Consider the following 144,179-nt stretch of genomic DNA (forward strand, 5'->3'; position numbering starts at 1 on the left):
CACGAAGCAAGCGACCGTAAAGCAATTGATCACTTCCTGATTGTCCCAGTCGCTGAACACCTGTAGGTATTAGTGACTCTGATGGATGGAGGCGGGGGAGTACGGTGGTTCCCCTGGGCCCAAGGTTGGTCTCCAAACAGTATCTATGAGAACATGTTAGAAATGTAGACTCTCGGGCTCCGTGTTTATGTTATGGATGGAAGGCATCGTAGTCCATCTGCTCTGTGTGTCTGAGTACGGGTATGGAACCTCAGGGTAAGACAGTGCTTGAAGTCATGGTTTGAGGCTGTTTGGAAATAGGAAGCACTGGTACAGAGCTCATCTCCCACTCCCAAGGCTCTAGGTTTTAAGCCCTCTCCGGGTTTTAAGAGATGATGAAGACCGGAGACCGACCATCAAGGCAGTGAAGGCGAAGAGGGAGCCTAAAAGACTGATCATGCTTTGAGTGGTTTAGTTGGAAAATGTGTTCCCATTCTCTGCTCTAATTCCTTGGAGAGGAGTATAAATCCTTTTCTAGACAGTTCCAAACTGACTGTGCATTTTTTTTTGCCCAAAGTTCTGGTCGAACCATTCCCTGCCAAGCCACAGTGTCTGGGGTGGTGTACCGCGTGGGGAGGGCGCTGTTCTGGAAAGATGCTGAGCTCATGGGCCCAATGAGTTCCCCACTTTCATGGTGTTTTTTTGTTGTTTTCTGGGTTTTATTTTATTTGTTTTATTTAATTTTTTGGTCAGAGGCTCATGGAATGTTCTCTGTATATCTCTTAACCCACGAAATCCCTGGAGCAAACAGGATGGCTCTCATCCAGTAGTTCTGAACCCGTGATTTTCTATGCAGGAGACACTCGGCAATGTCCAGAGACCATTCTGATGGTCACTACGGGGAGTAGGTCCTGTGGGGACATTGTGGGTAGAGGCCAGGGATGTTGATAAATGTCCCACAGTGCACAGAACAGCCATGGGGCTGTAGTTAACCTTCAGTGTGATAGTCATGGGGCAGGTACATGAGGCAAACTGCCCTAAACTAATGGGGCATTCCTGATTGTCCCTGTCCCTGAATATCTATGGGTATCAGTGACCTTTGATAGATGGGGGTGGGGGAGCCCAGAGTGTCAGTGGGGCCAGAACTGAGAAGCCCAGAGGTGACCACATAGCACCTAGGGCAGTGGAAAGAACAGAGCAGTGCCCAGGAGCCTGTGCTGTGAATTTGGACAGCTTCCCTGGAGTCCTGGACCTACCACTTCCTAGCTGTGTGACCTTGGGTTAGTCACTTAACCCCTCGGAGCCTCAAGTTGCCCCTGTGCAAAGCTGAGGTGATAAGGACAGCAACCAGTCCAGGATTCCTGGGGAATCAAGTGAATGTGTGTCCTCAGGGGTCCAGTACTTGACATGAAGCAGGAATTCCATAGTACACGCTACCATTTCCTCGGCAAATACTCCGGGACCTTGCATTTGGACTGGAGCCTGACCCCCAGCAGTTGTCCCCAGTTGGGACATCGGCCCACATTGCTGTCACCTAAACCCATGTGGGACTCCTCTCCCTGCAATTCATCCTCCCTCTGTCCGCATGCCACCTCCCTTTCTCCCTGCCCAAGGCCGTCTGCCCCAGTCGGGTCCCAGATTCACTGCCTGCCCATCCCTGCTTCATCTTCGCCCTCCAGGAGCGGTCCTCTCTGCTCGGCTCCTTCCTTCTCCGCTCCTTCGTCGTGCTGCCTGGATTCTAATGGGGGCAGCCTCCTTGGCATTTCGTGCTGCGTCTGAAAAGAACTGGAAGGAAACCTTTAGAACTCATCAAGGGCCACTGTTTGCAAGCATTTGGCTTTTGAGCAGAGGGACTCGGTTGACAAAGGAAATGTCAGAACGTCTCGTGTGTATGTGCATGTGTGTATGGACATACACATAAATGTGTCTATGGAAACAGCTATTTGATCAACATGGGGCTCTGATTGGAGGAGGAGTATTTTCCCCGCCCCCTCTTTTGCCCAAGAACCACCCACTCGATGGTGCCCTCATCTGTCCCACTGCCGTGGATCCCTGCCGCACTCAAGTAGTGCTAGGAGTCCGTTTTACAGAGGAACAGAGATCAGAAAGAAGATAGCGCCTATTTCTTATTCCCCTGCCTGTCACCTTTGGCGCTGTCCACCGGGCACAGGCTGACCCGAGGCAGGGCTTGGAAAGAGTAGACAAGGCCCAGGCTAGAGCCTGGAGAGCAGGTGCTCTGAGGTTCCGATTCCAAGTCAGGGGGGCCCGTCCTACGCTCCATAAGCCGGTCCTGACTTCTCTTAGAGCCTGTTTGCACATCTGTACAACCGGGCTAATCATCACTGCCTGTCTCACTGGGCTGGCGAGAGGACCAGACGAGGGTGAGCTTGGCCTGGCGAAGGGCAGTCCTGAGACCGTAGGCAGGACGGAGGTGACCTCAATGCCTCTGATCGCCAAAATCCATGCCTCATGGGGGCCAGAAGGGGGACTTGCTTTACCCTGGAGCAGGCCTCTGAGATAAGTTGTATCTCCCCCACTGGAAAGATGAAGAAACTGAGTTCAAAGAGTTAAGTCATTCCTCCAAGTTGTCACAGAGCCGGAAAGCGATAGAACTGGGCATTGCATCCCACATCTGGCGGGAGACCTTTCTTTCATTCCGCACTCATGCAAAAGGGTCTATTTGTTTAACATAGGACCTGGCATGGAGTAAGTGCGAGATAAATGGCGTCACCGCTCGTGATATTTCAGACTTTCATTAGGGTGCAACTTCTTTATATTTTTCTCCAGGGACCAAAGCGGATGTCGGACGCCCAAGTGCAAACAGATCCCGTATCCATCGGACCGGTTGGCAAATCCAAGTAAACAAATCACTACAGTTCCCACCAAGTTGTCCTGCCAGCGAGAAGTCTGCTCCCTGCTCCATTTCCTCCCCGAGCCCACTCCGTGTACATAGTTTTCTTTTAATGGCCATCCAATGAAATTCTGCCTACAAATTAAGCCTGAGCTGTTGTATATTGAGGTGTATTATTTACGTCTCTGGTCCAATCTTTTCCGGGAAAGAGTCGTCAAGATGGTTTAGCCCGTGAACCAGTCAGGTCGGGAGACTTGATGGTTGCCAGGCAGGGGTGGAGCGGGCGGAGGAAGGCGTTCTGAGTAAGTTATGTGAAATGGCAGGGGCAAGTAAGTTGCAGAAGAAGGATGCCGGCTGAAAGGAATTAAGCTTTGTAGGAAATACACGCTCATCCTCTACACTCAAAGAGGAGAGACAAAAATCCGTTTAAGTTCACATTTCGAGGAGGGACAGCATGGGCTCTGGGGGGCAGGGGGGGTTGCCAATTTCCTGGAATGGAATGTGTGGGAAATGAAAAAGGAATGAATAAGCGTTACTTGTCGAATAGGGTCCTTGAAAGTTATTGATGAGAAAGGAAAAGATTGACTGCAGAGGGTTTGAAATGATTTGGGGAAACAATTGCTTTTTGAAACTCAGTGAGGAGGGCAAGGATTACAACTTCAAAAAAAGAAAAAAAAGAAAAAAAAGCAGAACGAGTGAATGAAGTTGCAAGTCTACTTTGCAACACAAGGGGGCACTGAGGTCTCCATTTTAATCCTGCATCCCCGTAGCCCTAACAAAGATTTGGTCTCTGCGATCTCACATTATTAATGCTTCTCAGATGGCGGAGGGGCTTGCTTCATCTGTTCTGTCTGACACTTATCTCAAGTCTGTCTGTAATTTCCTAATGTTCTCAGGATGTTTTCTGATAAAACCCTCCCCATAACCCCAGTTAATAAAAATTTCTGGAAGATTATTCAAATACCCGAGGTTTTCTTAATACGTGTACAGACGGGTAAATAGGACCGTGAGCCTATTAAAATGTAATTCAAAGTAGCATTTGATTGACTGATACCATGTATACTGTATCTTTCTTTTTCTGATTTAATAAAAAAATACATTTACATCTAAAGCATCTTTTAATTTTCAACTTTTAAAGCAGGGCTCTTGTACTCTCTGAGACAGCTTTATTGTCCACAGAATAACATCGGTCTTCTTCCTCCATCTTGTCCTCCCTCCCAGATGCTCCTAGATTTCCGTGTATATGGGCACGTGCCCTAGAAATGGGTGCACATATATTTGCATAGCTACACGGGCACTTATATAAAAGTACTGCCTGAGCCCAGGCTGCCTAGGGCAGAGCCTGAGGCAGAGATTCCGGAGCCTGTGATAAACCGGAGGAGGACTTCGGGTGGAGAGAGGAAGCGACCCACAGGGCAGGGATGTTGCCTAATGAGGATTGGCCTCAGCTGGAGTTGAGTTTCATCGTGAGCCCCTAGGTGGCGCTGGAGCATGACTTGCACCTTCCACTCGGTTCGACCTTGAGCCAAGGGGAGCCGGCCCTTGTACCCTTGTTGCTGAGTTCCCGCACAAGGTGCTCCCACTGCGCTGGGAGGTGGGTAGCTAGAGAATGTGTGCCTATCCATTATAGATAGACACATGATATGCAGATAATCTGTTTACACCGACGTAGGGAACACGTCCATACATATAAACGTACTTTACATACAGAAGTGGAGAAATGTATGTACACATCCATACTCAACATATTACATACAAGAATAAATGCATGCACATTCAAATGCATACACATACAAATAGATCCGCACATACACGCTAGCTTGTAAAAATCCATCACACAATGATCTGACGTAAACATTGAATACGGTCTTCTGACGAGTTTTCACATTAAGTAAATAAAACCATGGTTTTGGCAAAAGAAACAAAAAGACATTTGGGAAAGGTGTTCAGGAAAACGATGGTATCCCTGAAAAACCAGATGTGGGGGGCCCGTTGCGGTGGGGGTCTACTAGCTCCCAGCTTGGATGGCCCAATGCTAGGTTTCAGATAAAGATCAGAGGCCCTTTCCTTAGCTGCTTCAGACCTGCTGCTCAAACCTGGAGATCAGTGTCTGTAGCTCACTCAGGGGAGAATGACTTCATGCCACTTCCGGTCTGAATGCTTAACTTGGCATGCATCAGGGAAAAAATCCTTTGGGGAAGCCCTTACAGGCAGGGTGACTTTCCTCCACCAACACCGTCAGGGAGCAAGGGCTGATTCAAGAAAACCAGGCAGCTGCTCATTCCTTTGTCCCCGAGCACCAGGGGGGGTCGCCTTGTGTGACCTTTGGTGAGCCCTGGGCCATACTAGTCCATTGAGAAAGGTGACAGTTTCATTTGCAAGTTTCACCTCACTGGGCACAGGGGCTTTTGGCCCTGATGAGAAACGCCTCCAGGCAGGACTGAGTCACTAAATGCAGAAGAAGCCCTCCCATCCCCCAACTCCCCAGAAAAAAAATATTTTAAAAAATATTTTCAATGATGTTCTTTGCTGAGAACCTCTTTGCACAGCCAACACTTTCTGTAACGGTTCCATAGTGGCCTGGCCAAAAAAGAGAACAAGCTTTTAATGAAATTGCTTGGGGTTGTCATTGTTGTTGCTGTTTTTAAAGGCAAGAAAACTTAAGCCTGAGCAGACTCAGACAATGACTTATCTGGGGGGATTGGAAAGCTAGCTGTAGCCTCAGAACCACGATAAACCCTCATCTTCAAATTTTGAGGGTTTGTTGTTTGATTTTTTTTTTTTTTTTAAGCTGGGAGCTCATTCCTGATGCATTTACAGTCAATACTAATTTCCATGCCTCCCGCTGAACTCCTGTTAAAAAAAAAAAAAAGAGCAGAAACTCCCCCGAGTGAGCTCTACAAAGCTCTTGAGTCTCAAAAGCGTCCAGGGACTGAAGGTTCCTCCAAATATGGGGCCCAGAAAGGCCACTTGGGTGGCAAGGCCCAGTACACGGAAACACGAAGCCGGCCTTGCAACTGAAAGGGAATTATGGCCTGTGGGAGGGGGCCAGGGGGCCTCGTTAAAAATTTACAAACTCATTTATTCATTTATTTTTTATTTTTAGGTGCACAGGGAAGGGTGTCTTCTCCGGTGTCAAGAAGAAGTGGCCCTTCCAAGAATTGAGCTTTGGAGCCAGCCACCCCTGGGGGCAGAAGCAAAAACGAAAGAAAAACAAAACTCTGCTTTCCAGTTCCAGCCGATGGTGACTTTTGGACTGATATCCATAAAAGCATCCATTCAAAAGTGCGCTTGTACTCAGCAGCCCGTGAGGTCCCTCGCGAATTCACCGTCTAGGGAAGGGGAGGCATACCTCCAGAAATGCCCAAAAGGAAGGGAAAAGGAGAAAGAAAAGTTAAGTTCTTCAGCTTTTGTTGCATCCCCCTGCCCTTTAAGCAAATTATCTGGGATTTCAACACACACACACACACTTGAGCTGGACTGCCCTTATTTGTTTGCAAACGGTCCAGATGCAAGGGGGCCCCATTAAATGAGACTCCAAGAGCCTGGAATTTATGGCCTGTTAGTTCCTTCGCACAGTGCTTGACCCCCCCCCCCGCCCCCCCCCCCCCGCCCCAGAAGGGAACTCATTTCCACAACCCGGGCCTGACAAATGTCATTTCTTATGTCAAACACTCCCATGTGGATCTTAAACCCTAAACAAGAAAATCAACTAGCCTTCCTGCTGTAAAGAACATTTTGGAAAGGAAAACGATTTCAGGGATCCACTCACCCAAGTTGCAGGCAGAGGGCACGCGCTTTGCAGAATGGTAAGGAAGGTAAGGGCTGGTTTTAACCAGCCTCCCAAGCTCCCTTTTGAAGCCGTCTTAAAAGGCCATTGCACCGTGAGTAGAAATCAGGCTCCTCCACAGTCTAGATCTTCCTCACTCCATCACTGAACACACGGTGCCCCTGGCCCACTGGAAATTACGGGCTCCATTAGGGAGAAAAGAAATTACTTACTGAGCGGCAAATTCTGTAAATTTGTAATTCAGATCTTAGCGCAGGCCTGCAAGCCGGTTGGGATCCAGCCCTTTGCATAAATCGGTGTTCTGGAGAGCTTAACCCTTGCGGCTCTGTTTCCTTCCCCACCTCTCCCCCGAAAGCTGCTCATTTTAGCATCCCCCTCCCCTGGCCCTTTAATTGGCCAAAGCAGACATCGGGTGCGGATTTCACAGATGTAAGGATAACTATAATATGCCTCACATTCTCGCCCTTAGCAATTTATAGAACACTTTCTGAATCCGTCGTCTAATTCAAAGCTGTGTACCTCTAACTGAACTTAATTACCGCCTTTGTTGTATTTTATTACGAGGGCACAGGCACTCACGCACCTGTATGCCTTTTTTTTCTCTCTCTCCCTCCAAAGGAGCACTTCTTGACAAAATGGCCCCCAGCTGCATTTCTGGCAATGGTTGCCATTGAAGGAGTTCAGGGCTTAAGGGATTGACTCTCCTTGGAGGATGTTTTGTTGAAATCTGGCCACATGGGGGAGTTCTAGGACCTAGGGTGCTACTCCCATCTCCAGCCAAGCCCTATTCCCTCACTCCCTAACTGGGAGGTTGGGCCAAAAAAGCTCTTAAGAATGTGTTTGTTGATTGACTTCTAGAAAGCAGTCAAGTTTAATGAGGAGAACCAGAACAAGAGGGGGCCAGCCTGGGCAAGTCAACTGCCTTCCACAATTCCCAGTCTGCCCGACCAAGACAAAGTCGGTTGGTTGGTTCTTCCATTCTTATCAGCTTAGGCTTGGAAGAAGCTTAAGGAAGGACAGTGTGATTGTAAACTATTTAGGTTGGTGTCACGGCCAAGCATTGATTTACGTTCCCCTCACCGGCTCTTCATGCTCCATAACATAGCCTTACCTCTCACGTCTCTGCACCCAACTAGCAGGCAAGCGACTTAACGTTGCTCTCAGTTTCCTCCTAAACAATGGGACAGTAATTGTGCGTACTTCGTGGAGCCAGTGGCTGGCACATCATAAGCGCTTCGTAAAGGAGAGCTATTATGTCATAGGGAAACTTCAGCACCATAGCAGAAAACTCCTACTCCAATTGGCTAGTAAAAATCGTAATAACTATAGGGAGATTTATCATGTCATTGAACAGCTGTTATATCACAGCCTGGCTCTGATTCTCCGGACTCTGCCCTGCCATGTTCCGTGGGCTGACTTCACCCTAAGACCAGTGCCAGTGGATGGCTACAGTTCCGGACAAGGGGATTATGGGATTACCATAATCAGTTTTGATTTATCCTTTTGGCAAAATCGATTATTTAGAGGCAACTACAATGAAGCAATAAATAGCAAGGCAAGTTTTGACATCAGTGTCTTTAAAGTTAGCAGTTCCTCAGACCAGCTGTGGAAGCCCCCCCTCTCCAAAACAGGGCCCTTAGACTGTGAGCTCATCAACGTCGGGGACTTCCTTGTCTGTGTCCCTCACTGCTCCGTCATGAGTATTTAGCACAATGTCTGGACACAGTAGATGCTCAACAAATCTTGGCTGAATGGTTGTATTAGTAGAAACTCTGTGGCCACATCCACTGGTGGGGGGTCGCCTTATGCTCTAGTATGAGTTTATCTCAGCACCAAGTGTGCAGTCACTTTAATCAGACATCCACCCTCCCCAGCTGCCTCGCCTAGTGGTTCTCAGGGTGTGGCCAATCAGCACTGGCATCACCTGAGAACTAATTAGACATGAGAATTCTCAAGCCCGGCTCCAGACCCACTGGATCAAAAACTCAAGGTGGAGCCCAGTAATGTGTGTTTTAGCAAACCCTCCAGGTGGTTCTAAGCAGACAGTTTGAAAAGCACTAGGTAGAGCTATCACTCCCCTGATGATCCGTTGAAGAAGACCAGCCCTGAAGATACATAGCCAGCACTGGACCTACTACAAGCCAGCCACTGTGCGCCACGTGAATTACCTTGCTTATTGCCCATTCTACAAATGAGGAAATTAAGGTTCAGAGAGGAGAAGCAATGTTGTTCAAGGGCAATGTTGTTCAAGAGCCAAGGCTGAAACCCAACCTAAGCTCTTACTGGCAAGTTTTCTTGCCTGTGGGAAAGACGGGCAGGCAAAAGGACAATAATAATATAACGTATGATAAGTGAATGTAGGGTGTTGTGGAACTCAGAGGAAGGCACTGCTACAAGACTACAGGGGATGGAGGCTGGCCTTTGGAGGTGGTGACAGTTGAGCTAACTCATAAGGAATGATGAAGAGTTGGCCAAAGTTGTTCCCAGCAGAATAGGAAGTGCCAAAGCCCAGGGTCTACCGAGAGAATGGCAAGTTGTTCAACGTGGTCAGAGGGAGGCTATGGGGAGGACAGATAAGATGGTGGAGGCTGGAAAGGAGGCGCAGACCAGATCATCAAGGACATGAAGTAAGAAGCCCACAGTAAGAAGTTCGAGCTTCTCCTGAGAAGTAGGAAAAAAAAGATCTGAGCCAAAGGGTGGCAGAGTCCCATCTGTATTTCGGCTGCAGGTAAGATCTAACATAAACTCAATTCAACTAATTCTCATTGTGAGCTGAACTATCTAGTAGGTAATACAAAGTATAATCATTTTCTTCTTAAGCCTCTTTTAAAAGTATAAGAAATACCCACTCAGATAAAACCTCTAACTGGCACTGGTCCCTACGAGAATGTTTAAATGCCCATTTCCAAGTGTCACAAATGTAGGTTTGGAATCTGGCCCCTGATCCACCCAGACAATCCACACCTATGACCCAAGGCTGGGAGATCGTGAGCAAGATATTTCACATAGAAAGCCTTAATCTGTTCCTCTGCAGAATGGGAATAATAACAGAACTTAATTCAGAGAGTTGCTGAGAAGAGTGAATGAGACAACGCATTTATAGCTTGTAAGGATAGTGCCTGGCAAGTAGAAAGGGCTGAGGACACAGACATCTGCCCGAGGTGGAAAACATGTCTTCACTTTCATGGGCTCAAGGGCCACCCAGTCTTTAGGATTAAACTGTGTGCCAGGCCCTCTCCATTCTGGCAACCAGTTAGCTGACTGGCTCATCCAAGAAAAAAGAAGGAAGAGAGAAGAAAAAGAAAATGTTGATTTTCCTTGATGTCCTCTCATTCTAAAGTAAAGTTTCTGGGGAATAGACTCGAGTATGCCTTTGGTTTTCCTCGGTTCTATCTTATAATATTAACCAGTTTGGGGACTCCTGGGTGGTTCAGTCTGTTGGGCGACTGCCTTCAGCTCAGGTCATGATCCTGGGGTCCTGGGATCGAGTCCCACATCGGGCTCCTTGCTCAGCGGGAGCCTGCTTCTCCCCCTGCCTGCCGCTCCCCCGGCTTGTGATATCCCCCTCTCTCTGACAAATAAATAAATAAAATCTTTTAAAAATATATATTAACCAATTGGCCACCGTAGCGGATGCTGTGGATGCCCCACCTCATTTCTCTTCGGCTCACTCCAGAGGTCACATACAGCACTGAGAGCTCCCACCTCAAAGATCCCTCCACTATTGGCTTTTCTTCTCAGTGGCTTTCTCCAGGGGCTATGGGAACTCATTCAGCCCACATGTAGGGCGTTCTGGAAATACCTAAAACTTTACGCCCCTAGGGACAACCTTCAACCAATGAGGAGATGGCAGATAAATATCTCAGCTCCCCCACCCCTCAGAGGGACGATTTTGAGGTGTCTTCTAAATGCTCCCACACGGTCCCCGGAGCGACTGAATCCTAGCTGCCTACAGTAGTGACATTCTTATGAACACACTCTCCCTCCTTTGTGCTTCCTGGGATCACGTCCCAAACAAACTACCTGCATCCAAGTTCTCGTCTCAGGGTCTGTGTCTACCGCACAAACATCTGTATCTCACTTAGGGTCCTTGTGCCAAGTAGTTTAATAGAGGGGAATTCATAGGTGCTGGGTGAGGTAAAAAAGCAGGCACATGACGAGGAGACCACCCAAGAGACTGGACACAGAAGGAAACTGCAATACCAACGGGGCCAGACAGACAAAAAGAGGTCATGTTACCAGTGCCAGGGGAGGTGGACACCGTGTGGAAAGTGGAGCACCACATGGGGCTGGGGGAGGCTGCTCAAGGGTAGCTGGGGTCCAGAGGGGACCTGGGGTCCAGAGGGGGGAAGCACTACCTCTCCGCTGATGGGAGAGTATAGGAAAAATAGCTTGGTGGCAGCGCCCCCTGCTCTCTGAACCTAACCCGAAGCCAGTTGGCAATGGAACCTGGGAAATGAAATTTGAAGGGGAACGCTAAAAACCAATGGGCAACTAAATGCCCAGCACAGCCTAAAGCCTGGCTTAGAGAGAAAACTAACATCAGAAAGTAACGTTGTAAGGGCCCCAAGCCAACACTGGAATTAGACAAATGAACATGTATGTGATGGTCCCAGGGACATGAAGTCACCTAACTTCTTCAACGTCACTGTGGTGTCCATACAATGGAGGATGACAAAGGAATCTACCACATGGCATTGCGAGGCGGGTCTAATGATATATTCCACGCAAAGCAGTTAGCACTGTGCCTGGCACATGAGTGCCTACAACATGCTCGTGCTCAACGGGACATTTTGAGATTCAACTGCTCCTTGAGTACCTGGCAGCCCATTAAAATTCCTGCTCAAACTTGTTTCTTCCCCTCTTTACCACTCAAAGGCTTGACTTCAATGCCTAGAATCTGCCTCTAGTCTCTATTTCATTGCCTTAAAAAAAAAAAAAAAACCCAAAACTTTCCACTTTCACTGAAGTTGTGCCAGAACTGAAGGAGGGATAGCTCTCTCCTCCCCTCCCAGCCCTCTCCCCGCAACCCCCACACCCCCCTCCCTATCTGTGCTGGCCAGTTGTTCACAAGGAGCTTAGCAGTTTTGAGGATATAAAAACAGGAAATTATGCACCAGTCCTGACTAAGGCTAAAAACTTATGTGCAAACCCTTCTTCACAGATTTCTTCAGCTCTCCAAAACGAGGGCCTTGAAAAATCAGGTCCCTGGCCAAGATCTTTGGATTTGCTTAATCATTTCCTTTGCAAATGTATAAACTCTTTAGCCATGAAGAAGAAATGGTGAGAAAGAGGGAGGTGGGAGTTGAAATATTTTAAATCAACCACAAGACAGGACAGGAAATTCTGGAGGGGAAGGGGGTGGGGAATGTTTCTTTAATCCCTTGGTGCCACAGCAGACTAAGACAGCAAGTTGGGGGAAGTGATCTTTCTAGGAGATTCTTTTACTGTTGACTCCGACCCAGAGTGAGATGTCATAGGCCTCTTCATTCAGGGATGAATAGGGAACATGAGAGCAGAGAAAACTCTGAGATGCATCCCCCGTGACCCTTTATTTGACTCAGGCAACAAACATTTGCTGAGCACCTGTTCTGCCCTGCGCTGTGTAGAAAGGACTAGGATGGGTTCCCAAACAGGCAAAATAACATCCCACTTGCTCAATGCCAGCTGAAAGTTAACATACCTATTGGAGGCTGCCCACCAGAGAATTTGAAATGGATGACCCCCAAAGTTGTTCTGCTGTTAAAGTCTCTGCAACGATAATGTACGTGGCTTCTTTGTGCTTCCTTCTCGCTCTTGGAACTTTCCCCAGCAAATCAGAGCTGTGTACTTTATTAATCCTTAAGGCAAAAGTCATGGTCTTTAGCAGTGATTTTTATCCGAAATGGAAGACCAACCCATTAACATTAATCCAGTAAACAGAACGGGATGGGATGAGATGGAATGGCACAGAGTAGAATGGAATGGGAAAGAGTAAGATAGGCGAGGAGAGGATAGAGCATTTCATGATGCATTACAGGTAATATGGATAATACTGATTAGTGAAAGGTTAGTTTTTATTATGAATATGTGCATATAGGTTCATGATGTGTTTCTTACTACAGTTTATAATCAGAAGAGTTTAGAAGTCTCTGGTCTTTAGTGTAGTTTGTTGGTTAAAAGCCCATGAGCTCTGGAGTCTGCTGGCATGGGTTCAGATCTTAGTAGTGTACTAGCTGCCTGAGATTAGACATGTTGATTAAACTCTCTAAATCTCAATTATTTCAGGGAAGTACAACATAATAAAGAAAAATATAAAATGTAATATTGGATATTATACTCTCTCAGGCTCTGGGGCCATTTATTCTCAGAAAGTACCATTCTGTCCCCCATAAACGTCCTTTGCTCCCAGACTCCTGCTAATCTCCTGGGGTCCACTCCTCTTAAGTAGAATTACTCCTTCTATATTAACTTCTCTCTCTCTCTGATCACCTCTCATTCCCTCAACCTCCAGCTGCTATCTTTAGCATTATCTGGGGAAGGCCATAGCCATTTAATATGTAAAATTTCTTTCTGGAAAAATGTCCAGATAGTTAGTTGCAGACCTATCTCACCTATTAGAACAACTACAAAAGCTAGACCAAAAAAAAAAAAAAAAAAATGGTACGAAGGCATCCAAAAATGGAGACACAGTGCTCCACTTCAATGGAAAACAACAAGGAGACTGGCAGTTGACTTTTCAGCAGAACTGATGGAAGCCAAAAGATAAAACCCTTTAAAAAAAAAATTAAGAGGGGCGCCTGCATGGCTCAGTGGTTTAAAGCCTCTGCCTTCGGCTCAGGTCATGATCCCAGGAGCTCAGGTCATGATCCCAGAGTCCTGGGATCCAGCCCCACATCAGGCTCTCCGCTTAGCAGGGAGCCTGCTTCCTCCCCTCTCTCTCTCTCTCTCTGCCTGCCTCTCTGCCTACTTGTGATCTCTGTCTGTCGAATAAATAAATAAAATCTTAAAAAAAAAATTAGGAGCTGAAAGAAAATAACTACCAACCTATAATCCTACACCTAGTAAAAATATCCATCAAAATTTAAGATGAAATAAACATATTTTCAGACAAAAACTGAGTGAATACATTACCAGCAGACTTTACCTAAAAGAAAGACAAAGGAAAGTCTTTTAGGAAAAAAGAAGAAAATCTCAGGAGGAAGACTAAAATTTTAAGAAAGGATGAAGAGCAGCAACAGAAGAAATTGTTGGCAAATCTAAATGAATACTGACTGCACTAAAAGATAATAATCATGTCTTTCCAGGTTTAAAATATAACTAGAAGTGATATTTGCAGGAGGAAAAGTGAATTAAACAGGTCCTAATTTTCTTGCATTGCAAGAGAAGTGTTAAAAGCAGGAATTTTATTAAACTACAATAAGACAAAGATCATCCCTGTAATCTGCAAGATAAAAACAAAAGAAAATATACAAGTAACAAGCTAATAGAGAGGAGAATGACCTTAAAAAGATGTCATTAATGTAAAAGTTCATAATAAAGAAAATGGAACTCACAACAGATGGAACTGAATGAAACAGCTAGTAATGCATTAGTATTATGTTAGTAATGTGTTAATAATTATATTAAATGTAAATGGACTAAATGTTCACATGAAAAGAGATTGTCATACTAAATGAACAAACAAAACAAAACAAAACCCAACTATTTTCTGCTTCCAAGAGATAATCTTTAAATATGAGCATACAGACAGGATAAAAATAAAAGATGGAAAAAGATACTGTATGCATACAGTAATCAAAAGAAAGTTGACTAGTTACTCTACTATCAGATGAAATTGATTTTAAGGTGAGAGAAGTACAATAAAGAAAATGAATTTTATAATGAAAAGGGCCAGTCCCACTGAAAGATAGAACAATTCTAAGTCTAGAAACACTTGCTAATACAGCTTCAATGTGTATAAGGCAGAAACCACCGGATCTAAAAGGAGAAATAGAGATATTCACAATCATAGTGGTGGGCTTTGACATTCTTCTATCAATAACTAACGGACAAGCCAACAACAACAAATCAGTAGGAATAGAAAGATTTTGACCAATACTATTTAACACACTTAACTGACACTTACAGAACAAAGCAACTGATGACTGCAGAATATATATTCTTTTTCAAGTGTACATGGAACATTTACCCAAGTGGGCATGTGCTGGCCTGTAGAGTAGGTCTCAAATTTAGAAGGTGGGTGGCAGGGGCAGGGTTTGCTGCTGGACTGGATTTGAGGATGACAAGAGAGGAGTCAAGGTTGATGATGAAGAACCCAGTGCTCTAAAGTCCAGAGTGACTGATTCATGCTGCATAGTTAGCATTTTGGAAAGACAAGGGTGTGTGTGTGTGTGTGTGTGTGTGTGCATGTGTGTGTGTGTGTGTGTTTAACAGTCATAACATAGTCAGGAGTATTTACATGAGTGAGTCAACCTGGGAGTCAACCTGTATTCAACTGAACATGAAGGAATTATTCAAACTTGGTTTCTGGAATATTCCCAGGGTGAACTTACTTCCTGTTTTTATCACTGTCTTCTCAGTTTAAGTGTTTGCTTCTCTTAGGAACTGGGCTGGCATCATCTGTTTCAGTTTGGAATGTCAGACGTACAGAAAAAACTCCATAAAAATCCCACAAGGTTGACAGACACTTCTGAGAAATGAAGTGGACAGCCCAATTCCTGGCCTCTCTTATCAGAGATGGATTGGTTTATGCATCTGCTGATTGAGTATCATCTGTGAGTCTGGGTCTGGGAAAGAGATAAACAAGAAAAGCAGAGAACACTCCGGTATAGGTGAGGAGGCACTCTCTCCAAAAGCCAAGTATCGAGGATATACTTTGGGAAATCCCACACGTAATTGCATTATGTACCCTCGTGTGATATATTTGAAGTAGTAATTAAGAACATTCTGGAACTCAGTTCTCCTTCCAATTAGCTTCAAGACATTGGACCGGATATGAAACATTGTGTCTCAATTTCTTTACTGTAAAGTGGGAGTGATGTTACTGATAATACCATCATTACAGAGGTAAAACAGATACTATTCACAGCCTGCTCAGAGCAGTTCTTGGGATTAAGCTCACAGAATTAGCATTTGCAACTTCATCATTCTGCTGTTTCAAATATTCCTTTCCTTTTTTTGCAATTATGAAATCACAGCATTTAAAAAAAAATGTTAGGAGAGAATAATAGTGAAAGAGTCTGTCATAATCCCATCTCCCCGACTCAATCACGGTAGCTTCAAATATTTTTTTATATTGATTATGTCATTTTTTTAAAGATTTTATTTATTTATTTGATAGACAGAGATCACAAGTAGGCAGAGAGGCAGGCAGAGAGAGAGAGATGGGGAAGCAGGCTCCCTGGCGAGCAGAGAGCCCAATGTGGGGCTCGATTCCAGGACCCTGAGATCACGACCTGAGCTGAAGGCAGAGGCTTTAAACCCACTGAGCCACCCAGGCGCCCCAATTATGTCATTGTTTTGAAAGTGTCTGGCTTACAGCAGATGATCAATATTGGATACAGATTGTCTGACTGTTCAAGTCAAAGCCAATTACTTTGTTTTATGCTTTGCATACCTAATTTAGTACATAAGATGATGATTGTAATTATATCATATACATTCTTTTAAGTTTTTTTCATAAGCTGGACAATTGCAATCTTTATGGCTCCTGGAACTTTCATCCCCTCCATAGGCAAGTGCTGGATAAGCCACTTCTCTTTCACTGTCTTGTTTGGAGAATTACTGCAGACCACACTCTTCAGACATCACCCCAGTGTACAGCTCTCTATATAGCATTTTGCCTTTTTTGGTAAAAATGTCTTCAGAGAATCACAGAATACCGAGTTGAACATTCCAAACTCACCCTTTGAATTAACTAAGAAAGGAGCCCCCAAAGATGAAACCAAAATGGGATTCCTTCCATAAGTTTCGGTGGTAATAAAATGAATTCCCTGAGATGATGAAATCTTGTGGTGACCCTGTTACCATTTGGAAGCACCACTTTTCACTCTTTCCAAAAAAAAAAAAGATACAAAACCCACAACTCTGCCAGCACATCAATAGAAGATATGAATATTTGGATGTTTTTGTCAAACAATAGTAACAAACTCACCCTTTGCGGATATGGATATACGTCAGAAGAAATCTCATCGGACCTCTGGTGCATCCAAAAATTGGCTTTAGAAAGCGGCAGAGGAAGATTTTCAGGTAGGCACATGCCCCCTGAAGCAGCAACTCCAACATCAGGTGGCGTGTTGGGTGACAGATGTCTCCCTCCTTGTGCTGGGGAAGCATGGGGGGGGGTTAGGTGAATCGCAACCCTCGATTTGACTTAGAGGCACTTACCTCATAAGGCAGAGTCAGCCATGGGGGCTCCCGTCTCAGAGCAAGCTTGGTGGTCCTCTGTGGGGTCCTTCATGGGGTCTCCAGGCAGCCATGGGTGTGAAAGCAGCTCTGCTACCTTGGCTGGTACGTAAGTTAGTAACTAACTGACCCGGGCAGGCCTCAGGCCCAAGGGTTCCAGCCTCCAAAAGCCCTGGCTCCACGAGTACCAGTCCTCTCTCCAGATTGGTTCTTCTCTTATTTTGGTTGATCCCAAAGTTCACTGGAAATGGTAAGAATAATGCAGAGAACCATGGAGCAGGCCATTGCCATGGCTTCTGGAAAGAAGATGTCAGCTTCAGTCAGCGTGGTTGCTGGAGAGGAGGTGAGAAATGGCTGTTTGCAGGACTTACTTGAAGGAAACATGACAGGATGATCTCATCTATGTGACCTCCAGGCACGCGCCTGAAAGGCGGCGTCGACACACTTACCTGAAGGCAATGGTGCTTCACCAATGTGCTCATTGCCTCCAAATGGATGCCAGTCTGGGATTGTCACAGAAACACCAGAGGGTTAAAAAGAGGGTCTTTCTCCCCAAACTGGCCTTTTTTGACTCCATCCCCTGAATTAGGGTCCTAAGGTAGCGTGAGAAGAACATAAAATCAGATAACCCTGAGAATAAAACCCCCGACTCAGTGATCGCTACACAGTTGCCCAGAGTTCCAGTGCGTCTTCAGAGGAACCCACTGAGGTGGGGAATCTTCATCCCCTTCCCACATGGGAGAAAACTGAAGTACAAAGAAATTATAGAATTTTCTGGAAGCCACAGAGCTCTTCAGAGAGAGCAGGGATTGCATAGGGGTGTGTGAGATGTGCGGCGTTTGCAGGATTCATCATGGGGCCCTGCTGCTTCCTGCCATGTTGGGGGACGTGAGGGGGTCCAGGGTGAGGGAGAGGACCCGCCTTCTTCTCTCTTCACAGAACTGGCTCAGGGTCAGCCCTCGGTTGCCAGCTCGCATCCCAGCCCACTGAGCTCTGTGTTTTCTTTCTGAGGGTTAAGAACACACAACAGGCCTTTGGTTGGGAGTGGGGAGGAGTTGACATTTGTCGTCCCGCGTTGGGGAAGTTGATCGTTTTAGGTCCTCTCACACTATGTGGAAGCCTGACATTTGACATTTGGGTAAAAGGGGAAAAAAAAATGTCTCCAATAGCCTGCTTAGGGCCTGCTTGCCTGATCCCTTGCCAAACAGGAATCCTTCCTTGGCTCTCTTCCCTTTAAATGATTTTCAAACCACAGTTTTAAAAGCAGTTCCTTTGGGGAATTAGGCAAGCAATCGTGTTTTGGGGGAGAAAATGGTCCCATCCACAGAAATGCACAAAAAGTAAAATCACCCACTTCCCCTTCACCTAGAGAAGAGCACTGTTGACAACTGAATGTTTTCCTTCTTTTTTCCTTATGCCTATATCCTTAGTTTTGTAAGGGCGACTGGATAGAAAGTTCTGTAGCATGCATTTTTTAAATCAAACATTGCATGACCAGCATTGCCCAATGTTTTAAGAATTAAAAACATAGAAAATATGATTTTTTAAAAGATATTATCTATTTTTTGAAAGAGTGAGAGCGAAAGAGATCACAGAGGGAGAAGCAGAAGCAGATTCCCCGCTGAGCAGGGAGCCCGATGGGGGGGCTCTATCCCAGGACAGCAAGATCATGACCTGAGCCAAAGGCAGACACTTACCAGACTGAGCCACCCAGGTGCCCAGAAAACACGATTTTTAATGACTACCTAATAGTCTACCCCCACTGATGACTGTAACATTTAATCAAATGGACATTCTTTTGTATCCTATTTCAAGCAACTTTATCCCCATATGAATATTTTGCCTTTATATGGGTATTGTGATCCTACACAATGAAACCATTTTGATTTCCCATCAAAATCCTTCGAGACTTTTCTAATCGGAAGAGTCGAGATGCAAATTCCAGGTGTGATCTTTGCTCAGAAGTAAACACCGTGCTCTCCTGTAGTGGCCAGGCCCCAGAAGGAGAAGCTAAAATGTCCTTTTATCAAGCTTTTTGGTCATCCCATTTAAACGCGAACCAACAAAACGTTCCCTTGCTTCTTTCCCCGATCCGAGCCCTCTGTGGTAGTTTCTGCCCCTGTACCCCCCATTTACTCCTCAAGATGTTGCCATTTTTTCCACTTCTACTGCTCTGCTAAGACAGTCCTTGCAAAATGCCCCAAGCGTTGTCTTGTGCTCTCAACTAATTTTTAATTGTGTGAGTGATACAGAAATGCATGTTTCTGGTGAAAATAATTAACAACTTCAAGATAAAGGGAGATTCCCTTTAAGTACTTATCTCCGATCTTGGAAGCTTTTTCCTTCAACAAGGACATCTGGGAACGTCAGTGTGGCCGGAGGCTTCAGATCTTACTTCTATCCACAGACCAAAGAGAGAGTACACCCTGTGGATTGTTCTTCTAACGCATCTTATCTTTTTAACTATTCCTCGGGTCACCACGGACTGTGGTTTATTTCCCTGGAAGTGTACTGATGGCCACTGACGTTCTTCCTGGTTCTTCACCAAAACATACAACGACGCAACCGAGAGCTTCACCATCTCTCTGTGCACTTGTGTGGGAATTTTGTGACTCTGGGACAGGGAATTAGACCCCCAGGCCATGGAGTGTGCCCCTTTCCCTTTCAACATTACTAGGTGTTGACAAATGACCTCCCCGAGTTGGCAGCACACCTTTTAGCAAGACCCTGTTTCAAGCCTTCTACTACAGGCTTTTTTTTTTTTTAAGATTTTATTTAATTATTTGAGAGAGAGAGAAAGAGAGAGAGCAAGGGGGAGTGGCAGGCAGAGGGAGAGGGGGAAGCAGGCTCCCCACTGAGCAGAGAGCCCAACATGGGGCTCGATCTCAGGACCCTGAGATCATGACCTGAGCTGAAGTCTGAGCCACCCAGGCGCTCCTCTACTATAGGCTCTTGGGTGACATTGTGTAGCCAAGATGCCTCTTCGGTTCCTTATCCCACTTCTCCTTCCCTGTGCATCCTCGTCCTCCCTGTCTATGTTTTCTAAATACCCTTCAGCTGTCCTGAAATGTGCTCATGGCCTGGAATGCATCACCTCTCGCTCTCCCTGAGTGACCTCGTGTGTTCGTACAAATTGCACAGCTCCCTCCCTCAGGGGTCACAGACTCAAACACTTCGAGGTGCCAGGCAGGTAAAATAAATATGGGGGAGTCCATGCAGCTCCCCCCACCAGCCCCAACCCCAGCCCAGTGCCAGTGGTGGTTGTGTCATTGGAATCTACGTTGAATAATCTCAGGGTTTTTTTTTTTTTCAAGAGGAATCAGAAATCTAGATTCATATGTAAATGCTCTTATTTTCTACGAGCTGGAAATTAATATAAAAGAAATTTTAAGCCCGTGTGGTCCACAAAACATACCTGTGGGACACATTCTGCCACCAAAACGCCAGACGCAACTTCTGCCTTTAACAAAATCACTCTGTTCCACAAATCCCCCCTTTCCTGTCTGGGGCCTGTCCCTTACCCACTCAGTCACTAAATGCTCTGAGGCTGCCTGAGAAATTGTTCCAGAATTTAGCCTACCCCTCTGTCCTCCCTGCCAGTCCCTTAATTCCAACACTCGCCAAGTCACATCTCGGCTGTGACTAGAGCATCTAGCTAGCTCTCCTGCCTTCAGTTGATATCTCCCTGCCCCTGCCTTTGCACAAACCCTCCTCTGCATTCTAGAACATTCTCAGCATGGCTAATGGAAAGAGAGGAGGAGGAAGAGGTCTCCTCTCTGCTCAGACAGCCCTACTGAGGCCAAATGCCCATAAAGCCAAGTTGCCCACTGAGGCCACATTTTGTCCACCCTTGCCCCAGCATCATGAAATGTGACCCAGCACTATCAAATTCGAGTTCATGTAAATATTCAGATATTAGGCTTTTCCTGAAAGATCTGACTGGCTGGCAGAGCTGGGTCTGCCGCCTCCCACGGAAGCAACTGGTTGGAGCCCAGTAGTGACCGTTGCGGTGGGACAGCTTTGCTCCCTTCCCATTTCCGCAGCCAGCCTCAGGCACCCATGTACTACCTGTCCCGGAAGGAGTTTGCAACCCCCGAGCCACAGGCTAAAATTCAACTGTTAATGGGCACATCGGACCTGGCATGTCTGGCCCCTCTGCCCACCCCCAGCCTCACCTCTCAGCCCTACCCTTCAGCCCCTTTCTTTTTCCCACCACTAATAACGGCTGACTCACCAAAAAATTGTTTCAGACTTGAACCTAACTGCCGCTCAATGGTGTGACGGCTTTGGCTACTTAAATCAAGATAGACACACTCTGTTCAGAGAGGGCTTCCCTTTAGCTCAATAAATCTCTCTTCAAATCACTAACGAAGTTGAACTTGCCCTAGACAGTGTGTTTCAGGTTTAAGAAACTCCTCCTGAAGCTCTTTATAGTTCTCAGGGGTATCCCCACTCAGCCTCGGATTCTAATGGAGGAAGACTGGGCTGCTGATGGACAGAGTCACACCTAATTCTTTTACCTCCCAGGAGAACAGTGCGGACGATCGTGCAGGAAGAAAGCCGCTTGCCCTCACGGAGGACAGGCACACACGCACACACACCCCTGAACTCACTCACTTCCTTTCTTGGTGTGCGTAGTTAATACGCACGGTCGTCATTTTGCTACCTGATAATTATAAATAAAAAAATCTTTCATAAAGACTGTGGAGTTAGGATTATTTTTGTAAAACTGGAAAAAAAATTTTTTAACTTTGTTCATTTTGTTTTAAGATTCTTTGAAGCGGTCAAGCCTACCCCACAGGCGTTCTCCCTTCTTTTTACCGACTTTAAGGCGAGGGGTGGGAGGAGGGCTTTAAGAACATCAGCTTTAAGAACTACATTTCCCAGACTCTTTTGTGCCTGGACTTAGCCATTTAACATGCCTTGGGCCCATGAGATGCCGTCAGCCATCACGCGGCCTTCCCAACAAGCTCCTTAAAGGTGAGGGGAGGTGGAGACTCAGGTGATCTCTTTTCTGCTCCCTGAAAGGCCATGTGACCATTAGAAAAAGACCAAAAAGTTTGGTCTTAAAATCCATACCACACCAACACCAGCAGCCACCTTCCTCTGGGTGTCATACTGAATGGGAAAAATAATCTTATTTAAACTGCTGGCATTAAGTTTATTCCTTCAGGTAGGTAAACGATATTCCATTCAAAACTATTTTGAACCAGCTGGGGGTGGGCAATTTCTCCCACTGGCTAGCCCACCAAAAATCGCAGGCAGGGTCCAATTCAGAGATAACTGTATATAATATTACTTTATTCATAGTACCTTGAAACTTTTATGTGCTTTTACCATTTTTTGTCTCCTGGCCCACATGCAATTCAACATGAAATTTATCAACTGTGCATATAATAAGCAGTGATCGTGGAGGACTGAGCCAACTGAAAAATTTAAACCCAAATTGTAGATTTCCACTTTGGCTGAAAGCAAGATGTTCCTTTCGGTGGTGGGAGGCCCTCAATTTCCCACTTCACTCTGGGTGACTCAACTTGAAAGCACTCCCATTGACATTCTGGAGTTTTCTGTAATCTCCTTTCCTTAATAAATTCAAGATAACTCCGCAATTCGCAAACGGCTCATAATAGCGTTACTGTTTCCGGGCGAAAGCAGGGATGCAGCCCCGGCCAGTAGCTATGTCTGTGGATATGGGCGTAATTGCTTCAATTCCCCACTTGTTTCTGAGTGAGTGTAGGCCTGACCTCCGGGCATGGCTGAGCATTACTCAGTCAAACCGAGAGTTTCAACGCTAAATGTGACAGTGTGTTCTATATCTGTTTTCGCTCTGGCAGATTATTCAAATACCATCCAGCTGAAGTCAAGTTGTCCCAGAGCCCGTTGAATCTTTGCCCCAACGGTCCGTGTAGGAGCCCTTCCTTAAAGAGCTTCCTTTGCTATACTGTAATCTGTTTCTCAGTGAATATGTGATGATTGGATGTTTTCAGCCTGATTCTGTTCTCCTACCTCATGTCCCCTGGAGATCCCACTGCCTCCTTATAAAAGCCATATGTATCTTATCTTTTCCAGTGCAGTTGCTAAAACCAGAAAGCAGGCTGGAAAACCTTTCCCCAAACTGTACTGTTTTTCATCATTTCTTCCTGACACCTCCAGATAACTTGTTAGCGTACTGTCTCTCTGTTTTCAGCAGAGCCCCACTGGGTGTTTGGGAACTGAATGACATCACCCAGGCATTTATAATTAGAAACAAAAATGTCTCTTTCCAAATCTATAGCACCAGGAGACAACTGGAGAAATTTCAAAAGTTGCCGGTGAAACCCCAAATGAAAGAGGTCTTTTTCTGACCAGGAAGACACTTGCTGGCTTTCAGGACACTACTGGGAAAACACTGGAAGCAAGTAGCAAATAATCTTCCCAACAGCTGATCCCAAGGCCACATGCCTTGGCTCTCCCCAGAGAAGCTGTGTTTCTTGAAGTTCCCGGAAGACTCCAAAAAGTGCTCTGAATTTTCACCACCGTGGAGACGGAGCTCAGGGACTTTTGATTATTGAGTTTTTATTTGTCCAACAAATTTTTATTGACTGAGTGTGAATACACTCCCATGGACATTCTGGATTTTTTCTGTAATCTTTGTTTCCTTCATACACTCAAGATAGCTCCACAAATCACAAATGACTTGAATCCTGAGTTTTCATTTATTCAAGAAATTTTTATTGAGGGTCTCTCTCAGCAAGTCTTGTGCCTTGAGGACCTTTTCTGCTGTCATCCAGTGTCTTGGCCTAGGAATAATACAATTGGAGCTCTACTATCCAACACACTAGCCACTAGACACGTGCAACTATTTAAAAAGAAGCTGCAAATTCATCTCCTCGTTCGCACTGGCCACATCTCTGATGCTAGTGGTTACCATATCGGACAGCAGACATCTACGACATTTTTGTCATTGTGGAAAGTTCTTTTGTGGACAGCACTGAACTGATCATCGGACTTGCCTTGAAATTCCTGGATGACACGTAGCATGAATAGCTCCCTCTTTCACACCCAGAGGGACCTGGCTTGGAAAGGGAAATTGAACAATGACAATGAACTTGGCCACTGTGCTTGCAAGGACTTCTCTGAGATCCAGAACCCTGTGTCTTGCTGAAAAAGCTGGCAGTGTCAGCAATCCCCCTGCCTTTTTTCATTATTTTTTCCTTCCCACCTGTCAAATCCACCAGTATTAGTAAAGGGGGAGGGGGAAGAGTGCAGGAGAAGAAATGGTCAGTTCTCCTCAAGCGAGTGATTTACTTGAAAGCAGTTTCAGTTTTGTTTCTGATTTCGCCTGCCTGAAGGAGTTCGGATTGGCCCCTGTGCCCCGAAGGATGCCCACGGGTCCAGAAAAGGATAAGGCTTTCCCTCCGAGCCTGCTCCCCTCGGTCCGGTGCGCCCCTGCCCGCCTCGCCCAGCAGAGGGCGCCGCAGCTTAATGCTCTGGGTGAGGAATATTTACACAATCATTAGGGATTTTTTTCTTCTTCTTCCAGTGAGACTTTATTTTTTTTATTTATTTATTTAAATTTTTATTTATTTATTATTATTATTATTATTATTTTTTTTGGTGAGCAGCAATCCGAGGTGCCAGCTCATACAGGTCACCTTAAGGATAAGTCGTCCACACTGGGAGATCAGAGCCGCTTGGGCATGCAGCCAGCTCGTTAGGGATTCGCACGCTCCCGGACAGGGGGTTGGGGACGCAGCCGCAGCCAGTGTCAACACGGCAGACACCATTTTGCAGAACTCTCCAGAAGGGAGGTCTGCACTGTGTCAGACACGATCTGTGCCGCCCAGCCGGTCAGGCCTGCCCTGCTAGAGGGCCGCCCCCGGAGGAGCACCCCGATCGGGGCCTTGCTCTTTGCGGGGCCCTGACACTGCCCTGCATCTCAAACACCTGCCAGGCCACAAAATGGTGGTGGCTGCGCAGGGGTGTCTGCAGGGAGCAGCAGGGGGCTCTCCCACCGCTGGCTCGGCCTCCCCTCTCCTCGCCCCATGCCTGTCTCACCCTTTCTTAGTCTGTTTCCTCCTCTCTCTCTCTCCCTCTGCCCCCTCCTCCTTCTCCCCCTCCCCCTCCTCCCATTCATCCCCTTCTTCCTCCTCCCCTTCCCCTCCTCCCCTCGCTGCCCCTCCTCCTCCTGCTGCAGTCCCTGCGCCTACGGAAGGGGTTGAAGTCCCAGCCGGTTCCGTTCCGGCTCCTGCTCTTCGGGGCCGCGAACTCCTCCCTGCGCAGAATCCGGGCTGCGTTTGCGTGTATCCGAGGGGTGAGGTGCTGAGCCACGGTACCGGTTTGGGTTACTTCCTTCGCCTGTCTTGGTGCACCGAGCATGGCTTATGAGATCCGAAAGCTCATTCCTAAATGGGTGTTCATGGCTCTTCAGATTTTCAAGAAACTTTACGGAGGCCTGCCCAAGTGGCAAACGCCTGCGTGGCTCCGAGGTACCTTTTGGGAAACAGACAAGCACGTGCGGGCTCTCAGCTCCGTGGCGGGGACACAGCGGCCGTTTGTCCCGGGCACCTGCATTTTCCTTTTCTGTAATCACCGCACGCTCCTTAAGGAGTGAGCAAGACGAGGCGTGAAGAAGGCACACGGCATGGGTTCCGCGAACACCAGCTACTACTATTCTATTGTTTCTTTGCCACAAGCTCCCTCCAGGAGGCCTGGAGCTCACCTTCTGCACACCAACGCTTGCTGGTGGAGCTTTGTGTCACCTGAACCCAGGAATCCTGTGGGAGAGGGTTGCCCCCCCCCACCTGTGACTTCCTCTCTGTGACTTTTGTACAGCCATTTTTCCGTAGGTCAGTTTCTCTTTGAATGAAACAGGCGAGCTTTCCTTATCACCCCTTCTGAGACCGTTGATAAAACACACTCAACACGCCTTTATGGGGCCCTTGGGATGAGCCAAGGACTGGGGAGAAACGCCCGACCACCACCCCGCGCCCCACCCCGCACATCCCAGGGTGCCCAGGCATCGCCAGGGTAAGCCTACATACGAACCGTGCCTCCTTTCCCTCCCCAAAGTGTCGTGATGGCTGATAAATAAGGTCACTCTACAGAAAACACAACAGACCTGAGTAAGTTCAAAGTCAGGGGTAAGAGACAAAGATACATAGATGATATAGACGATAGATAGATAAATGGATGGGTGGACAGAAGGACAGATGGATAGACGGATGAACGGATTGATGGATACAGTTCGAAAGAAGATTAAGAGAGTCTCCACTTCTTCATCTGGAAAACGGGTCGCGGAGTGGCCCCCACCTGCGGGGTTACTAAGCTGATGAGGTGGCAGGTGCGTTGGCCGTGCTGGGTGCACAAGCCAGCGTGGGGGTTCTCCATCCGTGATTGGCCGCCCCATTGAGGCACTAGCAGAGAAGGGTTTCACCTCCCCACGAAAGAAAGCATCTCCAAAGAAAATAATTTCATCGGAGCCTATAATGTTGGGTATCATTTCAAAAACTGTATTTCCATTTTATGGTTTCATACTTTTTTCTCTGGAACATCACTGCGACTAGGAAGAGGACCCCACTGGGACATTAGGGCTTCTTAGGGAGCTCTGCCAATTGTTAGGGCTCAAGCTGCCACCAGGTATTGGATTATGCATCACCCTATCATTCTAGGTCCACAGCAGGACAGGTGGGGAAGGGCTAGGACAGAGGGTATGCACCATGTGACAAGGATAGCAATGAAGGAGAATAGGCTTCTGCCTAAATTGGGGGATGGGAGAAGGGTGGGGGACACAGAGTCCAGAAAATGGCCTTGCCAGGAAGGGCTCAATCCTCCTGCCCACGTCCTGTTCACACATGACCCAAACAGAGAGGATTAGGCAATAGCCAAAAGAGGCAGTTTTCATTTGAGAAACCCATATCTCCTGCTCCAGCAACTTCCCAAATGTCTTCTCGAATTTTACACAGGCTTCTAAAAATGGCATCAACCGGCATCCACCGCACGGGACCATGGCAAGCTATGCCACTGAATCCTGAGGCAACATTGTGGAGCCAACCCCATTATCTCACCTCTGCCCCACTGAGGAGGAAGCTGGAGCCTGGGGAGTCTGTGATTGGGACATCCCACTGTCCCAGGCCGGAGAACCAGGATCTGAGCTCTCCTTCTATAAGGCTTTCTTGCCTCTGAAACCTTTCACTCTCAGGGCAAGTTACCATGTCTTTATAGCTGAGATTTTTCTCACCTGCTTCTTAAACCTCAAACTGACTTAAGCAAAATAGGAATTTGTTGACTCAGAGAACTTAAAGAATGAGGATTGATAGCTTCAGGCATGGCTTGATCCAGACTGGGAGGTCTGAGCCATGTACCCACCAGGGTGGTCTCTTTCTGCTTTCTTCTGTGTTGGCTTCGCTCTTGGGTGGGTTCTTTTTCTGTAGCAGTCCCTGGTGATTTCACATTTACAATCTCTCACTTTTACACACCAGCAGAACTAAAACACTTCCTTATCGATAATTCCAGCAAAAGTCTCACTCCAGCCCCATCAGACCGACTAGGACCATTTGTGAATCGATCCGATTTGCCAAACCTAGAAATCAGTGGCCATTCCTGAAGTCAGGATTCGGGGTCCACCCCCACAACCAAAGGAGCTCGAAGTGGGGATGGTAGTTAGCTGAAGGAAAGCCAGGGAGCTTTTCACCTATGGAAGAGAAAATGGACGCGATGAGCACGGAATCTGTGACTGTCCCTGATGTGGGTAAGTGCTCGATGTCCTTTGCCTATTTAAGGGAGCACTTAACCAAAAATCAAAGACTGGGGATCACCAAAGCACTGGCGTCGGACCTTCAAGCTGGTAGTTCTTCACCTTGATAGGACACTAAAAACTCCTACAGAGCTTGAAAAATCCTTCCATCCCTGCACCCTACCCTCGGGATTCTGATTCAGTGGATCTGGGGCAGGGTCCAAGCAGCAGTGGGTGGTAAGTGCACCCAGGAGAATTTAATGAAGCGCCAGGGCTGAAAACCACTGCTTTAAGTGAATGCATATGCTTGGCTGGTACCCACGAACGTCCTCACCATAGCACCGAATCCTTTAAGCGCCAAAGAATTAAGAAGCCATAATTATAGGTGAAGCCTTAATTCAGAATTTCAAAATCTCTCCCCATTATTTCTCCCAGTCCTCCATGGGCTGACAACAGAATTTTGTTGGTCAGCTTAAAAAAAAAAAAAAAAAAAGGCAAAGCGAGAACTCAGCTTCAATGTGTGCGCACATACGTGTGCATGCGTGCATTTGCGTGTGTGTGCACGCGCGTGCTCGCCCCTCGTGATTATACAAAACCTTGCTCTGGGTGGTTAAGTCAGCGACACAGATGACACAGGAACTTAACTAGCGCTGACTCATAAGCCTCCGTGGTTTTTTTAAACTTTCTTCTTCCCTCCCACTCCATGTCACTCACAAACACTGGATAAAAGGCTGGGGGTATTTAACGTTCCTAGTGACAGATAGAGAGACATCGTTTGCCTCTGGAGGTGATAAACTAAGAAGTAGATGACATCCCGTAGGTCCCACATTGCAAGTCCGGAATGCGTAGCCTGTACCTAACCACGAGGAACCATTAGACAAACACAAAATGAGGAACATTCTATTATAACGGGGCAAGCAACGGCGGGGGGGGGGGGTCCTTCTCTTCAAAAATGCTAATGTCACCAAAAAGACACAGAAAAGCTGTGGAAATGTTCCAGGTTTAAAGAAGGCTAAAAAAATAAAATAAAATAAAAATCAAACCTAAATCTTGCATCTGGACTGTACCTATGCCGGAGGGGAGAATGCTATTAAAAATCATGTAAGGAGGGGGCGCCTGGATGGCTCAGTGGGTTAAACCCTCTGCCTTCAGCTCAGGTCATCATCCCAGGGTCCTGGGATCGAGCCCCGCATCAGGCTCTCTGCATGGCAGGGAGCCTGCTTCCCCCTCTCTCTGCCTGCCTCTCTGCCTACTTGTGATCTCTCTCTGTCAAATAAATAAATAAAGAATCTTTAAAAAAAAAAAATCGTGTAAGGGGCGCCTGGGTGGCTCAGTGGGTTAAGCCTCTGCCTTCGGCTCAGGTCATGATCTCAGCGTCCTGGGATGGAGCCCCGCATTGGCCTCTCTGCTCAGCAGGGAGCTTGCTTTCCCCCCTTTCTCTGCCTTCCTCTCTGGCTACTTGTGTTCTCTCTCGCTCTGTCAAAAAAAAAAAAAAAAATTGTAAGGTTAACAGATAAAATGGGAATATGGATGATAAATTAGATCAAAGATCAGTTGTACATCAGAATAAATGTGTGAAGTTAACTGTCCTGGGGCGGGTAGGGGACTATCTCGATGCTTAGCAAATAGGAACTCAACCCGGGGTGTTTGAGGGTCGAGGACCATGATGTGTGTAACAACCACAGGGGATTCCGAAAACAGATAAATTATTCGTGTTTGTGTGTATGTTTGTCTGGAGAGGAGGAGAGAGCACGCAGACAGTCAAGCAAACAGGGTAAAACATTAGCAGGCCCATCTGGTAAAGGGTATGCAAGTAGGTCTTCATATCGTTCCATATTGCAGTTTTTTGGGTACATTTGGAATTATTTTCAAATAAAAAACGTTTTGAAAGCTGGGGACAAGAGAGAGAATATAAACAGTAAACGGGAACCGAATGTGGAAATATACTTCATGACTCATCAAGATTAAGAATTCCAAACACACACACACACACACACACACACACACACACACACACACGGCGCCTGTCAAAATTCACTCCTCATTCTAATAAAATGAAGAGTTCCTGTCTGCGCCTGGGGCAATGCGACAGTCACACTGTGAAGTACATCTATCCTTGAACACTTTCATGAATTCTCCCAGATTAGGGGCTTTCCAGGAAGCCACCAGACGGCACAGCCACACCCCAACGGGTTCGCAGGACTGAAGAAATGTACGAGACTCAGGCCACCAAGTCACAACCCTCTCCAAACAAAAATCCATCTTGTCAATGCCAACCTGAAAGCTTCCCACTGGTGTCCCGTGCCCCTTAGAACAGAATGGAAGCTTTTCCCTGCAGGCACTCAGTGTCTGTTTATCTGTCGGACTTCTTCTGAATGACTCACTCCCGCTCTTCTCTCTCCGGAAAGCTGTTGTCCTGGGCCTCTCATCACTGCCTGCCCCTCCTTGTTTCAATCTCACCTCAACTGTCATCTGGCTCATTCCATTTATTTTGTTCATAGAAATGACCACGAAGTGGATTTTTTTGTTTTTTTAAACGTAGGTTGTTTCTTCTCTGCAGAATGCAGAAACCTCATGTGAGCATTTCCCACTCTGTTTCAGGCTCTGGGCATGTCTTTACCCTTCTGCCCCCAGGAGCATGTGTGGTTTGGCTCAAGTTCTCGCTGCTGTGGGGTTATGGTCAACTCTCGTCCTCAGACAGCCTCCCCTCCCCACGCCCCTCCTTCCTTTGCTTTATTTTTGTTGATGGTATTTGCTGCTGTCTGATCTCACACACAGACACACACACACAGTATTTGACTAATATACGTATGAATAGATGAATTTGAAAAATGAAATGTGTATTGTTCTGATTATCATTCAAAATCCCCCACCCTCAACTCCCAATAGATTATAAACTCCACGAGAGTGAGGAATGTATATTTTTATCACTACGGAGCCCCAGCACCTAAAGCCAAGCCTGGCGCCTAATAAATGCTCCAGAAGTATTTCTTGAATGAATCAGAACAAATGAGCAGGACGGGAAACATAGTTGGTGCTCTATAAACGAATGTTGCGGGAAAAAAAGGTGGAAGACTTCAGCTACCAGAGTTCAAGACTTTGCACAGATCTACAGTAATGAGGACAGGGCATGATTGCTGTAAAGATCGATATATAGTCATGGAACGTCCAGAAATATACCCACACAAAAATTATCAGTTGATTTTGTAAACAGGTACCGAGTTAATTTAATGGGAAAATGGTCGTCTTTTCCACAAATGATCTGGAACAACTGGATATCCATATGCAAAAATAATGAAACATGACCATTTCCTCACGGTAGACCTAAAATATTAATTTGAAATGGGCTATAGAGCTAACAGACCTAGATGACAGAGCTAAACCTCTAAGACTCCTAGAGGAACACAGGCAAAATATCTTCGTGACTTTGGGGTAGGCAAATATTTAAGATACAAGATCATCCATATGAAAGAAAAAAATTGGATAAATTAGTTCTCATAAAATTAAAAAAACATTAGATTTTCAAAAGACACTTAGGAAAATGAACAAGCAAGTCAAAAATGGGCAAAATATTTGCAAAGCATATATCTGATAGAAGACTTGTGTCTAGAATATATAAAGAACGCCTTACGACTCAGTAAGAAGAAGACAAACAATTTTTTTAAATGGGCAAAATATTTAAACAGACCACTTCACAAAGAAAGATATAAGAATATCAAATAAGGACATGCATGGGTACTCAGGATTGTCAGCCACTAGGGAAATGTCCAGTAAAACCACGATGAATTATTACCACACACCCACTAAGATGGCTAAAATTTTAAAAATTGATAATATAGCTGCTGGCGAGGATATGGAGCAATTGGAACTTTCGTGCAATGCTGGTGGGAACGCAAAATGGTGTAGCCACTTGGTCAAACAATCTGGTGTCTTACCAAGTGAAACACGCAGCATACAACCCAGCAATCGCCCTCGGAGGCGTTACCCAGGAGAATTAAAACACACGTCTACACAATATCTTGTGTTCAGTCATTCATGTCAGCTGTGTTCATAAAAGCTAAAAAACTAGAAGTAACCCAAATGTTTATCAACTGGTAAGTAAATAAACAAATTGTGGTCCATTCCTGTGACGGAATATTACTCAGCAGTATAAGGGAAGGGGTTACTAATAGTCTCAAGAACGTGGGTGAATCTCAAAAACACGTTCAGTGAAGGAAGGATACGATTCCATTTATGTGAAATTCTAGGCAGGGCAGAATTACAGAGACAAAGCCAATCAGTAATTGTCATGGTTTGGTAATGGTTGCAAGGCTGTATATGTATTTGTCAGAATTCAAAACAAGATCCATTGGTCGATTGCGTTGTATGTAAATTACACGCCCATACGATACACTGCGGTTGGATGAAACAGGATGCACTTTGTCAAAGGTAGTATTTCTTCTCTTGGCACCGCCAAGTAAGTCCCAGCCTCAGTACGGTTGCCTGTCGATGCGGACCTCCCTGGTTGCCTGTCGATGCGGACCTCGCTCATCGTAATCCCCTCCCGTGTTACCAGGGGACAAGTAATGATGACTAACCTTCATACCTTGGCTTGATGCCTTATCTCACCCTCTTCCTCCATCAAATGGGATCATACTAGTGCCTGCCTCCTGGGCTTGTCTGGAGGAGGTGAGAGGGGAAGTCACCCACAGGAAGCAGGACGGGGCAGGTGCTCCGTTGGTATGAGCAAGCACTGTGCTAATGACAGGTGAGGCGTTTAGCAGTGGGGCAGGTTCTGGGCTGGGCCTTTTGGAGACATTATTCCGTTTCACTCCACAGGGCAGAGCTTCTTATGCCCCTCCCCCACTCTGGATGAGGAGGCTAAGGATTACACTGGCGGGAGGACGTGAGGTCCCCCAGCTGGTAAGTGGTTTGAGTCTGGATTCAAATCTAGACCTGGCTGATGGCACTTCTGGTCATTGATTGGTATTCTCTCCTTCCTCGTCTCTCCCTTCTCTTATTCTTGACCTGCCAGGGGGTCAGTTCCTGTTTCCACTGGGCCCTTCCTCCCCTGAGCCCCCGACCCACCTCCGCACACATCCTCTATTAGTGTCCAGAGACTTCCAGTCCACTCGCTCTCCCTTTTCATTGCTCCGTAGCATTGTATACTTGTCATTTTCGCTGACTGTCAACACACACACACACACACACACGAACACGCACGTACACTTCCCACCTCCCTATTTCCATCCACTACCCAGCCCCATAGAGTATGTAAGCTCCCTTTAGGAAACGACAGAGATCTGGGTGGAGTCATTTTTGCTATTTTTTCGGTGCCCGCCACTATACTGCGAGGACATAGACTTTCCACATGGAACTGGTATAATCATGAAGTTTTAGGAGGAACTTGCAAGGTCATCATCCAACACTTGCATTTTTATAGATGGGGAAATCCAGAGAGGTAGATTGACTTCCCCAAGGCCCCACAGCGGGTCCCGGCAAAGCCACAGAGCAGGCATTGAATGTCAAGTAATGGTTCTATGACCTTCACTCCCAGGTCTAAGAAGGTAGGAGACACAAGACACAACTTAATCATTTTTTTTTAATTAATTTTAATGTCATGCAGTGGGGCTGGCCATGAGGGGCCCTGGGGGATTTGGCCTAATCCTTGTGTTGCCCTTCTGATGCCGTCTCTAAGAAGATCACAGGCCTCGCAGTCCCATCCACAGATCATGCTGCCTTGGGGCACTTAAGGTAATATATGCCTTATAAATCTTACAATACTGTGTAAAGCGTGATATCATTACAGTGACCGGTAATGTGTGTGTGTGCGTGCGTGTGTGTTCAAGGTCTCATTTCATTCAATGCAAATGCTGAAAAAAAATCCCACACTTTTTGGTAACCCTCTTTTTTGGCAATTCTTCATTTTTATTTCCTGAGATGCCAGAAGCCTCATCAACCAGGCACCACCCAGGTCTCTCTCTGCTTCTGTGCAGTCCTGGGCCCTCTCCCTGTTTAGTGTCTGCATTCTTCCAGATAGATCCCCAACCCGCCTCCTGCCTGGGGGCACACAGCTCTCTGGAAGACCGAGAGAGGGAGAGTCTTGTGAGGCACAAGCTCTAACAGGAGGAAAGGGTTATGCAACGAGCTTACAAAATTTTCCTTTTGCATCTCTAGGCAGTTCAGCTCTGTCCCTGGTTGCACGCTGTTCTGGGGATGACTTGGCAGGGAGCATTAGCGCTGCGAGCAAAACAAGTCCCAGGCTTCTGCCCCTGATGGCGAAATCCCCGCTCACTCAGTGGGCAGCCTCGAGAAATGGGTACCTGGGGATACCGAGATCATGGGACTCCGGGGGCACAGCCCACACACCAGAGCCTTACACAGAGGCTCATTAAGGACAGAGGTCTGGGAGTAGGTGCTTGTCATAAACTTAACATGCAAGCCAGGAGCCATCTCAAAGGGAGGGGGGAAGAACGATTCGCCAACCAGTGACTCAGAGGGAGAGGGTGGGTTTCCACTTCTGTATAAAAACTAATGATTAAAGAAATGCTTTGAACTCATCACAGATACCAACGTTTGGTAGCATGGACTGATCCCAAATTATGCCATAAATGCTTCTTCAATAGCAATTAGAATAGATTTTTGTTTCCCCTTGGGAAAAGCATCCACCGCTGAAGCAGACCGATTCCTTAAAATCAAAGTCTACCCTTGAGCATAGATGAGAGTAAGCACTTGAGTCTTGGATTAGAGGATTTCTCTCGCGCAAAGTGTGGTCATTAACCAAGACGAGTGTTTACCTGTCTACTTAGAGTTCACATCGGAAGAGGGTTGACGTCATAGCCAAGACTACCTTCGTGGCAAGTGACAGCAACATAACTCAACTTGGTTTAAGAATTACAAAGGGGGGCACCTGGGTGGCTCAGTGGGTTAAGGCTCTGCCTTCGGCTCAGGTCATGGTCTCAGGGTCCTGGGATCGAGCCCTGCATCAGGCTCTCTGCTCAGCGGGAAGCCTGCTTCCCCCTCTCTCTCTGCCTGCCTCTCTGCCTACTTGTGATCTCTCTCTGTCAAATAAATAAATAAAATCTTAAAAAAAAAGGAAGAATTACAAAGGAAATTATCATCTTATGTAACCGAAGCATCCAAATTTACTGCTGACTTCAGGCATAGCTGGATCCAGGGTGTAAATGCAGTTAGCAGGAGCACACCGTTCTCCATTTCTTGGCTTTCTTTTCCTTTATGTTGACATTATTTCCAGGTACGCTCTCTCCATGTGAGTACAGCGAAGCTGTCGTCTGTAACTTCAGGCGGAGATGAATCTCATGGACTCTGAGTCCAAAGGAAACACACATACACACAAACACAGTTTTTCCCTTTGGTCCTAACAAAAGTCCCAGGCACGAATGCCACTGACTATGCTTGGGGTCCATATGCAACCCAGAACGCATTCTATGATTACAAACCAGGCTGCCGTGACAGCTCTTCTCTACGTTTCCCTAGGCATTCGTGTCAGGTCATTCTGGACCACAGAGATGACTATTACTTTGAACACCAGGTACACTAGTTGGTGTACATTTAGGCACCCTGGTCTGAAAAAAACATGAATTTGTAGACCATGTTTCCGCACTAGGGAACAAGAGGATTCTCCCTCCTCAGGAAGGAGCAGGCATGTCCTCCCAGCTCAAGCTCCTTGGAGAACTGACAGGCATTGCCAGCATCTCCAACATGACTGTTTTTCTCTCTCTCCTGTTACTACCCCTGGCCAAGCCTGGGACTGCAGAGTTGGGTGTCATGTAAATTCAATGTGCAAATGAGACACTGGTGAGAAAAATTGAGAGGAGAGGCAAAAAAGAGAAAAGTCTTGAGTGAGCTCCAAAGTCACCCCACCACCACCCCAGTCGCTAGACCTCACATGGTGGAAGGAATAAATCCACATTCCCGGCCCCTCCCCCCCCACCCCCAACCTGTGGGAGGGGGACCCTCCCTGAGTTGCGTGGAGAGTGTCGACCTATAGAGACCTCAGCCAGGAACAGGGAGCCCAAATGACCTTTACACTCTGCCCCTTTTCTTCCTTTAGAAGGAAATCTCCCCTGACGTGGGTTCTCCATCTCCATAAATCACAGGCCACGAGTTCAGGCCTGGAGAAAAATCTTAACACTGGCTAATATGACCAGCAATAACAAAATTTCTTGGAACTTTAAAAAAAAAAACAAACACGTTTTTTTATGGCTTCCCATTTTGATTCTTGCCCCCTTTTCCTCTTAGCCTCAAATGAATTTTTGTAAGCGATAACACATACAACTTCTAAAAAGCAGACAGTGAAGCATTCCTCAAGATCTTGCCCAGTCTCTCTCTTTTTTTTTTTTTTTTTTAACCTACAAGAGTCAGAATAGTCTTGCAAAATTAGGCTGTTCCTCCAAAGCAAATCCCACATCTCTTCACCCTGAGTCAGATGCAGGCTGGACACCTGCCCTCATTCTAGTTACGGGCTTTCTGACCCAACGCGAGGCATGGCTTCAAAATTGCTGTGGAATTTGAACTCACAGACATTCGTCCTGACTCAGCCACTCTGAACTCTGCTCTGCCATCAGGACCTGGGCATTTCCTTCTCTCGTTTCCCCAGAATCTGCCTGGGAGTGTCCAGGGGAAGGTTGTCACCAACAGACTTGCAATAAAAGTAATTGAATAAATGGAGAGCATGTCTATTTCTGGAATTAGATTTTTGTGAGAGTAAAGAGATCAAATGAGATGAGGGGCAGGGAGAAGTCGGGTGAATCCAATATGACCATGTCCACTTACTTGAATTTCACTCCTCTGGGACTCATCGTTACTAACAATGGCCCTTTTAGCTATGGAACACAGAATGACTAACCTTTTTCTAGCCCGTCATTGAGAACTACCACCATAGACTGGTGAGTATTTCCGTACAAAATCCACTTGGAAAGGATATTGTTTCAAGCCTGGACAAAGCTTATATTGTCGTGTTCCAGGTCCAGTTATTTTAGGCAAGGAAGGGGGATTTCCACTGCTCCCTGTAATCAGTCGTGAGCACTCCGCTCTGAGTAACCACTTCCTTGTAATCTGTCAGAGCCTGAGATATTTAAAAGGGGGGGAAAAATCCCCTGATATTATGCATGAAATTCCTAGCCAAGAAAGCCACTATAGGAACACGCCATGAGCTCACGCAGGAGCAAAGATGGGATCTCATTCAGCGGAGGGAATGCCAAAAAGTTGATTCTAAAAGGAAGGAATGAAACGGGTTAATGCAAGTTCTCGGGCAGGATACAGAACTAGCAGCCATTCAATGTCAGTGTTAATGGTGTTAATAGGTCTCATTTACGGCAAACCTGATGCGTGCCAGGCACTAATCCACCCGAACCATTGTCACACGGGTCTTCTGTACAAGTGTATAGTGTTTAAAGGGTTTTTATTTTTTTAAGAGACAGTTCATGTATATTAAATGCGTAATAGGACAGGTGGTAACAGATATGGCAAAAATCCGAAGTCACACACTGGACAGGGAGCCCACCAGAACACTCTGTTTCTTGAAAAACAAAAACCAAAAAACCAGAAACAAAAATGAAACAAACAAAACACACCACCACAACAACGTGAAAAAGGAAAAAAAAAAAGTTACCCTGTAGTAAACATTAATTTGTACTAAGTATTTTACAAACATTAACTCTAATCCTCACAAAACCCCTATGAATTAAGACACAGTCCCATTCCCATTTCACAGATGAGGAAACCAAAAGCTGAGGGCGGCTGAGTCATCGGCTCAGGGTCTCATGGGTCAAGTGGCAGAGCCAGAATCAGACACCACTCCCACGAAAGGCCAAAACCCCCAGCAGGTGCTAACCGTGACGTTAGGGCCACCATGCCAAGCCCAGCGCTGGGTCATCTGCATGAGGCCACTCGCTCCTCTGGGCGAAGGAAATGCCACAGGTCACCGGGAAAGCAGCCATTTCCTGCGCCTACAGAATGAGAACATCACCGTCAAGGTCCCTGCCATTCCTGGGCTCAGCCTCTAAGCTAAACAATTTGTCCCTGCAGTGACAGATGATGACTTAGCTAGCCTGGCCCTGCCCTCCTCCCTCTTTCTATAAGCCAGCGACGCTTCCTGGGTGGCTTAGGGCATGACCTCAGAACACAGAGACTTCTACGTAACCTAAGCTCCTCACCCTTCATGAGGACAGTCAGTAACCCACTGTCCCGAGTGTGCAAGGCCGGCCCCTTGGCCTACAGGTAAGGCTAACGCTGTGGCACCATATATGTTCCAGGGCTCCCCATGGGGTCAGGCCGAAGCTGGACTCCACTTGAGAAAAAGCCCTGCATAGCATCCTCCCTTCCCTGTCCTGCTTCCCCTGGCTGCTTTCCCTGGCTAAACCATGGACCCCCAATCCTCGTCCCCACTCCTGCTCTGAGAGACCCTACAAGACAGTCCCCCACGAGGTGCCAAGGCACGGGCACTGGGATCCCACAGGACAATCACCCACCACGTGTGTAGGCGACTGGGACACATATTAAATGAAATGAACTGGGGCGCCCGAGTGGCTCCATCCATCAAGCGTCTGCCTTCGGCTCAGCTCATGATTCCCGGGTCCCGGGATCGAGGCCCTCATCGTGCTTCCTGCTCACGGGGGGGGGGGGGGGGGGGGGTCTGCTTCTCCCTCTGCCTCTGCCTCTCCCCCTGCTTGTGCTCTCTCTCTCTCTCTTTCTCTCTCTCTGGTGAATTAATAAATAAAATCTGAATAAATAAATAAAATGAACTTCAGGAGGTGGTGGCTTTTGGAGAAAACATTTACACAAACTTAAATACCCGGGAATAAAGACCTTAGCAAAATTATTTTTTCTTCTCCTGCGCTGATTACAAAACTTCTGTGTGCTTAGGCCCACACTCACCGTTATTCAGGCATTGTTCTATTGTATTCTGAGAACAAATTCATAAGGTACATACTCCAATTAACTGCTTTTCAGAGTCAGGAAAAGCGGTGTTCGAAAAAGTCAATTAACTTGCCTGGGGTTACACGGCCTGTAAGGGGTAGAAACGGGATTCGAACCCACATCTCCTTATTTCTTAACGCTGCTTCAGGGGTCAGCAAGTCACAATCCCTGAGCACTGTCTGGTTTTGTAAATAAAGTTTTATTGAAACACAGCCGTGCACTTTATTTACGCACTGTGAATGACTGCTTTCGGCCAACAAAGGCGGAGCTCAGCAGTTGGCGCAGCCTGGAGGGCCACACAGCCAAAAACATTTATGATCAGTCTCCTCACGGAAAAAAAAAAAAAAAAGATGAGCTTTTTGTTGGTGCTGGGCTGGTGTTCAGTCTCAGATAAAAATGTGAGTCTTCTTCGCTTCAAATCCAGGTTCTCCACTCAACTGTGACTTACAGCCGACGCTGCGTGCCCTCATTCACCTCCTGAGGAAGGGAGAATCTTACCGGTTTTGCTAAGTTCTCATGCAACACCCTCCAGAGAACAAAATCCCATTATCTGATGGGCCGGCATTCCCTTGCTGGTTTACCTACTAACTCTTGTAAAGGAATTCTATCATTTCCTTGACAGATTATTCTTCTTGAGAATCACGGGGAAGTTTCCTCTGGAGATTTCACTGTGGAATTCGCATTGTTCAAGTAGATCTCATTACCCTGTGAACCCCTGCCCCTCGCCAGAAGTTCCTCTCCTCCCCTTTTATTTACTGAATGTCCATGCTTGGAAATGGTGATTCCCCACCCCCACCCCCACCTTCCAGGGGTTTCTACAGCATGGCTTTCAGACCCTGAGCTCTTTTCACCTTTTCCCATAAGTCAGTCACTTCTTAATTATGTTTTGCCACTCAGTCTTTGAACGGTATCCAATCTGTTTGCATTCTGGGATGATTAAAATACAATGAGTACCATGGGACTGACTGAGAGGAAGTACGTCTGATCCACTCAGGTTCAAATGGCAAATAGAAGTTGAACCCAACCAACTATATTCTCCACTTTCTGAAGGCCTCTTCCAGTTACAGAATTTTCGAGAAGTGTTATTGCTAGCTTGAACTAGCTCTGTTATTCAACACCTTAAGACGCCTGATTTTTAAATGTAAACGCTTATACCAAGTACGACTGGGACATCCTCTTTGCAAAGAAATTTCACCATGTACGTCAAGGCTGACTTTTAAGTGTGTACCCCTGTGATTTGATCCCCTCACCTCTAGAATGAGCCCCAATCCTTAGAATCTAATGGACTAATCAGACATGTTGATGCAAGGCTATCCATCATGGTATTTTTTTAAATAACAGGAAAAAATGGGGGAAAATCTATTTTAATAGAAAGAAATGGCTAGGGACACCTGGGTGGCTCAGGTGGTTAAGTGTCTGCCTTCAGCTCAGGTCATGATCCTGGGGTCCTGGGATCAAGCCCCAGAACTGGTTCCTTGTTCAGTGGGGAGCCTGCTTTTCCTTCTCCCTTTGCCTGCCGCTCCCCTCTGATAAATAAATAAATCTTTAAAAAAAATAAAAAGGAAAGAAATAGCTAAAAAAAATGTTTACCTCTTTCTCAAAGAATGTATTACAGGCATAAAACTCATATGTTTGAAGAATTTTTGATAATATCGCAAACTGTTTATGAAGCAATTTTAAGTAAAAAGCTATATAGTGAAAAATACCAAATTTTTAAATCACATATATCTGCTTGTGTGTATATATTTTATAAATGCAAAGTAAACATTAATTTTTTTATTGTTTTGTTTATTGCTCTATGCCCAGAACCTGGACCAGGGCTTCTTAGTCAAGGCCCTACTGACATTTGGGCTTGGGGCATTCTCTGGTGCGGGGTCCTGTGCATTGCAGGGTATGTGGCAGCCTCTGCTAGGGAGGACTTCTAGGGAGGACTTCTCCTCAAGAGATGCCAGTGGTGCCCCTCCCCCCACCCACTCCCCAGTTATGACAACCAAAATGTCTCCAGTTATTGCCAAATGTCCCTTGGGTGACAAAATCACCTCTAAATGAGAACCATTAGCCGGGAGCATCTCATAGGTGTTTGATAATACTCTTGAATAATTCAATAAATTAGAAAAGATCCATGGAAGGGCACCTGGATGTGTCAGTTGGTTAAACTTTTAACTCTTGATTTCCGCTCAGGTTGTGATCTCGAGGTCTGGAGATCCAGGTCTGGGTCAGGCTTTGAACTCAGTGGGGGAAACTTCTGCTTTCTCTCTCCCTTTCCCTCTGCTCCATCCCCCCGCCCATGCGTGTTTTCTCTCTCTCTCTCTAAAATAAATAAATTAATTAAAAAAAAAATAAAAGGTACATGGAAATTTCAGTAGTTATCTCTTATAAACACGATTATTTTTAGTACTTGACTGTGTTTTTCCAAATTTTCTACTACGCCATGTACGGGTCTCATTCATAATCCCTCACCCTCAAGTTCAGAATCCACAAGGCTTATTTGATGGTAAATCTGGACTCCTCTGGGTGTATGTGAGGCTCTTAATGATCCAGATGTTGAGAATATTCATGCAATTCTCTGAAGTATTAAACGGTTAATTTTATATTCAGTATAAATAAAACACTTCTAAAATCTGAAAAAAAAAATCTGGCTTGCAAAATGCGTCTGACCCTTAAGCTTTGAGACATAAGATTTCGAGTCTGGGTTATTTTTACAATCAGCAAACAAACAGAAACATATGAAAATGATCACAACACCCTCTGCTCAACGGAATGAAATGAATTAAGGAGGTATTCTTACATAAACCCTCACCCAAAAATTTTTCTCCAAAAAGTAAATGATGGGGAAAAAAGAAGTTATGGGTAGTTGTAGTAATTTCTTTTACAGATGAGGAAACAGATTCTCAGAAGGTTTTATACCAAAGGTCCCACGGCTGAAGCACGCTGGCCGTGGACGTTGGTCCCAGGTCTGCGTGACTGAGCCCATCTGAGCATCACGCATGACCGCTTTCTTGTTTCTGGACTCATGGCCCAGCTCCTGGGATAGAGCGGGCATCGATGATGCTTCCAAGATGTCAGTTAGAGGACTGAATGAATGAGCACCTTGCAGAAATGAGGTTAATTTCATAGAAGGCGAGAGTCATCTGAATTCCATCTCAAAGAGGAAATAAAGCAAGGTGTGGCTTGGCAGAGGCTAGATAAGACCTGGGGCCGATTGGTAAGTGTTCAGTTGCAGTGGGGAAACCATCAAAGGTGAGGACATAAACCGCCATGCCATCTGTACGATGCCTTTATCGGTTGTGCAGACGCGGGCTCGGCTCCGCAGCCAGACCCGTTGGGTTCCAATCCCGCTTCACCATTTACCAGTTCCAAGTTAATCAAAGGTTCTGTGCCTCAATATTCTCATTTGTAAAATGGGAACAGTAATAAGACCTCCAACACAAGTCAGCTATGAAGAGGAGATGAATTAACACAGAAAGAGTGTTTGGAGGGAGTCTGGTCCATGCTAAGTGCCAATTAAATATCCTCCCCTCCTTTTCCCCAGGGCATCTTCTTAAGCATTTGCTACTTTGATTGTTCTCGGCCCCATGGATGGAGGCTAGCCCACAGAGTTGTGCACAGTTTTGTGCCCCAGTCAAGAGTTTGTACTCAGATGGGCTCAGGCTCACATTCCTGCTCTCCCAGGCAAGGGATCGGTGACTGGGCAAAGTCACTTCCTCTCTCTGTGACTTGGTTTCCTCATAGATACAACCTCAATAACAATACATCATTATGGGAACTTTGTGGGAACTAAATGAGCTCCTGCTGGGCTCAGGCATTTCTCAGTCATGGTAACTTTTTGTATGAGCAGCCCATCTCAACGGTCAGAAACGGCGAAGCCAAGAGCTTAGGCATCAAGCATCCAAACCTGCAGAATCCTCCATTCCTTCCACGAGAATGACGTCTCCCGAAGTATTTGATGCCAACCACGGGAAGGATACAGAATAACAAGAAGAGGTATATGGACAAATCATGTATTACTTCTAATAGTCAATGTATCCATTCTTAGTTTCTTTCTATCCCTGGCCAGCAAATCAGTTTTCCATTAACACAGTGACACAAAGTTTCCATTTTATATAAACATGGTTAAGTATAAGTAGTGGATTGCTTTAAAGAAAAACACGAAGGGAATACTAGACGAGCCGGAGCCAGATATGGTGCAAATGGCAAAGCTCATATGTGGACAGCTGTGTGGGAGACGTGCTCTGCTAGACCACATCTGGTGACGGAAATAGCCCCGCAGGACGCCGAGGGCCTCTTCCAGGGCTGCAGGCAGTGACGGGATGAGTGATTCACCCCTGTGCTCTTTATTTCTGAGCCCTGCCTTTCTCTGAGAACACGCTGATCTCGTCCTTCATGGATTTCCTAACCATGAATTAGAACCATGTTATCTACTGTCTCAGGCTCCAGTTTGGAACCCTTCCTAATTTCCCACTTTATGTCATTAACTGGTGTGTGTGTGTGTGTGTGTGTGTGTGTGTGTGAGAGAGAGAGAGAGATCCTTGTGAACAAAGGTTATACTTTCCCCACTCGCACCACCTGCTTCAGTAATGGACTCGAAGGAGTGACTCAGTCATGAGAGTTTACCTTGTGTGGTGTGCGTCCCTGATTGTTGGATGCTCCCAACAGCTTGGTAAGGTAGATATAATTCCATGTCGATTTCTAACAGTGGGAAAGGTTTATAGAGGTGACATGGGCCCATGCAGAAGCAGCTGAAACTACAAGTTGAACCCAGATAGCCTAAATGTCAAGCCTAGATCTTCACTATTACACCAGATTGCATCCACTTTAAAAGATGCCATGGATGGATTGGTGGATGGATGGATGGAAGGAAGGAAGGAAAGAAGGAAGGAAAGAACAGGAAAGGCATAAAGAGGCAACAAGACCATCTTTGAGCTACTTATAAAAGTTCCATGGTTGGGGTTCTCTGATGGGCTCAGCATGACAGATGTTCTCTTTAATCCTCATATAAAATCTCTGCTCAGAAAAAAATAAATAAATAACTTGGAGACGCAGTACAGGTTTGCTCTTAAGACATTTGCTATTTAGACCAAAGACTCTAGAGTCAGGCAAACCAGGGCTCCAAACTTGGGTCCACCATGAAAAGCGGAGCCATCTTGGGCTGGTTATTTATACTGCCCAGGTCTGTTTCCCCATCTATAATGGGGATAATGATATCAGCCTACTCCTTCGGTGTGCTAGAAGGATCAAGTGTGTCCCTTGTGCCTGCTTTACGGCATTTTCTCCATGTGTGGTGACCACGTGTGGTCAGCACTATTATCGCTCTGTTGTTGATGCTATCATTACTCATATACCTTGGAAATCTCAGAACCAAACTATCAGTCCAGGTCCATTTTACAAAGTAAAGGAGGTTGTGAGTTAACATTGGGCTGGGACATCAGGGAGAGTCGATGGCAGCATAATGGCTCCCTTGAGGCAGTTGCTCTCCTAACTGGAGAGCCTGGGCATCGGTGACCTGGAACAGCAAGGGGAATTGAGATTAAGGAACTAAGCTTGCTCTCAGCTGATTTTAAAGCAGGGAGATGATCCCCTGGATTATCCAGGTGGGCTCCATATCGTGGTAAGGGTCCTTAGATGGGGAAGAGAAGTCAGGAGAGCAGGCAGGGGGTGGGGGTTGGTCGTGACTGTAGAAGAAAGCCACAAGGAGCTCCAAGGGCAGTAAGATGGGGAAGAGGGCCGCGAGCCATAGAAGGTAGGCAGCCTCTGAACCGGAAAAGCCCAGGCGATGGATTCTCCCCTGGAACCTCCAGAAGCAACGCAGCCCTACCGACACCTTGGTTTTGGCCCGATGGGGCCTGGGTTGGACACCTGACCTCCAGCACCGGAAGGTAAGTTGTTACTGTTTACGACACTCATTTGGAGATAACGTGCTACCGCAGCCTCGGAAACTCCCAGAGCAAGCACATTCTGACCCTGGCCTCGGAGTGAAAGGAATTCAAGGGTCTTAACTTGCCTCGTGGAGACAGCTTTCCCTCACTTGCCCTCTAGAGAATAAAACTAGAGACACCTCTGCTTCTCCACCTCCCCCTCTTGTGGGGACCCCTGTGCTCACTCCAGGGGGTCTACACAGCATGCTGGAGGGAGCGGGCTTCCGGCCAGTCAGACAGACAAGTGGTGGATCCGAGGCCCCAGGGGCTTCCACGGAGAGCAGATGGAAGCCGTTCCCCGCTGAGTGGACGGTGCTGTCATTTTGTGCAGCCGGGAAATGGCTTTCTGGACTCCAAGCTTCAGGGCTCAGAGGAGGAATGATTGCTGTCACTTCCTTCAGGGGAGAGCTCTGGTTAAAACAGGAAATGAGTCGTCGGGGCATTTCTCACTCACAGACATCAGGGCACCGTGGTTTCTCATATTCCTTTGCAAATCGGACTGGGCTCTGGGAGGGCAGGCGAGGCTGACTCCCAGAACCCGGGCATCTACGAAGGGGTCTCTTCCCACTTTTCTTCTGTTCCCCTCTCATTATTTAAATGGAAGCATCATCTACATACAATACAATGATCTTAAGTGTTTAGTTCTGAGTTTTGGCAATGAGAGGCACCCCTGTAATTACCATCCACCCAAAACAAATTAGGGAATAGTTTCATTATTCCAGAAAGTTCCCCTGCCTTGTTCTAGGCAATACCAAGCACCTCCCTCCATCCTGCCCATGAGGCAAGTCCTGATCTGCTTCTGGTCTTGATAGATTAGATTGATTTTTTTTTTTTTTTTCTAAAGTTTCATCCAAATGGCCCCAGACAGCATGTGCTCTTTTGGGTCTGCTTTCTTCCACTTTGCATAACTGAGATCCATCCACATTGGGTCTATCCGTCGTTCATTTCATTTTATTACTGAATAGTATTCCATCATATGGATTTACCTAACTTTAGAAAATCTTTTTTATTGTTAATGGCAATTGGGTTGTTTCCAGTTTGTGGCTGTTATGAATAAAGGCACTGTATACATTCATGTGTAAGTCTTTGTGTGGACTTTTGTTTTCATTCCTCCTGGGGAATACCTAAAGCAGAATTCTCCCCTTCGGGAATTACAGAACTGAACCACAGTAAAGTCTTGGGTTGCTTCCCCAGTACCAATATTGACTCTTTCTTCTTTTTCTTTTTTGTTTCTTCTCAGGTGTGTGAAATTGTTTTTGTTGTGGTTTTAAATTGAATTTCCCTGTTGACTAATGATGTCAAACACCTTTTCACGTACTCATTGGCCGTTCTTACATCTTTTGTGAACTGAGTCTTCTGCCCATTAAAAAAAAAAAAAGTGTGTGTTTATGGGAGAGGTTGTGTTTTTTAAAGAGATTTTATTTATTTGTCAGAGAGGGAGAGTGCTCACAAGCAGGGGGAGTGGGAGAGAGAGAAGCAGGCTCTTCGCCGAGCAAGGAGCCCAATGTGGAACTCAATCTCGGGACCCTGGGATCCTGACCTGAGCCGAAAACAGATGCTTAACCGACTGAGCCACCCAGGCATCCCTGTGTTTATATTTTTATTATTTGAGGGGTTCTTTGTATATTCTGCATACTTCTTTATCACATATGTGGATGGCAAATTTTTTTCCCAATCTGTGGCTTGTCCATTTTCTTAGCGGTATCTTTGGATGAGCAGAACTTTAAAATGTTAATATTGTCCAGTTTTCTCATTTTATGCTTAGTACTTTTTGTGTCCTAAGAAACCTTTGTCTAAGCTGAGTTTACAAAAATATCCTTCTAGGTTTTCTAGAAGATTCCCAGTTCCAGCTTTTACATTCAGTTCTCTGCTCCATCTCAAATTTATTTTTGTGTCTGGAGTTGGTGTGGAAGAATGGACCACGTGTTGTAGACCATATAGACCACGTTCGTGGCCAGTGTTGTAGACAGAGTAGGCAGAGTGTTCTTACGCTCAGGCTCTAGTTCAGGAGTCGGCAAATCTTTTCTTTACATAGAAACAGGCCAGGTAGTGAATATTTTCGGCTTTACAGAACACATAGGTCCTGATGCAACTTCTTAACTTTGCCTTCATGGTGCAAAAGCAACCACAGACGATATGTAGACACCAAGGCTGGGCGCCAATGGCGGCATTCACGCACAGCGAAGCCTGAATATCATATGATTTCCACATTTCATGGGATAGTATTCTTCTGATTTCTTAAACCAGTTCAAAAATGCAACAAATCATTTTTAGCTTGTGGGCCATACAAAAACAGACAGCAGCCGGATCTGACCTACAGCCTCAAGCCAGAGTTTGCCAAGTCCTGGGCCACTCAGCAAGACAAGCGTTCAACAAACAGAAGGACACACTCTGATAACAGCATGAAAGTAAAGATCCGCGTTCTGTGGGAGAGTGAGAGAGAGGCAGTGGATAATCTACTTTGGATGAGATCAAAAGGAATTATAGCTAAACCACAATGAAATACCACTTCACACCCATTAGGATGGCTATTATTAAAAAAAAGAAAGAAAGAAAAAGAACAGAAAAGGAAACAAGTGTTGGTGAAGATGTTGAGAAATTGAAATGTGTGTCCACTGCTATTGGAATGTAAAATGGTGTAGCCTCTGTGGAAAACGGTAGAAAGTTAAACATAGAATTAACATATGACTCAGCAGTTCCCCTTCTAGGCATCGGCCCAAGGGACTAAAAGCCGGGACTCACAGATGCAGGTACATGAATGCCGGCAGCAGCACTATTCACAAGAGCCCAGAGATGGACGCAAACCAAATTTCCATCAGCAGATGACTATCCACACACTGGAATATTATTCAGGCATAAAAAGGAGAAAGAATGAAATTGATTCACGCTACTACGTGGACGAACCCTGAAAACATTATGCTGAGTGAAATAAGCCAGATACAAAAGGACAAATATTATACGATTCCACTTATAGGAAGCACCCAGAATGGGCAAACTCCTAGAGACAGTGTAGTAGAAATTACCAGACACTCAGAGGAGGAAGGAATGGGCAGTTATTTAACGGGTACGGGTGCTCGAGACGACAAAGTTTTGCTAACAGCTGATAGTTCCAACACACAACATTGGAAATAAACTGAGTGCCACTGAATCGTATGTTCAATAATGGTTAAAATGGTGAAATTTTATGTTATATATATTTTACCAAAATAAAAATATCTTTTTAAAAACTTAAAAAGGAATTTTAACGAAAGGTCTTACTATGAGTCTGCCGGACATCACATACTAATTCTTTTAATCCTTATGGCACTGTGAGGTAGGGTCTGGTATTAGCATCATACCCATTTTATAGATGAGAAAACTGAGACACTAAAAGTTTTGACAACTTGCCCCAAATCACCTTGCTGGCTAATTACAGAACCAGGATTCGAACTCCAGCGGTCTGGCTGTAGGGTCTGTACTTTGAATTACCACCCTACACATGCCTCAAAGACCAGTGGTTCTCAGCCTCGCTGAGCACTGGAGTTTCCTGGGGAGCACTTTGAACCCCCAGGTGCAGGCAGCATTGGAACCTTTGAGGGTTGGACAAGGCATCAGTAGCCATAAGAGTGACCCAGCTGCTTCCACCAGGCAGCCAATGTTGAGAAGAACTGCTTCAAAGGGTAGGCATCTCTTCGGAGATGACATTGCAGCCAGTATGAGCAGGAGTCAGCCAGGGGTGGGGAGGGGCAGAAGGAATATTTCAGCCCGTAGATTTTACCGGTTACGTATTTTTATTGAACCACATTGGTCTTCTTCCTCTATAAGGACAATGGCAATGCATCCTAATAGAATAGCAGCTCATATTTGTGGGACAAGGACGCCCCCAACCATGAGACTAAGCGCTTCTCATATGTCATCTCCGTTCATGTTCGTGATCATCATAGGAAATAAGTCCCATCATCCCTTTTTCACAGATGGGGCAAAAGGAGGCCCAAGGCCTTATAAGAGTCAGTCACTCACCCAAGGCCACACTAAGAGTCAGTAAGCAGGGCTAAGTGGCAGTGTGGGGGTGCCCAGATCCATGTCTTCCAAGCTTGGTGCTCTAAGCTCCTTCATAGGGACGATTTCCAAGGAGGTCCCAGACGGAAACAGTGGGAAAGGACGTGTCCTACCCACTTGTGGTTGGTCTGATTTCATTTTCTGCACAAATCCACTTGTGGCCAGTCCCCTCTCTCATCCCCACCCCTTCCTAGATACAGACCCTTGGTGCTCCTTCCAAAACCACCATCACCTGGAGAGAGCTGTGAGAAAGAAGGTTGGCAATGCCTCTGCAGAATCTCACACTGGGGTGGAGAGGAAGCCTGCAGCCAGGAGCATCGTGTTGGAGAAATGCAATGTTCTATCAGCTAGAATCCAACAAGGGGATTTACAGCTCCCTCGTCTAGAGAGAAGGTGTATGTGTGTGTGTCTAGGTCTGGATTCTGTGGATGATGGCCACCACGAGGAGTAGATCTGAATAAGAGGGAGCGCCACAGGGGAACACAATACAGAGGAGTCCCAAGATGTTTCCCCCAATCTAGAAAGGCCAAGACCATGTTTTGCTGATTCATCACTCCGACTCTAGAACAGGGTCTGGCAGACGGGGTCACTGCCCATCAAAATTTGTGGAGCAAATGGATACGTGTAGAGGAGTCAGGGATGACTCCTATAGGAGCAGCCTTTGAACCAGGATCCCCGGCTGAACTTGACGAAGGAAGGACAGAAGGGATGTTCCGAGAGGAAAGAAGAGGAAAAACTCAAGTTTCGAGTTCAAATTAAGCTTTTCTATTATTCTTTGTCACCCGTAACTGATAAGGAAGCTGAGATTCAGAAAAGTTTCATTATTTTCTCAATTATCATGCAGCTAGAAAGTACCAGAACCTGAATTTGAACTTGGGCCTCCAGACTTCTCTCCCAGGGCCCTTTCTACTGCACATGAGCAAACAGACAACCTGGAGGAAGAGAGAGAGATCTGTACTTCACTGCTGCACAAGGGCCCTAATCATCACTGCCAATGACAAAAGTCACAGTAAAACAGCATTAGGTAACATTTATTAGGAGCCTACTATATGCAAGATGCAAGTCTGTATATTCGAAATGCATTATCGCAAGGAATCTGTACCAACCAACCTATGCAATGGAATCTATGATCATCCTTGTTTTATAGTTGCAGAAACAAGGTCCAAAGGCATGACGAGCCTCGGTTTCCACAGCTACTAAGAGGCAGAGCAGAAGTTCGACCTCAGGAGTGTTGGACTCCACCGTCGGGCCACTGTTTCCCTGGCCTGGCAGTCAGTTTGGTCCCAGCGTCAGGCAACTGGACTTTGGTTGTCACCAAGTCAATGATAATAGTAATTATGACCTCTTGGGGGCTTGTACCATTTCTATTTTAAGAGAACTTGCACAGTCTTTTGACAAAATGTTCTGTTTTTCCAAACCAGGTGTTTTGATATGATGTCTCCACGAGGGTGGCACTCAGCTGCCGAAAGCCCTGGCCTTTCTCTGCCCTTTAAGTCTCCACTCTAGGGGAGGCCAAGTGATTTATCTGGCAGGAGAATTGGAGAAGAAGAGAGCTGTCCTCTGCTCCTGTGTCCAGCCCTGAAACTGGAGGGACCCATTTGTTCTGGGGTCAGTGTTGGGAAGCCTCTGGCTTAGAGATAGCAGGACCTATTAACCATAAAATGTGACATTTTGGTTCCCATCTGTGCTATCGACTATATCCTCCCCAATCATATGTTGAAACCCCGTCCCCATTTTGTGGTATTAGGAGGTAAGGACTTTGGGAAAGAATGACATCCCAAAGATAGACTCCCCATGAATGGAATTAATGTCCTCATGAAAGACACCCAGAGGGATGCCTGGATGGTTCAGTCGGTTGAGCATCTGCCTTCGGCTCCAGCCGTGATCCCACAGTCCTGGGATCGAGTCCTGCATGGGGATCCCTGCTCTGTGAAGAGCCAGCTTCTCACTCTGCCCCTCCCCCTGTGTGCATGTGCATGTGCTCTTTCTCTCTCAAAAGATAAATAAATAAAATCTTTAAAAAGAAAAGAGAAGAAAAGAAAAAAGAGACCCAGAGACCTCCCCTGCCCTCCTGTCAGGCGAGGACACTCTGAGAAGTCAGACAGCTAGGAGAAGCCCTCTCCTGACGGGGCAGGCACCTGGTCTCCCACCGCCCATCTCCAGAACCAAGAGAAGGAAATCTCCGTGGTTTATAAGCCACCCAGTCTATGGGATTTTTGTTACAGCAGCCCCAATGGACTAAAACAACTTGCTTATCCTTTTGTCTTATTTCTCAGTTGGTTAAGAACTCCAACAGGGAAGGTGTCATCTTTAGGACCCCCTCAAAGAGCCCAACACAGGGAGGCTTCTTTGAGTGAGGTATAATGTCTGGTTTACAAGTGGGAGTAATAATTCAGCACTGGGGACTTGTTTTCTCTTTTCCATTCATTTATGTGTCCCATGTTTAGTTGCTAAGCACCTACTGTGTGCCTGGCACTTGGCTATGTACCCAGCACTTGGCTATGTACCCTTTAAGTAAGGATAAGCCATTGAAGGTGGGAGCAAAAGGCCAAGGCAAATGGAGTTCTCACTTCCAGCCTTTCCCCAGGAGACTGAACAAGAAGAAGGTAGAGGAAGTGTCAGTCGTTTTTGAAGAGCCTGACATCCATTTTTCATTCCTTCTGTTGTAACATCTTCGTTTTCCTTTGGGGGATTAGCTGCTTTATTGTGAGCCACAGCAATGGAACTGTCAGTTAGGCACCCTGCCCTCCCCTGGCCAAGAGATGAGCCCATGGTCAAGATTAATAATCAAAGTCTAGATGCAAGAATGGTGAATCTTCCCTGGGAGCAGAAAACACATTGCAACACCACCCCCCGACCCACCCACCGAAGAGCAAGTCCTTGAGAACTTTTGCTCCTTAGACGCAGGGGACTGCTTTAGCTCTCCCTCCCTCCCTCCCTCTCTCTCCCTCTCTCTCTGCTTCTCTTTTCGTTCTTAGTTCTCAATTCCCCCTCCGTGGGTTTCTCAACACCAGCCCATTAAATTTTTTTCAACACAAGTCAGCCAGCGTTGGTTGCATTTGCAAGAGAAAATACCATCACGACTGCCAACACATGGGGTGCAGGAATGAGAACTTTGTGTTCAGTGCCTTGGGGAAATTGAGGTTAAGAGGAGACTTTGAAATTTAGGGCCAAGGAGCCCCTGTGGCTCGCTGATTACGAGCACGGGCTCTTGAGTCAGCCTGTCCTGGATGTAAAACCCAGTTCTGCATTTGTTTGTTATTGACTGATGTGGGACACGTTACCTAACATCCCAAGCCTCTCGTCCTCATCTGTGAAGACAGGGGAGTAATGGCACCTAGCTCCCAGGGTTGGCCATGCAATGAAGTACATACTTACCTTTGGTTGTTATTTTAGTGATTATTCTTCAAGATTTCTTCTGAGAAGTCATACAAAACAGGAATGCAAATTGCAAAAAAGATGCTGAACAAGAAGGCACTAAAGAAAGCCTTTCTCCAAAGAGGATGTTTATTTCAGAGAGACACGGGGGGACATTCAACCAGCTGTCTTCCAGGAAACCATCCGCAACTCAGGCCGAGTTCTAAATGTTAAGTGACCAGCCAGTGTCAAAGGATTAGAAAGAGAAGAAAACAAGGTTGATGTAAAAATCCAACCACAAACTGCATAAACTCTAAGGTCTCTAAGATTTCATGAGGATCCCGAATTTGGAGGTGTTTCCCATCTCCATCAGGAAAAGAATCAAAATTTATCCGTATTCTATTGGCGGCTAACTAGGAACTTAATAGTAAATATCAGAAACCAAATACTCAGGCTCTCTAGGATCTTGGAAACAGGAAGATATAAATAATTAATTCACACTCAGGGGCCCAAGGGCTTTGCACTGAAGTTTTTTTCTGTTGCTAATGTTTGCCCCAACACCCCTGTCCCCCCTTTTCCCCGTACACCTCAACCTTCTTATGTCAGCTCAAATGTCACCTCCCCCGAGAAGCCTTCCCAGTTCTCTGTAATGGAGCTATACTCTCAGAGTGTTGTCTCCATTTCCTTCCCACCAGCACCAAGTTTGTGATGAGATGTTTCGGTGATTGTTGGATCAGTGGCTTTCCCCAAGTAGACCACAGTTCCAGGGTGCAGAGGTCTTGTCTGTTCACATCTGTAGAACAGGGTAGATTGGTTCCAGACCCACAACAGCAATGCTATCTTTTTTCATTTAATGGCTTTGGTAAATTTCTATTAATTAACATTCACCCAACAAGGACTTCAGTCCTTAGCACATGCTATCCAATGATGACCACATTCATTAGTTCAATTAGTTATTAATTAATTAAGAATCTATACATGTGTACAATCTGCCAGACACTGACAGGGGCAGTGAGGACGCAGCCATGACACAAAGGGGGGGGAAGCCCCACCCTCACAGAGCTTGCACCATAGTGGGAGGGGGTCATCAGGGAATACGTACCTAGAGGAGAGGAGAGATAGGGAGAGCGGGGCCAGAGGGTAGGGGTGGGGGCGGAGGGTACAGAATTTTAAAGTGAGATGTTGGGAAGGCCTCCCTGAGCAGAGAGGGAACTCAGCGTGGGGCATCTGGGAGAGGGGGATCATTCCAGAAAGAGAACAGCAGGTGCGGGGTACCTATAGGGGCACGTTGGTGGCCAGTGTGGCCGGAGTGGAGTACGCAAGGTGAAGAGCGGTGGGTAGGGGTAGGGGGTAGGGGGTAGGACTTGAGATTGGCTCTGAGGTGGGGAGTCACTGGGGACCTCTGGAAGGAGGGGTGGGTGACATTTAGGATTATTTTCAAATAATCCCGCTCTGGAGCTAAATGGAAAACAGCACAGGGACATGTAGGGGGACGCTGGCTGGACACCAGCAGAGAAAGGACGTGGCGATGAGTCACTTCAGTCTCCTCAAAGGCACAGCCACGAGGAGATGCTGGTGGCTTTAATGGGGAATGTGAGGGAGAAAAGGGAATCCGGGGGTGACTGCGGCAGTTTTGGCCTGAGCGACCCAAGGACTGGAGTCTCCCTGAGCAGAGGGGGGAGACTTTGACAAAGCAGCCTGGGGGGCAGTGGGGTGCTGGGCAGCGGGAATTTTGGGAACCAAGCTTTGACATGGGACGTATGAATGTGTTTCCACACATCTGAGTAGAGAGGTCGACAAGACAGACACAGCCCTTGCCCCCTTCATCCTGGTGAGGGAGAGACCAAGGTGCAACCAAGCCAAGGGATAACGAGACGTATTAAAGAGCAACGGGTGCCATGAAGGGAAGGAGATGGTGGTGAGTGGCTCCTAGTCACAGGGGATCAGGGGTGGCCTTTGTGAGGAGATGACGTGAGCGCTAAGACCCACAACGGGGGACCCCGGGAAGGAATGGGCTTAGAGAGTTTGAGGAACAGAAAGAAGGCCAAGGTGGCTGGGACAGAGTGAGCGCGAAGGAGAAAGGAAGGGATGAAGGGGAGTGGCGGGGGCTTACCTGTTTGGCTCCAGAAGCTTCCTCACAGCCTGGGTCTGTCTTCACTGCGATGGGAAGCCAGTGGAAGGCTTTCAGGAGGAAGGACAGTGTCGCCTGATTTCCATTTTTTTTTTTTTTAATTTGCTTGACAGACAGAGATCACAAGTAGGCAGAGAGGCAGGCAGAGAGAGAGGAGGAAGCAGGCTCCCCGCTGAGCAGAGAGCCCGATGCGGGGCTCGATCCCAGGACCCTGAGACCATGACCTGAGCCGAAGGCGGAGGCTTTAACCCACTGAGCCACCCAGGTGCCCCCTGATTTCCATTTTTTAAAAAGAGTAACTTTGGAGTGTGGGTTCACCTGAGAGAGAGAGAGACACACACACACACACAAGTGTAGAAGCCGGAAAGCAGCCGTGGGACTCTGGTGGTCGGCCCGCCAAACACTAGCACTGGCTGGGAAAGGCAGGAAGTCGGAGAGATCTGGGATGTGTTAGGGACCTAAGTTAACAAGACGCACAGACTGGGCGAGGGGCTCAGAGGAAGTAGAATCTGGGATGATGCTGACGTTGGTGTGAGGAGCTGGACCGAGGCCGCCAGGGCTCGGGAGAGGAGAGACGGGACGGCGGGAGGAGAAGCCAAGCCCTCCTTGGTCACCGGGAGTGTGAAATTGACGAGGAAGTAGAAACAGGGAGATGACACTGGCTTTATTTTTAAACGTGAGTAAAATATCACACACAAAACAGTGGGAACGAGGGAAGTATCCAGCGTGATGGGTTTCCCAAAGTGATGTACCAGGTCCTTGGCTCCGCTGAAGGTCCTCGTGTCCCTGCTTGTCACCGTCCCCTCCCACGGTGACAAGTGTCCTCGCCGGGCACAATGATAGATGTGTTTTATGGGTAGTTTTAAGCCTACGATTACAAGACAATAATCAGAGGTAAGGATGGGGCATTTGCTCATGTGATTCGAAGAGTAATTCCTCCTGTGTGTCTTCCTTTAGACTGCATGAGACTTTTTTCCTTAAGGCTTCCCTTAGTTGTGTGTGATTCTGAAGTTTGCTTGTTTGTCTTCTCCTTCTTTTCAGGGCGAGGCACGAACGTGGAGTGTGGGTGAAGTGGCCGCGGCTGGCCATCTCCTCCCGTCCGGACCCCTCTTCCTTACCTCTGTGAGTCGGGCCGGGCCGGCAAACCACAGGACAGGGGCCAGTGGCAAACCCCACTCCTGCCCACCCCAGCCCCATCCCCAGCCCAACCCCAGCAGATGGTTCTTCTTAAGGCCTTGCTGTTAGCTTCTACTTGTCACAGTGCTCGTTTTCAGGTTGCCGTGAAAATACAGCCAACACCGTTCGGTCCTGAAAATTAATTTCTTCTCTCTCTCTCTGTTTCTCTCTCTCTGTTTCTCTGTCTCTCCCCCCATCTCCCTCCGTCTCACTCTTGCAGTGATTATTGCGTTTGGAAATAATTCTCCTCCCACTCTGCCTCCGTACACCACCAAAACCCAGCAGAAAGACTGAGGCTGCTCTTAGGACTACACGGACAGACAGACAGACGGACGGACAGGTAGGAGAGCCACCCTAGCAAGATGCACTCACACTTGCAGAACAAAAGGCTCATCTTTATTTATCTATTTTTACTCCTCAGGAGACCCCAGTCCCTAGAGAACTGTTTTCACCTCCTGGGTCCTGCACACGTTTTCTCCATGTTAAAGAATAACCTTTGAGTCTCCCACATCCTGTGCCCTGGACTCAATGCCACATTTTTACACACACACACACACACACACACACACACACACACGTATCCCAGGTGGTTTTCTTCCTTAGGTCATTTACAACCTGCTTTCTGGGTTTTGAGTCTGAGGCTCAGGCCTGATTCTTAGAAGTGTGTTGACAAGCTTCTGCCCTATCAAGAAGTGTCTTTCCTGCTGGAAGTGTTTTCTGTTTGTTTGGGGGGCTTTTTTGTTTTGTTTTGTAGAGCTTTCTGCTCTTTCCCTGATCTGCTGGGCTTGAGACACCTGAATGAAAGGGATCTGTGTGGCAAACGACACAGAAGTATGTGGTATTTAGAGCCAGGTGAAAACATTCATAGCATTAGGACTTTGGGGGTTGGTAAAGAGGAAGACAGTTAGGAAGATGAAGAGGGCACAGAGGCCTAGAACTTGGTCCTGATATTAAAAGATTAATCTATAGTTTGGCTCTGACTTCTCAGAGTCTCTGTTTCCTCATTTGAAGAATAGGAATGAAAATAACCATTTCAGAGAGGAAAAAATAGCAGAAGACCAAACCAGAGAGGGAGACAAACCATAAGAGGCTCTTAATCGTAGGAAACAAACTGGGGGTTTGTTGCTGAAGGGGTCGGGGATAGAGGAACTGGGTGACGGGCATTAAGGAGGGCACGTGATGTGATGAGCTCTGGGTGTTCTGTGAGACTGATGGATCGCAGAACTCTACCTCTGAAACCAATAATACATTATATGTTAATTAATTGAGTTTTAATAAAGAAAATAAAGAGGTAAAGTAAAATTAAATTAAAATAAATAAAATAACCACTTCAGGAGATATTCCCGAGGATCGCACAAGATCATTTATATGAAGACTCCGTATATCGCAATCAGTTCTTCTAAAAAAAAAAAAAAAAATCTATAAATATTCATTGAACACACATCTTTTTTTTTTTTTTTAAGACTTTTACTTATTTGACAGAGAGAGAGAGAGAGATCACAAGTAGGCAGAGAGGCAGGCAGAGAGAGAAGAGGAAGCAGGCTCCCTGCCGAGCAGAGAGCCCGATGCGGGGCTCGATCCTAGGACGCTGGGATCATGAGCTGAGCTGAAGGCAGAGGCTTAACACACTTAGCCACCCAGGTGACCCAAATACGCATCTTAAAAAGCTTCACTAATGGTATTAAAATTCTGTTTCTATACACTGGCTGCTGTCAGAAAAGTGCATCCCAGTTCAACCACCCACTCAGCCAATAAGCACTAAGGCCTGCTGGGCACCAGGCGTTGGGGATTGTAATAGCAGACAGTCAGGTAGAGGGAGGTGGAGGAGAGACAGACGTTCGATATATAGTCAAGCAAATAAATATCTAAGTACAAACTGTGCAAGGCTGTGGGAGAAACTCTCCCAGTGTGTGTGTGTGTACGTAGATGTGTTCAAAAAAATTTGAAGAGACTGTAGATTTTGCTAGTAAATTTATGCCTACAGGCATAGAAAAGTTTTTGGGAATAACCCATGAGAAATCAGTTACAAGTGTTTCTTTTTGTGATAGGAACCAGGAAAGTAGATAGGGGGATGTCTTCTACTTTTTATGCTCTAAATGTCTATAAAATTTGAAGTCTGGAACTATATGCATGCATTTTGATTACTCTTTGCTTGTATAAATATCAGTGGGTCTCTTCTTACTGATAGACTTGGGTCTGATTTGATTTTCTTCATTAGACTGTTCTCTATTCAAAAGCAAAACCTGTTCTTTAAAATGAATAAAAGATTAACTGCTTAGCATATTTAACTTGCCAGGCTAACCCAATTAAATATTAAATAGAATATTATTGTACTTGAGCAGACAAAGGTCACTTACAAGAGTGCAAGAATGCAACAACCCACACCAAGTCGTTACCAGCCCACGCGTGCCCACAAATTTTGCTTAGTCAATAACACTTTCATTCAACACATCGTTATTGAGCGCCTACTGGGTACCAGGTATTGTAGATAAAACAAAGCATACATTCCAGTTGGAGGAAACAGACGAGAAACAAACAAATCAAGTATGTAGTATACATTGTATATAAGTATATAATAATACAAGTGTCATAAAGAGAATGTAAAGCAGAGTTGGGTGCAGAGGGACCGATGGAGACAGACCGTGCTTTCTGGTTATTTATGGAATACATTTTGTGGTTGCACTCAGCACAGAGAAGGGCCGGGAGGCATGTCCGCAGTGACCTGGGTGAGGTGAAGGAGGGATGAGCCACGCAGGCAAAGGAGGGAGGAATGCACTCTGCCCGACCGACCAGTAAACGCCCCCAACTGGGAATCCGGAGTCGAGCAAAGTTTAGCAGTGAGCACGCATCGGGTATGCTATCCTGTCCACTTGTCAGTAGTGTTCCAAACATCTTATAATTTTAAAATTTATTTTTTAAAAAGTAAAAATTAGGGGTGCCTGGGTGGCTCAGTCGTTAAGCGTCTGCCTTGGGATCAGGTCATGATCCCGGGGTCCTGGGATCGAGCCCTGCATGAGGCTCCCTGCTCCACGGGGAGTCTGCTTCTCTCTCTCCCACTCCCCCCTGCTTGTGTTTCCTCTCTCGCTGTGTCTCTGTCAAATAAATAAATAAAATCTTTAAAAAAAAAAAAAAGTAAAAAGTGAACGCTGATTGTTTTATTATCTTTGTGTATATAGAACTCAATATACCATTCCGGGCATTACATTTCTTTTTGAGATATTTAATAAAAAAGGATCAATGTGAACTATAAAGACCACAGGAACAGAGCTTTATCTAACATATCTTCACATTTCAAGGGGTGCAGGGCAGGCTTATTCTGAAGAGCACGTGGGCTCTTGACCTTGGGGTCGTGAGTTCAAACCCTGAATTGGGTGTAGAGATTACTTAAAAACAAAATCTTAAAAAATAGTAAAAAATAAACATAAGCATATTTTTATATTTCAATACTTTTTAAAAAGATTTTATTTATTTATTTGAGAGAGAGAGAGAATGCAAGTGAGCACGAGCAGTGGGAGGGGCAGAGGGAGAGGGAGAAGCAGGCTCCCGATGAGGGAGGGCCCTGAGATCATGACCTGAGCCAGAGCAAACACATAACCAACTGAGCCACCCAGGCACCCCGTATTTCAATATGTTTTTACACTTCCTAAAGCCATATCCGTTCATAGTTGGTTTTTGTTTTTTTTTTAGATTTAGTTTATTTATTTGACAGAGATCACATGTAGGCAGAGAGGCAGGCAGAGAGAGAGGAGGAAGCAGACTCCCTGCTGAGCAGAGAGCCTAATGTGGGGCTCGATCCCAGGACCCTGGGATCATGACTTGAGCCAAAGGCAGAGGCTTTAACCTACTGAGCCACCCAGGTGCCCCATTCATACTTTTTGAAATACATTTTCTATCTATTGTCTTAACAATGTCTCATGAAATACCCATGGGGTTTTTTATTGTGGTACACGTCCATTTTTATCCACAGAAGTTAAATTAGTAACTTACTACTACTTCTGGGCCATAAGGACAAGGATTCTGGGGCATGTTGTTTTCATCCCGCTCTAAGATGTTTGCCAGTAGGACGGGAAATGCGACAGGCGGATGAAACCAGGTACTACTTAAAGAAAAATAACAAAACATCATGATGGTGATGATGGCGAGGGCAAGCCCCGTCTGATGGCCCACCTTGGAATGCTCCTCCCGCTTGGTCTTCACCTGTCAGAGGGCCTGGCTTTAAGTTCTTTCCAAGTCCTTTGATTTATTCTCTTTCCCCTTTCCTGCTCGGATTTTCAGTTCTAACTCTGAATTCTGATGGAAATAGCTACTCTGTCACCAGTCATTGTTCCTATAACCAGCTGAGCATGAAGTTAATCTTCTCCTTTTTCTTCAAACCGGGTTTCTGCGGGTAGGCTGTTCGAGAACACTGGTTCTCAATCACAGGGGATCCGGGCCCACCCACCCCTTCCCGGGGACATTTGGCGGTGTTGGGAGACATTTTTGCTTGTCACGATGGTGCTGCTGGCGACTACGGGGTGGGGGCCGGGGATGGCACCCAGGACAGCCCCCTTGGGACAGAGAAGGATCCAGCCCAAAATGTCAATATGCTGATGATAAGAGGCTCGGATCTCCAGAAATTGGAAAAGACAAAAAAGTGAGACGATGAATGGAGAGAGGGCACCACTGTCTTCCGATGTCCACACGGTATTTCCCACTTCAGAAGCAACACAGCAACTTTTGTCATAGTTGATGCTGATTCCCTTCCACTGATTATGCTCTGTTATCCCTGAAACCCTGGGGGTGGGACTTAAGCCAACGTGAAACCCAAGCAAAGGACCACAAAGTGAAAAATGGAGGCAAATTCAAACATGGGCCATAACTACCAGAGGACTCCTTCTGCTCTAAGCCTCTGGGGGGGGGGGGGAGTCTTCAGATCCTTGGTTTCATTCAATTGACAATAGGTTCATCTGCATATGGCATTCATCAGCAAAGTAAACTTTTTTTCCTGAGTCTTTTGTTTCCAAATCAAAGGGAAACAAAGAATATCCCGGCTCCATTCAGGCACTTTCAATGACTCTCAAATAAACGTGGGAGCAATTTGGAGCCATTTAACATGTAGAGTGATGAGAAAGCGTACTTATTAACCTTGTAAACATTCTACACAAGTGCAAGGCAACCTTCATAAAGAATATCCAAGTGTCCTTTGACTATAATAGCCCCTTGGCACTTGGAGACGTTCATAGGTCTCTGAAATAGAATAGAGAAGAACAGACTGAAAGAAGGCAATCTTCAAGTCTTCCAGAAATGGCGCCATTAACACATTATTTTTCAGTTTCTTTACACTCTGAAGCTTAAGGTTTCTCACCCCAAGATCAGCTCCACTTACAAAAAAAGCCTTTTGGACCCATATTTAACCAACCACCAGAAGGAATTCAAAAGCAGGCTAATTGAACACGGGGTTTTTTGAAACTCTATAATGATAACCCAGGATTTTTCTTGAAAACACCCAACAGCGGCCGGTTGGCAGGAAGCAGGAATTAGACGAGAGAATTGATGGAAACCTGCCCTCCACACTAGAAAGGAAAAAAAAAAAAAAAAAAAAAAAAAACTGCCAGGAAGAAGCGGTGAACTTTGAAATCACAAGTTGCGTGTTCCATCATTCCCCGGTCACACTGCCTTCAGCCTCACGGACACCTGCGCCGTCCACCTTTTGGGGATCAGGAAACCCACTCTGTCGGGTCATCCCGTCCCTCCCTTCTGGGTCCCCGTCACCCTGGGTTCTGTCTGCGTGTTTTGCAGTCCCCTCCTCTGCTCCAAAGACCAACGAGGTCTGTCTCCAGGAAGGGTACTCGGCCAAAAGCGTTCACAGCTTAACCGTATTTATCCCTTTCTTAGCCTTTTACCCGCTGGCTTCAGATTTCTCTGTAACAGGCCAGCGATGGCCAACCTCCTCCGAATATCAAGTTCTGAAGGGGCTGGAGAGCCACACAGGGGAAGAGTTCGTGGGGAGCCCAATGTGGTGTTTTCTGTCTAAATCCTTGGGCCTCCCTCCAGCCTACCAAGGCAAGTGACAGGAAATTAACAGCCATAATCAAAGCCTCCAGCCTTTTTCGGTAAGGGGGACGGAGGAGGGGATACAGGAATTGTGCCCAGGAGAACCTAGAGAGAGAGAAAACCTCTCTCTGCTCAAATTTCTGAAGTTTGTCGCCAGTGAGTCAGTACATACCTGACCAGGGGGGGGAAAAAGGTTGTCTAACTGGTTTGGCTATTTCAGCCAACTACTACTGGGAGAAGTAAACAGATCCTTAGCATTTCAGTTACGTCTGACTTGGACATTATTTTCAAGTCAATATTTGTCATTTCAGGGCTGTTTCTCAGCGGGCCCTGAATCAGAGAGACGGACACACACAGTCTTGGATGAGCAGACTCCCTAGCAACCAGCCAGCAGAAGCTACACCTCCTCCGGTCAGTCCTCCAGGTGTTCGCTGGAAGGGCCTGGGGGAGGATTTGGTAGCACTGAGTCAGGACTTTGCAGGTCTCTTGTCAGACCGCAGCTGAATTGAGAAATGTTCTTCCTTTGCCCTCTGGGCTCCTCCAGTCGGCCGGGATTTCTGCCGATCGCCGCACATTTCAGTGAACTGGACGGGCGTTCTCTCTCTCTCTTCATTCAGGAAGTGGCCCGCCAAGCCCGGCCGAGCCCCGAGATTCTTTCTGCTCTGATGAAATAAACAAATTGCAGAGGAAGTCAAGTCAAACTTTCCCTTGCTTCTTTTGTTCTCCGACTAGCAACTCCGAAAGCAGAGCCAACTTTTTCTTTTTGGATGCCTTTGAAAGATTGCTCTTAACTGACAAGGCAGAAACCCTCATGGGTTTTTTTGTTTTGTTTTGTTTTGTTTTGTTTTTTGTTTTAAACAAAGATCCTCCTAAACGTCTTTTGTTATTAAAAAAAAAAATCGGAAATTTCCTAGAAGTTTCTTTTAAGGCTGGTTTTTTTTTTTTCCTTTTTTTGAGCCTTTCCAACCCATTGCTCCCTTCACAGCACACAACTCCCTAATTGTTGTTCTTTCCTTCAAATTTCAACCAGGAGAGCAATAATGAGCTTTGCATGGACAATGGCTAAACCTGAATGAGGCTCCTGGTGCCCTCATTCAGGGCCAGGGAAACCTAACAGTCGTGTTTCAATAAAGGTGCCAGCCCAAGGCATGGCCCAGACAGAAAGGAGGCAACTTATCTGTTGAATCTACAGATACTGCTTGAAAAATCACACATAATTAATCCCTTCTCTGAGTGGAGGCCATTTAAAGCTTTATCACCAGCTTTAAGATTTCATCTCTAGGTTTCACTGACGGCTCCGGGAGGGAACATTTTCAGACCAGAGGTCCCTGATAATCCAGACATGATTACCACGCCTGTACTGGTTATCTAATAAGAAGAAGCTTTGCACTAAATAACTGAAGGAAAACAGAGTAGAGATACACCAACAAATCGTTGCAAAGTGGCCCTGAGGTGTCTTCCCAGATGGGGCGTTCTGTTATGTTAATTCTGGTGCAAGAAATAAAGACAATGGGACAGCCCCATGGATATCAGTATGCCTACCTCAGTTGTCCTCAGGTGGCCTTCTGTGTACAGAGGTGGGTAGTCAACATTTTTTTTAAAGATGTTATTTATTTGAGTGAGAGGGAGAGAGAGAGAATAAGCTGGGGGATAGGGAGGGAGAAGCAGACTCCCTGCCAAGCAGGGAGCCCGACATGGGACTAGACGTGGGGCTGGACATAAGCTCGATCCTTGGAGTGAACCAAAGGCTCGCGACCTGAGCCAAAGGCAGACACTTAACCAATGGGGCCACCCAGGCACCCCTTGGGGTAGTCAACTCTCAACACAGCCCTATTTTCTAGTCAAGCATGGTGGAGCTCAAATACAGGCTCACAATATTTACTGAGCCTCTGTGTTCCCTCTGTAAAATGGGGATTCATTTTACCATGACAGTACTCTTACATAGGTTAGAAAAAATACATACTGAGAGAAAGAGAGAGAGATATCTCACTTCACTCAATGTGTGGTGTGTGTTAAGTTCTCAGTGAAAGGTAGTTATGATGATTAAAATTCATAACACTATGTGAATTCTCTCAGGTCAGGAAAAACTAGCCTTGGCAGAACTGAACTTTACAGATATTTGCAAAGTTACTCTGCTGTCAGAACATGTTTGCTCAATCATGATCGTCTCCTCCCTCTTTATCTATAAATACACAGACACTGTAGATATTTATAGAGTAATAGGTATATAAAATCATTTGTGCAAGTTGTAACTGACTGTGTAATTATTGAATAAACAGTGGATGAAAGGGAAATGTGAGGTTTTGAAAGCCGGCTTTCATTCACATTTTATCTCATATTCATTACCGGTGATGATTTTTGAGACATCCATTTTCCCTTGAGCAGCATCAGATGAGAATGTCATTCCATTTGCACTGCAGGGTAAACAGACAGAGAACCAGAGGCAGCAAATGGCTTGGACACTTCCACAATATGCGGGTCATTGTTGGAAGTTGTGTGTGCCTTCACACCCCGTAAGTCTTTTTGAAGTTTGCCATAGAACATGTAATCCTTACAACGTACCTGACACTATCTCGAGCAAATAGAGGCACCTTGCACTGATGCAATCGCTATACATGTATAGAATTCTACAATTGCCTTCCACAAGCTTTGTCAAATGCCTACTGTGTGCCGGGCGCTGGGACACAAGGAGGAATTGTCTTCGACGCTGGATTGCCCAGAGTGCACACTTGACACACACTTACAAGCCCAGAAAAGCAAGGCCACCAACCACCACAATCCTTCCTTGTCCTCCGGAGGAGACAACCAGATAATTCAGAAAAGTTATTTTAAATTTCAACATACGCATGCTTTTGTCACTGAGAAACTCAACTCCATTTTTTATTCTAGTTTGACTTTTTTTATGTTAATTTTCATGTGGGGGCAGGTCCTGAGATAATGGATTATTGTTCAGAAAATACTCCTCCCCCACTCCTGCTTCTGGTAGAATATACTTCCCTGCGCCACTGACATTGGACTTGGCCATGTGATTTTGTTGGCCAATACGCTGTTAGCAAGCTTGATTCCAGCCAAGCCCCGCAGTGCATTCGTGTGGTGGGTCACGCCCTTTTGCACTTCCAACATTGCCCTGAGGAGCATAGGTCTGTTCATCCAAGGAGGATGAAAAACGCCTGGGGCAGATCTGGTTGTGACCCACAGTTGAAAGCCCAGCCCAGCGCAGTCTAGATCATCTGAACACCAACCAACTTGCAGAGATGTTTTTGTGGGATTAAGTAATTACTGTTTTAAACCATTGAGTTCAGGAGTCATTTGTTACATGGTATTATTGTGGCAATAGTGGACTGATGGAGGTCCCATAATACTTGCAGGTCTTTTGTTTGTTTGTTTGTTTTTAAGATTTATTTATTTATTTATTTGACAGAGATCACAAGCAGGCAGAAAGGCAGGCAGAGAGAGAGAGAGAAAGAGAGGAGGAAGCAGGCTCCCAGCTGAGCAGAGAGCCCGACGCGAGGCTCGATCCCAGGACCATGGATCAAGACCTGAGCCGAAGGCAGAGGCTTTAACCCACTGAGCCACCAAGGCGCCCATACTTACAGGTCTTAATCTGACCATGGGCATACCAATACAGTTACTAAATTGCAGGGGTTGGGGGATGGGGAGCAAATTTAATTTTAAAAGATCCTTCAAACACTTGCCTTTCTGATTTGACTTTGTTATGTAAATCGAGGTCAATTATAGCCTTTCATGCACTAAATGAAATTTGAGGCCCATAATGTTTAAATAAAGCAGCATGTGGTTGAAGAAGAAAAGAGGTATAAGGCACTCGTTTATTTATTCAGCACTAGATAAAGCCTTTATTCCACAAATGCTTCATCCAAAGAAATGGTTCCCTCATTATAGAGATGCTCATTGAGCTCATTGGTACTAGACCTTGTAGAGGCAGTATCCAGTCCAGTGCTCACCATAGGCCAAGCATTGTTCTTAGTGCTTTACCTACATCAGTTTATTTAACCCTCAATGCTTAATGTCACAGTTACTGTGGTTATCTCCAAATGACAGATAAGAAAAATGAGGACCCAAGAGGGTAAATGACTTCTCCAAGCTTCCACGACTTGTAACTTACATATCTGGGATTCAAACCGAGGCTCTCTGATTTCAGAGCCCACATGCTTACCCACCATGGTAAGACATATCTAGTTCTTGTTGACAGGGAATTTATCGAGAAAGAACAGCAGGGAGGTTGTTCTGAGGCAATGCACAGTGTGGTGTGTATTAGGGACTGACAAATGGCCGATGCTTTAATGAAGTTGAAAGTCAAGTGTGTCTCTTACTCATTGCCATGGGACAGGGGTAAGTCAACAGAGTTTTTGTGAAGTGCTTAATAGTAATTATTTTAGGCTTTATAGGCCACAGTTACTCAACTATGACATTATGGTGCAAAAAAACTGTACATGTTAAGTAAACAGAGGAGAATGGTTGTATTCCAATTAATGTTTATGTGACATTGACATTTGAATTTCCTCGTGTCAGTTCTACAAGCAGTAAGTATGTGTGGGAAGACACACAGGATGTTTCTATTTAGTGCATTTCCAACGGTTCTGGTTGGAATTATTATGGAATATCATGGAATTATGATGATATTTGATGCATCTTGACCTTGGAACTCTGGCAAGTTCTCTGCTAAAAGAGAACATACGTCATGCTGGTAAGAACAAGAGATGGTTTTCAATAAAAGTAATGACAAGCTCTTGGGTTATTTCATTGTTGTATGAGGATTCTCCAGAGAAACAGAAACAGTAGAATATTTATTTATTTATTATAAGGAATCTGGTTCACACAACTGGGGAGGCTGTGAGGTCTCCCGATTGTCATCTGCAAGCTGGAGATCCGGGAGAGCTGGTGTGATTCAGCCTGAGCTCAAAGGCCTGAGTCCCAGGAGCACGGGGAGCAGGAAAAGACTGATGTCCCAGCTCAAGCAGTCAGGCAGGAAGGGCCAAATTCTGCCTTTCTCTGCCTTTCTGTTCTATTCAGGCCCTCCGCGGATTAGATGATGCCCGGCCACACTGGGAAAAGGCAAGGTGCTTTCCTGAATCTGTGGATTCAAATTTCATCTGGAAACACCCTCTCAGACACACCCAGAAATAAAGTTTAACCAAATATCTGAGTACCCCATGATCTAGTCACATTGACATAAAATTAATGTAGAGGAGGAAATGATACATGATCATGGCAGGGGGTGGGGGAGGAAGGAACCCACACGCTTGCTAAAATACTGCATTGACAACGTAACAAACAATGCATGTTCCATCTTTACAAAGGAAAGCAACCACAAACTGGTCAGCAGTATGGTCATTCAAGGAGTATTTGAGCCTTATCCCTGCCCAAGAAAGCTTGTATTGTCCTGAAATCTTAAAGAAGGCATATATGAAAGAAAATTAACAAGATGTTTTCCCAAATTGGACCTAGTAACTCTAAAAATTTACATCACCTAACTAGGGATGAATAGAGAAGCTAGAAGAAATGTTCCAAATTGACAATAATAATAATAGTATTTTTCAGCTTAAAAAATGTTGTCATTTGTAATATTGTCTTTTATGCAAATTAAGTATTAACTTTTATAACTAACTTTGTATTCTTTATATTAAGGAGAGCCCCCAAACTGCAAAATCTTCAAGGCCTGCAATCCTGGAACCAGCTCTGAGTAAGCACCTACTGTATGCGCCAAGCGTATCTTGTTGCTAGAAATAGAGCACTGAACAGAACAGACAGCAGTGGTTTTAAAATATGTCCCTGAATTCCATGAGTTCATTGCCACTCCCTTGTTTCAAAAGGCAGAGGCTGTTTCCTTTCGCTTTGAGTGTAGGCTGGACCTGGTGACTTGTTTCTGGGGAGTGGAATATTGTGCAAGTGACATTGCGTGGCAGTTAAGGCTAGTCATAAAATACATTGCTGTATCCCTCTCATTACTTCTGGAAGCCAGCTGCTGTGTTCTGAGAGTGCTCCAGCAGCATTATGGAAAAGCCCACACCATGAGGAATGAAGGCCTCCAGCCCATAGCCAGGCGTGTGCACCTTCTTAAAAGGAGATAATCCAACTGTATTTAGTCAAGCCTTGAGATGTTGGCAGTTTCGGCCAATATCTTCACTGCTTGTGAGAGGCCCCGTGCCAGAACCATCCCTTCGAACGGTTACCAGTGATTCTTGACCTCAGACACTAGATGAGATAAGAAAGTTGTGAAGTTGTGAAGTTGCTACATTTTGGGGCAATTTGTTTCACAGCGGGCAATCAATAATACGTGGACTAAAGTCCTGGCTTTAGGTCTCTTATGTTCTGAGGTTCATTTAACAGCCATTGAATAAATGTTTTTTGAGAGAATGGTGAATGAAGGTAAGCTAAAGAAACGTATCAAATTATCGTTAGCGTTCGTTCACTTATCAAATATTTATTGAGTGGCCCCATGTGTTTATCTGTGTTCCAGGCATCGAGCTAGAACAATAAATAAGAAAGATGGAACAACCCTCCCCTCGTGGAGCTTCCAGTCTGGTAGAAAAAAGCAAGTTTTTGCCCTGTGTCTGATACTTACTCACCGCAGGACTCTGAAATCAAGTTTCCCTCTCCCAGATATGTGCATTATCTCATTAAATTCTCACACCAGCCCCTGCCTCTGCCCCATAACCATGCTACAGCCTTCCCCAGGCTCCCTTGCAACACAGCAATATGACACAATTCAAGCCAGTACAGCAAAGACGGTAGATTGGGGTGTCAGGAAGTTTTGTGTCTTAGGAAGGAAAAGATGTCCCTAGTTCCACTGTCTTCATTTCCCGACTGGAGAGTGCTGTGGGTTATATACCTTGCAAGCATCAAGTAGGGTTGAGATGGGGACCCCCCGGGTGGCTCAGCTGGTTAAGCGTCTGCCTTTGGCCATGATCTCTGGGTCCTGGGATTGAGCCCTGCATCAGGCTCCCTGCTCAGTGGGGGGTCTGCTTCTCCCTCTTCCTCTGTCCCTCCCCCCACTTCATACATTCTCTCTGGAGCCCTCTCTCTCTCTGTCTCAAATAAGTAAAATCTTAAAAAGAAGAAGGAGGAGGAGGAGGGGAAGGAGAAGGAAGAGAAGAGGATGAGGAGGAGGAAAAAGGAGAAGAAGGAGGAGGGCAGAGAGAGCTGCATAGCTCTGACATTCTTAAGCCATTGAAGCATTATAGTAACTGCCCTCCTGCCTCTGGATTTCCTTTTAAGTGAGAAAAAAAAATAGCCTGTGCATTGAAGTCTCTGTTGGGTTATTGTTGGCAGTTGCTACTTACAAGCTAAGAGCATTCCCAACTGACTCAATGAAATTTAAGTGGAGAACCAAGGTCACAAAGCCAATGAATGGAGCAATCAGAAATTAAAACCATATTTTATGAATGCCTGGATCTATGTCTTCATCATGATGCTATACTGTCATCATGGTTTCCACAAGTAAAAATAAGAAGAAAAAAAGAAACTACAGCAAATGTATTTATCTAGTTTCCCTGATTTTATCCAGAGTAACAAGGCTATTTGATATTGTCTTAAACCACAGGACATTAAATCTACATTCCAATTTTAACAAATACTTAATTGCAAATTTAGGAGAGATCATGGACAGTACTAAGGAATTCCTTGATATTTATGATATTGTTGGAAATGTGCCAAGCACGGATACATCTCTGAGAGGCGTTAATAAAACTAGAGCCCATTCCTTGAGGGTCCCTTCTACAAAATATTTACAGGGCACTTAGCATGTGCCTTGTGACTTAGTTCCAGGATCTCACTTGGTGCCTCTGTCACCCAACAAGGGGAGCGCAGGCACCCCATTTTACAGTTCAGAGAGGTTCAGTCGCTGGTGCAGAATGACCCAGCTCACGGTAGGCTCGGGATTGAGCTCAGCTCTGCCACAGGCTGGAGCCTGGACCATTGACTGTCAGGGAGAGCGAGTAGTAAAACGTGTCTGTATGTGAGACTAGAGTAAGTGATCCGGGGTATGGCTGCGGTTAGGATGGTTTAGACATGAAAGAATAAAGTTTGGGAAATGCTCTGGTGGTAGGATATTGGAGTGAAATAAACATGGGTCAGTTTCTGCTCCAGCCCCGCCTGGATGTGACGTTAGGCAAGTCTCATAACCTCTGGGAGTCTCCGTTTCTTACTCTGTAAAGTGAGTATAATACCAACCTCCCACTTGTTCAGAGGACCCACCCAGTGGGGCAAAGGCGCTGGACTGCAGGCGGGCTGTGAAGTAAGTGGGCTGTGAGGCCGGGCCTCGGAGAATATTCCAGGTTCTCGCTTTGGTCATTGTTCCACACTTCTGTATGCAAAGGAGGCAGTTTCTTTGTTTTGATCTGGGTATTTCTCAACAATTATGGACACTCTTCCTACTAGAAGAAAAAAATATATGGTTATCCAGATAGCAAATCCTTTCTGCAAAAGCAATGTCCTGAATTTTGCTAAACGCAATCTAGGTCAGTCTTGCCTGCCCATGGCATGGTACCAGTGGGAAGAGAGCACAGTGAGGGCAGCAAGGAGAACAGAGGGTCTTGCTGCCCTGGCTCGCAGCTTCCTCTTGCCCCCCTCACCCAACCCCTGCCACTTCTTTCCTTCTCGTTCCCATCAATCTGGTTCTCCCTTCTCAATCGTTTTCTCCATTTACACTAGCGCTTATTTTCATTTTGAGGTAGATCCCTGACCTCTCCCCTCTAGACTAGTTTCCTAGTTTAGAGGATACAGGCAAACACAATTGGGGACTTCCCATTTTTCAAGAAAGACGTTGGAAAAAATGGCAGACCATGGCTCCCAGTGGTCCTCACCTCCTGGCATCCATATCTCTGGGGAATGCTCTCCCTTCAAGTGGGGGCTGGACGACTGACTTCTTAACACATAGAACACTGTGATGGGATGTCAATTCCACGGTTAGGTTTCAAAGACCGTGACCTCCATCTTGCTAGCAGATTCTCTCTACGGTCTTCTCAGCTCTCTAATTCTGATGAAGCCAGTCACCATGCTGGAAAGCCCAGGGGCAAGGAAATGCCCATGGTCTTTGACCAACGGCAAGAAAAGAGCTGAAATCCTCAATCCAGCAACTCTTGAGGAACCATACCTTACCGATAGCTGCATGAGCTTGGACGCTCCCACTGAGCCTTCAGATGAGACCCTGAACTCACACCTTGAATGCAGGGTCCAGATTCTGACCCACAGAAACTGAGTGTAGTGCGATGAATTGCTGTATTTCTTGTGTGTGGACAACTGGTTACACAGAAATAGATAACTAATACAGACCCACAGCAACACCCAATAACGAGTAGAGAGGAAGAAAGGAAAGAGCTAGAAGAGAATCTGGCATCTCCAGATTCTGGCCACCTTCTACCACCTCATACATAGGTGCCCTGAGGAAAGGCACTTCTTTTTCCTGCCTTGATTCCTTCTTCTGCCAAATGAGAAGACCGAATTAGGGATTGGAACTTTTCTGTCATTTTTTCTCCTTTAAAATCTAATGATGTACAACCCTGGGCTCACATTCCAACTTGGCCACAATCAGAACGAGACAGACGCTGTCCACATGAGATGGGGTACGGGGTTTCCATTCCCCTCAGTCCTCACCTGAACCGCTTTACTCATTTACATCACCTGCCAGGCCCGGCGGGAGAGCGGGTGGATTCCTGAAGCAAGGGATCCCGGTATTGGATTACTTCTTGGATGAGCAGACTTGCAGACACCAAGCTGGGAAAAGACATACAAGACATTTACCGGGGAAACTCCTAGGAGGGGAGGATGGGGCGGAAGCCAGAGGAGGCTTGGAGAAGAGGCCGACCACATGCCACTGTCATCCCTGCAGAGGAGAGAAAGAAGAAAGAACAGATAGGTGGGAAAGGTCCGAGACTGTAAACCCTTCTCAGAAAGCTTTGCCAAAGCCCCGTGTCTCCCCCAAATGAGCCTGCTTTCCTATCCCTGTGACGTGCCGTCATAGGTAAGGAGCAACCTTAGGGAACGTGGATTTCGCACAAATGCCGATGGATCCAGAGGGCGACATCTGGGGACCTCGGTCAATCACAGTCCCCGCTGTGGGAGACCCAAAAGGTATGATTTTGCGAATTTCGCAGCCCCTGCGCTTCCTGCTAGTCTAAAAATCCCCCCAAGTGTGGGCCCGAAGGGCGAACGTCGCCCACAGATGTATTTTGATCGGCTCATGGTGTTTAAACACATTAACTACAACGCTAAAACCTCCATCTACAAAAGAAAAATTTAATAAATCGGACCTCATCCAATTTAAAACTTGTCCTCTGAGAAAGACATTGTTAACAGGAAAAAAAAAAAAAAGCAAGTCACATAGTAAATGAAAAGTATTGGCAAATCATATATCCGACAATCCACATATTTGCATCCAGAATGTGAGTCTTAAAACCTCCAAAATTCAGTAATAAGGAAACAAATCACCCAATATTTTTTAAGAAACTCTACACACATCCTGGCACTCGAACTCACAACCCCACGATTTGCGTGCTCTACCAACCAGCCAGGCTCCCCCAAAACACCCAATAGTTTTAAATGGGCAGAAGATTTGAACAGACACGAATAAAGGAATAGATACTTGTGACAAGCAACTGAGAATACTTCCAGTATCTTCAGTCTCCACAAGATCCCTTCAACACACCCATGTGAAAATGGCTAAAACTTTAAAAACACTGTTGACTATCCAGGACAAGCCTTCACAGAGCTGTTGTCAGGATTAAATAAAATAATGTGCTTGCAATGCTGGGCACAGAACGCATCCTCAGTACGTGTATCATCAGAAGTCTCAAAAGAAAATTAAGAGCCAGTGTTTTGGAAGGGAAGGCTAGAAAGAAGAGAGAAGGACTAAACTTTGAATAAAATGTCAACGGATAAAAGTTCCTCTCAAAGGAATGAATTTCTCTTGCTGAAAATTTCAGCCACTACTAGTTCATCTGCCTTACCAAACACCTGCTACTCCTCCAGTACTTGACACAGACTCTCACATTGCTAGCCTCGGGTGATAGATGAGGCTCAGAGAGGTCAGCCTCTTTCCCAAGACCACACAGCGAATGAATGGCAGATCCAGAATTCTCAAGAACTTTGTTCTCTTCTGCCTATGCAAGACAGCCTTCCAAACTGGGAAGAAGAGGAAGCAAGCAGGGTTATGTTCCTTCTTCAGGGGGACATTTCTACTTCGTTTATCAGGCTTGCTACACACATAAAGTCTACCTCCCACCACCTTCCCACCTTCTGAGGTCCCTCCATTTTTATTCTTACATCGGGTACCTACCCCGCTCCCATGTTCCATGTTCCATGTTCCTCCCACCCGGTTATGCCAGTGTCAGCCAGGGTTACTCAGCATGCTTCTGCCTCGTACCCACTTAAGGAAGCCTTGTAGACTTTGCAGACTTTGTATAAAGTTTTCTAACTACCCCCCAGGAGATAATACCACCGATCTACTGCATATCTGTGTATGTATTGTAACATACACATGTGCTTCATAACGGGAATGAGATTTTGCGCCCCCTTCCCCCAAGAGCCAGGTTGGCGCCCTTGAGGGCAGTTGTCCTTGGGAACGTGGGTGTGGGGGTGACGACCAAAGCAGCGACAGCAGCACTGTGTGGGGTCGGGCTCGGTTGGTGCCTGTTACTCCTCTAAGAGCTTCATAGGCATTGATGGCAGCAGGTCTCCTTGCAGGCTGGTCTCGGTTTACCCACAATCAGAGAAGCAGCATAGCTTCTGACTCCTTCTGGAAAGTGGAACACGTTTGCCCTTGTATTGGCTCTTCTTCAATCTCTTTCCATCTTCGTCCACTTAAAGCCCAGTTGCAGAAGTGATTCTAGGAAAGCCAAAACCACAGGAGGGTGTTGCCTTCTTTTCCAGGTGGCAAGATTACTCTTGATCATCCCAAATTTCCTATTTTCCAGCTTCCTGAAAGTTGTTCTAAATTGTCTCTTCAATTTCAACACAGTCTTTCTTAGTCACTGTGTCCAGAGAAGCACTCGGGCTTTGAAAACCTCCTAAACCAACTCTTCTCTAGAAACTACGACAGCTACACTTTGTTCAGATGCCGAGATCGAGTCGTTTCGGGGATGATCAATGCCCTATTTTTGCGACACCTGCCATTTCACATGTGAGACGATGGAGGCCCAGGGATGTCAGTTCATTTACTCCCGGTCCCACGAGGAGAAGGGGTGGCCAGCCCAGACTGCACATCCAGGGCAGACCGGCTCCAAGTGCGTGTTGCTAACCACGATAAGAAGCCGCGGCTTTATTTCAGCGTCTCACTTCCCTCAGAGTGGGGAGGAAACAGAAGATGGACAATTTTCAAAGAGGGAGGGGGCGTCGTCGTGTTTTACACAAGGTCGTTCTCCCAGCCACCAGACGATGGTGCTGAGCAGTACCAGACTTTTTTTAGTGCTGCATCTGACAATGGATTAAGATTAGCCACCCCCAAAAAAGAGAGGACACCTGGCTGGGTCCATCAGTAGAGCATGTGACTTGATCTCGAGACTGTGAGTTCAAGCCCCATGTTGGGCACAGAGCTTACCTTAAAAAAAAAAAAAAAAAAGAAGCAGCAGCTTTCTATCCAGTCATTTACTGCTTTTAGTAAGATGTTTCTCTCTTCCTGGGGCACCTGGGTGGCTCAGTGGGTTAAAGCCTCTGCCTTCAGCTCAGGTCATGGTCTCAGGGTCCTGGGATCCAGCCCTGCATTGGGCTCTCTGCTCAGCAGGGAGCCTGCTTCCTCCTCTCTTTCTGCCTACTTCTCTGTCTGTTTGTGATCTCTGTCTGTAAAAGAAATAAATAAAATCTTAAAAAAAAAAAAAAAAGATGTTTCTCTCTTCCTTCTCAATTCCTATATTATAAAATGATTCTCTCAAGGGAGAAACCTTCCAGTACAGACAAGGCTCCAAGAAGAAGAGTTCACCCTCTTACACTTTGCCAGAGGTGTCCAGACTCATGAATCGCTTTTTCTAGGTTGCCCCGATGTGCTTTCCGCATAATGTTCTCCAGCCCGATTTACATGGTATTAACCTTGAGTAGCTTCCTGTGTTCTTCTAGAATTCAGTGAACATTCTTTCAGTTTCTCTTCGTACTTGAGGAAGGAAAAAACGTACTTCTACAATGAAGTCTAGCGTTGTTTCTCTATCGTGTACACAATGTGTCTTCCTCTCCACGGTTTATACGAATGTCTACTCTCCCCACCCCAGCTTCTGATAAGTGTCCCATTCCCAGTTTCTGCGTAGGAAAGGGGGTCTCACAGAAATGAAGTGACAGGTCTGGACACACAACCGGGTACTGCGAAACAGACTTCAGTTCGCCTTTTGCTGGCCCACGGGCTTTTCAATAACACCATTTTCCCACATGTGGCCCGTATACCCGTCAAAACTTTCTCTTTCAGGCACCTTTGAAACTTCCAGCAAAAGCCCCAAACTTCCATTTCTAACCCAATAAATGCCACCCCCCCCCCAATAATTCTTTTTCTACTTGACATTTTCAGTCAATCACTTTTTTTGGTTCTTTGGGCTGGCAGGCAGACTTCCGGTTTCTGGTGAAGCACCCAGAGGCTCAGAAGTCGCCCCTCGGTCCTGCTAACAAGGGGAAAGCTGAATGAGCTGAGGAGTTACCGCTCCTCTCAGATCTGCAAGAGAATTGAGGCCGCTGTGAACCACCGCCTCCAGACTTGGAGGGACAGATGCAGCTAGAGAAAATCACCACCTGCTAGAGCCTCACCTTTGGGGGGGGCGCGGGGAGGGGGGAAACGGTGCCCCGAGTGGGGAAACCTCTGCTGGAACCGGTAAGTGGCCAGAGGTGGGATGTGGACAGATCAGAAAATCAAAACCTCCATGGGTTCCAGTCGGAAGGGACACATCTGCAAGTTTCACCTCCAAGAGCGTCTCCCAGGGAATATCAGAGAAAAGTCCCCCTTGTGCTTCCAGAAGGGGAAGGGAAACGGAACAAGGCTGAAATACCCCAGAGCGTGGTTCTTCCGCAGGAGCCCTGCCCTCAGGGGAAGCTAGTTAGCCAGGGCCAATTGTGCTGGCGTTTTATCAGCGCTGTTGTAGGGGAAGGAAGACACCAACTCCAGCCCCTTCTAGCTGTCCTGGGCCAACCACGGAGAGGGGCTGTAGTGAAGTTCACAGTGAGACACAGGCTCATGGCCAGGCTGAGACCCGATCCTAGGAGTCAAGGACACTTCCCCCGCCCTCCCTCCACGTCACTAAAGGCCTAATTATAGCAGTTCTTTCTACTTGTCACATTATGTCAGTTAAAAAAAATAATAATAAAATAAATAAAGTACAAGGCGTATATAAAAGGGAAACAGAAACAAAAAAACAGTTTAAAGAAACAGATCAAGCCTCAGAACCACACTCAGACCTGGCAGGGCTGTCGAGATGATCAGAGCAGGAATTTAAAACTGTAATTAAGATGCTAAGAGCTCTAATGAATAAAGTAGACAGCGTGTGAGAACAGGTGGGCAGTGGAAGCAGAGAGATGGGAATTCTAAAGAACCAGAAAGAAATGCTCGTGATAAAACCGTGTCACAGAAAGGAAGAATGCTTCTGACAAGCTGGCTTACTAGTAGACTGGAGAGGACAGAATTTCTGAATTTGATGGTATTTTCCACAGAAACCATGAAAACTGAAAAGCAAGGAGAACAAAGACTGGGGAAAAAAAAAAAGCAGAACAGAACATCTAAGGACTATGGAACAATTGAAAAACGTGTAACACACAGAGTGGGACCCAGAGGAGAAGAAAGAATAGCACAGAGGAGACTTTGAAGCAATAATGACTCTGAATGTCCCCCAGCTGATGCCAGACACCAAACCACAGATCCAGAAAGCTCAGGTGGATGAGGCAGAAAGGAACGTCCCCGCCCCCACCCCGCCCCCACCCCCAAAGCTACCGCTAGGCATATCCTATTTAATTGAAGAAAATCCAATAGGAAGAGAAAATCCCAAAAGAAGTCAGAGGGAAAACCCCTTTCGTACAGGGGGGCAAAGAGGTTAACGACATCTGACTCCTCAGAAACCAAGCATGCACAGAGCAGCGTAGAATGAAGTAGATTTCCTTCCAAGGGGAAGGAGAAATTAAAAAAAATTTTTTTAAAAATCATCAAACAAAAATTGAGAGGATTTGTTGCCAGTAGATCTGCCTTGCAAGAAATATTAAAAGAGGATGCCTGGGTGGCTCAGTCGAGTAAGCAACTGCCTTCGGCTCCGGTCGTGATCCCAGGGTCCTGGGATCGAGTCCCGCCTTGGGCTCCCAGCTCAGGAGAGAGTCTGCTTCTCCCTCTCTCTCTGCTGCTTCCCCTTCTCATGCGCACACACACTCTCTCTCTCTCTTCCTTGTTCTCCCTCAAATAAAGAAAATCTTTTTAAAAAAAGAAATGTTAAAAGATATTCTTCCGCTTTGGATGAAGGTGGGCAAAAAACACAAACTTGTGATTACACAATAAACAGGTGCTTAGGGATGTGAGGACCGCAGGACATCCGTCGTTAGCGGCCGTGTGGTATATTCGAACATTGTTAAGAGAGTAGACGCGAAGAGTTCTCATCGGAAGAAAACAAATTTCTTCTTCCCTTTTTTTCAGAGTTAGATGAAAGGGTGGAGGTTAACAAACTTACTGTCATCATTTCATAATATATGAAAGTCAAATCATTATTCTGTATACCTCAATAAAACTGGAAAAAAAGTCCTTTAGAGAGAAGGAAAATAATACAGGTGAGAAGCTTGTATCTGTATAAAGAAAAGCAGAGCATCAGAGATGAAAACATTGAAGGTAAAATAAAAATTGATTTTTTTTTATTCTTCAGTGATCTCACAGACGACAACGTACTCAAAATAATAATCGCAACAATGGGGGCACCTGGGTGGCTCAGTAGGTTAAAGCCTCTGCCTTCGGCTCAGGTCATAGTCTCAGGGTCCTGGGATCGAGCCCCGCATCAGGCTTTCTGCTCAGCGGGGAGCCTGCTTCCCTCTCTCTCTGCCTGCCTCTCTGCCTACTTGTGATCTCTGTCAAAATAAATAAATAAAATCTTAAAAAAAAAATCGCAACAATGTACTCAATTACATATTCTTGTGTGTACATATGTATGCTTATGTGTAAGGGAAAAGGCAGCAATGACACAAGGAATGAGGGTTTTGTTAGCACAGTTGACCCTTGAACAACATGAGGGTCAAGACTCCAGCCCATTCAGCGAGACACCTCCAAAACTTAACTATTTCTGATTCACCCAAAATATAACTATTAATAGCCCACTGTTAACCACAGACCTTGCCAATAACACACAGTCAATTAACACATATTTTGTATCTTCTGTGCATTATATGCTGCTTTCTTACAATAAAGTATGCTAGAGAAAAGCAATTTATTAAGAAAATTATCAGGAAAATACCTTTGCAGTACTGTACTCTGTTGATCAAAAAATGCATAACAGTTCAAACCTGCGTTGTTCAAGGTCAACGGTCCCTATCTGTGACAAGGCACAGTGTCATTTGAAAGTAAACTCGTATCCATTGTAAAGGTGTATGCCTATGTCTAGAAATGTGTTTTGCAACTTCTGGGCCAATTGCTAAAGGGAGTACCGCAGCCACCCAGCCAAAGGGGTGTGCAGCCTGGGAAAACGTTACCCTCCTCAGAACGAGAAAGAAATGGGGCTCCAGACCCAGGCTGCATGTGTGGGGCCGGGGGCAGCTGTGCTCGCTCAGGTCTCTCAGCCGGAAAGAAATGAGACTTTTACTTCCTCAAGCCACTGCACCTGGCGCCCTTGGCCTTGCCTCCAGCTGCAGAGCGGGGCCAGCCAGCAAGTCGCCACCCCGGCCGCTTTCTGACCTCTGGGACCTTCTGCAGAACGGTTGCGGCTTGCTGTTTCCTTACCTGTTGACTTCGATGCTCACAGCCTCTTCAAGCTGGATTTCGAAGATGAAGCCACGGGTGTCTGACTTTTTACCCATGTGTCCGCATGCCTGACACAGGGCTTGTTTCAGTTTTACAAGAGTGAAGACAGGTGCAGGAAAGATGAGGGGAAGGAAGGAGGAAGGGAAGGAGGGAGGGAGAAAGGAGCAACTTTGAATGATGGTGGCAGCACGCAGCCCAAGAGGAAGTGAGAAAAACATTCAATAAGGAGCTCCTGGAAAAAATTCCTGGACTCAGAAGTCCAGCCTCATTCCCGCCCACCCCTGGTGTGTAAACTCCAGGAAGGAGACAAGCAGCTTGTATCGAAGGAGCCCCACTCAGTCAACCCCGCTGCTGGGCTCCTTCCAACACCTCCCTCCTCCAAAATGGAGCCAATTTTAAAATCAAGAGACAACAAGTCGAAGTTCATTTTTCGGACTTTTCTTTTTTTTTTTTTTCCCAGACTGTTCTTTAAGAAAGGCATCACTGAGGGGCTCCTGGGTGGCTCAGTCAGTTAAGCAAGACACGCTAGATTTTTGGCTGAGGTCATGCTCCCCGGGGTCCTGGGATGGAGCCCCATGTCGGGCTCCCTGCTCGGTTGGGAGTCTGCTTGCGTCCCTCTCTCTCTGCCCCGTCCCCTGCTTGTGCATGCTCTCTCTCTCAAATAAATAAATAAATCTTTTTTTTTAAAGAAAAAGGCATCCCTGAATGTGTAGAGCCCAGAGGGGGCAACGGCAGCCGTTGACACGGAGGCCACCCTGCTCTCTCCTTCTCAAGCTCTGCCAGCTGGTGGCGGCAGGGGACCCAGTGGGAGCCAGTCTTCCTGCCAGGCCACTTACTCAGAGCTCGATGTTGTTTTGGTTTAGCTTTTTGTTTTTACACGTGGCACACGTTAGCCGTAACAGTAGGCTAACCCACAGACGGCTGCCATGCTTCCCGTCTGCCAAAGTTGAATACCAGCAATGTCCCGTGGTTCACTCTAATATGTCCTACCAGGTCCCCAGAAGCCTCTGGGCTTGCGCTTTCGCCAGCCTCTACTTGCTTCTGTCCCTCAAATGGCCAGAAGAGCACTGGCTTCCGGTGGTTGGTGGATGCTGTTCCCCCACTCACGCTCTCTGTCTGACCAACAGGGACTTACCACCAGGTTTCACTGGAGATGGTGCTTCCTCTGGAAATGTCACTTGAGCCTTCAAGGTCCAGGCTGGCATGCCCTCCGAATTCTCCAAAATGGCCATCTTCTCCTAATAATCATAATGAAGATATTAATAACAACTAATACTCTGAATTTACTATATGTCAATACCAGCCACTTTTCTCCTATGTCTAATATATTAGAAGATGTCTCTTAACCACAGCTGGCAATAACCCAAGGCCACCCCTCTGCATGGGTGTGATGGTGCAATGGGCCTATCCTTCCATCCCTTCACAACAGCGCTGTGCCATACACACCATTATTCCCTCCGTTTTACAGATGAGAAAAACTGAGGCATAGAGTTGTATTGTGACCAACTCGAGCCTGTACAGTCAGTTAGTGGCAGTGCTGGGATTTGAACCCCCTCTGTCCGTCTCCAGAGCCTTTGACTTGGCCACACACGCTTCTGTGTCATCACTGGAATCATTTCCCACTCCTCTTTCTTCCCTATTGGACCGAAAATCCTTCAAAGGCAGGCCAGTGTCTATGCAGACCCAAGGTATATATGCAGTACCTATTCAATGATATCTGGCACAAAGGAGACACCAAAGAAGAAATAGTATGCAGTGCCAGGTGCATTTTTTATTTACTGGACTTAATGGAAGGAAGAGAAAGTAAGAACGCATCACCAAAATATCGAGACATGTGTGATCTCTTTTCTGTATTTTATTTATCTATTCATTCATTCATTCATTCATTCACTTTATTATTATTATTTTATTTGGAGGGGAGAGGCGGAGAGAATAGGAGAGAGAGAGAGTCTTCAACAGGATCCATGACCAGCACAAAGCCGATGCGGGGCTCCGATCTCACAGCACTGAGATCATGACCTGAGCCCAAATCAGGAGCAGGACCCTTAACCGATTGCACCACCCAGATGCCCCAAGGGATGTGTGATCTTTTTTAAAAATGGTATGAACCATTGCTCATTAGGCCGCTCAAGAACTGATTTAAAGGAGAGAACATAAAACTAAGAGGAGCAACACCAAGTAGAGATGGGACTTGAATGAGTCCATTTGGAGGGGCATGTGGGCAGGGTCACCATGGGATACCGTATTGACTTTTCCCAGCAAAATTAGTGCAGCAGTAGAATAAAATGTCCAAGGTGACCTTTTCTGCATTTAGGTATTATTAGAGAAGTAGGCAAGAGGAAAATGCTAGGAAAAAGAGAAAACAAAGGCACTGCAGCATGTCGAAAACATCTAATATACAAACTTTGGGGTAAGTAGTGGTGGTCTTTATCATTTTAATATTCACGTGCTATTTCATTGGCTATTCACTGTGTACTTAGCATGTGCTTAGCCCATATAACAAAGTCACTAACTGCCTGGAGATTATATCCTAGAGCTACACTTTCCAATATGGCAGGCAAAAGACTGATGTGGCCACAGAGAACCTGAAAGGGGGTTCATCAGATTGAGATGTGCTGTGAGTGTAAAAGAGACACCAGATTTTGAAGACTTGGTCTGAAAAATGATTATAAAAATATCTCATTAACAATCATTTCATAGGGACGCCTGGGTGGCTCTGTTGGTTAAATGTCTGCCTACAGCTCAGGTCATGATCCCAGGGTCCTGGGATCGAGTCCCACGTTGGGCTCCCTGCTCAGCGGGAAGCCTGCTTCTCCTTCTCACTTTGCCTGCTGCTCCCTCTGCTTGTGCTCAATCTCTGTCTCCGGCAAATGAATAAATAAAACCTTTTAAAGAAAAAAGAAAAGCCACAATCATTTCATAGTGATCTGACATTGACATGATAATGACACATTGGGTTTAATAAAACATACTATGATAATTAACGTCATTTGTTTCTTTTTACCTTTTTGATGGGGTTCCTAAAGAACTTTTCATTTCACATGTGGCTTGCATTGTATTTCTACTGGGTGGTGCTGTTCTAGAAGTTTCTATGCTCGTAGATAAAGACCTCTGTATCAATATAATACCTTTTACTGATGAATGCTTTGAAGGAAAACAAAGCAGGGCAAGAAAATGGGGAGAGATGGGAGAGGGCCCCTGGCAGTGTTTCACAGAAGTTGTTCATGGGAGGTCTTTCTGAGGAAGTAAAATTTGATTATCCTAAGAAGTAGATAAATCTTGATTTCTAAAAAAAACTGCTTAGAGCTGGTTCCTTCATTGCCCTGTCTGCCAACATATTGCCTGAGTACTCAATAGGGAAACTGTGGGAGTAAAAATGGTTGAAATACATTGTACTTCCTTGTGTGATCATCTTCTGGACTTAGGAGCCAGGAATAATGGTTTTCTCCTATAAACAGTCAGCAAATGATCAGAGAACAATCTTATTTAGGCACAAGTAATAAAGATCTTGCAAATAGATTTTCTCTTCCCTGCGGCCATTTGCAACCATATCATCCATTTTTATTTAATTCTGATAAAACCCATGTCCAGTGATGGGGGGCTGGGGCGGGAACACAGCAGAGCTTCATGTCCCTCGGGGTCTAGTCCAATTCCGAACAATAATTGTGTTTCCTGGAACTACAGGATAAATGCACCATCGTGGCGATTCTGTTTAAAATGAGCGGAGACTCTTTACAAATATCCCGTAGTAAGAACATCGCTCTTGCTGGAACAGGGTAACTTGAGCACCTCTCCAAAGTACAGTATAAAAACTTAAGCCCAGATGAGAGAGTTCTGCCCCGGGGAAATGAAAGTAAACAAAAATTGAAGCAGGGGAGCTGTTGAAACGGTAAAATGTAGTTGAACTTTGATCATTGGGAAGCCCTTAAAATGTCAGGTGTGCTCAGCAGAGAGCTGTTTAATAGGTGGTGGATTCCATCAGACAATTGCCATGGGGTCACGGCATTTTAATTAAACTTGACAATGCACACAACGTTTGATAGTAGAACAATGAGATTTTGTACACGATTCAAGGGCTGTACTTAGTAGATTCAAACCCAATACAATAAATCATTTCGGTGCTTTTGCTTTCATATTTAGGGAGCCCTAGGTACACTGCAGATCACACTGTGTTGTTGACACAAAGCCCACACACTAAAACCTTGATGCAGACCAGATCCCTAAGCTGTGGGAAACGGGACCGTGTCTACCACTTAGGAAAGAATTCTACTGTATTTGTTTTATTCCTAGATCTTGGCCGTACTTGAATCAAAGACTCTGTCTCTTCTTATCCCCCGAAAGAGAAGAAAAGGAAGGACAAAGTGCATTTCCTTTATTCTCTAAAATTATTTCCAGTTATTCCCAGAGATTCTTCAAAAAAAAAAAAAAAATACAAGTGTGGCCAGTGGCTTAACGGTCAGCTCCTGAGACTGACTCATGCCTATGAGACATTATTTAGGGAGGCATTACCTAAGGGAGCCCTGGGAAAGAATTTTGTTCTAGTTACTAATATGTTATGCTTTTATAAAAATAAGGCTGTGGCCAGAGTTCTCAGATATCCTTGAATAAGAGGAATGATTCGGGTTATTATGTCTGTTTGTTGTCATCTCAAAACCAAAAAGCAGACGGAATGACCAGCTCCACGCTCCCTGGGTGGACAGCCATGTATGCTCGAGGATGTATTTCAAGAAGCAGAAGTGACTCCTTCCTGTCCCCCATTCCACACACACTGACTCCCAATTCGTGCGTCTGCAGAGGTCCCCACACAGAGGATCGGGTCCTCAGCCCTCCGGTCAAAATGGCAATATCAGTAAGGACCCAGAAACAAACATTCAGAGAAGAAGGCGTAACCGAATTCATTAGGACGGAAATGGGTCCTTAGGACAAAACAAAACAGAAACTGTTAGAAGAGGTAGAGACGACCCTAGGAAGATGCCCGGCTTGAAAGCCATCCTTCAGCTTCCGTGCTTCCTTAGTTTCCAGCTGTAGAAATATGCCGAGGGGGGAAAACCTAATAAGTGTAGGAAGAGTGTTATTTTGACTCACAGGCTGTAGATGGGGGTGGGGAGTGGGACGGGAATGTGGGCCCTCCCTAACTACAGCAGAAAGACTTCTGCTGTATCCGTTCCCAGACTGTAAACATTCAGAGACTCCTCGCCAAGCACATAATAAAATTTTCCTCCCTCTCTCTCTTTCTCTCCCTCTCTCAATCTCTCTCTGATTTCCTGTAGTTTGTACTATTCACATGTAAATCACAATGAGTATTAGTGTGGTCTCCAACTTCAAAAATGCTGAATTTTCCCAGAAGTACCCAGAGCTTCCTGCTGAGAAGAAAGCACCTTTTAGGAGATATTTTACTGGCTGAGAAATGTATGTGTTCATTTCAGCAATTGTTCTATTTGAAACAAGAATATGAAAAACAATCCAGTGATAGCGATCACTGGAGATGTCACCCAGGAAAAGCCTGTTTCTACAACAGAAAAGGAACAAACACAGAATTCTTAACTGAAAACTCCAAGGAGGGTCTTGCATAATAAATCACGAATCTAATCCAAAAGTCAAACAATGTTTGCTCCAAAAGGTGACACTCCGAAATTTTTCTACAACTGGTTTAAATCAAGAAGCAAATTTTCTCTCTTTCACTTGGGAAGTAAACACCGACTGTGTCTTTTAAGAGATGAATCATTTAACCCCTACATCTGACATGGGATTAGGTCATTTGTTTGTTTCTGGGATATAGTCTACCCTTGACTACAACTGGGCTCCACGATTTGTTCAAACACTTTCTGGCAATTTCTGATGTGTTCAGACAAAGACCGGAAGCTTAAATCCCACGGAATTAACCGGTTGGGTTATTACCAAGGTGGAACAGAGCCAGAAAGCTGAGAACATACCCACCATGCAGTGTTGGGACATAATGTCTGCCTTCATAAGGATAGTATCATTTCTAGGACTCTCACCCACAGTTAGCTCAATGAACTAGAAATGTTTCTGTTTTTCTTTCTTTCTTTCTTTCTTTCTTTCTTTCTTTCTTTACCAGGAAAAGAAGAGACTAGTAATTAACCAGCTGAGCAATTTCTTTGCCTCTTGGAATATACTAGAAAATAAAAATAACTATCCTCTCTCTCATAACATTGACATCTTTACATTAACCAACAAACTGAAAAGAGAGAGATAGAAGGAGAACAAGAAGGAGAAAGAAGGAGGAGAGAAGGAAGAAAAGAAGGAAAGAAGGAAATGAAATAACATTATGATGCTTAAGAGTTACAGAAGAAAAAAACCCAGAAATCACATCTGGATGGACTATCCCCAACAATCAGAAATCGCCCAAAGAGCTTCCATATTGAATTAATTGAAGGGTATGTTGAGGTCCTACCTCCCCTTTGCCTGACATTGACAGTTTACCCAGGGCTCTCACCTACATTATTGATCGGTTTTTCTGATATCATTAACCATCTTTCATATTGGAGGAAGCCAAAGATAAAAAAGATTAAATAATTAAAGGAAGATCCCACACCTAGCATAAGAGTTTGAGCCAAAATAAATCTTGCTCTTTTAGACTTAGCTTACAGGTCTCATCATGACACCAGAGGGTTTCTATTTCTTCTGGTTCTGCTCTGACATCATATACACCTCATATTGTCCCAGGGGTCCCCCAGTCTTTATGAACCCCTTCCCAAAATTACTCTGTGAGAGTTATGGCACCATATTGCATTGTAACCACTGCAGTGGTTCGTGGTACAGTCACAGATCTCTATGGTAGGTCCACCTCCTACTGCTCCCAGGAAACACCTTGGGATGGGTTGTAGACCTATATGCCTAGTCAGCATCTCTTCCTATAGAAAACCATTCTCCCACCATAGAAGGTTTTCCCACAGCACTGACCTTGCCCTCCAGAGGACATTTGGGAACATCTGGAAGCATTTTGAGTCATCACAAGGGGTGGAGGGGGAGTGACACCAGCATCTAGTTGGTAGAGGCAAGGGCTACTGCTAATCTTCCACTGCTCACAGGACAGCCCCCACAGCAAAGACATGCAAGGCCCAGTGTATCAGTGTTGCCAAGGATGAGAAACTTTGTTCCATGGGAGTCTTGCTCAAGTCCCATGTCCTGCAGGCCCGACCGCTCAACCCAACACCAAGGGTGGGCATGGGACCCAAGCCTGGCCGGGTGGGGGACCCCTCCACACAGGACTTTTAGCCAGAGATATTGGAAAAAGTGTTCCCTATTCCTTTATGAAATTAAAACATGAAGGCCAACAAAAACTCGGTGTTGCCAAGCTGATAATAAAGACAAGGAGAGACAGCAGAACTAAGGTGGAGACTTTGTTTGAATGAAGCCTTACCTCCCTACCTCCCTACCTCTGAAGCTTTTGAGCTAAGCCTATCAATTGCATTTCTGTAGGGGGGTTTGTTTAAAGAGGGTTGCTTAAGCTATTCTGAGTTGGACTTCTACAACTTCCAAGCAAGGGTCTTGGCTAGTACAGAAGCTGGTGAGCAAGGGTGATATCATTTCAAGAGTACCTTAAATGCGTTCTAATAGTTCTAAAAGCATATCATTTGCCAATTCCACTACTTCCTATTAGTAACAAAGAGCACTGTGGCCCCTTGGCCAGAAGTAAAATCTCTTCCATGTATTTTTTAAAATAAAGGACTACCTACCAGGATCACCCATCTACTGTTTCCTTTAGCTGAACAAGGAAGAGACAAAGCTCACGACCAAATCCAAGACCTAATACTTGAAATAAGGAATTATAGATGCCAGTTTAATCCCAATGTCAGATTCCCAAGTGTCAAGGTAATCACGTGGTAGGCAACATTACGTTCCACACGAGATGTCTCTGAGTGTTTGACTCATCTGGAACATTAGAAGTCTGGGTGTTATAAGAAAGCTCTTCCAGACAGTATTGCAAGGAACCTTCAATGGGATGGCTAAGAGACCTCTCACACACAGCATGTGGAGAGGGAAATCCAGCAGGAGCAGAACAGACTCTCTTGAGTGGAAGAGGTATTGCAGAGAGGCCTGGAGCATGGAGCCACCAGCATGGTACAGGAGAGAAGAATGCCCAGAGAGAACTCCAGAGGTCTGCAAAGGACCCACCTGAGGCCTTCAGCTGAGTACTTATGGCACACAGACCAGAAGAAACTTCCTGAGGCTGCAGAAAGAACCATGGCTGGATTTCAGCCAACAGCACTGGCACTCACATAGTCAGCCTGGACAACCTCACATGGTCAGCCTGGACAACTTCACATGGTCAGCCTGGACAACCTCACATAGTCAGCATGGACAACCTCACATAGTCAGCATGGACAACCTCACATGGTCAGACTATACAACCTCAGGCTACGCAGGGCCCTTGGATGGGTCTTGCCTCTGTGGTGGGGCAAATGACGCCTAGGTGCAAAGTGCAGCTCTGGTCCCGCCTAACTAATCTTAAAAGCAAGACTGAGAGGATCAAACCTTTTCTGGATAATGGAACTCACAGCCTCACGGAGCCTCGTGACTTGAGCAGGACACCAGTGGAGAAGGCTTCTCATCCTTAGCAGCACTGAAAAGAGCTTGAGCATATGAAGAACAAAGCTCGAGAATATCCACAGAAACATGAAAACATCCTGCAGCACGGTAAAATGCACATCTGGCAAACAATAAGAAAAAAAATTAGTAGGCATGCAGAAAATGGAGGAAAATATGACCCAGCCGTTGCTCGAGGGGCAGGAGACCAGCCCAGGAGGCCCAGAGAACCATGAGAAATAAGAATCCATTGATGTTTTAAACCACAAGTCTGGGGATGGTTTGCTAAACGACAAATAATTGAAGGGAAACAAAAAAAGCATCTTCTGTCACCTGGATGGTTAGATTAGCCTCCAGACTGCTTTTCCTGATTCCGGTCTTCCCTCCCATAAATATCTCAATAGGACTCGGTGAGATTTTGTGATCTAAACCAGGTCATGGAAATCTTGTGCTCCCAGCCCTCCCACGGCTCCTCATTTCCCTCAGGGTAGATACGAAATCCCTACAACAACCTAGAAGGCTCTCCACGGTCTGCCTCTACCTCTTCACCGCCCCTCCCCCCAACACACACACACACACACACCTCTGCCGCCTGCTTAACCCCATCTCCAGGCTCCCCCTCTGGCTCCTCTGGACCTCCTGACTCCAAACACTTGAGTCTCATTCCCATTCTTGGAACACGCCCTGCAGCAGGGGCCTCTTCTGGGAAGCTCTTCACAGGGGCTACACACCACTGTCTAAAGATTTCCTTCTAGGGAGCCTCTCTGATGACCCATAGAAACAGGGGCCTTTCTCCTATCCTTGCTAGCAGCCCCCTCCCCTCCAAATACTCCAGTACTCCAGGTGACACCATACCCACCCAATGTGCAATATGTTTTTCTTATTCATTTGTTTGTCCCCGAGGACAAGGGCTTTATTAATTTTAAATCTTGCTATATATATCTCTCTCCCCAGCACACCCACAACAGTCTATGCACTGTAGTAGGAAATCAATCAAAATATTTGCTGGATGCAATGAATGAAGAAGGAAGATGAAAGGAAGGTTCGATTGATTGCTAAATGCAGGACAAGATAACGCGAGGTGGGAATTTTCCCATGGAGGTCCATACTCAGAGGTTAGAAGGGCAACATTCTTGGTCAAGTTCGTGGCTTCCCACTGCATCCCATCAGTGGCTCTAAACGGCTTCATTTTTGTTAGATTTTTGTCTTCTTCCATTTGCATCAACAGCCCTCCTTATCTGCCCACAGCCACTTTTACCAGCAATTGACAAGTAGGAGAGCGTGCTCTCCCAAGGCTGGAGGCAAGATGCCATTTGCAAAGGCTAAAAAAGAAAGGAAGGAAAAGAAAACGCACCTCTGCACCTCCGATGACCACCAAACTAAACCAAACAAAACAAAACCAAGCAGAAATTTACACATAGACGATAGGGCAGTGCACACAAGTTTCCAGGGTGCTCAACTATTTTAGGTCTATATCTAGTAGTTGGTTACTCAGCCTTGTTCAGTGTGTGAAAATCTATGGATCTATATAACCTCATGATATAGATGCATTTCCAAAGGTATTTAGGCATAATAAAAATTTTAAATAAGGTACACATGGTTCTCTTAATAATCTACTTTTTAGGGGCGCCTGGGTGGCTCAGTGGATTAAAGCCTCTGCCTTCAGCTCAGGTCATGATCCCAGTGTCCTGGGATGGAGCCCCACATCCGGCTCTCTGCTCAGCAGGGAGCCTGCTTCCCCCTCTCTCTCTGCCTGCCTCTCTGCCTACTTGTGATCTCTGTCTGTCAAATAAATAAATAAATAAATAAACAAATCTTTTTTAAAAAAATCTACTTTTTAAAATGACTTTATTTTTTTCTTATGTATTTATTTTAAGTAATCTACACCCAACATGAGCCTCGAACTCACAACCCCGAGACCAGAGTCACATGTTCTGCTGACTAAGCCAGCCAAGCATCCCTGTAAGTGGGTGTTTTTAAAAGCCACACTGGTGACAAATGGAAAGCAACATAAATATTTCACGTTGGAGGAATAACGCATTATCGTCCCACCATAAAAGAGAATAGGACATAGCCCTAAGAACGGGAGTAGTAGAAGTGTATTTTGTGGCACGAAAAGTTGTTCATAATGTATTTGACTAGGACGTGGGGGGAATTCCTGTGTACCCACAGCCCCGAGAACAATTCTGAAGACACTGCATCGCCATATTGTCAGCAGTTATCTCTGGGTGAGGAGCACGGTATGAATTTTCTTTTCTAGATCTGAGTTCTCACGTCTGCTTCTTCCTGACCCCGCTTCAGTCCCTCTGGAGTAGGTTTGACTCCCCGGCGCACTGGCTCATTCACACAGACAAAGAGGGAAACACCACGGACACCCACGAGGATGCCGAGGATGGTCCCAAGCCAGGAAAGCCCTTGGATCCCCGTCCCCCCGTGTTTGGATGAACGCACATCCGTTCGGATGCCTTCGCGCGTTCTCACCCCCGCACTTTCACACATCCTGCAGGAGCCCGCCTCCACTTCCCCGAGGCTTTCCCCATGTTGTCTGCCTATGAGACCGTGGGCACCCATTTAAGTATCCCGCAGCACATCAAATACTTGAGAAACAGAGCAAGCTACCTGTTTGCGCACCTAACAAAACCAAGCGGTGCTGAGAGCACCAGAAAGAAATCTGGGTGCAGCACGACGTGTTCGAAACTTCAGTTTCTGTGCACCAGCCTCTGGGTGAAGGACTTCGAGGATCTGGGCACCATATGGCGAAGCTGGGCGCAGTATTAATCAGGAATGTTATTCCTGTTGCCCTAGATCTTTTTTGGCAAGAACTCCAGTGGTAGAGCCAGCACTCGCGATGCAGAGTGAGTGATAAAAATATTGGACATTTGCACAACTCTTGGGAGAGTTTATAAAGCACATGGGCCATGATACTTCAGGAAAGGAACACATTCTCAGTTCAGTCTCTCGCTCACCTGCCCCGAGCCGTCTCACGGAATACGGAGGCACAGGCATGCTGCCTTTGGGTGCTCCATTCAGTGAGAGTCACACAGGTTTGCCCAGGACTTCAGCAAGTGCAAACAGAGCTCATCTGCGCCAGGCACCTACGTCAGCTATTAACGGTAGAGCTGGGGTCACGAGACGTGGCTGGCTACCTACATGCGGTTCACAGGCCAGGGCAGGGAGAAAGGACCCAGCAGAAGAAGCTGATCTTGTCTTTCAGTTAAGGAGCACAGAGAGGGAGGGCAGCGAAAGCCACCAAGAGGCCTTCATCCAAAGCTCAGAAGTGTCCCCTCTGGGTCCCAGGAAGGCCACATGGGCTGCGGTGCGGGGAACAGACTGGGGGACGCAGTAGCAGCTCAGCGGTGTGTACATTGTGATAGGATATTTGGGTCTTTTAAAACATATAAATACAAATGTCTGTTAACATAAATGCCAAATGTTCACAGTAGAGTGCAATCCGTTGATTATTTTTGTCCTTTTAAAACTTCATTATATTTTCCGATTTTTTTTAGAATAAACACGAATTTTTTATAGACTTGGGGGAAAAATATCTGGACTATTCTTAGTGGGATTGGGAGCTGGAATTAGGCATTGTTGGGAGGAATGGTAGGCTCCTCTAGGACAGTCTGCCTCCTCTATTATGTTCTTGGACGTTTAAGGGGGTCCCTGGAGTTGCACACAGACCTAAGAACGCCCACAGGTCAGCCTGTGAGGCCAACGGCGTTTCCTATGTGCTACCTTAACTTGGCTCAAAAGCTCTGCTGTTAGATTATTGTTCCCATAAACTGATGGAGAACCTGGGGCTCCGGAAGGTCAAGTCCATGTCCCCGGTAGTCGGACGTCCCCTCCCTTATTCCACAAGTTTGCATTAAAAGTGACTGACATTTATCTTGTACTTTTGTCTTTTTGTCAACCTGGGCTCCATCCCACCTTCTTGCCTTCATCTACCTCAGAGTGTGTGTGTGTGTGTGTGTGTGTGTATTGTGAACTCACTTTTAACTTGTGTCCCATTGGGATTTAGAAAGTCAATAGAAGCTGCTGGGCACCCTGGGAAAAAGTTTGCCTCCCAGTCCTGCCTTGGAGTCTCAGTTTCCCCTGAAGGTACCTGCCCTATAGCGTTTGGGGGAGGATTGTGTGCTATGAGATGTAGGAAGCCCTTAGCTGACATTTAACTCTCATCCATTATTATTATTATTATTTTTATCCCCCACCAAAGAAAAGGTTCCAAAGAAAATTTGATAATAGACCAGTTGAAATGAAAAGAATTCATACCATTTGACCCAGAAAATCCAGAATTAGAAATCGGGGGATATACTCAAATAGGGCTGAAATTCAACAGGGATGACCAGAAGGACCATAATGATGGTTAAAATGTAGGAAGGTTTCCAAACCAGTAGGCCAACAGCTGCTTCCCCAAGCTGGTCAATCCTTGTCTGCCACCCAGGCAGCCTTGGCCTCTCCCCAGAACCTTCCAGAGGGTCCCAGGGATCCGGCAACTAAAGGGTTAACCCGGGCTTCACAGGGGACCCTCAGGACCCTGCTCCCACCCCCACCTACTGCCAGCTGCCTTCTGATTGGTGAGAGCCAGACTCTGGCCCCAGCTGCCTCTTCACAAATTCAAGGGTGTTTCCATGTTTCTTTTGCTTCTTTGCACATCGTTTGCTTTATGGCACAAATCTGGAAGTAACCTAAATGCGTCATGAAATCAATGATGACGTGTCCCTCCTAACTGGCTATGAGGCAGGCAGCCTTATGAAAAGGAATGAGTCGGCTCTCCTGGGTGGAAAGTAAAGGCCACAGGGACGTGCGTTGGGCCCCAAAGGCAGGTCACCTACGTTGTGTGTATTGTGTAATTCCATTTGTGCAAAACACATCGAGCGGACAGTTACGAATGAGTGTGTCTACGTAAAACATGCAGTGTGCTTAGAATAACGGCACTCAACTGACATCATTTATTATTCAGAAAAACTAAGTATCAACGGAAGGAAGACCGCATCTTCTAACTTGATGCGAAACACATGGAAAATTTGAATCCATCCCCCCTCTGCGTGTGTGCGTGCGCTTACCGACGTCATAGCAGTCGTTTGTCTGTAGAACTCATCTGTGTTCAGGAGACGCTGTGGGCAATTGTATCTTCCAGGCAGGGAAGCTGGGATGCAGGTGGTAAGTGTTCAGACAACGGTTGGGTCTCACCTTCACACTTTGTCCTGTTGAACATTTTTGGCCCCGAGTCCATATCGCCATTATTATTGCATTATTGTTGCTGTTGTTTTGCTAAGGACAGACTCAGAACAGACCACTGCCAGGGAACAACGAGGCAGAGAGGATGCGTGGGAGCCTGGGATGCGCCGGGAGGCACAGGGTTAAGACCCCTTCCGGGCCGCCTGCTGCCACTGCCTGGCATCCTGCAATTAGGCTAATGAAGCAGCGGTTTCACAAGTAGGATGGAAATGTAATTGGCAGCGGACACCTGAGCTCTCAGAGGTGGATGCTCGAAGGCTTCCGGATGGGTGGGGGCCCCCGCTCACTGCCGAGAGACGCTCACGCAGGGGCTCATCTGTGAGTGCTCGCTTTCCAGACTTCAGAGAAGGTGTGGAGAGCACTGGCCCCCTCCTTGTGCTTTCAAAGGATTCCAGTCATGGATGAATCAGTCCAGAAAGGAGTGAAAGAGAAAGTAGGAGCTTTCCATTCGTTTAATTTTCTAAAGAGGGGGTTTCCCTACTCATCGAGTAAAAAGGGGGGATCTCTATTGAAGGAATAGATACGATTGGGTTCTTTCAGGATGAGAAGACCGGCACTAAGCTTTGGGGAAGGAAGGGCGAGCCCCCCAGGGGCTGCAGATGGTGGGAATGAGGCTGTCCCGCTGATTTAAGCTATCCTACCACAACCTCTAACCTTTGCTGAGCGCCTACGAGGTGCCAGGCCATGATCTGAGGCTTTTCCTCCATTAATTCATGCACCCGAACCTCCCAAGGGGCCCTACACTACCTTATTTCACTGAGTCTCCAGTATATATTTTTGGCTTTGTAACTAGAGTTGGCAAACAAAAATACGAGACTCCGATTAAATGGGAAATGGTGCACAATTGTTTAGTATAGATGTGCTCAAAGTCGTGGATCCCAAGTGGGATAAACTAATCCTGAAACTTGATTTTTTTTTTTTATCTGCAATTCAAATGTAATTGGATGTCTTCTGTTTTATCTGGCCGCTCAGAACGTTCCTAAAGTCCACATAACTCTTAGAATCAATGGGCTCTTTATAATTGGTCACAATTTTTTTCTTTCTTAGTGGTTCACAAAATAATGTTGCATTTCAGTGACTTCTTTGATTGACTGAAATGGGATATTATTATCCCCATTGGACAGAGGGGTAGACTGAGGCTCGCGGGAGTTAATTAACTCCCCCAAGGGCCCAAACTTCCCAAAGGCAATGACACAGGATTTGAACACAGGCTCTAGGAGCCACACCTAGCAACAGTGTTTCTAATTAAGGAGACATTAGGAGCTGAGTCTTAAAAAGCAGTTAACGCCGGATCACGTGGAGCCCCTTTGTTTACGTTTCTGATTTCTTTCTGCTCAAAATTATATAAAGCAATGTTGAATCTGTATCTTTGGCTTCTTGGCATGGAGAGTTGGGATTCAAGTTCAAGTCAGAAGTTACAGTCTTGACTTTAGGAGCTTCTCCATCATTAGGACATGAACTCGGTGAGGAGTGCTTGCAGCGCTAGGACCCGCAAGTCAGTCCAGAGCAATGTAAGGGGCGTGGGCCACGCTGCCCCAGTTTTAGTCCACAAGGGATGGTGGTTAAGGAAACAAGTTTTTAAATCATCCATCAACACCTGTGCTCAAACCCCAGCGTTTACTCATCCGACAAATATTTCCTGAGGCCTCCTCTAAACCAGGCACAGTTCTAGAACTAGAGACATGGCAGAGAGACAAACAGGAGAAAAAGGTCCTCATAGAGTTGAACCTTAGAGTGATAAAAACAGAAAATGAAAAACCAAATTATACAGAATGTTAGAAGATGATAAAACAGAGAAAAATAAAGCAAGCAAGGGAGAGGAATAGGAAAGTGATGGGAAGTTGTGCTTTTAAATACGCAGGGGGTCCTGGAGAGATCTCAGTGTGAAGCCATATGAAGATCTTAGAGGAGAACATCCCCTGCAGAGTCAGTACAAAGGCCCTGAGGCCCGCAGGTGTTTGTGCTATCTGAGGATGCCAGTGAAGCAGCTCTAGGGCAATGGAAAGGAAGGGGACACCGGCAGGCCTTCACAGACTTTGGCTTCTGCCCTGAGGGTGATGGAATGCTTGCCAACCTATGTATGGCTTTAGGCAGGTGTCTGATGTTTCTTCCTTTAAACAATGGAGCTGCTAATCGGACCCACCTCTTGAAGTAGTTATATGAAGTAAGGCAGCAGTACAGTGACCCATTTGAGGGGAGATCCCATGCCACACTGCTGGGCTCACTATTGTACAAATACCCAGCTTCTTAGCCCCTGGGCAAGTACACAGTTTTATTCATGCACCCAAGGGAAAGCAGAGAGATTGAGATGGTGCTTATAGGTTGGAAAGAATGTTAATATCTCGGCTGATCCATTTGTTTACAGACTCACTCAGCATTTCCTAGGTGCCTCCTTGGGCAGGTTCTGTGCTACTCAGGCACTACCTGGGGACTTGGGGATGGAAAGACAGCTCTTCAGACTCGGGAGGGTTCTACCTCCAGCTTGGGCTGTGACTGGTGGTCTGTGGGCTGGACTCACCCGGTCCATTCTGGGGTCTTTTTATAATCTCGAACAGTTGCAGCACTGAAAGATAAAAATCTGTCCCCCAAATCCAGATTTCCTGTTCTCTCTCTCTCTCTTTTTTTTTAGAGTTTTTCTTTATTTGACAGACAGAGATCACAAGTAGACAGAGAGGCAGGCAGAGAGAGAGAGGGGGAGGCAGGCTTCCCGCCTAGCAGAGAGCACGACATGGGGCTTGATCCCAGGACCCTGGGATCATGACCTGAGCTGAAGGCAGAGGCTTAACCCACTGAGCCACCCAGGGACCCTAGATTTCCAGTTCTCTTAAAAAAATCAGGAGCTCTCGCTACACTGGGCTCTGGTCCCACATGGCAACCCACAGCCAGACCTGAGCAGCACTCTGGGACCCAGGTACCTCAGGTCCCACTGTTCCCTCCTGGTCATACCTGGTCCACTGGGCTCATTCTTTTTTTTTTTTTTTTTTTTTTAAGATTTTATTTATTTATTTGACAGAGAGAGAGATCACAAGCAGGCAGAGGCAGGCAGAGAGAGAGGGGGAAGCAGGCCCCCTGCTGAGCAGAGACCACCCCCCCCCCAATGCGGGCCTCGATCCGAGGACCCCGGGATCATGACCTGAGCCAAAGGCAGAGGCCCAACCCACTGAGCCACCCAGGCACCCCTGGGCTCATTCTTAGAAAATTTTTTTCACCTTCTGTGGACACTGCCCATCTTGGACATCTATGTTTTGACCTCCAGGAGACAAGCTGCAGTGGAGGCAGTGATGACCCTGGCTGGCTTCATGGCAGGTGGGATGCAGGAGCTGGGACTTGTCAGATCCTGGGTAAGGCTTCAGGACACAGAGGGTTCATGCACCGGCCCCGCAAGGCTGCCACAGGCAGGTGATTTCTAAGATGGTACCTTCTGCGAGTGCTAGGCTAAGTGGCTATCAATTTGCAAATAAAAGCACAAAAAGGAAAATTGTAGGCATTTGAATCACATGGTAAAAATGTGCCTAGACTACCTTTCATGAGTTTCCATAGAGCAGGGCAAGGGGAGGAGAGAGAAGGTTTAAATGAAGGCATCTTGGGGTCAAGGTTATTTCACCAGCAGGCGTAAGCTCAGGAAGAAGCCTGCGTTTCCTCCCTGAGTCTGGTTCCTGCCTACCTCTTGTGATGGGAATGTCTCACCTCACTGAGTGTGACACTAGTGTCAAAGGTACAGAACACTTTGATGAGGCGTCCCTGAGATACACCCCCCTCTTCTTCGTCCAGTACTGGCCGGGAGAAAGAGTGAAGCTGCACGAGATCAGGGATAAAATGGCCATGGTCACACATTGCGATCTTATCTCTGTGGTCGCATATGGTAAAAGTGTTTGAGAATAAACAGGGTGCCGTGGGAAGGAGTGTGTGTGTGTGTTGCCTGGAATTTGCACAAGTTAGTATTTGAAGGACCCTCAGCAGGAGCTCACCTGCCAGGGTAGGGGTTAAGCTCTTCAGGTGTACTGGTAGGGATTTTTTGCTGGGGAAATGAGTAGTGTCCAAGCAACCATTGGTTAGAAATACCATTCGAGTACAACTATCTTTGCACGGCCTAAGAATACAGCAGACCCCCCGTTCCTACTTCCAGAGCTGTGCTAGACGTATTTATTTCCTTTGTTTTGTATATAATTTAATCGTAAGTTTGTAGAACTTAATTTTCAATAATGGGCATGTTGAACAACCGGCTTACAAAATTCCTGAAGACTTGGCAGTCCGTCCTCATCAGCTTATATGCACAGCCTGGCTGAGCACAGCTGGAGCCTGGATTTCCGACCTCGTCGTTGCCTACTTAGCACCTACCCACCTCCCTCGGGTCTCAGCCAAGAACTACTTGGTCAGGGAATTCTCCATGCTTTCTGCCACAGGCCCCATCACACTTGTGTGAGCTAATTATACATGTGATTATTGTTCTATTGTTCTTGACCCTTTATAATATCAGTTCCATGAAAGCAGAGTTCTGGTCTACCCTGTCTCCCATTCCATTGGTAGGGCCTGGTACACAGTAGGTGCCCAAATATTGTTTGTTTAAGGAATGAATGACTGAATGAGATATTTACACGATGGCATTCTCAGCCTTTTACATGTGCAAGTTTTGTCGATACTGTAGAGAAATTATGTAAAATTTTGTGCCCAAAGAGTGAATCATTTATTAAATAAATGGCCTGCTTCATAGCTCTTTACAAGAGCTCAATCTTTTTATGCACCACAAACCCTGTTGGGAGTCTAGGAATGCCTGTGACCCCCTTCTCAGAATTATTTTGATATATATAAAGAATGTATAGGCTTGCAAAGAAAACCAATTATATTAAAATGTAGTTACCAAAAAAATTTAACAAATGAGTGATATCGTAATATATGTGCTTTTTTATTAACACACTAAATGACAAGACCCAGTAGGAAGTCTAATTTAGACTGTAATTTAGAAACAGCAATAACTATCAAAAATATTATCTATAATACTGATGTGATATGAAATTATCTGGCTTCCATTGGTGACAAAGTTTCAAGTACTGCTAATACTATGTGCTTTGCCTATCTTCCAAGTGAGACAAATGACATGGTTCAGGTTATTGCATATGTATGTGCGTATGTGTTTATTGTGAATTCTATCCAAGAATGCCTGGGAGGGCCCACAGACCCCAGCTTAGGGATTCCCGTGGAGAAACCAATGAGCTCAACGGCTCGAGGAGATTCAGATCAAAGATCTCCCCACCAGAAAGAGGCTGTCCAGATGAAGAGCCAGGATTTGGTGTCAGACATTCAGAATCGATTTCTGTGTCTGCTTCTTACAGGCTGTGTGACTGTAGTTAGGTTCCTTAACTACTCTGAGCCCAAGTGCCCTCATCTGGGAAATGAGTCTAATGGCAGCCACCTCCCAGGAATTTTCTTTAAATTTACATACACTTGACACACAATAACGTTACGTTAGTTTCAGGCCTGCAACCTAGTGATTCAGCTACCCAGTGTTACTCTATGCTCACCACAAATGCGGCTACCGCTGGTCACCATGTAACACTGTTACAATACGCTTGACTATATTCCCTAGGTTGTGCCCTTTGTTCCTGTGACTCATTCATTCCCGGGGAATGTTTTGCTGTGTCAGTGACGTCAGTGACCTAGAGCCATGCGTGGCGTGTAACTGACACTCTGAAGACAATAGCTGCTATGTTTATATGACTATGCCCGTTCTCTTGGACCCTGGAAGCTCAGTGCTTTTGGCAGAATCAAAGTGGCTCATTGGTGACTTGAGATCCTACTCCAGTGACGACTAGGCTTGAAAACCAAACATGGACACAGAACAGAGGACCCATTTATCTCAACTGGATTCTTCTAAGAGGACTTTGAGCTTCTTAGCAGAAAAGTGCTTTGATTGGCATTCGTGTTGCCGCACAGCCCAGGAGAAACACACACGAGCGAGGGAGCCTCCTGTCCCAGCGGGTGTGCACCGCTGCGCTATTATGATAAAGACTAAGTAAGATAATATTTTATTATAAGGATTAAGAGAAGGAACATAAAGTCACCCCTCCAGTGACTTCCATCCCACTTAAAATAAAACCCAAAGTCCTTATCATGGCTTCTGATGTCTTTCCTAATCCCGGCGTGCTCCAACTTAATCCTCTGTCCTCCGCCTACGTCTGTCCCTTCCCTTCGCCTTGGGCAGTGGCCTTCCTGCTGTTACTTGCACACCCAGCTTCCTCCTCCTCTGGACTTTGCGCTTCCTGTTCTCTCTGCCTGGGATGCTCCTCCCCAGAGACATCCTGATCATGCCCGGCCGCTGTGCCAATGACTTCTCCTCAGAAAGGCCTTCCCTTATCACACCACCTAAAAGAGCTTCTCTGTCCTACCAATGTCTATCCCTTGACTCCGCTGTACTTTTTTTCCCAACAGCATTTTCACTACCTGATATTATAGTCTATATGAATACATTTAGTTAAACAACTAAATTGTTTGCCTGATTTCTCCATTTATTTATAAAAGAAGCAGGTGCTTGGTTTTAATCAGCAGCCCTCGCCCCCTGTGCCCTGAAGAACGCCTGGCACAGCCCATGGGTTAGTCAGTACCTTCTGGAAGAAACGGAAACGTCACACACAGCTACAAGGCCCTCAGAGCTCAGGAAATTGCCGTATCCTTGTGGCTACTCCCCTGCCCTGTTTGGTCTGCCAGTTCGTGAGGGGTGATTGTTAAATTTTCTGGAATTTCTCAAGTGGGTTGAGAACAACCTTTAAAAAATTAAATTCTAGGGCGCCTGGGTGGCTCCGTGGGTTAAAGCCTCTGCCTTCGGCTCAGGTCATGAACTCAGGGTCCTGGAATCGAGCCCTGCATCGGGCTCTCTGCTCAGCGGGGAGCCTGCTTCCTCCTCTCTCTGCCTCTCTGCCTACTTGTGATCTCTGTCAAATAAATAAATAAAATCTTTAAAAAAAATTAAATTCTACAAACTTAGAGTTAAATACGTGACATGAAATACAAAGGATATGCTAAGTGAAATCAGCCAAACAGAAAAGAACAAATGTGCGATGCCGTTTTTACGAGGTACCTAGGATAGGCAAATTCATAGAGACAGAAAGAATCAAGGTTCGCAGGGACTGGGGGGAGGGAGGAAGAAACAGGGGTTCCTGTCTGATGCATACAGAGTTTCTTTTGGGATGATGAAGAGAATTCTGGAAATAGTGGCGATGGCTATGTGACACAGTAAATGTACTTAAAGTCACTGACTTGTATATTTTTAACAGCTAAAATGATCATTTTAGTGTATATTTACCACAATTGCAACTTCAAACAAAGAAATAAATACTCAAAATTCATCACTTTCTAATGATTTTCCTATATCGTGCTCCCGAGATTACTTACGTGGATGGTGGAAAATACGATGTGATCATGTCAGTGCGCATCTCCTCCCAATGTCATGGTCAGTGGCTAAAGCCCGGCTGGCATGAGGAGGAGCACAGCTGCCCAGTTGAGCCTCATCAAACCCTAGAATCATGATGGAAATAAGTTATTCTTTAAAGCCACTAACTTTTTTTTTTAAGATTTTATTTATTTATTTGACAGAGAGACACAGCGAGAGAGGGAACACAAGCAGGGAGAGCGGGAGAGAGAGAAACAGGCTTTCCGCTGAGCAAGGAGCCTGATTCGGGGCTCAATCCCAGGACCCCGGGATCATGACCTGAGTTGAAGGCAGATGCTTAACTGACTGAGCCACCCAGGCGTCCCTAAGCCACTAAATTTGATGTCGTTCTTACTGTGATAACAACAACAACTGCTTACCTTTAAGCTTCTGTATGAAAGAAAAATAATTTCCTATCACATTTAAACTATTAAAATTGCTGTTTTCCTTGCATCCAAACTGAAGCCTTATCCGTTTGGGTTGGATGAGGCTGGGTGAGAGCAAGAACAAGCATCACCAAGTGACTTAGAAACTTAGATTTTAATCCCTAACAGGCTATGTGACTTTGGCCGTCCCCTTTTTCTCTGGGTATCAGGATCCTCATCTGTGAAAATAAGATTCATTCATTAAAATAAAATTTACTAACTGCCAAATGAAATGTTGGTCATTGCTCAGAGGTTGCCTTTTCTAATGAGGCTTACAATGTAGCAGCATCAAACAGTCAAGACAAAGGCCAGTAAATAAGCCACTGAGGGGCGCTCCGGTTGGCTAAGTGGGTAGAGCCTGCAACTCTTGATCTCAGGGTCCTAAGTTCAAGTCCTGCATTGGGCGTAGAGCTTACTTAAAAAAAAAAAAAAAAAGCCACTGAAATAACACTGGAAAAGTGTATGAAAAAAAAACACAGCCAGATGGGACGCCTGGGTGGCTCAGTGGGTTAAGCCTCTGCCTTTGCTTAGGTCATGATCTCAGGGTCCTGAGATCAAGCCCTGCATCAGGTTCTCTGCTCAGCGGGGAGCCTGCTTCTCCCTTTCTCTGCCTGCCTCTCTGCCTACTCGTGATCTCTCTCTCTCTCTGTGTGTCAAAAAAATAAATAAAATCTTTAAAACAAAACAAAACAAAACACAGCCAGAGGAAATAAGAGAGTGGTGGGGCAGAAGGAGGGCGGAGTACGGTCTCTTCAGGGAAGGAGATAATATTCTATTTGAGCAGCACTCTGAATGGAAGCATGGGGTGGCTATGTAAAGACCCGAGAAACAAGCTTTCCAGGCAGAAGCAATAGCAAAAGAGCTAAGAACCTTTTCATGGTTAAGAAACAGCGAGAAGCCTAGTGTGGATGGAGCAAAATGAGTAAGAGAGTGGTAATAGATGAATTTGGAGGCGTTTAAGAGCCAGAATTAAGCAAGCTCGAGGAAAGGCTGGTCCACACAAGGCCTTGTATATAGACCACTGTTGACCTTGATCAGTGGTTACCAAACTTTGGGCCATAGGCCCCAGCGATGGTGGAAGTTGGTGTATTTGCAAAGATAGGTGATTATTACAAAGAGCCCATGATTTCGTGTACATGCAAAATAGTATCGGCCAACTAATTAAATGTGTCTTGTATCTTGTATGCCACCAGCTTTTAACTACATTGGCAATGCTATTATAATTTCCCAAAATGCAAATCTGCAAAAGTACTTGAGAATTTATAATTCTGCATTTTCCATTATATTTTTCTCCATCAATGAAAATGAAGAGCTTAATTCTATCATCTGACCACGAACTGACTGGTGAAAAAAAAAAAAAAAAAGCATTCATATTCCCACCTAGAAGGATAAATCTTGGGAATGTCCAGACACTTCTATTACTAAAGTCATAGATGGTTCTGCTACAAGAAAATGAGCGGAGGCAAAAAAAAGAGCACATGGTGGGGTTTGTTTTTTTCCATTGTTATTATTATGGCAAGAATTTATTGAGTACTTACCATCACCTAGGCAACATTGTGTTTTCCTTTCAGTTACTCATCTAATCTCCAAAACAGTTGTGTGAAATAAGCATTCCAATGCCCATCTCACAGATGAGGTAGCTTAAGGTTCAGTAATGTTAGCTAAATGGACTGAGTTCCCATGGGTAGTAAATCGGAAAGGAAGAGGTGAAGACCTGTCCTAATAGAAATGTGTCAGCTGGGTTGGTGGGAATGCAAGCTGGTGCAACCACTCTGGAAAACAGCATGGAGGTTCCTCAAAAAGTTGAAAATAGAGCTACCCTACGACCCATCAATCACACTACTCAGTATTTACCCTAAAGATACAAACATAGTGATCCGAAGGGGCACGTGCACCCGAATGTTTATAGCAGCAATGTCCACAATAGCCAAATTATGGAAAGAACCTAGATGTCCATCAACAGATGAATGGATAAAGAAGATGTGGTATGTATATATATATAATGGAATACTATGCAGCCATCAAAAAATTAAATCTTGCCATTTGCGACGACATGGATGGAACTAGAGGGTATTATGCTTAGCGAAATAAGTCAATCAGAGAAAGACAACTATCATATGATCTCCCTGATATGAGGAAGTGGAGATGCAACGTTTGGGGTTTGGGGGGTAGGAAAAGAATAAATGAAACAAGATGGGATTGGGAGGGAAACAAACCATAAGAGACTCTTAATCTCACAAAACAAACTGAGGGTTGCCGGAGGGAAGGGGGTTAGGGAGAGGGGGGTGGGGTTATAGACATTGGGGAGGGTATGTGCTATGGTGAGTGCTGTGAAGTGTGTAAACCAGGCGATTCACAGACCTGTACCCCTGGGGATAAAAATACATTATATGTTTATAAAAAAATTTAAAAATTATTTAAAAAAGAAAAAAGAAAAGAAAAGCTCTGGGCATTAAAAAAAAAAGAAAGAAAGAAAGAAATGTGTCAGTTGGGAATGGCTATGTGATGTATCACCCTGAAACTCAGTGTCTGAAAACAATAAGTGATTATTATCGTTTATGGATCTATGGGTTGAGCCAAAGGGTTCTTCTCTTCAAAGTCGAGCTCACTCGTGCTTCCGCAGTCACCCGCAGGTTGAGTGGAGAGCAGGCTCTCTCAGCTACTAGGACGTCTGTTGGCTGCAGAGTAGGTCGTCCACGATTGCTTCAGCTGGGACAGCCGAGCCCATTCCGTGCACCCCTCATCCTGCAGCGGGCTGTCCCAGGCTTGTGCATGTGGCAGTAGCAGACTTTCACGGATGAAGCCTCCTCTATTTTCTGGAAGATTGCGATTTCCACTGCACTTTGTGGGTCCAGCCAACGAACACGACTGATATTCAAGGAGTGGGAGATAGACTCCAGCTCTTGAAGGAAGGCACAACCAAAATGATATTGCCAAGAGTGTAGATATAGGGAGGGGTAAAGAGATGCACCTGTTTCTTTGCAATTGATCTGCCCAGACAAAGAAAAAAAAAAAAAAGCAAGCTATGTGTGATTAGAGAACAGATAATGAGACACACAGTTTGATCAGGAATCTCAAAACCAAGTAAGTTCCTCACTTTGGAAAACAGGTGGCAGTTCCTGATACATACACAGAACTCACACCTGCTCTATGACCCAGCAATTCCTTCCCATATATTTCCCCAAGGAAAATAAATAGACACGCCCTCCAGGAAGTCACATGGATACATCCACTCCAGCTGTATTCACCATAGACAAAAACTAGAAAAGAAATTATAAAAGTCTTCCAACAGTGAATGGAGAAACAAAGCGCTGTACGTCCATGACCCAGAAATAGTTTAAAAATGAACTTAGAATGAATGAATGAATGAATCTATCTCAAAAACATGATAATATTGAAAGAAGCCAGACACAAGAGTATACACATTTTGTCTGGTCCCATTTCTTTTCTTTTCTTTTCTTTTTTTTTAAGATTCTTATTTATTTATTTGACAGAGAGAGATCACAATCAGGCAGAGGCAGGCAGAGAGATGGGGGGAAGCAGGCCCCTCTCTGAGCAGAGAGCCTGATGAGGGGCTCGATCCCAGGACCCTGAGATCACAACCCGAGCCGAAGGCAGGGACATTAACCCACTGAGCCACCCAGGCATCCCTGTCTGGTCCCATTTCTATGAAGATCTGGAATTGGTACACCTGAGCTCTGGGAATAGAAATCAAAACCACAGGGGTGGGCATGTTATTGCTGTAAAGAGGCATAAAGGAGCATAGAGGAGGGATGGAAGGTTCTCTACCGATTAGGGAGGTGGTTTAAGGTTGCAGACATTTGTTGAAACTCATAAAACTGTACTTGAAATCCTTGCAATTCATTGTAGGCAAATTGGACCACGATTAATAATAATAATAATAGTAATAATTAATAATAAAGCCAAGCTCCCAAAGGTTTTTGAAGAAAGGTTTAGAAGAACTGACAGGGTTTCACTGTAAACATGATGTTCCCTGAGTGATGGCATTAAAGAAGCATTCTTGCGGGGGGAGAATCCGTAAGCTTCCTCCATTGTGTCCTCACCTGATCTGGCTGTAACAGAAAGGAGGATAATTCATTTACATTTTCAAGAGACACACAGGAAACATCAACAAAATGTGCTTGTAAATTCACTGCAGCTAACTGGGGTTATGAGGATTTGAGTCGAGGGAGACCCGCTCTCTTTTCCTGGGAGGTTGCTGGTAGGAGGAGGCTTAGATGCCATCCTGGAGTCCCGGAGTCAGATGGCAGGAAGAGGAGGAAAGATCCACAGGGAGCCTTCTGCAGGACTCAGACCTCACACAGAAAGTTGTGAATCAGGTTCCTGGTATTTATGCTGCCAAAGAGCCAATAATTAGAGAATCGCTCAGAATGCGTCCAGGTCTTTGATCAGGGACACCAAGAATATTTCTGTGCCCCAGATTCAATGCGACCAGCGAAAACGAAGCATTCTGTCGGAGAACCACCAAGAGTGGCTCAAGGGGCAAAGCTGGGTTCATGGATCGTGGATCTTTGCTTTGGGGCTTTTTTTTTTTTTTTTTCCATTTGTAACTCATCATCCTGTTGCAGAATGCAACATGTTTTTTCTGTAAAGATAACATAGTCTAAGTTATTTTAAAATCCCTTGGAAACCAACCGAGGCCCTGAGAACATGCTTTAATAATAGTTTGTGTGTTTTTGAGCAGCCCATGTGCATTATTTCTGCTCCTTTCTCTCCAATCCCGTGACGGAGCGGCTGTTTGCTCCATTTCACACACAAGAGAACCGTGGCTCCAACTTGCTCCCAGCGTGTCCAGTCCTCCCTTTGGATGCTTTCAGTGTTTCGCAAAGTGAGGTTTTGGAGTCGCCTCTGAGAAGATAGTTTACATGTTCGGCTCTCTTTTACAAACAATCTAAAAATAATCTCTCTGTATGCTAACAGAGCGTCCTGCTCCCTCCCACTCTTGGGTTTACAATGACTGGCCCCGAGTTATATGGCTTTATTTGTGGGTTGAATGGGAAGAAAAGAGAAGCAGGCTGAACGTGTCCAGAAAGGATTTGTGCCCCAGGAAGGCTTTGTTTCTCTCTGGTTCCGAGGGAGAAAAGTGGTGGGCGGGCTGAGCCAGACTCCGCAGAGTCAGAGCGCCCGGTGACCAGGCGTCAGTCCGTCAGTCCTGCCTGCAGGGATTGCGAGAAGTTACTTCCTCGAAGCTTTCCATCCACCATATTAAATCACTGCGCTAATTTGGGTTGAACAGTCTTCAGGGTTTTGTTTGTATCGATTGGTAAACTCGCTTTGATCTTTGGGTTTTTTTAAGAACTAGAAATGTAAGTTCTCTTGGGTTGCCGGGCATGAATGTTGTAGAATTAAATATAGATGTTAACATCCTGAGTCTACAGGATTTTTTTTTTCCTTGAAATCGGTCAGAATAGGCCTCATATTTCGGAAATCTGTCTCTCACCACCGCTGCCCCACTGCTTTCTTTGAAGCGTGTACATTTCTCGTATGTTTCATAAACAAATTTCAAACTCACTAGTCTGCAAAGAAATGTAAATAAAATCCGAATATGATTTCCTCTGTTATGTGGGCAAGATAGGTGTGTGTTAAAAGCCCTGAGTTTCTTGGAAGAAACAAATATATCCATTCATACAACACAGGTAAAATATAAATCGATATACCCTTTGGTGGGAATGCAGTTTGACAGCTTGTATCAGACTTAAAAATATGATAATTACTACTCCAGCGTTCACCTGCTAGGAATTTATCTTGAGTAAATAACACAGAAGAGGAAGGAAGAGAGGAGCGGGAAGGAAGGAAGGAGAGAGGGAGGGATGGAGGAAGGAAAGAAGGAAGGAAAGGAGGGAGGGAGGCGGAGGGAGGGAAGGATGGGAAGGAGGGAGAGCGGGACAGAGAGAGGGGGGGAGGGAGAAAAAAATACATCCAGAAATTCTAACAATGGGAGATTGTTTAAAAGTTCTCCAGTAGAAGGGCAGCTGGTGGCACAGTCAGGTAAGCATCTGTCTCTTGGTTTCAGTTCCAGTCATGACCTCAGGGTGATGATCTCAGGGTCGTGACATCAAGCCCCATATCTGGCTCTGTGCTCAGTGCAGAACCTGTTTAAGATTCTCTCTCCCGCTCTCTGCCCCTCCCCTCATCTCTCTCTCTCTCTCTGAAATAAATAAATCAATCTAAAACAAAACGTTCCCCCACTAAAATGTGATATAGTCCTTTCACATGCTAATGAACAATAACGAACATCACAATGGAAAAGTTTTCCCAACTGTCTTGAGAAAAGCATGTCTCGTCTTTTCTAGAGTACCCATGTTTGTTGTTGTTGTTGTTGTTTTTAAGATTTTTATTTATTTATTTGACAGACAGAGATCACAAGTAGGCAGAGAGGCAGGCAGAGAGAGAGGAGAGGAAGCAGGCTCCCTGCTTGAGCAGAGAGCCCGATGCGGGGCTTGATCCCAGGACTCTGAGATCATGACCTGAGCTGAAGGCAGAGGCTTTAACCCACTGAGCCACCCAGGAGCCCCTAGAGTACCCATGTTTTTAAATGCACCAAACAAAGACTGCATAATTCATAACAAAATGTCAACACTGGTAGCTGCTAAATGATAACATTAGCCATGATTTTATTTTCTTCTTTTTGTTTTTAGATGTTTTAATGCCCTGCTTTGAAGGAACATTAATTTTGGAAATCAGTATGGAGATGGAACGCCAGCGTAACACAAACTGGGGTCTTTCTGAGTGACCCTGGAGAAGTTACATAATCTTCTTGAATCTCTGTGTCCTCCTCGAGCAAATAGGGGTGATGTCTATGCCCATTGTAAAAAGCTGTGAGTATTCAAATGAGATCACGGGCATCGAGGGACTTAGCACTGAGATGGGCAAATGTTCTGAGTTCAGTAAGTATCACTTGCAATGAGGGAAGGATGATAAAAATGTTTTCTTTTAATCCGGGATATGTTTAAGTAAACATTTCCCAAGACTTCTAAGTGTGCTCCCCAAACATTAAGCTTCCACTAGGAAGTTCTGCTAGTGGGAAAAAAAGAGAGAGGAATAAATGTCCCAGCATGTTTTTACTGGCCTTGTAATCTAAAGATATTTCTTTGGAGCTCTCGATGTCATTGGTAAGCTTTTATTAATCATAGACTAGTGGTTCTTAACCGGGGTGGGGGGGGGTGTTCCCTCCCCGGGGGAGATTTGGCAATGTCTGCAGACATATCTGGTTGTCACAACAGGGCTGTCCAGTGGGTAGAGACCAGGAATGCTGCTGAACCTTTTAGAAGGCAGAGGACAGCCCCCCACCCCACCCCCAGCAGCCACTGAGCTGCCAGAAGGTCAACAGTGCCGATGTTGAGAAACTCCGCTCTCACGTTATCATGTATGATCTGACTGTTGAAGGAGCGTGTGACAAAATGAGCCTATTGTCCTATCACTTTTTGATCCATTATATGTTGGTGGGTGGAACCGAAGTGAACACATTTGAGAAGCACCTCCTCTCCCCACCCCCTCACCCCAGCCCACGCCAACCGTTATGTTTCCCGTTCAATCCCGCAGATCTCACGGCCCACTGTGCACAAAATCTCAGGTTTGGAACCAGGGTTAAGAGACGAAGTGCGTCTTTACCTCTGTCTCTGAAGACAAAGAAAGACAAGCTCGTAGGCAACTCACTGAAACCCAGAGTGATGAGCGGGAGGCAGTTTGAGTTTTGGAGTCTGACCAATATGAGTCAAAACTCCGTTTCGTCACCTACTCCCTCTGTAATCCTGGATCAGATTTTGTTTCTTCTTCTTCGGAAAGTCAGTTCCCTTATCTGAAAAAATGGAGCCAACAGTATCTAACTGTTACAAGGGTTACAAGGATTCAATGTGGGAGACTCCTAAGCTCTGAGTACCAGGGCAGGGACAGGCATGTGGGGGGGTGTGGTGAGCCCTCAGTAAATGCTGGCCACCTCCGTAACTGAAATAAAAGGAAGAGAAGAAGGAGAGAAAAGGAAAGGAATGGGGCAGCTGGGTGGCTCAATCAGTTAAGCATCTACCTTCAGCTCAGGTCATGATCCCACAGTTCTAAGATCGAGTCCCCTGTGGAGCTCCTTGCTCGCAGGGAGCCTGCTTCTCCCTCTGCCTGCTGCTCCCCGCTGTTGGTGCACTCTTGCTCACTCTCTCTCTTTTGCAAATAAATAAACAAAATCTTAAAAAAAAAAAAAAAAAAGAGAGGCACTCCCAGCCATGATTTTACGAAGAGGCGATTTTTTGGTGAGTCACTCCGAATGTTCTATCAAAACCTCATGCATCTGACCTGAACGCCAACAGCACCTCGATCAAACAAATCACCAGGAAGGCGACAAGCAGAGGTTGCTGGACAAACCTGTTCCTAAAACAACAAGTGCTGAAGCAGTGATCATAGGTGCCAACAAAGGAATTCACCGGGCAGCCTTTGCCAAGAAATCATTTATCAGATAAGAAGTAAATGTCACTGGCTCGCCAGCATCAAAACTCAGCTCCGAATTGTGAAGCTGGAGAACATCTTCTTTGCAACTCGTCTGACAGATACTTATATAATAGCCTTAATATATAAAGAGAGCTCATAGGTGATTTTTTTAAAGGCAACACCCATACGGAGAAATAGAGGAGGCCGGTAAAGGAATGCAGCTACATCCATCACGGGCCTCCAGGTGGGGGAGGGGGTGCTTGCACTCTAGTCTACGTGGACTGCACCCCCAGAATGGGGTTGTTCACAGCCAGCCTGACCATACTCGGTGTTCCTGCTTAGTAACCAACAGCAACGATAATAGTAATTCAAGTAAGAACAAGAATGTTGTAATATTTTTTTTAACATAAACTCTGTGCCCAGTATGGGGCTTGAACTCACAACCCTGAGACGGAGCGTCACATGATCTACTGACTGAGCCAGCCAGGAGCCCCTGTTGTAATATCCGTGGGATTTTTTAAAAAGGCTTAGTGGTATATACTTGACTTGCAATAAACTGTGCTTATTGAAAAGGTATAACTTGCTATTTTCTGTCCTATGTATATACCTGTGAAACCAACACCCCCAATTAATTTAGTGAGCGTATCATTCATCCCCAAAAGTTTTTTTATAAACCTTGCCCTTCCTCTCCTCCTGACTCCCCATCACCAGACAACCAAATCTACTTTCTGTCACTACAGATTAGTGTTTACTTTCTAGAATTTTATATAGGTGGAGTCAAACAATATATACTTTTTTTTTTTTTTTTTTTTTTTTTGGTCTGGCACCTTTCAGCGTAACAATTTTGAGATTCATTCTTATTATCACATGTACCATCAGGTCATTCCTTTTTCTTGCCAGGCACTATGCTATTGTGTGGCTCGACCATAGTTGCCTAACCCATTCACCTGTTGATGGACATGTGGGTTATTTTCAGTTTGGGGCTATTGCAATTATAGTCACTATAAACATTTATACACAAGCCTCCTTATCGATGTATACTTTCTCTTCTCTAAGCGTGGATTGGCTGAATCATAGATTGGGTGTATGTTCAATGTTTTAAGAAACTGACAAACTATTTTCCATTTTGCGTTCCTACCGATGGCGTATGAGTGTTTTAGCTCAACATATTTGCCAGCCCCTGGTAACGTCAGTATTTTCATTTCAACAGAGAATATCATATATAATAAAGTAATCTAACAATGAGAATATTTTTAACAGTAATACTGGCAGAAGAAAGTCCTCATTGTTAATACCCAGTGCTGGCAATGGTACAGAGGAAAGCACTCTTATTACTGAGGGGAGAAATGCAAATTAGCATCATTTTCTGGGAACCAGCTTGGCAGTGTGTAACGAATGCCTTGAAACCTTTTATTTTATTTTCCTGAGCAATTCCACGTCTGAAGATTTCTCCCTATAAAATGAGGCTGCTTGCAAACATATCGCACAGCCCCCTTGTCTCCGGCGGGAGGTCTGGCATTTATTCGTCTCCTCGAGAAGCAGCACCAGCATTGAATGTGAGAGGTGAGCACTGTCAGTACTTGGGCTGGACTCATCCTTCAGATCTGATTTCTTTGACCCTCACAATGGTTTTAAATTATTTGAATTTCTTGCCAGCATTTCAAAATGAGGAGCTGTCGCATAAAAATCTATTTTCCAGGCCTTTTTTTTTTTTTTTTTTTTTTTTGACAAATTAGGAGCTTGGACACACCCAGGGCCCACAGGGAAACAAAAGGCTGGCAGAAGTGTCTTTCTGTGCCAGCCTAATTCACAGAATTGATTGTCCTGTGCTATAAACTGTGTCTTGGCTTGTCGCTTATGCACTGAGAGTAGGGTGACCCCAGGATTTATTCTCCCCTTCCTGACCCCGCCCCAGTGCCTGACACAAAGAACAAATATTTGTTGAAAAATGAATGGTTGGAAATTACACTCGGTTCAAAGTATGTAATTACCGGGGCGCCTGGCCGGCTCCGTTGGAAGAGCGTGCGACTCTTAAGCTCTGGGTTGTGAGTTCGAGCCCCACGTTGAATGTAGAGATCACTTAAAAATAAGATATATTGTTCAAAATGTATTTAATTACTTGAAGTTGGATCAGCTAAAGGACAGAAGGACCATATTCCGTTAGGAAAGGTATCAGCAAGCTGCAATCTCTCCTTGTAGGTGAGAATGTAAATTAGTGTTTTGGGAGGACTTTTGGTAACACCTAGAAGCATTTTATTTATTTTATTTTATTTTATTTTATTTTATTTTTTAAGGATTTTATTTATTTGACAGACAGAGATCACAAGCAGGCAGAGAGGCAGGCAGAGAGAGAGGAGGAAGCAGGCTCCCTGCAGAGCAGAGAGCCCGATGCGGGGCTCGATCCCAGGACCCTGGGTTCATGACCCGAGCCGAAGGCAGAGGCTTAACCTGCTGAGCCACCCAGGCGCCCCATCCTAGCAGCATTTTAAAGCCACGTGCTATTTGACCTGGTTATATCACTGGGAGGAATTATCAGACAAGTATACATTAGTATATGGGCATTTGTGAACAAAAATAATCAGAAGGACACCTGGGTGGCTCAGTGGGTTCAGCGTCTGCTGTCAACTCGGGTCATGATCTCGGGGTCCTGGGATCGAGCCCCAAGTCATTGGGCTCCCTGCTCAGTGGGGAGACTTCTTTTCCCTCTGACTCTGCCCATCCCCCTGCCCCCTGCTCCTTCTCTCTCTCTCTCTCTCTCTCTCAAATAAATAAATAAAATCTTTTTTTGAAAAAAGGAATAATCACAGAAATTTCTTATTGAAGCATAATTAACATACAGTGTTATATCAGTTCCAGGCATATAAGAAAACGATTCAATAAGTCTATACATTACTATAGCAATATCGTTCATTTGCAGAAGGTGGAAACAATGTAAATGTGTCTCAATAGGGGACTGAGGAAATGAATGACCCATCTATCCAGCAGGATATTCTGTGGTTTGAAAGGATCTCTGTGTGCAGGTACAGAACAACCTCCAGAGCGAAGGGACAAAGACAAGACAAAGTCAAGTGTATGGTATTATCCACAGTTTGTACATGGACAGGGCGTGTATATGCAGGTGTCCGTGTGTGTCGCTTGTATCTGCTAATACATGCATACAGCAAGAATCCTGAATCTCAGCACTGGTGGTGTTTGGGGCCAGACAATTCTTTGCTACGGGGGGCGGTCCTGCGCCGTTGTAAGATCTCTGGCTTCTACCCACCAGAGGCCAGGGACACTCCTCCCTCAGCTGTGACCAACAGAAATGTCTCCAGATTCCGCCAAATGCCCCCAGAGTCAAAATTGCCCCCCAGAGTCAACATCGTCTGCTGGTTGGGAACCATTGTCCTAGAACATCTCTGGAAGAACAGACTAGGAACCAGTAACAGTGGTCTCCTCCGAAGATGGGAACAAGGAGACCGTGACCAAGAGAGGAAGGGAAACTTCATTTTCACCTGTTTTAACTCTTAGGCTTAAACTTTTAATTCTTAATATACAAATATAAAAGTTTTGTTCGTATTTGTTTCTGGCGTCCAGATACTTCCAAATCAGAAACTGTATTTGGAGGGTGCCAGGGAGGATCAGTCGGTTAAGCATCTGACTTCGGCTCATGACCTCAGGGTCCTGAGATCGAGCCCCGTGTGGTGTCGGGCTTCCTGCTCACTGGGGAGTCTGCTTGTCCCTCTGCCCCTGCCCCTGGTCATGCTCTTGATCTCTCTCAAATAAATAAATAAAATCTTTTAAAAAACAGAAACCTTTTTTAAAATGGAAATATATCTGACATAGAACCTTGTATAACTTTACAGTGTGCAACATTTTGACTTGATAAATGTATGCATTGCATGCATGATTGCCATTGTAGGGTTAGCTAACACCTCTATTACCCCCCAAAATTACCATGGCTCCTTTGTGGTGGGAATAATGAAGACCTAGCCTCCTAGAAAGTTTGATGTTTATAACAGTGTTGTTGTCTGTAATCACTGCGCTGTGCAATAGACCTCCAGGATTCATTTCTCTAGTAGTTGCAAGTTTGTATCCTCAGAGAGCATCTCTCCTGTCCTGTCACCGCTGCCTCCCGCCAGCCCCTGATAACCACCATTCTGTTCTCCAAAACAGAAACCAATTAAGAAAATACAGAAAGGGGCACCTGGGTGGCTCAGCCGTTAAGCATCTGCTTTCAGCTTAGGTCATGATCTCAGGGTCTTGGGATCGAGCCCCGAGTCAGGCTTCCTGCTCTGCAGGGAGCTACTTCTTCCTCTCCCTCTGCCTGCTGTTCCCCTGCTTGGGTTCTCTCTCTATATATATCAAATAAATAAATAAAATCTAAAAGAAAATACAAAAAGTCCTAAAATACACTGGTGAGGAATTACCTTGTGTCTACTTAGCCCATTTTTTAAAAATAACAGAATAGATCATCGATTGCCTGAACTCATCCAATGTGCCCCATTTGCCAGATGAGAAATGGAGTCTCAAAGAGGAAGGAGTCCTAAGCCCATCTGACTAGAGACCAATCTACAAGTCACACCCCAAAGCCCTGAGACCCAGCCTTCGCTGCCATTTTGGATTTGTCTCCAGCGTAGGAAGCAGATCTTGACAATGACTTAGGAACTCAAGAAGGTAATGCCCATGACTCCAAGGTAGAACATAGCTGCTCCCAGTCAGCAAGTGTCCATCTTGGCTCTGGGGCAGTTGGAACGGTGCAGTCAGGCTCCTTCCTCTACGGCCCCGAGACCCGACGTGACACTCGTTCCAGCTGAAAATTGGCATCCAATCTCAAGCTTTTATTTACAAGAGAGGACACAGTCTCTGGGTTGACCTGCTGATTATGTTCTTTGGGCGAATTATCTATGAATGGTAAGTAATATTTGTATGGTGCTGTGGAAAGCACTTCTAGTTACGATCATGGCATCACAGAAACCTTACCAGAAAACTATGAACAAACTCTGGAGAAGAAGAGGTAGCCTTGGACAGCTGCATTCACAAGCACACCATCACACAGTTACTTAAATGCCGGAGCCAGGTTTGGATACTGAGATCAACCAAGCCTCTACTCTTTACCCTTCATAGGAGTCTTACACTCGCCAAGAAAAATCCTATAAAAAATAAAAATAATTTCCCAGGTAGGGAGTTCAATTCTTAACCAAGAACATACTAGTGATAAGATAGGACAGTGAAGCAGGTAGCATCATGCCAGGCATATAATAAATCCCAAATAACCGTTCGCCATTAGGATGAGTCATGTATCTTCAAATGTTAAGAAGAAGAGTATAGTATCGTAGTTTAAATTGGTAGTGTAAAGCGAGATGAACCCATCAGGCTATATTATGTGGTTGCATAAAGTTTTTTTTTTAAATATTTGAAATGGGGGCACCTGAGTGGCTCAGTGGGGTTAAGCCTCTGCCTTCAGCTCAGGTCATAATCTCAGGGTCCCGGGATGGAGTCCCGGCATGGGACTCTCTGCTCAGCAGGGAGCATGCTTCCCCCTCTCACTTTGCCTACTTGTGATCTCTCACTCTCTGTCAAATAAAGAAATAAAATCTTAATAAATAAACAAATAAATAAATATTTGAACTGGTTTCCAGCATTTCGAAATGGGGACATTTCACATGAGTAATCCCAATGTAGGCCATCTGTTGGAAAACCCGTGCCTATGGGCTGGGGTCTACGGAGCCACCGTCCCTGTAAGACCGCCCCAGTCCTCTCTGGCTTACCACAGACTCTACTTGGCTGCAGTAAGATCCGTGGGTTTGCCATTCCTCACCGGTGGGTGAGAGAAAGGGCTCTGGAGGGAGACGAGGAGTCCTGCCTGGTTCTTGGCATTGCTGCTTCCTAGCTGCGTGGCTCAGGGCGGATGGTTTTACCTTTCTGAGTCTATCTTTTGGAGCTGTGGGGACCCGTCAACAGAATCACTTGCCTGAAAGCGCGTAGCCCTGGACCTGAGGCACAGACAGCTTTCAATAAAGGTTAGCTTTTTGTGCTGTTAGGAGGAGGAAGTTGGATAGTGGCTCCCTAAAGATGGTCACATCCTAATCCCTGGAACCTGGGAATGGGGTGTCTGGTGCAGCCAGCGTGATGCTGCCGACGAGACTGGGTTACAGGGAGAGTTACAGGGGGAGAGATTACCTTTGATGATCCAGGTGCGTCCAGGGTAGTCATGGGGTCCTTGTAAGAGAAAGAGCGAGGCAGGAGGTCAGTGTCAGAGCAGGTGTGAGACAGAAGAGGGGTTGAGGAGGGGCGCTCTGCAGGCGGAGAAAGGGGTCACAAGTCAAGGAATGCACGTGGCCTCTACTCGCAGGAAAAGCCAAGGAAGTGGGTTTTCCTCCAGAGCCTCCAGAGGGACCCCGCCCTGCCAACACCTTGGCCTTCACCCAGGAAAGCCCATGTTGGACTTCTGACCTCCAGAACCATAAAAGAACAAATCTGTTCTGTTTTAAGCCGCTAATTTGGGGGCGGACTCTTACAGCAGCAATCGGAAACTGACCCATCGTCACGGTCCCTAAGATATGTCTGTTCTCCCCATCGTCCAGAAGGAGGCGCGGTAAAGGGGAAGAACGTTGCCCTCATGTCCCACAGCTAGAAAGTGGCAAAGCCCAGAGTCAATTCCAAGTCCTTCTGAAACACACGTCCAACCCAGTCCAACCTCAAGCACCTCCCAGTTATCGGGTTGTTCAGCTTCCATCTGAATGATCCCAGAAACAGACACATTCTGCCCTTCCCAAGGCTACTCTTCCAGCGGTTGGACAAGATCTACCATTATGTCACCCATACCCTGAGCTACTCTCCGCTGCCCTCTGAAAGACTTAAGATACTTTTGTTTACAGGGGCGCCCGGGTGGCTCAGTCGGTGAAGCGTCTGCCTTCAGCTCAGGTCATGATCCCAGGATCCCGGGATGGAGCCCCGCATCCGGCTCCCTGCTCAGCGGGGAGTCTGCTTCTCTCTCTCCCCCTGCCTGTAGCTCCCCCTGCTTCTGTGCTCTCTCTCTCTCTCGTCAAATAAATAAATAAAAATCCTTTTTTTTTAAATTTATTAAAAAAAAAAACACTTTTAGTTACAAATGCAGAAACCCGGTTGACCTAGCATAAGCAAAAAGGGGGAATTATCACCAGGATGTAAAGATAACCCATGAAGCCCACGTCCAGGAAGGCAGTCAGGCTTTAGAAGAACCGAAACCAAGAAATGGGAGGACGAAAAAAATTCGGCCGGCCAGGCAAGACCTCTGCTTCCTGCCATCTCTGCCTCATTCTTTTCTCTCTGTTGGTTGATTTTCTTAGCTACTCCACTGTCATGAAGGCAAATGGCTGCTCACGGGCCCCAGATTTCCACATCACAAATCCAGTTCTCTGGAGACGCAGACTGACTGTGCCTCAGGGCAGATCTCATATTCCCCAGAGAGACAATCCAATTGTCCTGGCCTCCAGCAGCCATCCATCCCTCGGCCCATCAGCTGTCAACAGGAAGGCCGGGTGGTGACGAACAAATATGGCTTCCGGGAACCCGCCTCACTGGCAACTGTGGAGTGGGGTGTAAGGGGGAGGGGTGGGGAAACTGTGAGCTGAGATGATACACTCAAAAATGAGTACCTCACATTGATTTCCCTAAGGCTTGGAAACACACACACACACACACACACACACACACACACACACACGAGATAGTAAGACAGCCTTAGAGCTTTTGAAAAGCTGTCTCCTCCCTTGTGGTCATCTCTCTTCCTGGGAACCATCCCTAGAACTTGCAGGCATTCCTCATTCTGACAGTTCCCAGATGACTCAACAACCTGACTACCCCCCCTCCCCCTCAGCCTACACAACGTTGGCAACACCTCCATTCAAATGTGTGATTTGTCTCCATAACTTAGCTTCCTGCTCCGGACGTGCCTGTCCAGCTCATTTAAAATGGTTTTCTTGCTTTACCTTCCTTGAAACCACGATGCATACACTGTCTCTGTAAATGCAGGCTAAGATGGTTTCCTTGACAGCTTTATACATCTGGCTCAAATTGAGCTTGTGGCCAGCTAGAAGCCCCAGATCTACTTCCCAGGAACCGCTGTCTGGCCAAGACTCCCCATTCCCAGACTTAAATAATTGATGCCAGAATCCACATCAATCTCTGGAAAATATTCTCTTATTAATTCCTCTAATCCTTGATCTGACTCTATAGGGACCATTGTGAAGCTTGATCCTATCGACCCAATTTTTTGTCGCCTAGAGAGTTTACCTATATACCTGAATTTTTTAGTCTCTAACCAAAATGATATCCCACATGCAGCAAAGACACACCAGTGGACCCTTCCTAAACTGCCACAACTCCATTAATCCACATCAAATATACTGAAAAAATGCTGCAAATAGTCCAGGATCTTTTATTCCTGGAACAGGAAGGGAGGCTGCCCAAATTCCTCAAATATTTTTGATGTTTAATTTTTATAACAACAGAAAAGATCTAGCACAATTATAAATAATCTAGGGCATCAAGAATATGGGAAGACCTCTGGAAGGCTTTCATTAAGATGACTCATAATAACCTAGCAGCCCAGAAATATTCATATTCCCGTTTTATAGGTATGTAACCAAGGTTACCCAGAAAAAAAGTGCTAGAGCTGAGATTTGAATGCAGGCTGTTGATTCATAGCCCAAGCGTTTAATCCCAGCACCAGGGGTAGGCAGGACAATTTTTTTTTCTGTAAAGGGCCAGACAGTAAATATTTTAGGCTTTGGGGACCATACAGTCTCTGCCTTTACAGAGCAAAAGCAACTATAGACAATCCATTAACAAACGGGCATGCCTGCATTCAAATAAAACTTTATTTACAAAAACCAGCGGTATGCCTGATTTGGCCCTCAAACTGTAGTTCGCCAACCCATCTTAGAAGGCTCTTCCTTCCCCACCCGAATGGCAAAATCCTGCTCCAATATGCAGCTCAAACATGCCTTTTAAGTTGCAATACTGGACATAGATGGTTTTCAGCTGGTGGATCACAGCTTGCCAGCCCATTCTCAACCATCTTGCCTTCTGACTTGGTAGGTTAATTTATCTCACTGGGGGGGGCGCCTGGGTGGCTCAGTGGGTTAAGCCTCTGGCTCTGGCTCAGGTCATGATCTCAGGGTCCTGGGATCGAGCCCCGCATCGGGCTCTCCGCTCAGCGGGGAGCCTGCTCTCTCTCTCTCTGCCTTCTTGTGATCTCTGTCTGTCAAATAAATAAATAAAATCTTAAAAAAAAAATATATCTCACTGAAGGACCTGGAGTTAATGCCTAGTGTAGATCACGGCCAGAGCCAGCAAGAATGACAGCTTTCAAAATACATCAAGATTCACTAATCTGGGGAAGCCTATATGGCTCAGTTGGTTGAGCAGCTGCCTTCGGCTCGGGTCATGATCCCAGGGTCCTGGGATCGAGTCCCGAGTCCAGCATCGGGCTCCGTGCTCAGCGGAGAGCCTGCTTCTCTCTCTGCCTCTGCCAGCTTGTGTTCTCTCTCTCTCTTTCTCTGACAAATAAATAACTAAATAAACTCTTTTTTAAACAAAAGTCACTAATTTGTGTTATGCTGCCCTGAACAGCAGTAATTCCTCATGGGGCTACTTGTTTTAATACCATTTGTCACAAATGCCCAAATAAATTCATAGCAACACACACACCTCCTATTTCTCATGCTCTGAGCCTCGCATACGATCTCAGCTTCCTCGTGGCTGTGTTCTTTCCCTCTGGCCAGAGCATTTTACCATTCTGTCATGCACACCTAAGTGCTGTACTGAGCCTGAGTCCTGAGTCCCATGCATTGATAAAGAGAGAGAGAAAGAAAGTGTTCCACTGGAAATTAGCATGCAAGCACATGCAAGGAAATGGCCCAGGAAGCAGAGTGCAGCAGACTGATTCCAGCATGACGGCTGTCCTGCAGTGGGGTGAAGGGGCTGTAAACACCAGGGTAACCGGGGGAAAAAGTCACCTGCAATTTTGAAGAGCAGGTGGAAGAAGTCGACTAGAGCCCTAAGAGGCGCTTGAGCAAGTGGAAGAGAGCAAAGCAGGTCCCGAGTGCTGATCTGGAGAAGCCCACTGTGGCCAGAGATGCCTCCTCTTGCTAACAGGACGTGCACATCCTTGCACTACTCACTGGGCACTTGGCAGGAAAGCCTACCACACCAGCCGGTGGCCTGCTTAACCTTCCGTTTCTCAGTGTAAACAGTTTCCAGGCAAACTGTTTGGTGGGACGCTTTAACCTTTAGAAACAGAAAATATAAACAGTAAAAATGTGCTGGTTCTAATAACAGAGAAAGACACAGGTACAAATAACAGAAGCTTGGGTATCTTGTACTGGGTTTATTATTTTTTTTAATGCGAACATAAAATGTGTTTGTTTGTTGCCCAACAGGCTTTAACAGATATGACACGGCAGAGTGCTTAAAAAAAAAAAAAAAACAGGAGGTAACACCAGACAGCTCTCAGCACCCAGCTCCCCTCCACTGTTTGGTAGCTACGCAACTGTGGGGTCCGCCCAACTTGTCTGGACTTGACCTTTCTCATCTGTGAAATGGGTCTACAAATAGAACCTACCTCATGCATATCATGCGTACCACCTGATGCTCTCAATTTCTCCAACCCTGCAGAGACTCTAGATATCTACCCCCCACCCCCGCCAGGACAATGGAATGAAGCCCAAATTCATCAAGTATCTAGAGGAAGTGGAGGTTGTTCCTGAGGACCACCCCCACCATCTCTGCCCCTGAGTTCGCTCATTAAATAGATATCTCTGGTCCTCGTGAGCCTGCCTCCCACCACCCCAGCATCTCTCCTTCCCATCCCAGACCTCTGTATCTCGCTCTTCAGGTTCATGAGACTTCGGCCCACCTTGAAATTCCACCTGCTTCTCCCTTGATGGTTCTAAAGCATCCTCATCGATTTTTCCTCTCCCTCCAGCCCACGATGCCAGGCCTGGACGGCTGCACTCTTCTACTCAAAGAAGCCATCAGAGTATCTGTCAAGAGCATTGTCCTTTTGACCCCAGCCCTTCTGTATGAAATGAGGGTTTCTCTCTCTCAGATGGTTCGGGAAGAGAATGGACACAGGCTGTGCGTGTCAGCGCTGTTGATAACAGACAGGAAAGAAACAATCCAAATGCCCAGCAACAGAGAATGTGTTAAATAAACTTGAGTATGATCCTACGCGGGATATTTTTTGGCTATTAAAAAAAAGAGGGGAGAAGTTCTGTTTGCACTACTGCAGAAAGATACTGGGATAAGCTAAGTGAAAGAAGCAAGACGCCTGGGAAGATCGATGGCGTGCGGAGTTCGTCTCCAGAGAAGGACAGAGCGAACGGGAGCATGTTTGTGTGGGTTACGTCCAGACCAACTCTGGGGGCACCTGGCTGGCCCCGTCAGTGGAGCATGCCACTCTTAACCTCGGGGTGGTGAGTCTGAGCCCCATGTTGGGTGGAAGGATTATTTTTAAAAATAAAATAAAATCGGGGCACCTGGGTGGCTCAGTCAGTTAAACATCTGCCTTCAGCTCAGGTCATGATCTTGGGGTCCTGGGATCAAGCCCCACATCTTGCTCCTTGCTGGGGGAGGGGTGCTTCTCCCTCTCCCTCCACCCCTCCCCCAACTTGTATGCTTTCTCTCTCTCTCAAATAAATAAAATCTTTAAAAATAATAATAATAATAAAACAAAATATTAAAAAAAGAAAAGACAATTCTGAAAGACACCCAGGAAACTCATCAAAAGAGATCCATGGACGCCGTGATGACCAATGATGACCTTTTCACACTGTTTTCTTTTCAAACCATGTGAATGTGTTAACTATTCAAAAGCTTGAATTTTTTAAAGCGCTCACAAGAGGTGTACAATAATAAAAATTCTCTCTAAGAGGGCGTAGTTACTAGACGTAAAAATACTATTTTTATTTCTCCGCACTAGGTAAAGAGTAATTGAAATTAGCTAAATAGTGTGTTTAGGATGGTCCGTCCTGCCTGGAATGTGGTGCGAGTTGAGGCCGTGGATGGAGGCACATACAGGTGTCCAATGAGGAAAGCCCTAGAAATAATTCTCATCGCACTGGCTGCATATTCACGTGGCCCAAAGTGAAGAGCTTGAACTTAGACCTCAGATGGCTTTGGGTGGCATCTTGATCTAGCACCTGCCGGAGGCGCTGCCCAGCAGGTGCCATCAGTTCCAGGGCCTGGGGAGCTCTGGACCGTGGGGATGACAACACCATCTACACGGGGCCGATCACTCATTCCTGCAACTGGTAAGCAGTTGATCCCCGGGGTAGGTGCCAGGCACTGTTTTGGGCCAAGGTCAGACTTTAGTTTCTAGACCAGCGCTTCTCAACAGGGACCAGTTTTGCTCCCCACCTCCACCCCGGAGATGTTTGACAATGTCTGGAGACGTTCTGAGCTGTCGCCAGCCAGGGAGGACAGGGGAAATACAACCGGCATGTAGCGGTGCAGGGCAGGGACACAGCAGAACACCCAAGACAAGGCACCAGAGGGTCTCTACACCAAAAATTTGGCCCGGGTGCAATGTCAGTAGTGCTGAGGCTGAAAGCTCTTGCTCCGCCCTGTTCTAGAAGGAAAAAGAGAGAACACACTTAGAATACACAAATAAAAGACAATGCCAGATGTGGCTCAGTGCTCCGGGACAGAATGACCCAGGCAGCTGTTAGCTGGGTCAAGGGGTACCAGGCTGTCTCTCCGAGGACAAAACAGTTTTCCTTAGCGCTGACAGTTACCAAGGAGCCAGGCAAACTCGGCCTGGGAGAAGGGTTCTTGAGCCTCAAAGAAAAGCAAGGGCAAAGGCCCTGAGGCCAGGACAAGCTTGGCGTGTTAAGAAAGAGAAGGAAGGGGAGCACGGCTCAGAGAGTGAACACGGGTGGGGGGAGTCAATGTGCTGGGAGGAGCCAGGGCCAGACCTCCTGCAAAGAAATTTTAATTTTATTTATTTTTTTTTTAATTTATCTGACAGAGAGAAAGATCACAAGTAGGCAGAGGCATGCAGAGAGAGAAGGGGAAGCAGGCTCCCTGCTGAGCAGAGAGCCCGATGCGGGGCTCGATCCCGGGACCCTGAAATCATGACCTGAGCCGAAGGCAGAGGCTTAACCCACTGAGCCACCCAGGGGTCCCCCGTGGAAAGGTTTTAATCATGGAGCTGGCATGACCAGCGGCGAGTTTTTAAAAGTCATTAGGGTTGCCCTGTGAGCAATGGGTGAACGAGACCCAAAGCCACTAGATGGGCATCAAGATGAGAGGACAGCAGGGCTGGGGAGCAGAGTGCGGACCCTAGTGGAAGGGTCTGGGATATGGTTTTGGAGATAGAACCTGCCAGAACACTGTGGAGAGGAGAATAGAATTAATTGGATAGCACAGGTCAAGTGAATCACATATGGGAACCGCCTATAGTCGGGAATTCTAAGAAACAAAAGGCGTTTTAATCCTTCAATCTAAAAATTAAAACGTAGTTAAAACTAAACTGACAAATGCAACCTAAGTGACCCAGCTCCCCCCGGTTGCCCCAGGGTGGCCAAGGGTCAGGATGAGCTGGCAATTTTGACTTGGAAAGTTCGGGGTGAAGAACACTGAGGGTGAGCTCCGGGAAAAATAAGAAATCTAAAAAAGGCAGCAAGAACACCCATTTCTGGAAAGCTGCAAGAGACAGTTGATGCGCTGAAAATGAAGGAACTATTCAAATAAGAATATTCTGGAAAACATGGGTCTCTAGTTAGGCATCTGAGGCTGGCATAAACAGTTGACCGTCAGCCCCATGGACAAAGGAAGATCCAAGTCAAACAAGGCATTAACTGTAGTCCGCGTCAAGCCGCTTACAAGTGGCCGTTTAAAGATTTTTAAACACAGGGGATATTGTTTATGAAACGTAATCTGATCGCCCAAGCAAAAATGACAGAAATTCCATGGCAACTGTAGAGATTAAAGAAGTGTTTTAAGGACAAAAATCCCTTATCTACCACCCCTCTTGTAAATTTACTCACCAAATTAAGAGCTCTCAGGAAAAACACTGGAGAGAAAGACAATTCACTCTATGGAGAAAGACTTTCAGAATCTCATTTTGTAAACTGATGGATAAGCACCACCAAAACGGTGGGATTAAAAAGCATAATTAGGCGTTATTATGTTTTGTACAGTGTCTAACAGTAATAATTAGTAATACTAATAAGAGCAGTGGCCATTTACCGAGCTAAATGTTTTATGTGCATTAACTCTAATTCTTGAGTAGATTTATGACTTTCCCTTATCAATGAAGGAAATGGAGCCCAGAGAGGCCATCTGACTTACCCAAGGACACACAGCTTTTGAGCAGCCTCCAGGCTTCGGACGCTTGTAGGTCACTCTCCAAATCACCCTCCTCGTCACATCTTGAGCAAGCTATCGGTGACTTTCAGCATGGGGGACAAAAGAACATGCTTATGGCGTTCAGAGACTAATAATAACAACAAGGCTTACCCCAAGACCTTCGGTGTGCCTGCAAAGCTGAGTGCTTTACTTCAATCATCTCATTTGGTTATGATGATAACACTGTGGTGGGGCGCCTGGGTGGCTCAGTGGGTTAAAGCCTCTGCCTTCAGCTCAGGTCATGATCTCAGGGTCCTGGGATGGAGCCCCGCATCGGGCTCTCTGCTCAGCAGGGAGCCTGCTTTCTCCCCTTCTCTCCCTGCCTGCCTCTCTGCCTACTTGTGATATCTCTCTCTCTCTGTTAAATAAATAAATAAAATATTTAAAAAAAAAAAAAAAAGATAACACTGTACTTCTGTTATTTTCCCTCTACCACTCGGGCATCTAAGGCTCGGACGGGTTCCGTAACTTTTCCAAGATCACACAACCACTGAGTGTAACACAGGATCTGAAACCCTATGGCTGAACTGTGAGTCTAGAAAATTTAGCCAGCATGCTTCAGGAAAGGGAGTAGAAAAGGAATCACAGGTGGACAAGACATTCGATAGTTTAGGTGCAGCTGTCAATAGTCTTATTGCATTCCAGATACATTTCTTTTGATACCAAGTATCAAAAGTATCAAGTATCAAAATGGTAGTTAAACTGTTATTTGCAGAATTATTTGTTCAGTGTTAATTATCTGGAACAACTTTGTCTTGCTTATTGTCTTAGGCCCAGTACCTGTAACACAGGGGACACATATCAATGCTTCACCAATGTCTGGTTTTACTTTTTGGGGTTTTGTTTGGTTGGTTGGTTGAGTCAATGAAGCAATCATTGGAAAGGCGAATGGGAAGTATGGAGAGGCACGAATTTAGGGACGTAGAAATCGTGATCCCAAACCAGAAAGCAGGCACAGTCACTTTTCACTTTTCACTTTTCACCTTCCCAAATACAATCTCATTCTTGATTCAAGCTCCCCTGTGATCACTAGATCACAAACTATTCTCCATGTCCCCCATCAAAGAGGCCAACTTAGGAAACAAGGGCCACCTCTCACACACTCGGCTCCAACCTTGGGTATCATCAGGTTTATCTAAGATAAGAACAAAATAGTGAACTTCTCAGTGAGTGACAGCTTGGGACTGTCATTCCTTTTATCAGTCCCTGGGATGTAATTCTTGTCAGCTGGGGTCAGAGGGTGTTCTGTTCCAAGTCACTGTCATGTTCTGATTCTCACTGACCCACCTTTCCTCTCCGCTCCACACATCTCTGTGGCATCAAAGGCCACCTACCCTGAAAGTGACCATGTAGCGTGACCAAAGCCAACACATTAGAACAAACTGCCTCCAGGAGTCTTACTTGGCCATGGGACATGATGTTGCCTAGTGGTTTAAGTCTAAGTTAGCAGGAGACAGACCTAGGATTCAAAGCTCAAGACACCTGGTCTTAACTGACTGCCTACCTGGAAAGCTCATCTTTCCTCCGTCCACCATGTTGAAGAAATAAATGGACTGGGAGGCTCACCTGTCCGCACGCCTTTCTCCCGATGGGATTGTAGTCTTAGATTTTTGAATCAAATGCACCCAGCTTCAAAATCTGGCTCTGCCACTCTACAGATGGGCAGCTTCCTGAATTTCTCCAAGCCTTGTCTGTATGGGAATATTAACAGAACCTCCTTACAGTGTTGGAACCAATACTAAATGAGATAAAGAGTAGAGAGCATTTAGTACAATGGTTTTAAAAAAATGGTTTGATAATTATTTGCTCTTAGTGATGTTTATTATTATTAACATCCGTTCATTTACAGAAAGAGGTTTCGGAACTTCATACAAAACAGAAATCTCCACTTTTCTTTCATATTTTTTTTCTTCCCCAATAGAAATCGCAGGCAAGACAGAAATGGTAGCACTGCTGTAAGCCAGCACAGTGGTTTACTTCTTACGTCGCCGTGTTTATACTGGGATGATACCAGAGTATCTGGTAATGCCTCAAGCAAAGAGAAGTGTAGCACAGACATTCTAAATGACAGCCCCGAGTTTCATTTTTTCTTTAAAGTGCATTTTCTATCTCTTTCTTCCGCCGGGTCTCCTAGCGATCGGTTGTGTTTTTCAGGTATGGTTCTTCTGGATAAATCCCACCCACCCCACTTTTTGTGAGCGTGAAGATTAAGTGGACAAAGACAAATTCAATTAAGCTGCAGGCTTTGGTGACCAGAAGCTATTTTTCTTGAGGAACTGAATGCGGACGTCTCAGGGGTGGGGACGTGTACGCAACTGGCTTCTGAATGGAAAGGAGGCAGCCGCTGAGTATAAATCACGCGACAAACGGAGCCCTCCTGTATTCATCTTTTATTCAGAAACAGACACTGTTTTAAGGGGAAATTAAAGGCAATCCATAAGCAGGCTTGCCGGGATGGCTTCTGAGCTTGAGATGCAAATATTATTCCAAATTCTAGATTCCAAAGAGATCCCTCCATTGATATGTTAACAGCCTCCTCGTGTTTCTGTGACCTCAAATCCCGGCAGGGCGTGAAGCCATACTTACAGGAAACAAAAGAAAAGCACGTCGTAGAATAAACATTTGCTAAGTGGACTTTGACTGTAAACCCCAACTTGTCATGGTTAAGGACGGATTCTCTAGGAGGCAGCTACTGATTCCCAGAATGTTTCATGTGTGTCTGTGTTTAAGGAGCTGCCATGACTGACTTGTTCTCTGGTGTCACCTGACATTCCAGCTTCACACTCCCGGTGCACAGGACGGCAAATGCTTTGGCGTTGTCATCCCAAAGAGAAGCAACCCTCGGCAACCGGAAATAAGCAAAATTCAGCTGCCTATAAATCAAAGGTGATTGACACCAAATGTTGGTCACCTATTTGTAAATTCAGAGATGGAGACAAATTCAGAGAATATTTATTTAGCACCTACTGTATGCAAGATACTGTGCTGGGATATGATGGATGGAGAACCATGGTTCACAGGAGATTATGTTTTTCAGGGCAGATGGACAAGAAACAATTTAAAGATAAAGATAAATCAGATTGTGGTGAGTGCTACGGAGAACAAAGGCAGATAATGAACAAGAAGGGGCGAGAAAAAGGCCTCCCTTACAAGTGTACAGAAATTCAAGGAGGCCCCGGCAGTGATGCGTTCTCTGCAGGACTAGCTTTCCAGGCAGAGGGACAGTAAGTGCAAAGGTCCTGAGGTAGGAAAAGGCCTGTGTTTGAGAATCAGAAAGTCTCCTACTATAGCTAGACAGTGGTGGGTGGGTGAGATTACATCACATCACCACATAGGAGCCAAGAGCACTTTAGGCCTTGTAGCTAATACTGCTTTATAAAAAATTAAGTGTAATAAAAAAAAATTTATGTCATCCTATCAGCAGGGGCACAACTAATCTTTAATTCTGGACACACTAAAAGAATCTCAAAGGTTGACCAAAATGCACTTTTCTCTTTTTTTAAAGATTTTATTTATTTCTTTGAGACAGAGCACGAAGAGGGGGAGGGGGCAGAGGAAGAGGGAGAAACAGGCTCCCCGCTGAGCAGGGAGCCTGTGCGGTGGGGCTCGCTCTCAGGACCCTGGGATCATGACCTGAGCCCAAGGCAGATCCTTAACCAACTGAGCCACCCAAGTGCCCCCAAACATGTGCTTTTAAAGGATTTGAGTATACTAATATTTATTCATTTACCATGTTCTTATATTACACATACGAAACTCTAGAACCACATATCTGATATCTGTCCACAAAACTCGAGGTTTCTAGCTAATTCACTTTTTAAAGTCAAAATTCAAATAGAGGCTGACCTCGTATGTTCTGTTTCTTATCTTTTACATGAAAGGAGTTTGTAATATTTCCCAAGAGCATCTTTCCAAGTGAATTAATCATCTACAATGTGAGGCTGAATCTTTCATAAGAACAGACTTTCTAGTCAATGTCTATATTCTTCTAAAAGTTTTCTACAATAAGGGGCACCTGAGTGGCTTAGTAAGTTCAGCATCTGATTTTAGCTCCAGTCATGATCTCAGGGCCCTGGGATCAAGCCCCAGGTTGGGTTCCCAGCTCAGCATGGGGTCTGCTTGGTCCTCTCCCTCTCCTTATGCCCCTGCTGCCCCCACCAGCTCCTGCTCTCTCTCAAATGGATAAATTAAAAAAAAAAATTTTTAAGTTTTCAGGATGCCTGGGTGGCTCAGTCAGTTAAGCTTCTGCCTTCAGCTCAGGTCATGATCCCAGAGTCCTGGGATAGAGTTCTACATCCAGCACCTTGCTCGGCAGGGAGCCTGCTTCTCCCTCTCCCTCTGCCTGACGCTCCCCCTGCTTTTGCTCTCTCTGTCTCTCTATCCGACAAATAAATAAAAACTTTTTTTTAATCTTTTTTTTTAAAAAAGATATTATTTATTTATTTGACAGAGAGAGACACAGTGAGAGAGGAAATACAAGCAGGGGGAGTGGGAGAAGGAGAAGCAGGCTTCCCACCGAGCAGGGAGCCCGATGTGGGGCTCGATCCCAGGACCCTGAGATCATGACCTGAGCCGAAGGCAGACACTTAACCAACTGAGCCACCCAGGAACCCTAATAAATAAAAACTTTAAAAAAATAATAATAAAGCTTTTTACAATGAAAACACTGATTTGAAAAGCCATTTGCATCCCTACAATCATTGTAGTATTATTATAGTCAAGATATGAGTGCCACCCAAGTGTCCATCAATAAATGAATAGATAAAGAAGATGTGGTGTATAGACATACATATACAGTGGAATATTACTCAGCCTTAAAAAAGAATGAGATCTTGCCATTTGCGCCAACCTAGATGGAACTAGAGGCTATTATGCTAAGCAAAATAAGTCCAAAAAAAGATAAGTGCCATATGATTTCACTTCTATGTGGAATCTAAAAAGGCACAACAAATAAATAAAAAAACAAAACAGAAACAGAAACAGACTCATAGATACAGAGAACAAACTGATCGTTGCCAGAGGGGAGCAGGTGGGGGATTAAGGGGGATTTCAGGTATAAAATAAATAAGACATGGGGGATATAATACGCAGCATAAGGAATATAGTCCATAAGATTGTAACAAGTTGTATGGTGGCAAATGGTAACTAGACCTATTGGAGTAATTATTTCATAATGTATGTGAGTATTGAATCACTGTTATACACCAGAAACTAACACAAAATTGTGTCAATTATTCTTCAATTAAAACAAAAGGTTACTGTAATACTGTATGTTAACTAACTGGAATTAAAATAAAAACTTTGTAAAAGTTTTCTACAATGTACGTTAGTGTACCAACCAGCCTCTGAAATGGACCCCGATCTCCTGATCTTCACATCCCCGTGAGATCCCCTCCGGTCTTCCCGGGACTGCTCTGTGTGATCTACGGAGTACACAGCAGTGCCACGATGTCACTCCGGGATTAGGTTAATAAAGACACGGCATTAAATCACAGAGCACAGCCATCTCCAAACTCTTGCTGCGTCTTTCAATGGGGGATATTTCTTTGGATTTCCAGAATGGCCTGTTTTCAACAGGTGACAACAACTGACCTTGGCAATGCCCTTGGAGGAAAGCCCTAAGTAAGATTCCTGATTGTTCCAAGTCAAGAGGATCCTGGAGATGGAGAGAATGAGCCTTCTTCTGTTCTGGAGGGAAGATTTTCGAATTCTGAGTAATATTGAGGAAGCAGGATGGCAGGAGAGCAGCAGAGTTGAGCGAGCTAGCCGCCCCGGTCTCTGTCTGGTTTTGCACCTCCTTGCTGGGTTAAGGTTAGGGTTAGGGTGCTCTCTATGCTTCAGGGTCAAGGTCCGTTATCTATAAAATGGGAACAAAGCAATAGTTGTTTCCTATTGCTATGTGATCAGTACTTGACTTAATTTATGGAAAGCACCTAAGTGGCATGTGCTAGACCTATTTTTGCAAATTTTAAGAGCCACAATAAAGGAGTGTTTCGGGCACTATGCTCTGTTAGGTACTATGATAACTCCCATTTACAGATGAAGAAACTGAGGCTTCGGGGTGTGAAGCACCTGGGCTGCCGGCCCACAGCTCACTGGGGGTGGTACTGAGATTCAAGGCCATCATTTCTGCTCTTTGTATCTGTGCTATGGTTGGGTCCCAAGATTTTTGATCTATAAATTCACAGAAAGGAAAACTAGTTTCTAAGGATATTTAATAAAACTTTTGTAGTGATTGATGGGAGGGTTTTGTTCTAATTTGTTTTGGTTTTGTGTTGGTTTGGTTTTGTCTGTCTGTGTACAGTTCCTTCCTTCCTTCCTTCCTTCCTTCCTTCCTTCCTTCCTTCCTCCCCTCCTTCCTGCCTTCCTATCTTCCTCCCTTTTCATCTCTCTCCCCAACAATAAGAGTATATAATTTAATGATTTTTTTAAACAATAAAGCTAAAATATACCATGTAGTTTGTTCCCAGGGGACGTTTAACAAAGCCCAGTGACATCATCAGTTGTCATCATTGTGGGGGCGGGAGATGCCACGGGCATCTAGTAGGTAGGGACCAGGGGTGCTGTTAAACATCCCCCAGGGCACAGGACACCCCACAACAGTGGATCATCTGTCCCAGACTGTCCATGGAAACCCTGCCATAGGGTAAAGCCCCTTTGGTAAGGGGCCAGTTCTCTGCAAGAGCTTCTCCTGCTGGGGCACTGTGGACCTTGATGAAATCTCTCTCTTCCCTCCCAAGGTCATGCTGAGATGTGCTCTGGATCGCCTGCTAGAGCCACAGACTGCAAAGGGATGGAAAGGGTGCGATGGAATAAGAACACACAGAAATGTTTACTGAGACCTTACACACTTGCCAAACTAACTTCTTTCCAGCAGGTTGTTTTTTTGTTTCAGTAAGCTCCATGCCCAACCTGGGGCTTGAACTCGCCACCCCAAGATCAAGAGTTATATGCTCTGCCGCCTGAGCCAGCCACGCCACCAGTTCTTTACATAATTTAACCAGTACAACCCTGCAAAATAAGTGGTGTTTTTACATCCATTTTGCAGATGAGGAAATTGAGGCTCAGAGGGGTTAAGTAACTTTCCCAAGGTCACATATCAAGGAATTGGGAATTTGGGGATTCTAACTCAGGTGCCTGAACTCTTCATTTTCTTCCTAATGAATGTTCTGTGAAAATACCCAAGTATGACCCACTGAAGAGCAATCAAAATGGGCCATCAGAACAGCCAACATTTTCCAGCTGTTCTACTCAGACTACGAACAAGTTACATCAATTCCAAGTAATGTCAGGGCATAATCTTTTGTCACAAAATATTGATCACTGGCTAGGCTATTTATTTTTCTGGAACGCAAGTCTATCATCTACCTGCCAGAGCCGTAAGTCCATAAAGAGTCCCCATTCCAGAGACATTCACAGAGGACAGTAAAATCTTAATTCACTGGAAATTGACTGCAAGAACCCACCTCCTTTTCCTCCTATTTTTGGCCCCTGTACCCCATTTTTAGAAATCATGCAAACTGTAGGAAAATAACCTAATATTCAGATTTTGTTTTTTAAACCACAACCAAGGAAACACCCCTTCGGGGGAAGTCTTGAGGTTAGTGTAAGTGTGGCTCAAATTGTTACAAGTCCATTGGAGCTAAACTTAGGTCACTGGGTCCAGAGCGACAGCCCAGGTCAGACCAACAGACACTCCAGAGGGACTCAGTGATGCTCAGATACTTACTCAGAAGGGCAAGATTCAAACATGCGGAAAAGGTTTGCAACCACAAGGGATGATGTGAAACAAGTTTTCTGAGTCTCCTTGTGCTCTGTGACAAACGCCAGCCACCAGAAACTGTCACAACTTTCTTTCTTGAATAGTATTTGAATTAGAGCCCCTTGCCTACCTGGTCACCGACCCCCTCTCCCCTCCTCCTTCCCCTCCTCCCCCCTTCCCTCCTCCCCTCGGCCCCCTTCCCCTCGTCCCCCCTCCCCTCGTCCCCCCTTTCCCCTCCCCCCTTCCTCTGCACCCCCACCAACACGGCTTGCCTTGACCACACCCCCTGGTCACGTGGGCCTCGTCCCCGCCCCTGAAATGTGCTCCTCGCCTGCCTTCCTGCTCAGGCGTGTGCACCTGCTACTGCATCTCTCCCCTGCAAGGCTCTCGTCAGACCGTTGACCCCTTCTTATCCCTCAGGTCTGTGCAAGTCCCCTGCGCACCCACCAGTCAGACTCCCCACCATCACGCAGCTGACCTTCCTCGTGGCCCATGGCAGGTCCTGTCTTCATCTTGGCCACTTGCCACTTGCTCCTACAGATCCTCGGGAACGCACTCTAAAATCCATATGGCTGGATTCAGGCTGACCTTCAAGTCCCGCTGGCCACTTAACTGCCTCTAGAACTTTTAAAAGATACTTAACGCTTTGAATGATTGATTGATTGATTGATTTTAGTTTCTCTTTGTAAAATAAGGAAGCTTGAGGTGAGTTGATCCATGCAGAGTTTAGGATACCGTCTGCCATGTAATCCGTATTACATCGAGATTGTCATGTATCAATTAATACAATTATTTTAGTAATTGTAATTATAATGAATTTAACAGTATTCTGTTCAGTTCAGTATTGATTTAAAGATTTTTTTTTTCCTTGGGAAGAGCTTTATTAGCCTTCCTACCCAAAAATAAGTGTCACAAGAGCTGGGACCCTAGGACACAGTACCTGGCATGCAGTAGGCACCCTATAACTATTTGCTGAATGAAATGAATCAAAATGGTGTGTTTTCTTTCGCCAAGTATGGCGGTGAGACTTCCAGCGGGGAATGGGATAATCCAAACAGAAAGGTTTTACAGAATCTGAATAGAAAGTCCTGGTAGGTGATGATTTAATGGGTCATCTTGAGAGGTGAGCGACTGTGTCAGGCGAGGGCTCCTGCCCCGGAGAAGCTAACCACAGCCAGCGCTCTTGGAACATTCCACGGGAAGCTGGCTTCACTGCTGCTCCCTGGAGAAGCGGAAAGTAGTAACCTGCGTCCTTTCGTTTCTGAACCTGGGTTTATTTGAGTTGGAAGGGAACTTTGAAAACAAACTTAAGATGTGAAGCGTAAGACTTCAAGGGGAAACTAAAAATAGCAAAGTGGGATAATCCTTTCCCACTATTGCTGTTAGCAGTATTTATGCCAGTCGGCCTTGGGAAGGAGGAGAAATAATGCCTTTCTCTGGAGGAATTTGGGAGGATTTGCGGTGGCAGATGGCCCGTGACCCCATGCTCGGGCACACACCATCTTTAATAACATCTGTTTATGCAGAATGTTCTCATTTTCTTACCACTGACCTGGGCAGACAGTGATTCTGAGACATTTGGTTTTTTTACATTTTTCACAATTCTCCCACATTTTGCCTGATGAAATATTTCAGGTCTCCCGTCCAGTCACTTTGGGAAAAGCAAGGCCAGTGGCTCCTGGGTGCAGAGCCACTGCCTTTAACGAGGGCCCAATCATGCTCCCCCACTGAGGTGCAGGCCCCGCATGAAACGGTCAGTGCTGCACGTTCATTACAGCTTGTCCCTAACAAGTGGATGAGATCAGGTTTGGTTTTTTAAGATTTTTATTTTTAAGTAATCACGTCCCCTAACATGGGGCTTGAACTCACAGCCCAGAAATCAAGAGTCGCAGGTCTTCTCCGACTGAGCCAGCCAGGCGCCCCGAGATAGATTTTGTGGAAAATTCTTGACTGATGCAGAAGTGGAGGCTCCACGGAAGCCTTGAGCAGGTCCACACAGCTAGCAAGGGGCAGGGCCAGAGTTTAAAGTAGGTGCACTTGAGCCAACTTCGGCACTGGATCACCACAGTCCATATATTCTTTATATGGAGAGAGAGAGAGCGCGCGCGCATGCATGCAACCACTGTGTACCAGACGCTGCATGAGGAACTGGCTCCAGGGGTCGACAAGAGCAAAAATGCTGTTGCTCTCATGGCCTTACATGCTACAGTGACGCAGTCAAGAAGTAAAGAGGGGCGTCTGGCTGGCTCAGTCAATGGGGCATACGACACTTGATCTCAGGGTTGAGGGTTTGAGCCCCACCCTGGGTGTAGAGAGTCTTAAAAAAAATTAATAAAAATTTAAAAATAAAGAAAAGGGGGTGTCTGGGTAGCTCAGTCAGTTAAGCATCTGCCTTTGGCTCCTGGGATCGAGCCCCACATCAGGCTCTCTGCTCAGCACAGAGCCTGCTTCCCCCTCTCTCTCTGCCTCTACCCCCACTTGTGCTTACTCTCTCTCTCTCTCTAATAAATTAAAATCTAAAAAGAAAGAAGGAAGGAAGGAAGGCAAGAAGGAAAGAAGAAAAGCAGAGGGAGGATGTGGTGGGGTGGGGAGGACAACCCGTGCTTTAGATGGGGAGTAAGAGAAGCCTTTCTGATGAGGTGATGTTTGAGTAGAGACAGAATCAAGTGGTGGGTGCACCTAAATGACTCACTGGGAGGAAAACATCGGCAGCAGAGGCAGTAGCACAAGGCAGGTGCCTACAGCAACGGTGCTCCTAGACGAATGAGGAGGGAGCCAGAGGAGACGAAGTCAGAGCTGGTTATTTCTATTGTTGAAAGGTACATTCACACAAAACAATATTGACCCGTTCTACTGACAGTCACAGACAAAAGTATTGGTTAAAATCCCGTAGGATGCAAGTAGCAGAAAACCCAACTCACAGTAGCTAAATAATAAGGCATGTTATCAACTCACATTAAAAAAAAAGTCTGAAAGAAAAGTTTCAGCTAATTCAGCAGCTCAGTGGCCTCCTGAATGACATGGTTTTTTACCATCTTTGCGTTATGTAAACCCCAGCATACTGGCCTTGTCCTACCACCTTAGCTCCCTTCATGTTTGCAGTATCTTTGCCTGGTTCCAGCCATCACATGCTCACACAACTACATCCAGTGGCAGAAAAAGAGTTCTTCGGTTTCTTAAGTCTCTCTTTAGGAAAAAAGAACTTTTCCCCTAAACTCCTTGATACCCTTTCCCTCAAATCTCATTGCCCAAAGTGATGTCCCATATCAAGACATAAATTAGTCATTGCTAAGAGGAAATGGATCATTCCAAATAGTTTAAGCTAATTCTAGCCCACCTCCTGGAGCTGATATGATGTTCTCGGAAGCATATGGCCCCTAAAGAGGAAAGATACCTGTTAGGGAGAGGGGAGTAGTCAGGTGGCAATTGGTAGACATTGCTAGTTGTTTGACAAATATCCTTTCCCTTCTTTCTTATTAATAGAATTCTAGAATTATTCAAGATGCCATTAAGCCCAACTAAAAAACAAAACAAAACAAAACTCAGTATCCCTAATTCCCTCTGCTAGCATGCATATCTGTTACCTCCTCCTCTTCTTTTCAGGTGGACTATGTCCCCATTCTTGCAATGGAGCAGCCATCACAGGATCACGGAGATGACCGCCATGTGCAAAGGATGGTAGACCAGGAAGACAGAAGGAGTTTAAGTCCTTGGTCGCTGCCTGGAATCGAGGACTTTTTATTACGTGAAGGGAAAAACAATCCTATTGGTTGACTCATCATTTGATAGCCCTTGCCACACACAACCAAGACAGCTTGGGGTTAGAAAACAGGGGAGGGGCGCCTGGGTGGCTCAGTGGGTTAAGCCTCTGCCTTTTCGGCTCTGGTCATGATCTCCCGGTCCTGGGATCGAGTTCCGCATCGGGCTTTCTGCTCAGCGGGGAGCCTGCTTCCTCCTCTCTCTCTGCCTGCCTCTCTGCCTACTTGTGATCTCTCTCTCTCAAATAAATAAAATATTTTTAAAAAAAGAAAAGAAAGAAAATAAAGAAAACCAGGGGAATCTGGTACATAGAGGAGCCTGGGCGTTCATATGATGCAAACTCATAATCTAATCCAGTCCACTCAGCACAGCTCAGGGGGAAATGTCCTTCTCAACATACTAGAGTATAGAGTAGAGCTGCAGGATTCATGCATTAACTTACCAAATAAGCAGAGAGAGAGAGAGAGAGAGAGAAAGCCCTTTGCTGGCTTTCAACAAACTTCCAACTTCAACAACCTTCCAAGTTCAGACGAGACCTTAGCATTTGACCCATGCACAGAGAAGAAAAGCCAGAGCCGAAAGCTAAGAGAAACAAGAAATGTCCATCCATGACTTCTGAGCTTCCAGGAACCCTGGTCCTGGCAATTAAGTGATGGAAGATGCCCGCTGACCCTCTGCCCTTGATCTTTTTCCTCATAACAGAAACTCACATGCAAGTCTGGAACTAACCTTTATATTCAGTGAGTGGCTGAAGAAACATATTGCATCCTCTAAGATGGCAGGCAAGACAACACAGTTGTCCACAGCGTGGATTTATTGAGAGGGTTTCCTGAGGTTGAACTTCAGAGAATTAAGAGAAATCAGAAAATCCCTGTGCTGCCTTCAATCTACATTCTATTTAATAACCACCATCACTTAAGCCAGCTAACATTTTAATTTTTTTTAAGCCATCTCTACACCTGGCGTGGGGCTCGAACTCATGGCCCCCAGATCAAAAGTCACATGCTCTTCCAACTGAGCCAGCCAGGTGCCCTGCCAGCTAACATTTTATGAGCACTTAGTATCTGCCATGGATGATTTGACACATCGTATATGAATTTTTACTTCATTTACACTTCACAAGTCTATGAAAAGACCATTATTATCCCCATTTCACTGAAGAGGAAGCTCACACAGAGCGTGGCTAAGGAACGTGTCCAAAGTCACACAGCTTTTAAGGATCAGCTCTGGGATGCATACATGGGCCATCGGATCCCCCACACTCACACATATATCACACATAAAATCTGTGAGTCCATTCAAACTCCCTGAAAGGCATTCTGAAGGCAGTTCCTAAATTTAGAGTCATTGACTCCCTTTATTTCAACATGGCGCATTCAAGACAGCAATCCCAGGAAGACAGTCCATTGAGAAGACAGCTTAATTGTACACGTGATTCAAGCACCAACATCTTTGGTGGTAAGAACTGAAGACATGATCTATTTCTTATAAAACACAAGTGGCGGGGCGCCTGGGTGGCTCGGTGGGTTAGAGCCTCTGCTTTCGGCTCGGGTCATGATCCCGAGGTCCTGGGATCGAGCCCCGCGTCGGGCTCTCTGCTCAGCGGGGAGCCTGCTTCCTCTCTCTGCCTGCCTCTCTGCCTGCTTGTGATTTCTGTCTCTGTCCAAAAAAAATAAATAAATAAATAAAATCTTTAAAAAAAAAAAAAAACAACACAAGTGGCTTTCCTGTGAAATGTCCTGCCCATGATATTTCAAAATGAGTCTCTAAACTTCTGCCTCCTGCCTCTGAGGAGTTTATGATCCAACGGGAGGTGAAATCGAACTATCTCCTGTTTGATTCTGCCTCCTGAGTGCTTCTGATATGCCAGGGAAATTCACTGTGAATCCTCACCACTAGCCTCTGTCTGAGGATAACAGCATCATCCTGGTTTTTATTATTTTTTTAAAGATTTTTTAAAACTTATTTGACAGAGAGAACACAAGCAGGGAGAGGGAGGGAGAGAAGCGGGTTCCCCACTGAGCAGGAATAGCCCGTGGGACTCAATCTCAGGACCCTGAGATCATGACTGGAGCCCAAGGCAGACGCCTAACTGACTGAGCTACCCAGATGTCCCAGCATCATCCTGATTTTTTTTTTCATCCAGATTTTTAAATGAAGAAACAGACTCCAAGACACTGAGGAGGCCGCTCATCGTCTCAAAACTAGTGTGTGCAGGAGTCAGGGCCCCACCCCGAGCATGAGGCTTGGCCCTGCACAAGGACACCTAGTGCAGAATGGTGAGTTTCCGCTGAGTTCCTCCATGCCATGCGGGGGTCCCCCCGAAGACGTCCCATCCAGCCTTCAACTCAAAGACGCAGCACCTACCCAAAGGGAGCACCTTTTTTTTTTTAAGATTTTATTTATTTATTCGACAGATCACAATTAGGCAGAGAGGCAAGGGGGTGGTGGGAGGAGGAGAATCCCTGCTGAGCAGAGAGCGCGATGCTGGGGCTCGATCCCAGGACCCTGGGATCATGGCCCAAGCCAAAGGCAGAGGCTTTAACCCACTGAGCCACCCAGGTGCCCCAGAAGCACCTTTTTCTAATGAGCACAAAGGTACCAAATGGACTGGTTTGGGCCTGGCCAACTAAAATGGAGTCATAAATGCCAAAACATATGTTCCTAAATACCTCCAAGGCAAAGATGAGGACAGGACTGAGGTTTCTCTTCATTACCAGACTCCTAGTACTTCATTTTTCTCAACTTTAAGGGGGGACAATAACAGCATCTACCTTATCCGGTTGATGTGAGCGTTTAATGAGATAGTCCTTGCAAAGCACCAGAAACAGCACCGGACACACGGCCATCGGTAGGCCATGATTATTCTTCACTATAAATGTTATCCTTGTTGATTTTACGTTATTTTTGTACATGCTTGAAACCTATCACTGGCCCTCCCTTCCTCCCTCCCTAAATTTCTGACTTGCACATTGCGCATTAGAACCGGGTCACTTTTACTTGTTTTCTCTTAAGCAAAAACTGTGCAGATCATCCCAGGAAACCTTCAGCTCCTGCCTTTTGAGTTACTGTTGTAATGCAAAAGGACCCAAGTTTAGGATCAAAGTCTACCTTTCAGACAATGCAGTCTAAAGGCGAAGCAGGGAAATCCCATTCTTTTGTTTCCTGCTCTGCTCCAGACCAGCTGTGTCATCGTTGTTTTCCATTCTGTGATTCAGTCTTCCTTTCTGTAAACGAAGGGGCACACCCCTTGAGTAAAAGAGAGCCTGCGATTGTCTAGGATTATTAACTCTGTCTTGCAGAATCCCGTCCCCACCCACTCACGGCAATCTCGTGTGGTCCTCAAAGATCAAGAGCTGTACAGTCACCGCGGTAATAAACAAGGTATAAATAGACAAGTTGCTGGTGGGGCTTGCAAACGCTCCTTGGTGTGTCCCTGATGACAAAGGTAAAATGAGTCCTTTCCCCAAAGTCTGAAGTAGGTATTTTAGGGTGAATCATGCTTAACCTCTTCTTTGGATTTTATTGTGCTCTAGGGATTTTTCCACAACCTTTAGCATAAGAGGAACCCCAGAGATGCCTTGAACTCCACCCACATTAAAACCTGATAAAAATGATGCCTGCCTTCACTGAAAGCATTGGACAAAAGAGACTGGGAATCCTAACTGCTCCCTAGCTAATTGTTTCCATGCGCGGGCTAACCTGTATGCTCCTCTCTCCTCCTCCATAACGTGAAGATTGCTGCTTCTGTCCACCTCTAGGTTGCTATGAGGATCTAATAAAAAATAATATGATAATAATGCTTGGAAAAGGACAACAACAAAATCTAGCATTAGGATCATGTCAAAGGACCTATTCTTTATCTCATGAATAAAGACAAGATTTCTTCTAAGACTCTCCTTTGATAGACACAGATTCCAAAAAGGGGGGAGGGGGGTACGAAGAAACTTTTCTAGGACTATGCTGTAAATCTGACCGCCTCGGGGAGACAGACAAACTTATACCAACCAGTGGTTTCTCCAATAAAATTATAAATCCTCACCTTGAAAAAATAATGTGTCGTCCCCACAAATCCTAATCAAGATGCACCCATGCTGGTCATTTACTGTTTGGGCGCTACGATGAAATGTCCAGTAATTAAGCCTGCCTCTCTCCTGCTCTCGGACTTGTAGCTGGAAAAGCTGCTAGGCCTGGGCTTCGCCAGCAGCCATGTTTTGTTGAATTCCTGGTGTCTGTGCAAATAGAGATGGCAGTATTGCTCCGGGTCACCATCCTCTCCATCCCCAGGCTCCGGACACACGGAACATTTCCTATCTAACAGACTGATAAGGAATAAATTCAACAAAAGTAACAATCCGATGAAACGTCTACTAAAAGATAATCTGAAAGTAAGAAAGCAATCAGGTTGCTTTACACTAGATTGACAAAAGGCCAGGGGTGCCTGGGTGGCTCACTCAGTTGTGCATCTATCTGCCTTTGGCTCAGGCCATGATCCCCAGGGTCCTGGGATTAGGTCCAGGGATCCGATCCTGGGATCGGGTCCCCGTGTCAGGCTCTCTGCTGAGCGGGGAGCCTGCTTCTCCCTGCTTGTGCTCTCCGTCTCTCTCTCTCTCTCTCTCTCTCTCTCAAATAAATAAAATATTTTTAAAAAATAAAAACAAAAGATCAACTATTTTGTGCCTGATCTAAAGGACCCTCCCAGATCTATCGCATCCCTGTCTTCATCTCCGAAGAAAGAGATGAGATTTTCTTTTTAATAGTCAAGGGTTTCATTTGATAACTTAAGCTAGTAGGATGTGTATTTTGAAAGATAAATTTAAAAACCACCATTTGGGATGCTTCCTATTTCTCAAAAAAAAGAAGAAGAAGCAGCAGCTTAATAACTTTAAGCAGAGTATGAGAGAGAAGAAGGTGGGGGCATTCATTTCCCTTCTGTTCAACAGCAGTTTCAATAACCGTTTTAAGAAATCTACTGTTTGGGGACAAGGTGAAGTTCTGTCAGTCTTCCAAACATGATTTAACTAAGGAATGCCCAAGCCAGGAAGTCCTTTGTGCCTGTGGCCTCCTAGTTCTTAGAAGGAAAGGGGCTTTCTGTTTATTATAAAACTGATTCCTTGGGGCGGCGGCGGGGGGGTTGTTTGCTTTTGGAAGTTAATTTTATTTGGGTTTTGTTTTGTTTTGTTTTGTTTAGATTACACAAGCATAGGCAGAATGCTGTCGTATCTATGATTGAAAATGGAAAGTTGCCCAGCTCTCTCTGTCATGTGTCACTTCCCCGGCCCCGCATGTTTCTCCTCTACTTCCTGTGTTAATGGTGAGCGTATCCTCCTTATTCTTTTTCTATATTTTCACACAAATACAAATGTCTATATTTTACACACACACACTCACACACACGCAGATTCATGCCTTTTCTTTTCTTTTTTTTTTTTTTTAGGAAACCATTGAGTTGTCACCTGTCTACAACTGTGTTTTAAATAACAGCCATTGTGAACTTGCAGAGCCCATCTCACACTTCCAAGCCTTTTTGAAGACTCTCTTGCTCACTTAGAACCACGTTAATTTTCCACTGCCTTCTAGAGGCCTCTTTACATCTTCTCAAGGAAGCTTTCAAGCCCACGAGAGAAGGTTCACTTCCTCTCTTGCCTGGAGGAAATAATGCTTTCACGCTTTGGAAACAGCATTACTATACCCCGCTGCCCTATTCCAGTCTGAGTACCCAACAGACAAATTATACTTTTCCTGTTCGCCGTGGCTTTGCGTTCTCGGGACTAGAGCAGCCCCCTGAGCCAGAAAACAGTAATAATTTTTACAAGGTGCTGTGCCCTGATGGAGCCAGAGGTTTAACCACAATGACAAACTGCTCAGCTCCACCCCGCCTGCCTGGAAAAGCATCTGTTTTCTTTCCCCTGCCTGGTTACTAGTGGGTTTTGTCACCTGATTCATAAAGATGAGATTGCTAAAAACAACAGGCAGCCATAAGGCTCCAGGAAATATAATAACATACAGCTCCTTTCTGAGTTGCGTGTGTCTGTGCGTGTGTGCGTGCACGTGTGTTTTGCATGCACATTTACGGCAGCAGCAAAGATGTTCCGCCCAGGAGAGGCAGGGATCTCACCGGCTAGCACGTAAACCGGTCCAGGGGATGGAACCCAGCCCCCTCAGCTTCATTTACTCCTTTATTCATCCAGTCAACAAGCCTCGGGGTTACAGAGGCTCCTCAGGGATCAGATTCCTGGATTCAAAGCCGTGCTCTGCCGGGCACTCGCCCTGCGACTTAGTCTCCTAGTCTCCATATTCCACAGCTGCAAAGGAAGGAAAAATACATGTGCAAATCTCTTACCCAAATCCTTAGAACCGAATAAGGTTAGGAATTCAGAATGCTCAGATTTTTAAAAAAACGCGATCTGGTGCTTCTGCTGCGTTGCACAGGATCTCCAGCAGGGCCCCGGGGCAGCACTCTGGAATCGGCCTCATCCGTGTGCCTGCAGAGAAACATAGGACGGTTGGATTCGTGAGATAAAGAGAGACAATCAAGACCCTCACATCATTCAAATCTGATCTAATAGCCACGTGAGTCAGGTCAGATCATTTGCTGCCAGAGTATTTTTTAAAAGGATGTCTTTTGGAATTCCGGGTTTGTGGATCCTGAATGCATCTCCTTTAGGGAGTGGTAAGGAGGATTAAATGGGACAACACCTATAAAATGTACTTGAGAAATGCTCAGGAAGTATCTGCTGAGCACCCACTGTGGCCCGACTCTGCACCAGGGCAGCTGAGCGATAACCCCAGCGAGGTCAGCACGTGTTTTCCAAAAAGGGTCAATATCCTCATTTTGTGGACTATTTGATCTCTATCACAACTGAACTCTGCTGCGGTAGACCAGAAGCAGCCGCGGACAATACATGAGAGAATGAACACGTCTGTGTTCCAATAAAACTTTATTTACAAAAAGGGACAAGAGGCCAAATTCAACCCACACACTGTAGTTTATGAGCCCCTGATCAAGACAGACATGACTAGCTCTTCACGGTGCTTGCATTGGAGGGCAGGAGACAACCAACTCATCAACTAATAAGATAAATGTCCAATCTGATTGTGATAGATAATAAAAGGAAATACAATGTGCATTTAGCACAGAGCCCATCCTGCTCGTGCATGAGTAGGTTCCAAGCCAGAGTCTGGGGCAGCCGCCTCTGGTTGGCTGGCTAGTCCGGCCAAGGGCCACACCTTCGCGCAAGGGGCACTGGAAATCAATTTTCTCCATTTTCCATTTCTGCGGTGAAAGGCGGGCTCTCCAAGGAGAGTTGCTCTCCAGATTTAGGAAGTAGTTCAGGTGGTGGATGAATTATAAAAAAAGGATAGACACGCTATACCTAGTAAGGACACCTCATCTCAGAACTTTCTCTGCTGGACACAGAAGAGCAAGTCAATTTAAGTCAGTCTACACTGTCCAAAGACCACAGTTAAATAGTTTTCCAAAGTTCTCATCTAAGTGTAAAATTTGAACCTCTGATGGGTGTTCTTAACTTCCTAGAGAAACCTAAGATCAAAGATTTGGGGCACCTGGGTGGCTCAGTGGGTTAAGCCTCAGCAGGGAGCCGGCTTCCTCCTCTCTCTCTGCCTGCCTCTCTGCCTACTTGTGATCTCTCTCTGTCAGATAAACAAATAAAATCTTAAAAAAAAAAAAATTTCACCCAGATGCCAGGAATATTACCATCAGTGTGGGCCGTGCTGCCTGTGGCTACTGCTCTCCCAGGCTCCGCCTCGGTCTTTTAGGATAAAGGACGTCAGCTCCGGATCTTGCCTGAAAATCAGAATGCGGGTCACAGCAGATAATTTACTGAGGTCTCACGATGCATGGATGCTGGGCTGTTTCACCTGCCTGGCTTCCTTACCTGCCACGAGCTCCATCGCTCGCATTTTGCAGATGCCTCGACTTTTTTTTTTTTTTTTTTTGCCTCCAGAGAGCAAAACCAGGAGCGCCCTAGTCTCCCCAGGGGCGGCGCAGCTGGAGAGCATTAGTACTTACCCAGATTCACACAGCTAGGAGGCAACACCCAGGTTTGCTGAGAGCAGGGCCTAGGATATGTTTTCTCCTCTATCTGTGCTCATTTCCCGGCCTGTGCCTCTGCCGCGTGGAGTTAGAAACTTACCTAAGCACGGGAAGCCAGAGGGCTCACAGCTCACCAAGCTAGACGATTTTAAATATATCATCTCGCTTCGTGCAATCACCCTGGAGCAGACACAGGTGGTTACCTCTCATTACAGAGTCTGTCCTTGAAAATACTTCAATATAATCAGTGCGAGAAGCTGTCCGCGCACAGTTCAGTTAGTGGAAACTCAGCAGGAGGCGGTTAGCTAACAGGCGATGGAAAATGCACTGTTGGGGGATAGCTAGCCAACCAACACACCGCAGGAAGGACCACACTCCGGCAACAGCTATGACACATGCTTCTTGCAATTCAGAAATAGGGGTTTTACTGGTGAGACCAGTGACGGATGATAACTAGCCTGACGACCTTAGAAATGGGTTTGCATTGGTAAAAATTAAAGATATTCAAGACATGGGAGTTGACTAGAATGCATTATAGGATACCGCAATCCGTCCTTGACCTACACCCTTCGCCACTCCTTCCCTGACTGGTGCCATGTCCAGCCACTCGTTAGGATTTCTGACCACGTCATGCCAACCAGAAAGCATGGAATCCTGCCTTTGGAAATACTGTTACACCTGCTGTGAGTGAACCTTTCGCTCAGGGTGTGACCAGAGCCCCAGGAAGAATATCAAGCTTCCAGAATAGGCTTTATAAGCTGTTCTGTGCCTGCTTTGCTGATGAATGTTTGCCTATAAGAGTAGCAAAATTTGGGCAGACTAGATTTTATGATAACTTGTAGCTAGGCTGTGGGGGAGTGCCTACATCTGCCAGAAAGAAACTAAGAATGGTTCCGTGTTGACCTGGCTTAGATTACAAGAGTTTGCCTGGTACCCAATGCCCTACCGGGGCCTGCCTGCCTACAAGAATCCCTACTGGTGCAGCTTTTAGTCAGTAGTTCATCCAGAGAAGATAGGTCCAGGACCAGGAGGTGAACCATGATTAGCCTACACCAGGCATCAGCAGACTATGGCCCACAGGTTAAATCTGGCCCTCCACCTGGTTTTGTAAATAAAGTTTTATTAGAGTACAGTCCCACCCACTTATCTATGTGTTTTCTGTGGCTTCTTCCATGCCACTGAAATAGCAACTTGAGTAATTGATTGCCACAGGAACTGCATGGCCCACAAAAGCTAAATTATTTGTTATCTGGCCCTTTATAGAAAGTGTTTTTCAGGGGCACCTGGTGGCTCAGTGGGTTAAAGGCTCTGCCTTCGGCTCAGGTCATGATCCTAAGGCCCTGGGGTCGAGCCCCCCATCATGCTCCCTGCTCAGCGGGGAGCCTGCTTCCCCCTCTCTCTCTTCCTGCCTCTCTGCCTACTTGTGATCTCTGTCTGTCAAATAAATAAATAAAAATCTTAAAAAAAAAAAAAGAAAGAAAGAAAGTGTTTTTCAACCTCTGGTATAGAATAATGTTAGTCCAAGTGTGTTCTATGGAATAAAAGCAACAGCATCACCTGAGAGCTTGTTAGAAATGCAGACTCTCACGCACCACCCAGACCCAGCCTGGAATCGAATGATTTAGGGGGTTAAAGTTCCCACAAAGGAGAAGATCCATGACTCGCTTAAACCAAATACCCTTCATCCGTTAGAGCTGGGTGCATTGCAGCCCAAACTAAACACAGGTTCTGGTAGGAGGGAAGAAGAAATAACCCATTTGCCCTTAGGGTCCATTCTCCTTCGGTTACAGAATTTTAACATAGATAAACTGAGCCCCAAACGCCAAGAGTTTATATGTTAGCGTCAAGGGTAATGGAACAAGGGACGTCACTGGAGATAGGCAAACTTGGTTTGATGCACGCACCTTAGACAAATCCTTTTACCTCCCTGAGCTTTGGGTTTCTTAAATGTAAAATAAGGA

The 144,179-nt window shown here is 45.7% G+C and overlaps 1 protein-coding gene across 7 annotated transcripts in view; it reads left to right on the forward strand.

The window, feature by feature from the left end:
- The window catches only part of BCAS1 (brain enriched myelin associated protein 1), a 90,769-nt gene extending 87,469 nt beyond the window's left edge, over window positions 1-3,300 (forward strand). For all 7 annotated transcript variants that reach the window (XM_032878942.1, XM_032878947.1, XM_032878946.1 and 4 more), the window contains one exon: window positions 2,767-3,300. In XM_032878942.1, coding sequence (XP_032734833.1) covers window positions 2,767-2,841 — 75 coding nt within the window. In that variant the 3' untranslated portion in view covers window positions 2,842-3,300. The remainder of the gene's footprint in view (window positions 1-2,766) is intronic.
- The last annotated feature ends 140,879 nt before the right edge of the window (window positions 3,301-144,179 follow it).

This window comes from Lontra canadensis, unplaced genomic scaffold (assembly GCF_010015895.1).
Source record: "Lontra canadensis isolate GAN:19392208 unplaced genomic scaffold, GSC_riverotter_1.0 scaffold65, whole genome shotgun sequence".
In the NCBI taxonomy this organism is placed as follows: Eukaryota; Metazoa; Chordata; class Mammalia; order Carnivora; family Mustelidae; genus Lontra; species Lontra canadensis.